The sequence below is a fragment of the Puntigrus tetrazona genome, chromosome 6, assembly GCF_018831695.1.
Source record: "Puntigrus tetrazona isolate hp1 chromosome 6, ASM1883169v1, whole genome shotgun sequence".
Classification (NCBI taxonomy): Eukaryota; Metazoa; Chordata; class Actinopteri; order Cypriniformes; family Cyprinidae; genus Puntigrus; species Puntigrus tetrazona.
The window spans coordinates 14,131,609-14,275,787 of NC_056704.1; the positions used below are offsets into that span (position 1 = coordinate 14,131,609).

The 144,179-nt window shown below is 36.3% G+C and overlaps 4 protein-coding genes, 1 long non-coding RNA gene and 2 pseudogenes across 7 annotated transcripts in view; 3 read left to right on the forward strand and 4 right to left on the reverse strand.

The window, feature by feature from the left end:
- The first annotated feature begins 1,732 nt into the window (after positions 1–1,732).
- wwc3 (WWC family member 3) lies at positions 1,733–38,478 on the forward strand. 2 transcript variants are annotated; one of them, XM_043242440.1, is made up of 23 exons: positions 1,733–2,132; positions 18,100–18,209; positions 19,740–19,943; positions 21,381–21,457; positions 22,903–22,982; positions 26,632–26,761; positions 27,464–27,595; positions 27,732–27,805; positions 29,879–30,127; positions 30,821–30,910; positions 31,462–32,012; positions 32,333–32,453; positions 33,181–33,261; positions 33,383–33,469; positions 33,584–33,779; positions 33,959–34,123; positions 34,676–34,773; positions 34,866–35,013; positions 35,822–35,986; positions 36,139–36,231; positions 36,310–36,546; positions 37,394–37,521; positions 37,596–38,478. In XM_043242440.1, exons 1-23 carry the CDS (start codon positions 1,987–1,989, stop codon positions 37,660–37,662), a joined length of 3,429 nt encoding a protein of 1,142 aa, XP_043098375.1. In that variant the 5' UTR covers positions 1,733–1,986; the 3' UTR covers positions 37,663–38,478. The 2 variants fall into 2 exon arrangements, with proteins under 2 accessions (XP_043098375.1, XP_043098376.1); XM_043242441.1 differs by having other exon boundaries at positions 33,184–33,261.
- A 9,785-nt stretch (positions 38,479–48,263) lies between these two features.
- Positions 48,264–58,721, reverse strand: lurap1 (leucine rich adaptor protein 1). The gene is made up of 3 exons (XM_043242836.1): positions 58,345–58,721; positions 57,858–58,067; positions 48,264–50,729 (listed from the first exon to the last, which is right to left on the reverse strand). The coding sequence occupies exons 2-3, from the start codon at positions 58,056–58,058 to the stop codon at positions 50,040–50,042; spliced, it is 891 nt and encodes a 296-aa protein (XP_043098771.1). The 5' UTR covers positions 58,059–58,067; positions 58,345–58,721; the 3' UTR covers positions 48,264–50,039.
- A 2,255-nt stretch (positions 58,722–60,976) lies between these two features.
- ttc22 (tetratricopeptide repeat domain 22) lies at positions 60,977–65,711 on the forward strand. The gene is given in 9 exon segments (XM_043242906.1): positions 60,977–61,572; positions 62,008–62,063; positions 62,200–62,315; positions 62,933–62,989; positions 62,992–63,025; positions 63,027–63,048; positions 63,288–63,449; positions 63,913–64,065; positions 64,821–65,711. Coding segments are annotated over 9 exon segments (1,689 nt in total). The 5' UTR covers positions 60,977–61,011; the 3' UTR covers positions 65,349–65,711.
- Positions 65,712–66,083: 372 nt separating this feature from the next.
- Positions 66,084–69,135, reverse strand: ttc4 (tetratricopeptide repeat domain 4). The gene is given in 12 exon segments (XM_043242907.1): positions 66,084–66,686; positions 66,771–66,853; positions 66,934–67,018; positions 67,154–67,392; positions 67,477–67,563; positions 68,110–68,234; positions 68,334–68,411; positions 68,520–68,681; positions 68,773–68,826; positions 68,829–68,889; positions 69,026–69,084; positions 69,087–69,135. Coding segments are annotated over 12 exon segments (1,185 nt in total). The 3' UTR covers positions 66,084–66,583.
- Positions 69,136–69,735: 600 nt separating this feature from the next.
- LOC122346471 lies at positions 69,736–72,431 on the reverse strand (annotated as a pseudogene).
- An 88-nt stretch (positions 72,432–72,519) lies between these two features.
- Positions 72,520–79,683, forward strand: LOC122346472 (annotated as a pseudogene).
- Positions 79,684–132,180: 52,497 nt separating this feature from the next.
- The window catches only part of LOC122346673, a 15,241-nt gene continuing 3,242 nt past the window's right edge, over positions 132,181–144,179 (reverse strand). Inside the window, exons 3-4 of one of the 2 annotated variants that reach the window (XR_006251154.1) lie at positions 132,753–132,777; positions 132,181–132,304 (exon numbers count right to left, since the gene is read on the reverse strand). This is a non-coding gene — a long non-coding RNA (uncharacterized LOC122346673). Of the gene's footprint in view, positions 132,305–132,752; positions 132,781–144,179 lie in introns of both variants that reach the window. The other variant, XR_006251155.1, reaches the window with a different exon arrangement.

Sequence of the window (144,179 nt, forward strand, 5' to 3'; positions counted from 1 at the left end):
CAATGCAGCCACTTGCCTCACTTTTTATAAGTTAGATCTAAGTATTACTCTTTACAGTGTACAGTGGCTCTCCACAAAACACATAATTGGCCCTCAACAAACACATAATTAACATACACACACTTTTCAGACTTTGTCTGAAACTTATGTTGATTACAGTTAGTTATCTACATTTGCAGTCAGATGTGTGATTTTGTGATTTTATTTAATTCAGTATTTGTAAATGTCAAAGAGTAGTTCTTATTCCAAACCTGATCTTTCTCTTTTGCTGAATGCAAAAGTCCATAGTCACAATTCATTTATGAAAAGTGTGGCGTCAGCATTCTTCTAAATTTCTCCTTCTCCTGCATTTCATAGAATAAACTAAAACAAACTCAGAATGGGATGATGGTGCAGTAACTGTGACTGAACTGTAGTTTTTAAGTGAAGCATTCATTTAAATGTCTGCTTGAGCCTAATAATGGATTATATCTGAAAACTATAAGAGAGCTGTAAAGTTACATCTGGTAATAAACATGTTTCGGGGTCTTATTGTCTTTTTATCTGTTTCTGATATATTTCTGCTAACATTTAAATTGGTTTAAACTACAGCGAACGCAGGAAAGTGCATGAGTTTGTAACTTTTTACTGTTTTACTGAGTAACTTAATGTGTTAAAATAGCGTTATCAGAAGTGGAAACGGATGAGGAGGAGTTGGCTATAGAAAAACAAAAGTTTGATTAATTCAACCTACAGGAAATAGTGAGATAAGGAGTGGGCAAGGCGTTTCTAATAAATGCATAGGTGTTTGATCTTTGGTGTCAGAAACCTATTATATGCTAAAGGTTAGATACAATTGTGGTGACTACAATTATTTATTTAAATATATCCTATATAGGGAAAAAAAAAGGAAAAGCTTTTAAGTTTATATAACTAAGCTTAAAAATACATTAATTCAGGGACAATACACATTAATAACACATGAAATCAATGAAAAATGTGCCAGAGTTGCAAATGGCTAATTTACACCTGAAGTCCCAGTATTTTTTAATCAATCAATCAATGCAAATTTAACACTGAAAATTGTTCATAATATTTATTTGAAAGCGTATTGATTTGTCAACATTTAAAAGGCGAAAGAAATAGATTGTTATCACGTGACAAACAAACACATACAAACTTCATATATTTATAAAAATATAGCTCTTGCTCCCATGAACTGCCGCCTCACGTAGATGAACTGGAGGTTTCCACCTCTAGATGGCGCTCTTAACCTAAAAAAGAAAACTAATTGGAGTAAGGAACGTTTTAGGTTCTGTGATAAGGTAAAAACGGTATTTTCACATTCCTGAGGAATAGAGACCGCAACAGTTTACCACAAAAGGAAACTAATTGATTTAATAATTTCTATTATGATTATTCAATTCTGAGTAGGTTACTTTTCAAAACTTTTTTTTCTCTTAACACGCCCTTAAACGAGACCAGCGTTCTAAAACAAATTTTTAATTTTTAATTCCTCCAATTTAATTAAAACGGATTCAACAGTCCAGTGAGATAATCGTTGCTTTGATAAGTTATATTTACGAATCATTTTTAAAATGTACGTACGAGTATAAAAAAAAAAAAACTACATCCACTTCCATCAACAACAATCCCAAAATCATACGAGCGCCACTATTGGCTTGCTTTCATATACGTAAGCTTTTGGGGCGGTGCTTATGCAAATGAGCCTCTCCGAATATGGACAGTGTGGAATGAAAGATGGTAGATAGAGTCAAACATGGAGGATCGACGCGCAGAGTCATGAGAGCGCCGCAAAACTTTTTGGAAAAGGTGGATGCAGGACTGCCTGTGTCGATTTGACCCACGCTCGTTTCTTCGTTGTGAAGTTTTCCGTTTCCGAGAGCCGATGGGAGTTCAGCATTTGTAATGCAGTAGAAAGTTGCGATATATTTGTTGTTGGAGCAAAGGCAGGGGGTCAGACCCCCCTAGCGTCCCAGCAGCGCTATGCCGTGGGTGAGCAGCTGTAAGCGGAGAGAGAGCTCGGAGCTGCCGCTGCCCCCGGGCTGGGAGGAAGCCAGGGATTACGATGGCAGAGTTTTTTATATTGACCACAACACTCGACAAACTTCATGGATCGACCCCAGAGACAGGTAAAAGTGACCGGGAGAGGTGTCGCGTGCTTTATTGGCTGAAGTTTGATGATTGTTTGGTTGTAGAGGGCGGGGGCTCAGATTGAAGTGATGATTAAGAAACGAGGGAAGTTGCACAGTTAGGAATGGAAGTGTTTTCATTCCGCAGTCCGGAGCTGACACAGTGTAACATGGCTGGCTGCTTGTTTATTCTCTCTTTGGGCTTGTCATGCCAATTAACTATCACATGAGCTGTAACTAAAACGTTAACTTTCTGGATTGCGCATCGATAACTGCTCACCTGAAAAAAAAAAAAAACTCCCGGGACATGCCTGATTTGTATGGAACAAGCTCGTTGTTGATGTTGTCTCTACTTTTAATACATGTGGGTGGTAATAAACATGTCCCAGGTGTTCAAAAAGAGTACCTGTGTTGATTTTAACAAACATTAATGCAGTGATCATGTAATATAATACTGTGAGAAATAAAAACATGCAATAAATAGGAGTGTGTACACACACACATATGTTTGTGTGTTTGTGTGTGTTTAACGATATATGGAATATTAATTTGTTATAAATGCAATTTATGAAATGTAACACTTCTCTTTACGTTAAATGCAAAATTATCAGTTCTGTTAAAAGACTTTATAGAAGGTGAGGGGTAAACAATAACCATCATGACTGTATTAAGTTTTGGGAATGTTGTCTTGTATAGATTTGGTGACATTTAGACCCCCCCATGATCATTGTTGCACAATTAAGGTAGTAATGATTTTCAGTCTGTTACAAATGATACACATGGGCATTTACTCCCACGTGACCCACATAATTTCCCTCATTAGCCATGTTGGCTAAATCTAGATAGCTTGCAAGACAAGTCTAGCACAGGGCCAGGAAGGAGCACTCTTTAAAACAAACAAACAAAGCAAAATAATCTTTAAGAAATCATAAAATGTGCAGCGGTCAGATTTTAGAATATGAAATTCTGAATTTAGAATATCAACAGTCGTTTACACCATTATTTCAGTATACTTAAGAAATCATAGAAATGCCCCCCCCTCCATTTTTAAAAAAGTGGTCACATAATGTAAACAGTGTTCAAATGAAAGAGAGAATTCAACTGTAGTTCCAAGAGTTCCATGTGCAAATATGTATGGAATGCTAGTTGGGCCGCTGGGAAAGCAGTGTGGATGTGCTTTGTGAGGTCTGTATTTTCACCAGCAGAGAAACCAGCCTTTCAGCCCGACTCGTTTAGACACAAGTTAACTAGAAGCCTTGTGTAAATGAAATAGAGGGGATTTGCTGCCTTTAGGGTGGTTGACATGGTCTCATCTTAATTTGTATGGTCACTTGTGTCAAAACAATGAGCCAGCAGATCACCACCTCAAAGGCAGTCATTGTATGCCTGTCATTTTTTGGTGTCGTTGTGCTGAGAAATGATAATTAGGATTACATTTTCAACACTAATGTCTACCTATTTTTTATAATAATAACAATAAATACTTTGTGCAGTATTTTGAAGAAAACATGATTTTGACATCTTAATGAGTGTATTTTTTTGTTGTTGTTGCAATGGTTTAAGGGATAGTCCGTCCTAAAATAAAAATTCTGTCATCATTTCCTCACCCTCAAGTTGTTCTAAATCTGTATGATTTTTTATATAATATAAAAGAAAACTTTTGAAGAATGTGGGTAACCGAAAAATCGGTGGTCCCCACTGACTTCCATAGTGTGGGAAAAATACCATGGAAGTCAGTGGGGAGCAGATACTGTTTAGTTACTCACGTCTTTCAAAATATCTTCTTTTGTGTTCAGCAAAAGAAACTCATACAGGTTTTGGAACGACTTGAGGGTGAGTAAACGATGACAGAATTTTTTTATTTTGGGCGAACCAAGCCACTGCCGTCTTAGTCATGGACTCTGCAGCGTTCCCACACAAATCGAAAGTCTTTCGCGTTTGCATTATTGCTCTTGTGTTACGTTCATATTTCATTTTCGCTCAAAAGCGTCTTTCATTCCCACCTTTCACTTTTCCTCTCCTTTTCAAGAGAAGGAATGGGGTAGCTTGACATGGAGCTAGATAAAAACAACAAAAAAAAAATCTGATCTGCTTGAAGGCCCCCCTCTGCAAAGTCATGTGACATGCTTTTGTAATGCGAAGCTGATTGGAGTCCGAAAAAATCGTACATTTTCACGTCAGGAGAGCGGTAAGGAGTTATCCAGCTGATGTTGAGGTGGACGTGTGAGGACAACACGTTGAACTGGGGCGCTCATGTGGGCGACATGAGTTAAAGTCGGTCTCATGACATTCTCTCCCTTTTCCTCTCTCTCTCTCTCACTCTCTTTTCCTCCTTGTTTTCTGTCGCCAAGTCAAAATAGTTGAAAATAATACAAGTGTATCCACAGTGGAACTTGTGAATCAAGCATTAGAGTTAATAATACACTATATTACTTTTTTTTTTTTTTTTTAATGCTCCTGATTCTGCTTTTATTTGACCTGTCTGTTCCTAAACTAAATTTTTAATTTTATTATTGTTTTATTTTATACGTTGTTCTCCCGTTTTAAATATTATATATATATTTAGTTTTTGGTAACTTTTTTTTGTTGATTTAAAATTATGATTTTAATTATTCTATTTTACCAAAAACTGCAAGTGCTGATCATATTTACTATTGTCTCATCAAAATTTGACAGTAAAGATGAAAATGCGAGTTTACAAAAAAAAAAAATACGTTGTGGAAAATTATCACCTTATTAAATTATATTACGGTTATTACACCGTATTTTGTAACAGAAAAACAGATTTGTTCAGATCTTGATTTCTATTCATCTTATGAAAGTACAGTCGTGTCTTAAGGGCAAACAAGGCCATAGACTAGATCATTAGAGCAGAATATAATTAACTGAAAACTAATCTATAATTCCTGAAGCTTTAACTTGCGTTTATAGACATTTAAAGTACTTTTTACCATGTTTTTCATTGTTTGTCTGAGGTAAACCATCAGGGCATTATTTTACCTCAAAAATAAAATTGCAATGAATATACAAAACAAATGTCCGTTGAATTTGTGCTAAAAAAGAGGAAATAAAGCCGATCATAGGCATGATGTTTTACACCACCGCCTTGTTTGAGCATCAGGTGTGCACCAATGAACACGAGTTTGAGGTTTTCGGGCCCGGTGACGGCTTGTAGTGAAAACTGTAACCCGTGTGTGAATTCGTTGCTCAGTCACCTGGGAAACCGCCGGAGCTGCTCTGTGAAACACGGCCTTCTTCCAGCACCTGCCCCACTCTTCTTAACAGCGTGGTAGAATTGAGCTCTTTTTTCGTTATATAGATATATTGAAATCCAGAAGATCTAAAGCGTCTTTTGTGCCCGTTTGTGTAGAGATTGTTTTCAGTAAGCCGTGATTTAGAACGTATCGGTGAAGTTTTTATCATTAGGCGGGCGTGACTTCCATCGAAAAAGAGTGAAAAATGATTCTGTGGTATTGCTTTTCTGTAACGGCTCGAAAACGTCACATGACTGCAATTCGAGCGGCAAAACTCAGAGCGCTGGATGGCCAGAAAAGAAGTCTGCGTTTTCGCAAATCGTGCCTGGCGTTCTTTTGAGAACATTATCTTTAATCTCAATCCTATAAAAGAGGTCTTTTTATATAATGTTTGGGTATTGTCTGTAGTGCCGTAGTTTACAAGAGGGTCTTTGTGGCAGGAAGGGCGCTTCACCTCAGCAAAACAATAGTCGGGTAAACAGCGAATATCGCCTGCGTCCGTTTGCCGTATGGACTGTCCGCTCCGTGGTTTCCTAAGGTGACTCCCTAAGAGTCGGATCTCCTTCGTCCACTTGCTCCAGTGGAGTTTCTGTGGGGAGGCTTTTGTGGCTGTGGAATGAGTGCAATGTCAAGCATGCTTACACTAATGCCTGAGGGACTCTGCCCGTGATCGGCCCCAGACAAAGCTGCCCAATGGAGGCAGCAGTTCCCACGTGTCTTCCCTCCCTCCATCCCCAGGCCCCAGCGGCTCTCCTTTTATTCTTTACAGGCCGTGTTATGCAATGGCCGAAGCCAGGCCTGCCGCTTGGCAAAGGGAAGCCTTTATACGTGGTCACAAAGCACACCAAATTCAATTATTCTGGAAAGTGGAAGCCGTGTTGCCAGCGCCAAAAGGTTATTCACATGAGCGCAAACCCCTCAGTGCTATTTTGCTTCCCTTGGTGTTTTCATTATGTTGGTTAAGGGAGGGCAAGTTTTTTTTTTTTTGTTAAAAGTGGGTTGGTGAACATGGCTTTTGTTTCACGCAGAGTGTGTTTGTTTGGAAGGTTTCTTTACTGATTTGATAACAGTTTGTGCTCGCCTCCGCTTGTTGTCACAGGCTCTATATTATTCGAGATTTCAATCACATCCTTGTAATGAAAAAAGTATCAAGCGTGTTTTTTGGTGTACACTTAACCTACAACATGTTTTTAGGTAGGTTCAGTTTGAATCCTAATTCAAACTAGCACTCAGAAATATTTTTATTTAATTTCAGGCTATATTTCAGGTGCAAACGAACTGGATTTTTTTACATACGCTATTTAGAAGTTTGGGACAGTGAGATGTTTTAGTTGTATTGTTAAAGATGCTTGCCAATCATTTTTGCTTCTATTAGTGTATGCATGTTCATGTGTGTATGAACAAGTTATAAACGCACTTCATTTCATGCTGATTTGTTTACTGCAAATGGGAAAACTCCAGACATCATGGGTTGTTAAAATGATCTGAGACAGTCTAACCCTTTGAACAGACTTTAGCTCTATCCCTTCCAGCCTTTTTTTTATTTGCAGCGAATTAAATATGATAATCCATTGTAATAGATGTTACTTAGGGATGCACCCATGTGTTTTTTTTTTTTTTTTTTTTTTCTTCATTGCATTGGCTGATTAAATTGGATGAAATTATCATCCGATTCCTGTTGTTACGTTGCTCACTCGTGTGTCAGCGGTTGCAGTTTTTGGTCATGGCCACACTTCCTGTTGTTTATGCCATATTTTTATGACCGTTTTTGCTCTGTTGTTTGTATCCGATCCATTTTATGAAGGTGTTAATTAGCGCGTTATAGGTACTTGCTCATTTCCAGTGTGAAGATTGGTGAATTTGAACTAGAAATGAACAAGACAGGTGAGCATATCTCTCTGAAAGGAAAAAAAAAATTCTATTAAAAGTTTAAAAGCAAAACTGCGAGACGCAGACCTCAGCCTCACTCTGAAGCATGCCAGGTGCACTTGGTCACACACAGGTTATGCCGATCATGTCTGGAATGCTAGCTTAGCAGGATGTACCGAACTCGTCAGGGCCGTTTACTGAGGAATTTTAACGCATGGCTGTCTGAAGAAATCCATTGAGTGCCAGAGAAAATTGAATTCGCCACACTTTACGCCAAACTCGTATCACTGACAAACATGGACCCTCAGGCACCTTTTGAGAAATTATTCAAAAAGCGTTATGACCCTAATTCTAATTTGTCGCTTTTCATATTGAGCCACTATTAGTTGTTTCTGATCATTTCATCAGTTATTGCGTTTCTGAAAAGCAAATTGTTCTCTAATCTATGCAATCTATCTAGTATATAGTTAGGTGAGACTTCTCATGAGCATATCCAGCAGACACAACAGCCTTTAAACTTGATGGAACTCAGGAGAGCATATTTCATCATAATGTTGTATTTATTTTATATTTATTTATTTATTTATTTATACAATGGTAAGTTCCATTCCTTGATTCTGATTCGCATCTTTCATCTTTAATTTTGAGACCACGCCATTTCTTATACTGAGACGCCGTGTGCGTCTGTGTGACTGCCTGCGGTTTTTCCACATGATGAGGGAATATCACTATATCCACCTGGTTTTCTGTTTCAGGTATGATTATATGTGTCCATCGCTTTACACTTTAATAATGCTTGCAATTTCACGCTACGCTGTGAATCAGTCTGTTTTGAAACTAAAAGATGGAAAACAGACGTTTTCACATGCTGAGAGATAAGCAGATGTCTCTGCTATTCTCTGTTTTTATTTAAGCTCCATTAAATGAGAAGTGTTTTCGGAATATTCTTTTGCGTTTGGTACTGTCGGGGACTATTTTTTTAGTGGAAGGACTGTTTTTAATGAATATAAAATAAAAAATAAGAAGCAGTAATGTACTCGAGGCAGTGCTTTATTATTAATAAATCACGGCGCTCTCTCTCTCTCTCTCTCTCTCTCTCTCTCTCTCTCTATATATATATATATATATATATATATATATATATATATATATATATATATATATATATATATGTATATGTATATGTATATGTATATATGTGTATATATGTATGTGTATGTATATGTGTATGTGTGTATATATATATATATATATGTATATGTATATATATATATATATATATATATATATATATATATATATATATATATATATATATATATATATATATATATATATATATATATATATATATGATGAATGAATGAATGATTTGGTTTAGTACTATTTCATGTAATTATGCATCATTTTCTGTTATTATTATAGTAAGTCCATGTAACAAGAACACAAAGAAAAATAATTTTTATATTTTGAGAATTTTAGAAACGTTCCGTTTGTTATGTGTGTGTATATGTCTATATATTTTGTCATTAATCATTTAATAAATGTATTAGTGTAGTTAGTTCAGAAATATGGTCTGTATGGCATATCCTTGATTCATTCATCTGTTTCTTATTGTACAGTTTTCTCTGTTTATCATTGTCTAGCTGTAAAAGTGATAGTAGAAAGGAATGCTGTATCTAAATGTGTCAGAACGGATGCTCTTCAGCAGTGCTACTTATAGTCGACCTATTTCTATAAGATGCTGTGTATTATGATAGGAGGAGACGTCTGTCCGGTGAGGTCTGATGCACTCAGCTGCCCAGACGTGAATGAACAACATAACTGAAATTCCTGATAGTTTTGATACAGTCTTTTAAACTGAGAATGCAATTTTTAGATTGACACTTGTGGATTTTTGAATATACATAGCACAACCGCTTATGCTCTTTATGGTATTAGGATTAGCTCAGCCTTCAGCGTCTTATTAGAACTTCTGGATCATCTATCTTTATTTGATTTTTCTTACCTTTTATTTCATATCAAATTTCATTCATTTTTGTTTAGCAGATATTTCAAAGTTATTCCTGTGTTTTTTGGGGTTTTTTTTGTTCTGTCTGTTTTAAACCTAATTCGGATGCCTTCTGCCTTGATTCTGATGATGGTAATGTATACCTGATGGAAGCAAGTGGAATACCTGCCGAGATTGTGTAAGAAATGCTTTCGCGGCATCTAAGCTTTTCCATTCCTCTTAAAAAGAGTTGGTTTGTTAAATGGTGACATGTTTTTAACAGTAGAATATCTCTGCTGGTAAGCAAGCCGTTAAACAATTAAACATAAAACCGCAGAGGAGAGGCCGCGCTGTGCCATGGCGACAAGTTGTCTAAACGAAGGCTGCAAATTAATTAAGCCAATAAAAGGTCCTCATAAAGTTATACAGAGCTGATCAGCCCACATGAAAGTCGATGCCTGTAACATATGGTTGCCAAAACAAAAGTTCTGCCACTGGATTTTGCAGAACCAAGAAAGAAGTGCTTGGTGCTCCAGAGGCATTAAAACTTTGCCTTCAGGCTACTATAATTAAGTTTATTTGGGTATATTATTTTTAGAGAAACACATTCTTGACGAGGAATGCAGAGCCTGTTGTTTGGGAGCATCTTAATTTGCAGGCGGAATGCTGGTCCGGCCCTTTGTTGTAGAGAACGGCTGAAGCTGAAGAAGCGACAGGGTGGATGTCCAGACGAGGCCTGGACCTATGGCCCAGACTCCAGTTACACATGCCTTTCCCACCAGGGAAAAGTGCATCGTTCCGGATGGAAATATCTACTGGGAAACATCAGGGAGATGGCAAAGCGGAGAGTAGATGATTATAGAATTAGCAAATGTCTGACACTTGTGCGTTGTGTGCTAAATTGCTTTTCATTTTTAAATTTGGCCTGCACACCCAAAGCGAAATTCATTGACTTTCCTTGTAGGGGGATTCAGGAGTGAAACCGCTCTCTGGAGAGAAGACGATCCCAAAAGGTGTAGCTCGTGAAGTTATTTTGGTTTCGGATTCAGAATGACAGAGGCTTTTTTTAGTTTTGAAGCCAAACGATTTCCTCTTGTGGACTGATTTAGTAACTAGCCGGACTTTTTAAATAGAATTTTAAGCGGTCGAATTTTCATAGTACTCCAGTTTGGGCTGCATAAATGGCCTTGACATGCATTCTCTGTTTGGTTAAAAAGTTGGGACAAATTGCATTGCTCAGAGTGTATCTGAGAAATTCCCAAGTCTTAAAATAACCCATGGCCCCGTAACTCTTTTTCTTTCTGCCGATGACGGGTTTTGGGATTCAGCCCGCTAAACACTCCGAGACCTCTCCTTCTGGCAGAGCTGCTTTCCTCTCTGGAAGAAAAGGCGTGGTATGGGAAGATTAGCTCTCTCAGAGCACAGAGGGTCTCTCAGGAACTGAAACAAAACACTCGCTTGAGAAACTTGAAAGTAACTTCAGGGCCGAATTGAGACTGAGGGCAGAAGCATTACGATGAATGTTCTCTGCCAGTGTATTAAACATTTAGCACATTATTGTTGAGGCCTGTGCTTTTGTTGGTGGCATGACAAAATATCTGAACTTAAAATAGATGGCAAAAATGTTTATTTGATGTACTGTAGGGTTAGCAATGTTGCGTATTCATGATTTACGCCTAGTGATTTGTTCAGGTTAAGTCGTTCAATATGAAAAATGTATGTGAATGCAGATTTCAGAGCTTTTGAAATCTGATGTTCTTTTGTTTTTGAAAGCCCTGCAGTAAGAGGAAACTGACCCGAGGTTCCTGGTGAGAATGTGGGGTGGTCCTATTTCCTGTCAGAGGTCCGCGTCTCACATTATGTCCAATGTTACAGTTTGTGTGAGAATCTTTACTACATGGGGCATGTTTTTCTTCTGTCCTTGGGAGTGTTCGACAAACCTAGCAGGAGACCTTCTGTAAAGCTGTAGTTCAGGTTTAGGAAATGGACATCATGGTCGTGTATATGGCGTTTCCTGCTGTGATGTATTGTGGGAAATGAGTTGCCTGTGGTTTTAAATCTTAGTATGTAGAAGACTTTAAAGGCATAGATCATCCAAAAACGACAATTCTGTAATTGATTCCTCACCGTCATGGCATTTCAAACACGTAAGACCTTCATTCATCTTCTAAACACAAATTTAGATATTTTTGATGAAATCTGAGATCTCCACTACCATGGTCAAGGAACGTAGTAAGGACATCATTAAAATGGTCTGTGACATTAGTGGTTCACCCTAGGGCTGGGCGCTATACCGGTATTATGTTGTGCAATGGTATGGATTTTGACATCCTGTGGATATGTTACATATTCAGGGATTTTGTCGGATGGACAGACAAAGATATTTTCCTCTGCAGTGATTATTGCGTCATTAGAAAGAGATACCATAAATTAGAACCAGATGATATTTGCTCCAAACGCACAATCGGCTTTTAAATGTATTCTGGCTGATATCTATTCCGTAACAACACACATACTGCATTATAATAATTGCCCAAAATATAGTAATTTGTGTTGAAGTAAACAGCTGTTAACGCAGTACAGAGATGCTGGAGACGGGCACAGAGAAAGTACTGTAGCAGGCAGCGCAAGGTCACTTTTCACAATGCTCCAAATATAGGAAGAAAAATGTAAATATTGAATTGGGGGCAGGGGGTTAATATGAATGATCTCTGAAGGAAACTGTCTTCAGAAAAGTTTAGATGGCATTTTCTTTTTCTCTTTCCTCCCTGTTCATAAGCGCAGCGCAGGGCAGCTTTGTTTACAGTGGTAATATTGAGAATGTTCCATCAGCACCATCTGTTGTCAGTAAGTGAACTTGCATGTTCTTTCAGTCCATTTGCTGTTTTTCTTTTGCACAGGTGGTTTGTGTAGCATTATTTTACACATTCACACATCTAAAGTCCTCATTTTATTTTTTTCCTTTCCTCTTGAAATCATATGTTTGGCTTTTCACTAAAATGTGATTCCAAATTTTCTTCTCTCATACCGTGATAAAATATCTATATCGCCTGGACAAAATGTGTAAAGCTGTTTTATGCATGGTATGCACTAACCACAAGTTCCTGGTTCTTAGAGGAATAGAGGCAACCATTTATTATAAGATCTTACTTTTGTGCATGTAAGGATTATCATTGGAAAATATTCCTTACGTACATTTACATGTTGTTGTTTTTTTTGTTTTTTTGTCATTATTTTATCTTTTTTTTTTTTTTTTTTTGATGAGGCAACATGCAAGCTGGAATAGATTTAATTGACCACGTATGATTGTGCTGCTTAATATTTTTAAAGAAACGTATGCATTTTTCTTTCATGAATAAAAAATATTAAGTAAGAATACAAAGTAAAAAGTACTTTTCAAAAAAGTAAGAAGGTACTGACCTCAAACTTTTGAAGTTACGTTTTAGGTTTTCTCAGCTTACTTTTGTGTACTGTAGAAATGCCCTTAACAGAGAATATTGAGCTGAAAGGATATAATCAGTAGTTCCAGCTTTCTCTTCGATTCACACCGTGGCCTCAACTACTATCACATTCAGAACTTTGAGAAACTGAACATCTGATACTGATACGCAATGAATTTTCACATGAACTGGTGAATATCTCTGTAACTCAGCTCTTTTGTTGTCTCTTTGATATGCTTTCATCTCCTCTCAAATGCTTGTCTATTGGAACTTGTTTTCACACACATTGGGCTCTATTTTTTAAATGCAGAGTCTAAAGTGCACGGTGTATGTGCACTCAAAGCATGTCCTAATCCACTTTTGCTGTTTTAACGACAGAAAAAACGGTCCACCCGGGCGTGTAGTCGAAATGGGTTGTCCCTATTTCCTTAATAAGTAATGGGTGTTTTTTTGAGGCATAACATGTAGTAAACCAATCAGAGTCTCATCTCCCATTCTCTTTATGAGTTAGTTGTGCTCATGCCGTGGCGGCTCGTTATTTACATGGCAGAATTTGTTGGTGGTCTCGCTTCTCAAGAGAAGAAATCAATCTGCTCGTGCGTTTTCAGGCAATTTCTACTAACGCACTCTTAAAATAACAAAAAAATATGGTGCCGTTGACTTTAGACTTTAGACCAGGTTTAAGTTGGTTTATGGCACAGTCTATTTCCAGTTCCTCAAAATAGCAACGTGCCACCAATGCGCCTGAACGCACCTCTTTTTTTAGAGCAGCGCACCTATGGGCACACCAATGGTTGCACAAATGGGCGCAAATACACTTGCTAGTTAAATGACATGGTACTGGACGGAAAAATGAGAGCAAACGATCCAACTGACAAAAGTGAGAATGTTTGGAATGCAAAAATATGGATGTTATCAGTATTTGTACCTGCAAAAAAATTCAGATAGAACCTCCAAATTTGTTGCATCATAATTTGTAAACAATGAGTATGTAATATTGTTTGATTGTTAGAACTTTTTTAAATAATTTTTTTTTTTGTTTAATTCAGATTGAATGTCAAGAGATGACTATAAACAAGCCATTTGTTTGTTGACCTCTAAGGACAGGTACGCACTACAAGACTCAAGCTCTTCTTTGATGCTTCTAGTCTCATCAGTTTTAATGATTTATACCTGGCAGTCTAGCTCTAAAGGAGGGACTTGAGTCATGCCCAGAAAACAGACTTGGTACCCTTTAAACCTGACATTACCATGCAGTTCGTTTTTTTTATCCGAATAGTATCCGCATCATTTAAAACATTTACGCTGTACATTAAATGGTAACTGAAGCATAATCATAACATACCAAGTTTTAAAACATGCTTTTCACCATTTCTTGCATCTCTTCTTTGGAGTGAACGGAGCGTGTTTGCGCCACTATTTAGTCGATTGGAATGCACTTGTAATGCGATGTAATTTGCTCATTATGCTCAGCTGGAATGTGCCCGTGACGACGAATGCAGCACAGTATGCATCAGCAGATTTGCTGAGGGACGGCATTAAAAAAAAAAAACATTATTATAATAAAGGTTTATGCATATAAGTTTTTATATATTAGCATATTTTAAAAACATTTTCAAATATAAAAATCCATGTGTAATTGCAACCGTTATGCTAATAACAATGTTACACTCCTAATTATTAAGAAAACTTTAAAAGGGTTTACTGTGTGGATGAAAGCAAGCTGTGAAATAATAAGATTATATTGGTAATGGAGGTTTGTGTGCATTATCATCTGATCTATCCCAGACCATCTGTGAAAATGTGTCTTGTATTCATATTCACTTAGCTTTTAATGTGGTCAAATGCTAGCTGATGTGATCTTAAAAGATCACTTAAATGCATAATAATGCCAGGTGTAAAGGACTGTAGAGACTTTAGGGATGGAAGTGTTTTTTGACTTTGCCTTGGACCAGACAAAAACCCAACAAAACCACTCAAATTTTCTTCAAACTATTTTTGCAGTTAAGGCTGCAAAAAATGGATGCTTCATCTTAAATCTTAAGAATCATGTCAAATGGTTGCTCAGAACAAGCACAGATTATTTTAACAGATTAACAAGCACAGATATTTGTTAATGAATAGTTCACTACATTTCAAGTCTCCTCAAACAATACTTTATAACCCCACTAACAAACCCATTCATCTCTGTCTTTCAAAGCACTGAGATAACAGCACTGTTTTCTGGGCTCTATTCCAGGGTTGACATAGTTGTTACAGTAAGGATTTGATGGGAGAATAAAGAGATTTTTGAAATTTGATGATATGATTTCCACAGTGCTTGTTTTCTCTTGTATCTTAGCTATATGTTTGTATTGGCACGAGGTGAAACCATTATGATCAAACAGGTCTTTGTCTATTTGTTATTTTAAGACATTGACAAATGTGCTTCAGCTTTTGTAATATCTTGCTTATCTTTATTATTTTTTCTTGGGTTTTTAGTTTCCCCCATGTGTTGGAATAGTCAAAGAATTTTCGTATGGACGTATGTTTTTTACATACACATATACACACACACACTGTATCATACTCAACTATGATGGTATTACAAAAAAAATAGTTTGGGCTGAATGGAGTATGTTGCATAAATGTTGTTTGTAGAGGAGTCCAAAAGCTGCTGGCAGACTAGTATAACTGTACCTTTGACTAAATGGTACAAGGTCTGGTCCACATCTCAACGTTTTTCTAGCCAGTAACTGCCCACATCGACGGATCATATTGATTTTTACCAGCTATGCTTTAATTGACATGCTGACAGCATATTCCCGTGGGTATCTATGGCAATTCGTTTGTGCAAAAAAATTGTGAATAACATAAAAATCATGTCTTGACAAACTCGCCTCTCTTGTTGGTGTAAAGATTGCATTAGAATCACAGGGATTGCATCACTATAGTGACATCATTGGGATTTTGAGACCATTGCTAAGTAATTCCACCTCTCTGTGCTGAAAGCTCTCAACCGAACACTTTCTTTCACATTAAAACATGACATTCTTGTAAAGTGCATCCTTGGCGTTGAACCATTGTCAACTTGGTATAACTTTACAATAACATCGGATAACGTTAGTTAACTGCATCAGTTAAGATAAACTAAAAATGAACTATACTTCTACATCATTTATTAATGTTAGCTAAATGTTAATTTCAGCTTTTACTAATGCTTTAGTTAATGCACCGTGAAGGAACATAGACAAACAGTGAATTACTGTATTTTTATTATTAAATAGTGCAATAAATGTATTGGTCATTGACTGTTCGTGTTAGTTAACACATTAATGTATCTTTTTGAAACGTTTTAATGTTTTTGTCTTGCAGTGAAACTGATGTGGTGTAATGCAAATGTATTTATCTGCTTGTTGGTTTGTTTATTTGATGACTTCAGTCTAGTTGCAAGGCATAACCATAGGACGCTTGTTATGTGATAACCTCCTTTAAAACAGAGGAAAGCTGTTAACGTCACTAATTGTGGTGGTGTGTCAAAAATGTGTTAATGATGGTAATTCCAAAGGGTCATGGAATCTCAGCATTCCTCATCAGTCCCCTCCTCTCATATTTCATGTGCCTCCACCGCGGCATACAGAGTCTATGTATGTCTACACAGCCAGCCTGCGATATATCTCAAACTGTCAAAATGTTTTGAAAGTGAAGCACATTTACTTGATTAAGCGTCTTGATTTTCAATAACTGAAGCCATTTTTGTGAGGCTCACGTTTTTTCAGAAAGAGCCATGCACAAGACATTACCGATTAAAATCTAATGGAAGTCTGACAATTATTCATTTGGATATATTGTTAAAGATTTTTGGAATTAAGGGCTTATTTTACTAACCGTTTGCAGGTTCCACAGCTTCCCTGGAATTCTTTTCATAACCCTGCTGTTATCTGACACAGACGAAGAGAAGGGTCAGAGCACACAGACAGTCCTACTGCGCACCTCGGGGCAAACAGGGGTTAAGTGTTTAGCTCAAGGGCACGGTGACGGGGATTCGAACCTGGAATCCTCCTGTGCTTGAAGCTCTTCCCAACATGCCACCAAGCAATAAGGGAAGATGTGATGGAAAAAAGCAGTAAGGTTCTTTGATTGAAAACCGATGCAGGCGCTTTAACACCACAGAAAGGAAAGTGAAAATCCTCCAGGAAATGTTCAGATATGCTAGGCATTATTCTTTTCAAATAAATGTAACCTGACTGTTACCCCACCAACCATTACAAGTACTAAATAGTGTGGTACATGAGAACATAGTGATCTTTCAGTGCTTTTTATGGCCCTTTAAGACACAAATGATTTTTTCCCCTCTTTTCCAAATTTTTTTTTTTTTTTACATTTACATATCATAAAACTTGAACCTTTAATAGATTGATTAATTGTGTAACACAAATTGCATTATTAAGGTCTTATGAACTTCTCAAGTTCAGAATTTCAGCTGTTTATTAATTAAACATTATTTTATTCATAAAATGTTAGAGACTTAATTATGTAATAATTTTTAATAAGAAAAGTATATATATTTTTTAAAATTTAATTTTTAATAATGATAGGGCCATATGCAATGTTTTAAAATTGCTGTCTTTTTTCTGTGTTTATGATTTAAATGGGTAATTCACCCAAAAACTTACTCACTATCATGTTGTTCCAAACCAGTAAGAGCTTTTTGAGCGTTCATATTTGGAACATAAATTATGATATTTCTGATGGAACATGGAAGCCAGAACGTTTCTTTTTTCATGTACTATCCCTTTAATACAAATTGAACACTAGAACATGCCTGTGTGTGTCCGATCTGGCTGAGTTTAACTCAGAACCAGCCTTATTGTTTTTTATATTTTAGCCTTATTGAGTGATATATTTGAAGAAAGTGATTTGTTTTAGAGCTTTTCATTGATGTGGTTCATTAAAAGTGTGAAAAGTGATTTGTGCAGTATCCAGTGTCTTGGTAGTGTTTGTGGGCCGTAGGGCAGGCCTGCTTTCTGCTGTGTGGAATGTGTTTATGGGCCGTCTCTTCCTGCAGTGCCTATATTACACACATTTTTGACCTGGGGTGAGGAGATCAGTAGCTGTTGACTGACTGAACACACGTTCATTAGCGATCTCAAGGAATGCTCCGGATTCTTCAAATCTCAGCACAGCTTTGTTTGGCCCGATGCAAAGCTTCTCTACAAAATATTTTTTTGCACACATGCTTTTAGGGACCCCGGGAATACACAAGGCATATCACGCAATGTTATGAAAAATACTGTTATTGTAACGCCCCAATATGTCGTTTTTTTTTGTCAATGGCCTGTTAAGGACAAGTTAGTCCAAAATATTCCTGCACAGCACAATTTTTTTTTTTTGGTGTTTTCAACTCTCATATTAATTTTCCTCTATTCCTGTAGGATTACCAAGCCCCTGACCTTTGCCGACTGTGTGGGGGATGAGCTTCCTCTGGGCTGGGAGGTGGTGTATGACCAGCAGGTGGGCGTCTACTACATCGACCACATCAATAGTAAGTTCAGATTTCTGTTTTTCTTTTTAAATGTTGTATTTTATGCATCAGTACGTTGAGTTAAGAGTTTGAAAATCTAACTCAAATTAAAATCTGAAGTTGATTTAAAAACATTCAAAAGCACAATTTGCCTTGTTGGTATTTGAGAGCTTCAGAATTTGGATGAATGAATAAAAATGGGCCAGGTTTGTCATATTTGTTCATTTCAAAACATTTTATCCCAAAATAATAATAAAGCAAGTGCATTATTTGAGACGCTACTGTGTTGCAACATGTATAACAATAGCACAGTGTCCAAAAACTGTGGTAGTACTTTAGTATTTCTGTCTATAATTCTGCCTTGCCTGTCTTTCTCTTTCGTTCTATCTGTCTGTCTATGTGTTGTTTTGTCTGACATTCTATCAGTTGTTCTTGTATCTCTCTCTCTCTCTCTCTCTCTATCTGTCTGTCTGTATATCATTTTATGAGTCAGTTTTATTTCTTCATCTTTCTGTCTCTCTGTTTCTATTGTGTCGGTCTGTTGTTCTTTCTGTTTGTCATTCTGTATGTCTGATCATTCTGTCCATCGTAGTGTTTGTTTGTCTGTCTGTCTATCATTCTTTCTGTCGTTCTCTATATCTGTCTATCGTTCTGTCTATTGATCTGTCCATCGTTGTTTATTAATTTTAATTTATCATTTTGTGTACAAAATATATGAGTGTTTCTGTGTACATTTCTATATAAATATACATATATGCATGTATATATTTTGGAAAAATTTATATTTTATATATATTATTATATGCAACAAATTATATTATATGCAACAAATTATATTAATATAAATATATATATATATAAATATAATATATATATATATAAAATATTCAAACAACATGCTTATTATAACTTGTATGTATTAAGATATATAAAAGAACAAGAAAGCATATTACATTTTATTGTGTAAAAAGCTTACTGACAAATGGCCAAAACCTAGGATGGTGACAAGTTAAAAATATTTTTTACGTTCTATCTAATTAGTATTTGGGGTGAAAGTAAGTGAAATTTGAGTGTGTAAAAAATATTTTTGGTTGTAAATGTGCCTGTAAAGATACACTACACTCTGATAAATGTGTTACACTGAATGACCTTTTAGTAAGTTAATTTAGTCATTTAAAAATTAAAACAAAATTGCAATTAATTTAAATAGAAAACTTTTTTGTATTTTTTTTTTTTTTTTGAGGAACAACAATTAAAAGCAGTATTACACTTGTTTTTATGGTTAAACCCTTTTTTGACTTTGACCCACACATAAATAAATCTTTTCTTTTGGATGCAATTAATCGTTGGCCAGCTCTAATTGAAATCATTCCATCCAGCGAGTTTAATGGAATTGAAATAGCTCACATTTGGTTGAGTCGTCTGCATTAAGGTGCTATCTTTGTTGACATAAGACATTTCTAAATGGTTTTTTATGGTTATTAAAGGCTTATTTTTTGGCTTTCGTGGGTGATGGCTTTAACATTGCGGTTTGATGTTGCCCTCCACCAGAGACGACCCAGATAGAGAACCCTCGCACACAATGGCGTCAGGAGCAGGAGCGCATGTTAAAAGAGTACCTGGTGGTGGCCCAGGAGGCTCTCAATGCCAAGAAAGAGATGTATCAGATCAAACAGCAAAGACTCGAGCTGGCTCAGCAAGAGATGCAACTCTTTAACCAGCTCACTCAGGATGACAACCGTTCCATCACCAGCTGTGAGACACGCATCGCACGATTCACATCTCGCTTTAAACACACCGCTGCTCACATCACACACACACACACACACACACACACACACACACACACACACACAGACTGCTGAGTCAGCCACCTAACACTGCGCCAGGCTATTAGTCATATTGTGTGAGGTTTCAATGAAGTCATTCTTACTCTAGGCTTACTTCAGTGTCACTCATTGGCTGCAATCTGTTCTTTTCCTCACTTGTACTTCCACGGCCTCCTCCCTTCCTCCTCTGGTCCAGCTCACCCCTCCTTTTCCCTTCACCTTCCCTCCCTTTCCTGTCACCATTCATCAGTTCTGCTCTTACTTCCTGTTTCTCACTAAAACATTTCTGCCCATTTATTCCTACTCATCACTTATAGTCAAATGTGCATGGTTTCGCCCAGCAAAAGTTTTAATTATAACATATATGCTATACAATTGATTATAATACACGTATATTAACGTGTGGTTATTGATTCACTTTCATGTTATTCCAAATTGGTGCGTTTCTTTTATTCTGCTGAACGCAAAGAACAGTTATTGGTAGATCTCTAACGTCACCAGTTTGGTTACACAGGGGTGAGGAAATTATGACAGGATTTACATTTTAGGCTGAACCATCCCCTTAATATTAAGACTAATATTATTAAGGTTATTAAAAGAAGCAGTTTTGTAACATTTTCAAAGAAAATTAGAATTACAAAAACGTCTGAAAAGGTTATTTTTATTTGATTCTTTATTTATTTATTTATTTATTTATTTTTACTCTGTGCTCACCAGATTTTTTTTTACAATTTTAATTCAGACATGGACATCAATTAGTTATGTTAATTAAAATATCTGTGTTTAAAAAAAAAAAAAAAAAAAAATGTAAACGCAAAATATGACCCTAATCAAGTAAAAGCAGAAATCACCTGCAGTTTATTTGAAATTTCTCTTTTTCAGTTTTTTTTCCTTCTTTTTCATGTCTAGCTTTAGCAAAGTTCTATGGCTAAACAGCGTTTGTGTCAGTATTGAAAGACATGCAACATAATATTTAACATATCCATGAAGCATGTTTTATTAGATTGTTCTGGTTTTAAAACTTTTTTATCCAGTCTTCTTTTGAAGAGGTTTTTAACGGAGTTAAATAGCAAAAATAAATTGTAAAAACATGATAGAGTTCAGACATAAATTTTTCTCACCATTAAAATAGCCACAGAAGCTGGCGTGGCAGTCAAACGCATCAATTAAGCTTCATATAAAACAAATACATTAATAAAATATGGTATGACCATGCTACTGTTTGGCAGATGTACTGATGTCTTAGCTTCAGATATGAATAGTTCTGATTGTTTTGGATTATGACTTATACATGCACTGGCACCACATGAGAATAATGTGATTGTGACTTTTTGGCTGATTTCTCTCTCTCTCTTTCTCGTAGCTCACTCGGGTTCCTCTTCAAATGCAAAATATGACCCTGACCAAATCAAAGCGGAAATTGCCTGTAGGCGTGAGCGGGTAGGTCATTATCCTCCGAGAACAATGCCTCATACGTCAGGCCCGAGGGGGGAGGCAGGGGCCCCTCATGTGCTGGGTTGATTGTGTGTTTGTATGTGTGTGTTCGAGGGGAGGTGTGCGCATTTAGGAACAAGAGGCCTAGCTTTGGGTTCACTGCAGTGCTTCTCTAGGGCAGAGCTTGTTACGCCTCTATGAATTAGAGTCGTAGTGTCAGAAAGCTAAAGTCCTGTGGATGATGAATACTACCTCTAAATCTTGACTAAGTGATAGGAATAGTATCGATGAGAATTCGGATGTCTTGTCGTTCCAATCCCAAACCATATTATTTGTTTTTCATTAGAATACAGAAGGAGAAATTGAGAAGAATATTTATACAGCTAGTTCATATTCGTAGTGGCACTGCTTCAAGATTTATCCTCGCATTTTGTTCTGTTCCATACTCAAAGCTGTCGTATGGGGTCAGAAGAAATACACTGCTGTTCAAAAATGTTTGGGTCGGCAAGACGTTCTTGAAGGAACTTGAAAGTGTTTTCTATTTAAACGTATTTGATGTATTATTATTCCTGCAGTCTTCAAAGAACAGAACATAAATGTAACATAAATGTCGTAACTGTTGGTTTTGATCAATTGCTGAATCAAGCAGTGAAGGGTTAGTTCACCCCCCAAATGAAAATTCTGTCTTTAATTACTCCCCGTCATTTCGTTCCAAACCCATAAGACCTCCGGGAACACAAATTAAGATATTTTTGAATAAAATCAGAGAGTAACACAACTGTAATGATCCAGAAACGTACATCCATAAAACGTGGCATCCAAAATGGCAGAATACGTTGAATTAATTGTTATTTTTGTTGGGATCATTTCAGTTGTGTTGCTGTCTGTGGAGGTTCAGATAGCTCACCTGTTTCATCAAAAAATATCTTAATTTGTGTTCCAGAGATGAACGAAGGTCTTAAGGGTTTGAGGGTGAGTAATTAATGACAAAACTTTCATTTTCAAAATGAAAAACTACAAAAGGCAAAAAAAAGTTATATATAAAAGTTATATATATATATATATTTTTTATCATAACTGAACAAAAAGTGTAAAAGAAACATTTTCCTTTTTTTAAGCAAAGAAACTATATTATGTCATGTTTGGTCTGCTGTGGCCTGTTACCTACATATCTGATGGTTTTCGCTTTATATTGAATGACCCTACATTCCTCCGTTGTGGTTTTGGGAGGGCTGTGTATGTGTGTGTTCAAGGTTGTTTTAAGTTCCTGTGTGTGTTGGGCGGGTCGGGAAAGATTATACATGTCTCTACTGATGACTCAACTTCTTTCTTTCTTTCTTTCTTTCTTTCTTTCTTTTTTTTTTTTTTTTTTTTTTCTTCTTTGGTTGCTCTGAAGGGAATCCCACTGTGTGTTTTGATGTGTATTGACCGAGTGGCTCTTGTGTCCACAGCTCTCCAGACTCAAACAGGAACTGGCCCAGATGAGACAGGAGCTGCAGTACAAGGAAATGGGAGTGGAGACCCTACAGGAGTGAGTTAAACTTAGTTGAACCCTTCTTCCCAAATAAAGCATGTGCAAATTAGGATGAAGTTAGTGGTGATTGATATGACAAGCATCACTTTCAGGCCTGCGATTGCTGCTATTTAACACTTAATAAAGACCGGTAGATTGACCGGTAGATTACAACTAGAGGGTGAAAGTGATAGGAATACCATTGAGATCTTGTTTTTTTAACTTGGAACTCACCGATAACCACTCATATTTTTCCATGTATAAAGCTGTATAGTAAAATTGTACTATTCCTCCCTACCACCAATCTTTTTTTTGTGATTTATGATACATGACCCCACCCTGTCATTAGTTTATTTTCCTGCTTTGTCTTATGTTTCCTGTTTATTCGTGTTTCTGTTTGTGTGTTTCTCTTGTTTGGGAGTTGTTTTTTTAACCGAAACATTTCCAGGTGTCCCCAAACTTTGGATGGGTTCAGTGAGGGCACGTCAAATGAGACGCAGCCACTCGGTGTTTCAACACTCGTGACAAAGTCAATCAGTCTTTTCTATTGTTTAAATCGCTCTTTCATACCGGTTCTATAGTTTTAATGGACACCGTATGAGTGGTTGTGTCACAAACAGACACAAATCAGCCCGACAGACCATTTCAGTAACCAGTCAGTTGCATTTTTTTTCCATTAAAGCGCATAAATAGTATTAGATAAAAGTAGATCTGCATTACATAGTAGATCTTGTAGTAGAATAGTAGAAAAATAGTAGTAGATTGACTTTTAACTTGTGATTTATATTCATGCCATGTTCACTGCGCACTATATGTAACGTGAGTGTTACTTTGGCTTTACTTGATAAACATTACTATTATATTAATGCATTTTAAAATAAATTCCAGTTTCTTAAATATGAATTAAAATAAAGAAAGCTACATCAGCTATCGACCACCCTGCTTTTCAAGATACATCAGCATTCAAAAAACCCATATCGGTTGACCGCTACTTTCAAGGCTGGGAAAAAGTTTGTTTTAAAATTTTTAGGTCTATTTTGGTTTATGCTTTGGTTCGGAGAGTCACGTTTTTTGTCTAAAAATAGCAAAAAATACAAAAATATTTTAATATCCCTTTGGGCTCAGTAGGAGCTACAAAACAAAGTTTATTTATATATACATTTTAAATCGAAACATACCCAACGTGTGAAAGTTATTATCAATAGCTGTTTTGATAGAACTCCAGTAATATTTTGTCAGAGTTCTTCATTTAGACGAAGCGCCCCTTATAGTTATTATAGCTATCTTGTGCATTCAGGACTAATTTCAGCCCTAATTTCACTATTATTCAGTTCAGTGGAGCAGCAAAGCAAACAGTTACCAGATATATAACTGATAAATTAACTGCTAGATTAAAATGGTATAGAATAGTATTTGTGCTGTGTTCTAAATGGCTGTTTTTTGTCTGTTTGTGTAACTTTTTTGTAAAAAATTTATGAGGAATGTGTGTGGGAAATTTAACCTAAACCCACAAAAAAATTTTGTGTATGTGTGTGTCTGGAAAAGGAGACTCCACCTCAGGAAGAGGATGCACCAGTTGACTGTGGGTTGCCAAGGCAGGAAAAGCTCAATAAGCAGAGAAAGAGTGAGAGTCCAGAGGAGAGAGAGAGAGAGAGAGAGGGGGCAAAAAGTGCTTGAAAGCATTTTGAAAAACACAGAGATATCTGGCAGCAGATTCCTCTCTACTTCCTGCATCCCAGTGAGGGCCCTTATCTCTTAGATAGAACACAACTCTTCTTGCTCCAAGAATAGCTAGATTAACTCTTTACTAAAAGCGAGAAGAAAATAGAAGCTCTTTCTTTACATGACTCATCAGAACCAGGGGCTTCTGTTATTCATTTTTATTTGAAATCATTTGAATTTTCAGTGGAGTCTCTGCATAATGTGTCGATAGTGTCTGGCAGTATGTATATATATTTACATTGACTGCTGCCAGACATTAAAGTTGAATTGTTTAATTAATAAAAGATTAGCATAGTGTCACAGTGTTTATTCAGCAGTAAAGTGGCCTTAAAGCAATAGTTGAAAATTCTGAATTTTCAAAAGTGAAAATTCTGTCATCATTTACTCACCCTCAAGTAGTTCCAAACCTGTATGAATTTCTTTGTTCTGCTTATCACAAAGGAAGATATTTTGAAAAATGCTGTTTTGGGTCACCATTGACTTCCATACAATTTTTTTGGCTTCTATGGAAGTCAGTAGTGACCCAAAACGGCCTGGAGATTTTAGGTAACCTAGCTTTACCAGTTTATGCCAAAACATAACACGAGTGTGTATGAGAGCCCAACCCTTTATTTAAAACCCACTTATAAGAAAAAGTATTCACATACCTATAGGAGATATATATACTTAACTTGGAATAGCCTTAATAAGTTCACATCATTCCCCTCCTATAATCTTTCTGAATCTTAAGAACTAGCAGCCGGCGTGTCTGTTCTGTGTCACAAGCCAGTCGTGTGCTGCGGTATTGGGCAGATGTCCGTAGTAGCCTGGCAGACTGGAGTCCTGGTCAGGCAGGGCTGTGAAAGGTTGGAGGTTTGAAGGGGGGGGAACAAAGCCCTGCTTGTGTGGAGAGGAGGAGAGGAAGAGGCAGGGCAGGCGAGCTGACAGTACCTGCTGTTGGAGGAGGGTGGCCTGCAGGAAGTGGCCTATGGCAGGAGCACAGGCTCTATGCCAGAGACACGCTGATGTAAAAGACATGCTTTACACAGTCTCTCCCCAGCTCCTGTGAACACAGCCAGAACATATTCATCCACTTCAATAGCGCGCATTTCATTTATTATAATTTTGTGTCCGTTGGCATCTGTTTGAAAGCTGAACATTCAATAGTATATCGAGGAAGAAAGCATTTCATATCGCTTTCATGTATAAAGTCATGCACAATTAGGCGCTAAAAGGCAGCTTTTTTTAGCTAGTTTAGCTGCTTGTTTCTGTTTCTAGAACGGCATGCTGTCTCTATGTCCAGTATTTCAAGCATTACGCTCCGGAGGATATATATCCACCAGTGCTTTTGGGTGCTTTAGAAGGCAGACATTCCCCGACGGGAGGGTTTTAGCGCGCCGCTCTCCAGTTTCACTTGCCTAATTATTATGCCTTTGAGACTAGAAGCTGGTTTAAGTTAAAACAATATTATTTCAACATGGCTAAACGGTTAACCAGTCTGTTAGACAGGTCAGCGAGGCACGTTTTAATAAATCTAAGCTCACGTCTACCGCTGCCATCTCTCAGTTTCTCTTTAAGAGAAATAGTTCCTCTCTTTAACATCCTCACACGATACTGTACGACTTAGATGGTGGTATATTAACTCGGTGTCAAGCAGGGATGTTGGCTTGGCTCTGATAGAGTAACACCCTGTTTGGCGTTAATAAACTCTGATGTCATTGCTAGTTTAACTCTTTATAATTAGTTGAGGAGCGTAAGGTCATGAAGAATGGAACACAATGCCGGTCTGCATTTAGATTCATGTGTGCTGCAGCAAATAGCGTTTAACAGGGAGTCGCTTGATTTGTGTTTTCTACTCTGTTCTTTTCTGCCCCCAGTGTATTAATAACAACGGCTCGCCGGTCGGCATGTAAGCAGATTAACAACATGGCTCATGGGTTGTTCTCGTGTGTGTTGTTTTGCGCAGAATTGACCGGAAGATGTCAAGCAGTCAGACCAATTACAAGTTAGATGAAGCGCAGGCCATCTTCAGCGAGCTCCGCAGCATTAAAAAGGCCATCAGCACCGGCGAGAAGGAGAGGCAGGACCTCATCCAGGTCAGAAACACACAAATCCATCATCTTCAGTGGATTTTCCCTCGAAATGTATTTAGATTTGTATTTTTTGTGCTGTCAAACAATTAATCACAATTATTCGAATCCATAATAAAAGTTTTGTTTGATAATGCATGTGTGTATAATGTGTATATTTATAATGTGTATATAAATACAAACATGCGTGCATATAATTAAGAAAAATATGTCATGTTTATATGTTCCGTATGTTTTAATATATATATATATATATATATATATATATATATATATATATATATATATATATATATATATATATATATAAATATATACAGTACACATGCAATATATATAGTACACATGCATATATTATGTAAGCAAAAAAATTAATCATTTGACAGTACCAGTATATTTATTCTTTTATATTTTATGTTAAGGTAACTTAAATTAACACAAAATGTTATACATTACATTAATACAAAATAGATTTAAATATAAAATGTACATGTTTAATCATTGATGAAGTAAAACCTTATCTGATGTTTAATACCCACTTTTCAGAATCCAGAATGCCTGAAGTCCTCTAATATATCAGTTATTTCAACACCTTCAGCTCCCTTTCAAATGTCGTTTATTTTAAGAGGTGCTGCCATCTTGTGGTCCCAAGTGATCAACTTCTGATACGAAGATCTATTTAATTGGTTATTCTTTTGTTGTGCACAGAGCCTGGCCAAGCTGACGCTGAACTTCTGTGACTCCATTAATGAGGTGGCCAACAGTTCAAATACCCTCGGTGACTCCTGTAGTGTACAACAATACACAGACACTGGCTGCCAGACTGATCTGATGGGAGAGGTGTGTCAGGGTTTGGTTTTTGTTGTTGCTTTACAACTGAAATTTCAGTTATTTTTTTGTCATTATGATTTCGTGTCTTTAGAGATTTCCCATGGTCTATGTTCAGTAACATATAATCGTATTTTCTCTCTTACAGTTTGGCGCGCAGGAGTCATCAGTACTTGCTGACAAAGTCAAGCTCAGTTGGCAGTACGAAGAGGCTAAGAAAAAGTAAGTGGATTCGCAAATATGCACTGCATAACTATTATGAGCAACAGACGTAAATCATAACAGTCTGGTTCTGGAGGTAAAATCCTGTGAGAAATAGATTTTTTGAATAACCTATAAACCCTTTAAGAGCGAGCTGCTATGAGCTTTTAGGGTGTTAGTATATGTGTATGTATATGTATAGCATCATAATGTGTTTTGGATTTGATTACATAATTTGCAATGCATCTTAGAATGTATAATATGTTTGTATTATAATGTCTTTTAAATTTTCAAGTACTTTTCACAAAAAAAAAAAAAAAGTAACGTGATTTATATTGAAGTTGGTCGGTCTGATTCAGGGCTTAGATCTTTTTGAATAATTTTTTAAAATCCCTATGTGGGGAAAAAAAAATGAATGGAAAACTTTTACTGGATCTAGGGATGCTGGAAAAGTAAGTGCTCACTGTAGCATTTCTCTGCACTTGCTTGCTTGTTCGGAGAAATTTGTTGTTGCTGTATGCATCGTCAGGCCGTTACTAGGGCATTCTGGATGGTTGCTAGGTGGTCAGATACTGACTCCAGATGAAATGCGCACCTCTGTATAACATCCTGGTTACTAGATATACATACAACCCAACGTTAATGTAAGAATTCCTCCCCTTGTTCAGTTACTTTGCAAAATTAATTCAGATCACTTTCAAAAAAGTATCACACCTCCCAGTATCACCTGATTTCAACCACGTGATTTCAAGGATCCTAACTAAATGACTATGGAACTTCTCTTGAGCCTGGCTGCGGTTCCTGAAAGTATAGTCATGTGCCTCATCCGCTGCCTTTAAGGAAACATGACTGGATTTGCCATGTAATAATGCTGCTATTACTTTACGGTAGATTTTAGTGGTTGCATTAAAGTGATGGATTGATGTGGCGTGCATTGCATTTGAAATCTTCTATATATCTGAGGAGGAAATAATGTTGTAGCTTTTGGCCTCTGCGTTGCAAAAGTGGCTCCATGCAAACCTTTTTACAAGATGCATGTTTCCATGGCAACAGAGCTGGCCGTATAGTGCCAGGTATGACATCAGAGAGAGAGAGAGAGAAAGTGAGAGAGGAGAGCGCTGTGGAAACTTGCATGCTCTCTGACTGAGTCACAATATCTGAACCCAAAAAGTGCAGAAACACAATTTCTCATGTCAGACACATCGCTGCAGTCTCTGGCTGCTCTTTAATGTTTTTGCCAGCACTTTTACACCCTTGCAAACACATCACACATACACATCCACAATATTATATTTTCTTCCTGTGTAACATTATTCATTATTTTATTATTTATTAATTTCAGTTCTGAAAACAAATCTGTTAAGATCCAATAAAAACAGTAATATTGTTAAAATGTTTTATATGTGCATGGATTTCAGCGCTGAAGATAAATACGTGGTGTTAAATGATAAAATAATGTGTTTAAACGTGTGCACTTCCCGTGAACGTGGGATCTGTTTGTGTGCTCATCTGTTTTCAATGCAGCTAACCTCGGGATCTTCTCGCTCATTAAACGTATGACAGGTCCTTCCCTGCAAAAGTACAATCAATGCAACACTCTGACGTAATTAAACTGGGACACATGTGCTTTTTAAAACCATTTTCATAGGTTTCGCGTTATATTGTTGGCTCGGAAAATATGCAAGTAGCATGCCAGTAGCAGCAGCTGTATCCCTTCTAGCTTAATCACATCAGTTTTGGATAAAAGCGTCTACTAAATGTAAATTGTTTATAACATATAAAGCGCATATTCTGCATACGGGTTATACCTAGGCTATACCTAAACTTAACAACGACTTCAATAACTGTTAATAAGCAGCAAACCGGTGGTTTGTTGAGGCAAAAGACATAGTTGACATGTTTTTTTTTTGTTTTTTTAATTGAATAGCAGCTTAGAATAAAGTGACTGAATGTATTTAATACCAATCATAAAAGTGTATGGCCTGTGCAAACACGTAGGATTATGTCTTCACCATTTTATCATGTCTTTGATTTGATGTGCTCTGCCATATATCTGTTAAAATTGGTCTTTTGTCGTCTGTCTCTCTCTCTCAGGATGTCCAGTATTCAGCATCAGTTGGCCCAGTTGGACAGTGAGAGCTGGTCTGGACGCGCTGAGGCCGATCGGGATTGGGACTGTCTGCAGCTGCTGAGGGAGAAGGAGGCTCTGCTCCAGGAGATCACTCTGCTCAGCCAGCAGCAGCACTCCCCAGACACACTGCTTCAGCTGCAGGAGGAGAAACACAGGCTGGAGGAGGAAGTGCAGAAAGCCCAGAGCATCCAGAGTCAGGGAGCCAATCAGAGGTCTGCTTTACTACTTCATGCAGTCATATCTTTGGAATGGAGTAGATTTATAGATTTATTAGATTTTGTTAGCATGTGTAGTATCTGAATTCTCAGAGCCTAGTTGGCAGGCCCTGTAGACCAAGTTGCATGTCCGTGTGAAAAAAGAAACGTTGCACCAGCATGACAATAAAGAAAAACACGTCCCATGAGCATAATGTGCCTCCACTCAAAACATGGCGGTGGAATTATGTATTTGTTATCAGGAAATCTTAGAAACAAAATAGTTCAGTTAAATGCCCACAGAGGTAAATAAGGGTACCCTCATTTCCCCGCTGGGCAAAGCGGATGGGCTTGTTCTAGCACTGGTCCGCTCATTATGAGCGTCTTATATCTGAGACCTCAGCTGAGACGTATAGGGGTCGTTTTGTCATATTACGTCAGTATACATATCGGCTTCCTGCCTGTTTTGGGTATTTGTGATATTAGGAGCTATAAAATGGTAGAATTGCATTTTCGTATGATGGAGAAAATAAAGTGCATAAATCTTATGGTAGTCTTCCACGTTTTGCACAACGGACAATTGAAAATATTTTGGGAAATAGTCTTGCATTCGTGATCTTGTCTGACTCTAACAACTGGTTATTTAAAACTGACTTGCTCTGCAGATGAAGAGTGGAAAAATCTATATCACAGTGTGTGTGTGTTGTGTAGGATATTACAGCAGGAGAAGAGGAATGTTCTTATGAGGCAGCTTGAGGAAGCCACCCGTATCACCACCTATCTGCACTCTCAGCTGAAGAGGTACATCACACACAGCCAGAACACCCTCATGCACACCTGATCCAGAGGGCAGATATCAGGGTTACCGGTTTGATACACATGATTTAGTATGATAAACTGTTAACAAAATGATATAGGTTGATAAAATAATATCTTTTATAACAATAAGTAATAATAAAAAAAGTAGAATATAGTTAATTGTGTTAAATGAATTTCAAATTGACAGGACATCAAGTTATGTGATTAAGATTTTGTGATTTAGATTATTTAAACATTAAATATTATATATAAATATACCATATTTAAAAAAATACATGCACTTGTGTGTATTATTTATAATTTATTTATAAATATAATATATATATATATATATATATATATATATATATATATATATATATATATATATATATATATATTTCTTTTTTATTAATTTATATATATGCTCAATACAACCATATAGTGTGTAAACAAACTTTAATTTTGGATGAGATTAATCTTGTTTAATCATTTGACAAGCCTATATAGGATGTCTAGCCACATCAACCCAAAATCTCTCTCTCTGTGTGCAGCCTCTCAGCCAGTAACCTGACGGTGTCCTCCAGCAGTAGCCGTGGCTCTTTAGCCTCCAGTCGTGGCTCTTTGGCATCCAGCCGTGGTTCTCTCAGCTCCGTCAGCTTCACCGACATCTACGGCCTGCCCCAGTATGAGCGAACAGAAGGCAGCTCTGACGTTCTGGACCCATCTTTCCGCTACCTTCTGCCCTTGGAGACCCACAACAGAGACAGTTCAGCCTTCGGGCCAAAGCGCTCCCACGACACACCACAGTCTCTCACATCCCTCTCCTCTCGGTCCTCGCTTTCCTCGCTCTCCCCTCCCAGCTCCCCCATGGACACCCCCTACCACTCTGCCCCTCAGGACTGTCCTCTGGCCCAGATGACAGAGGAGTACATGGAGGTCGCCAGCAGGGGTCTGTTGGCTGAAGGACTTCGGAATCAGACTCAATCCCAGCAGCACACTACTCTTCCTGGGGAAGGGGAAGTGGGAATCCCAGCCTCTGCACACCTCCTGGAGGGGAAGAGCCATAGAGATGGAGTTCTCCAAGGAACGCACAGCTCATCAGGTGATGGATAGCAGCATGGAAATTGTAACTGACTGATCAATAGAGTTAAAATATTTCATTGCAGTTAATCTCATCTTTTTCATAATTTGCATGTTAAGGACAGAAGAATGAATAAAATGTAATTATTATTCATTTAAAAAGGTGTAGACAAATGTTTAAAATGGTGTTGTTTTTTTTAAATAATGACGTGAAATTGAATAATTGTTAAAGAAAAAACAAAACAAAAAAAAACAGCTTTAAACGTTTTATCAAGCTGTTCTGATGTTAAAAATGATTAGCATTTTCTTCTTTGTTGTGTGTATGTATGCGTCTCTGTGTAGGAGTGACCCTGCGCTGTAAAAGTGCAAGTAGGACCAGCAGAAGAGCAAGACGAGTGTCTGCAGGAGTAAATGAAGATGTCTTGGCAACAGACAGTGGGGTGTTTGAAGCCTGGAGCAGAAGGTGAGAGGAGATTTGGCAATAAAGATAAAGACTTTAAAACAAAAATAAAATTAATCCATCTCATGTTGTTGTTCTAGACGCATATAGAAAGAATATATTGTTGTTGTTATTATTATTATTTTGAAAAAACTAGTAATTTAGTAATTTCTAAACTAGTAACTTCAATTATCAAAAATGAGGTCAGCAAGGATTTTATGAAAGAATTAACCCTTTTATACATACATATAAATACATTGTTTACAAAGGAAAGTAAAATGTTTTACACTTTTTTTTCTTTTCTTTTTTTTTACACTGCTGCAAAATATTTCTATTTAAAATCATTTTTTATAACTTTGTTCATCGAAATGCTGAAACAATGCATCACTTTTCATAATAAATACTTTTCACCAGAACTGTTTTCGACACTGATAATATTATTAAGAAATATTATTATTTCTGAAGTATTGTGTGACACTAAAGAATGCTAAAAAAAGCAAATTACATTTCAAAATATATTCAAATAGAAAATATTTATTTACATTGTGAATTACAAATTTGCAAAGTTTTAATGTTTTACTATATTTCTGATCAAATGAATGCAGCCTTATTAAGCATAAGAGACTTCTTTCAAAAAAATAATACAATTAAACAAACTCCAAAAGTTTGAATGGTAGTGTATATATACTTTAATAGTTGTTGTTTTTTTTTTGTTAGAATTGTTCATAAATGTCTGAAGGTCTCTTTCCAGTAGAACAGAGGAATCAGAAGAAGTGAGTTTTACTCAAGATGTCCCAGCCTCAGATCCAGTTCAGATTCAGATTGGTCTTCTGTAAGCACCACACACTCTCATACTCTCACCTTTCTCTCATTTCTCATCATAACAAACAGAACCAAATCACTATAACCATCGGTTTGCCCGTTCAATTTGCCCCTGGGCTATTATTTTACAGATATGATTCGAATGGCATGTTTTTGCTGCTGCATGTCCTTCAGATGAGAAATTTAAGCAAGGCCACCGTTAGAGACGGATGCAAAGTGTAAGTAGTCCCATCAGCTTTCATTAATACATACATTCATCCATCTCTACTACAGCGATGAATTAAGGACCAATCAGGTTCACAAATAGCGTTTTCTCCTCGTTCATCTCTCAGATTTGTGAAGGTTCATGTTCTCCCGGTGGACTCCAGTCGGCCCTGCACATATTACTGCTGTAAGGCCCAGGAGCCTCAATCTCTTCTCAGCTTTAATGAGGGCTTCCGAATCCCTCTGAGCGCCGGCGGCCCGGGGGCCCATGCTTTACAGTTAAACCTCTGCGCTGTAGGACCCCTTGCCCAGGAGGAGCTACTGGTTAGACTAAAATTCACTCAGTTCGTTATTTAATATAACTATCTATAAAACATTTTGCATGCAAATGCAAATTAGGATTAGTTGAAATTGTTGAAACCTGTTATCTGCCTTAGTGTTTATGCGGTTCATGCTTGTTTGCTGTGAACTGGTAAACTGACCCGCATCTGTTTGTGCCTCAGGGCTCTGCTCAGGTCTCGCTGACAGACTGTGCAGGCAGCACTGAAATGATCTTCCAGTGGCTTAAAGTGAATATCCACAGCGCGGAGAACCACAGGCCTGAGCACGGCCGCCTCAGTCAGCCCAACCGCATCATGGATGAAGACGAGAACGAAGGCAAGCTTGAGGTGAGGTCGCTGGAGACTCCGCTCTTTGTGGCTAAAGCATTATCAGAGATTTCTGAAGATCCACTAAAGATCTCTCTCAGCAATTGTATTCATTTCCCTTGCTGTCCCTCCACTGCCATAGTGCTTTAAATGTGCTGTATGTACATTTTGACTCTTCTAATGCCAAAAAAACATGTTTGTAGATATTTAGGAAACCTGTTATGCTTGGATGGCTGTTTCTCTGAAAAATAATGCTGTAGCTAGTTTCAGGCAGGTTCTGGGCCAGAATTGCAGTACCGATATCAACCGCTAGCAGGCAATATTACACGCAGCACCTTTAATCTATACGATCCTGCCAGCTCCAGTTGTTGGAAAGCACAGTGTATTGCTGTCAAGGAATCGTGTTATGTTTACACAACGGGTTCTCTAAAATGCTATAATGCTATTACCAGTTATTCTACTCTGAAATGTGCATTCCGGAGCAGAATGCCTTTGTTGGCTAGCTCTAAATATTTAGTTCAACTAACGCATACACATACAAATTAAACCTAGCGTCTGTCTATTTTCGTGTAGGTGTCTGTGGTGACTCGTTTGGAGGAGATGAAGAAAGAGTTACAGAGGAGTGAAGAGGAGCTGGAAAGGAAGGAAGAGCAAGAAGTCGTTTCTGAGAGGTCCACACACTCACTGCCTTTCTATAAACCAATAAACCTTTCAGCCTATGCCTGTAAGTGCACTCATCTCAGATGCTGTGTGTATGATTTAGGAGTTGGCAGGCTGAGTCAGTGGACAGCGGCTGCAGTAACAGTACAGCGTTTGTTATAGCCTGTCCTGAGAGTCTCTGCGGTGAAGGCATCTGCATGACCTCTGGGAGACGCTGTCTCCAGCCTGCAGAGAGAAGTCCAATATTGAAGGTACTATATGAATTCTCCTTCTATAGAATAAAAAAATATATATAAATAAAAAAATACAAGCTACACATTTCTAAAATTTCGCTTACACACTCAGGATGTTTAAATTTCTTTTTTTTTTTTTTTTTTTTCAATTGATATCATCAAAAAAAACATTTACACTGCTGGTCAAAAGTTTTGGCTCAGTTAGTTTTTGTATTGTTTTTTAAAGAATTGTTTAATGCTCCGTTGTTTGATTTTAAATAAAACTGCAATATTATGAAATATTTTTACAAATTAAAATTATTTTTATTCTAATATAAAATGTCATTATTTCATTCTATTTAGTGATTTGATGCTCAAAAATGTCTTATAATTTTCAACAATTCTGATATCTGTTGACAACATCCAAAACAGCATTTATTTGATCTTTTTTAAATCTTCACTGTCATTTTTGATGACAGTTTAATGCATCACTGCTGAACTTGCTTTGCAGACGAGCGGTGAACTATAGATTGTTAAACTAATTTGTGTAATTTTATATCACAATAATGAAATTAAACAAAATGTTCTGCATGTTACATAACCAATGTGGTATATATTACTGCATTATGTAACATGTTGAACAGCTTATTGCTTAAAAAAAATTAATAAATGTCAAATGAATTAAAATGAAACAGTTTGTGAACTCAAACCACATTATATAATTAGAACAAATAATAATAGATAATATTGCATCGGTTTAATGCAACAGGGCATAATGCAAAATAACTTCAAACAAAAAAAGTATTTAAAATAGATCATTAAACAAATTGAATTTGTGTGTTTTTAGGTGGACAAGGCAACCAACACAGAAGGTGTGTTTCCGGAGCCAATGAGAATGCGGCCGAAAGAAAGGACAGGGCGTTGGGGTCACAGCTCGCCGTTCATGCGCAGCAGCACAATAGTCAGATCTCAGACATTTTCACCTGGAGCACGCAGTCAGTATGTCTGTAGGGTAAGCAGAAAACACAGACGTCTTTAAACACAGTAATGATATTTCATGATCGCAGTAATCAAGATAATGAAACTGAGCTTCAAAATGACATCGATAAAATTAAAATGTAATCAATAATAACACCTTCAAGTGACGTTTTTCTTCCTTCACAGTTGTACAGAAGTGACAGTGATAGCTCTACTCTACCAAAGAAATCCCCCTTCATCAGAAACACTCTAGAGCGACGAACCCTGCGATATAAACAGGTTGGAATGACAGTGTTGCCGCGTAACGCATCTTTTGCTGTGGAGAGGTACTGATTTGTCCGTGTCATGTGACCACAGCAGTCCCACCGCTCCACTCTGGCTGAGCAGCCCACACGTACCTCTCTGGACCTGGAGCTGGACCTCCAGGCCTGCCGTACACGACAGAGGCAGCTGAGCGAGGAGCTGGCCGCGCTGCGGGAGCTCAAACTGAGACTGGAGGAGCCCATGCAGGGCCCCCGCGGGCCCACGGACCTCCCTCATTGGGCACTGCGGGATGAGCGTTTCCGAAACCTGTTACGTGAAGCCCAGAGACAGGTACTGCTTATTTACATGTCTTTACAGGGATAGTTCAGCAAAAACAAATACATGTTATCGTCATTTGCTCGCCCTCATATTGCTCCAAACCGGTCAGATTTTCTTTCTTTTTAAGATATTTGTGACCATTGCTAGTAATTAAACAGTTAATGGTCCCCATTGACGGCCAAAGTGTTTCTTTCCTTTCTATGAAAGTCACCAACAATGTATACAGGTTTGGAATGACATAAGAGTGATTAAATTATGACGTTTTCATTCCTTTAATGCGTGTAATTACTAAGACAATACTCACAGATTTATTAACTTTTTATTAATTTGATAACATTTTAGCTGACAATTATTTTATTCAATTATTATTCAAAAGTTTGGGGCTCAGTAAGTTTCTTGCAAAAAATTAAATTTTTTTTTGATTAGAAAATTCACAAGAAAATGTCTTTGTCAAATTAGTGCAGCTTTGCTAAATAAACATTCATTTTCTTAAAAAAAAACATATGCAAAAGATGCAATAAATAACAATTTAACCTTAGTTATTGTATGACGTAGTTATTATATTATGAAAGAGTATGATCAATATTATAAATTAACATTTTTTCATTAATATTTAGTTGCCTTAAATTTGCATTGCCCATATTGTAATGCGTTACCATTTTTATATTTTAATTCTGAATAATTTATTATAAATTGTGTAAAATGTATGTGGGGTTTTGAAATTTTGCTTCGAAAATCAGAGTGGTAGAACAGCAATTTATCAGACTTCCTGAAAGAAAAAGTGAACACTAAAACACCGAATCATAAATTCTAATTAAAAATCGCATTCATAATAGATGATTTTTTTTCTCTGTCGCAGGCCAAGCAGACCAGACAGGAGCAGAGGCAGGAGGAAGCTGCTGAAAGGAGGTTGCGAAAGGCCTCCAAAGAGGTTTTGCAAATGAGGGGCCAGAGCCACAAAGAGCCCCTCCCTGTGCAGACGTTCAAGTGAGTTCTCTCTTAATCAGACGTCTTATCACGTTTCTGAGAAATGCTTAATGTTTTAATCTTTCCTGACGCAGAGAGAAGATGGCTTTCTTTACTAGACCAAGATTCAACATCCCGCCTCTGCCAGCCGACGACGTGTGAGCGCCCCCTGTACGCCACACTATCAAATATGAAGAATCTGTCTGTTTTGTTTTTTTGTATTCATGCCCATGAAGTAATTAGAACAAAAACGTAGTTATTTCAGCACAGAGATTAAAAGTTATTTGATATGCAACATTCGAACAACAGAAAGCTGTACAAAACAAGCGTGTGTGTGTGTGATTGTGAGTGTGTGTGTGTGTGTGTGTGTATGCGTGCGTGCGTGTGGTAGTACTAATGAACACGTACACTTATATTTTATGTAATTATTGACATCTTGGCAATATTTCCTGCTTGTTTAAAGGAGGAAATAACTGTTTTATAAAAGAACAAAGCATCTTTTTACTCCTGTACGATGTACTTCTGATATTTCGATGTCTACGCTTACTTAAGGCTGGAAGACGGGAACAAAGTCAGTTTAGACAAATTCACTGTACTGTAACTTATTTTATAGTACTTTTCCTTGAAGGAAATAAAAATGCTCCCTGCTTTTTAATGTATTTTATAAAGCTTAAAACAAATAGCACTTACTGTAAGTGTTTTTGACGTACAGTAGAATGGAAATTTTGGCTGATTTTGTTTCTGTTACCTGATTCTTTAAAGTTATTTACTTAAAATGTCACTTTTTTTTGATCCACTTTTGTCGCAGTTGTCATTGTCCCTTGTGCTGTTATTCTATTAAAATTATTAATATTAATTATTACTTGTACTTTTCAATATATAGACAAATATAATTTTGTATGCTGTCTGTAAAAATGTCTGCAGTGTTACCTTTCTTATGAAGATAAAAGCATTAAAAAACATGAAAGTGCAGCTGAATTTGCCAAATGATCTTTCAAGATCTATACGATTGTTGGCTTGGTTTATTATGTTATGTCAACTTTATTCTTCAGGTCTATCCTCTAGATTTTTTTATTTTTTTGTCCAGACTGTCCAGAAGGTGGCGTCTCAAACCTGCTTCTGTGTTCAGATTTTGTTTTGGTGGTGTTTCAGGGGGGAAAAAATATGTTGTACACTACAAAACTGCACTCAGTTATCCTTCAATGCATAGATATTATTCATTATGCTTTGCAATGTCATTTCTTTTAAGGTTTGTGATTATTTAACAGCAGGACTATTAATGAACCATTACTTGGAGTGATTAAATTAACTTAAGCTAGATGATTGCGGTCCGTTCCAGCATTTTTCCGGGCTTTAAATAGAAGCACAGCAGGATTAGTTCAAATGCATCGGATCTGTAACATTAATGAGGTGGAAAGACAGTGCTGCTTGTTTAAACTTAGAGCAAAATTGCTGTTGTAATCATTAATGATCTTGAAAGGGGCCTGAAACTTCGCATTAAGTAAATTTCCATAGAGAGATTTGATGGGTTTTTTTATTTACTAAAACTATTATTAGAGGTGTATATAAAACAAATTAGAGGTGATTTTTATTTAAATGCATTTATAAATAAATCTAGTCTGTTGATGATAGTGAGACCTTGTTGACAGAGCATTAATTGTTTCATACGTGCATAATTTCTATAAGTTTTTTTTGTTTGTTTTTTTTTTAAGTCTATAGGGTCAATAAGTTTTTTTAGTTTTTTTTTTAAGGATTTAATATTTTTTTATTTAGTTGGTTGAAAAGAGTGAATCAATTACTAAAGAAAGATATTAATTTCATTAAAAATGCTGTTGAATAAACAATATATCCGAGAAAAGCATTTATTTAAACTATGACAGTTGTTTTCAATATTGCTAAAAATGTTAATCGTCAAAAAAAAATTGTACCAACATCATTTTCTACTAGCGTACCCAAGAATTAGTAAATCCAGGTGATATTTTCATCCTGAAGTTAATTTACTATCCAAACGATGTTCTCTTTTCAACCACTCTCACTATCTAGTGCTCTTAATGGGTGAAACAGCTGTGGAGGGAGTACTTTGTTTTCCATCAATCAAACTCCTCGCGTTCCTCTATGTTAGGAAATCACAGCGAGTTTGGAAAGCCTGGTATGTAAACACTCCTTATCAACTTCCCTTGTAAGCTTATCCATATGTTCAGTGTGTACTGCCTTTAATTAGCCCCATGCTCCATCTTCCCTGTCGGTGGAGGCAGTGCCACGGAGCCTCACACACCGCGTGGAGATGAACGACACACAGCGACTCTAGTTCAGTCCTTCTCTGTTTCTGCCAGTGAAGCCGTTTCATCCAGAAATCCCCAGCAGAGACCCTAAAAGTCACGACCCCAATTCAGTCTGCTTTATCACCCAGTATCGCAAAACCCCCAGTGACTTAGTTGCCTGAAACAGTCGATAAACGCAATTAAGTGATGCACATGAATTTTCTGTCGTAATGTAATAAACTTCTCTTTGTTCCTGTCAGAGTCACACCAGATGGTCCTGTGTCCTTTCAAGGGTTCTCTGGTGTTAACATGCTAAGACATTGCTCATTCAGGCCTGCTGGTCATGCGTTTTGATACTAGAATATTAATTTAGTTTTCTGTTAATATTTTTTGGTATGTTTTTTTTTTTTTTTTTTTTTACCTGAATATGGCTCGTGCTAATAAAACAAATGAAAGTTTTCCTCATCTGTACATCACGCTACCTTATTTTTCAGTGATGATTCTCGGAGCCAAAATCTCTCTTAAGACTTCATAAAGTTTCTTGTTGAAGACATAAAGTCACGTGCCGATCGATGAGGACGTCTTGGACTCGATACTGACACCTAGGGGCGTGAAGGCAGTCATAACAAATCAAAAGTTACCGATGTGAACTATTCATCAGTATTAATTAATTTTATAATTAGCATTCTGCTAATCGTGTCTCGGCATGTCAGTCCTCGAGAGCCGCTTAAAGAAGACACGATCTGATCTTCATCGCATGTAAGCAGGACTAAAAATGAAATAAATCCCTTCAAAAGTATTTTTTAAGTAAATACCGTAAGTGAATAATTCAAATTGTAACAGGAAATTAATAATTTTATTAATTTTATTAACCCCTGATTGTCCACTGCTTGGCATAAGTGCTGTTTATATTGAGTCATTAATAGACGCCTTAAGATGTATGATTTATTTGGCTTTATGTCTTCCAATAGTCCCTCTTTCTAAATCTTACAGGAATGGAAAGGCCAAGGAAACCGGGCTTATCTGGAAAACAGCCACTATCTTTTTTCTAAATAAACATTTTTCTAGCAGGCACCTTGCCTCCCAGGAAATAGCTCTTTGATTTCATAATAGCCATGAAAATAAATGTCGGTATCCGATTTGATTTATCAGGCAAGGTCAGGTAGAAAGCTTCCATGTGGACATTACACCGCCAACTGTAAGAGAGAAATAAACAAATAAAACTGTACATGTTGTTAATACATTGCACATGTAATAGCCTTTGAGACGAACCACCATAGCAAAAAAGGCGGACTATTGCTACTCTGTCTAAAATGTATGCTAGGTCTGTTTTTCTCTCAGAATTGTCTCTCGAGCACAGTTTAGCTTTTCCTTCTGTTAGCATCAGTAGTCGAGGAGGAAGCAGTAAGAGATTCTCCCTCCCACATACACTCTATGTGACTGGAATCAAACACACACCTGCCTTCCTTTGTGTCTATTTCAACAAATACACTCGCTATTAATTGCTAATACTAATTAAGACTACACGTTTAAGGCACACGCAGGTCTACGCAGAGAAAAACATAAAGACTACGGTCACAGCATTGTTAAAATACAACGTAGCCCATCCGTTTGTTTTCAAACGGTACGGAAAAGTGATAAACACATATGAAAGATAAAGTTAGCTAGTCAGCTCTATTTTAATCTCCTAAAATCCAACTCATCAAACGCACATTTCAAAGCGTCACCGAGCCTGTCGGTTCCTCTGTGTTCCCTTTAAGCTTGATATTCAGGTCAGGATGGCGGAAGGCGTGATGAAGGACTTTCAGGAGTTTGTGTCTGCTGTGTGTTCACCGTGAACAGGAAGGCAAGGGGTTGGCCGTTAGCACAGGCTGCACAAAGCGCACTTGTTTGTGTCTAATTGAATGTAAGGGGCTGTGGACAGGCCCATTCAGACACGCTGGCACAGGACAAGTGCTGTCAAACACATTGCACGAAGGACTTCTACTTAGACCATCTTTTTTTGACTGTCACACGTCGAAGGATTAAGAGTTTGGCCCACGTTTCAACAAATCTAAACATTATGTTAAAATGATTGGTTGACTAGATATGTAAAGTGCAAACAAATTGCAACAGTGCTATTTGTGTGTGTGTGTTATTACTACTATAACTATTATTTTAGAAATATTATGGGAGAGTTATATATATATATTTTATTTGTTTGACCCTTTTATTCTCACTCATGATCCCCTTTCAGAAGAAAACGAGGAAAAAGGTTCAGACAGGTTTTTACAAACAGGTTTCTTTAATAAAGCAAACTCATGTCCAGACACTTTTCTAGTCAGCTTACCAATAATATTTAGTATAGGCACTAAAATTACAATGATTAATAATAATAATAATAATAATTCATTAATAATATAATAATTCATCATTAATAATAATATTATTGTTATTTATAGAAATAGGACTTTTATATTATGGGAATGTTACATTCGTTGTTATGACTCATATTGTAACCATGTAATCGCCTAAATATATCTAAAAAATAATATTTTCTATGATTCATGTTCCAATTATATTTCAAATGTGGTCACTTTGTCAAATGTTATACAAATGTTGTAGCTATGAAGCTATGTGTTTTGCTATAGTGGGAACGTGAGCTACGTGTGGCATTGTCTCTTAAACAGAGAGAGAGAAAGAGGGTGATCTCGAGACACTGTTGTGTTCCTCTGTCTGTTATTCATTACAGACTCCAGTAAATCTCTGAAGATCCCTGTGCCCCTGCCACTGACTCGTTGCATCATAGTGTGGGAACCGTTTGGTCCGTTTCTGCCCTTTTGCGTACTTCCCCCTCTTTCCCACTCAACTGGACCTCTCCAAAGGAAAACACCCCCCCTCTGCTAACCTCTTGACGAAAAGCTCTGTTTTACAATCTAGTAATGTACATCTAAGTGACCTTTCCGGATTTCCTTGAGAAGTTATTGCTGATTTGGTGCTCAAAAACATTTATTATTATTGAAAAATGCTCTACTTAATATTTTTGTAAAATACTGTGATCATTTTTTTTTTTTTTTTTTTGCTGGTTCGTTTGATCAACTAAATGTATCCTTGCTAGATAAACTATAAAAATCTTAAGTTACAACTTAAATCAGTGACGGTGGCACTAAAATAATAATAACAACAAAAATACATTTTCAGTTAAATGATGACACATACTCCAATAATAAATACCTTAACAAATTAAGGACTACAATTGGAAAGAAAAGCAAAGCAGGGTTTACTTTCGCCATGGATGGTTTTTTTTCTTCGTGGGCCAGAACAAAACGGCAGGGAAAGAGGGCCAGCTGTGGTTAGGCCACAGTCAGGGAAAGACTTACAGCGTTCCTGTTCTTCTCATGTGGTCAGCTAAAGCCATTCTGCGCTCTGGATAGCCGCTCGGGTTTGGAGCTTTATTGTAATATAATTCTATCAGTTTGTAAAACACTGCTGCACATTCATTTATGTAACTATTTGAGTAACCGCTGTGGCTGAATATATATAAATATATACATATATATATATAAAACAGACCTCAGTATTTTATGATGGAGTGATTAATAAGATAAGTTCTACATATTTTTATTTAATTTTCCGGCTTCTATCTGGAAAATGCAAGCATTTTTGTTTTTTAAAATCTTTTTTTTTTTCATCGAGAATGACTCAAGGGTAAAACTGCTCCACCAAGCTTCACAAACGGACAACCACAATGGAAAACGAGATTTCGTGGCAGATATCAAAGCCACTGTAAATCACAAGCTTTAACTCCACACTACAGGTGCCAAAACCTTTCCTGGTGTTTGGTTGCTTTTCTTAAAATTATGGCTGAGCACACAAATGGAATCTGAAACGGAGCATTATACACAAACCTGCAATAACACCAGAGTCAAATGTGATCCCTCACTGGAAGCCTTCAAAAGATTTTTTCCTTTAACAGAAATGTCGCTTTTACGACATGAACGATATAAATATGACATGTGCATCTGTGTAGGTGCTAATAAACTCATGGGAAATAGGTAAATATATGATCTACACAGATAAGTGAGATTAAACCACTCAAAAACTATTTCTGCTTTTTATACAGGAGAAATGTTAGATATTAGTTGTCACAATTGTTACTGTATTTTTACTGTAATTTCTGAGTATACATATACCTTGAATGTTTTACTTTATAAATAAATAATAATAATAAAAAAAAATTTAACTGTTGCCTGTAGAAAGATACAGTGCCTTGAATAGCCCACATTTCATGCTACTAAAGTCAGTGTGTAAGTTGTCACAATGAAACATGTTACTATTAAAAAGTCAATTCTATGCTTCTTTGCTAGATTTAAACAAATAATGCAACCCTAAAAGTGTTTTTTTTTTTTTTTTGAAAACTTCATTACTGTACATAATGTTTGTACACAATCTACAAATCACATGCTGCTTATTTCCGCCAACCCTTGTGATATTTGGAGAACCCGGTGCTGATGTTCTGTGGCTAAAACCCCACTGAGCTCCTCCAGTGGCTTCTGGGATATGACCAGCATCCCAGCGTCTCTGAACTCCAACTCTGCCATTTAAGCAGCCAGTGTGGTTAGTGGTGAACTCCCATTTAAAAAAATACTGTATTTACCCCATTATTTGTTTTTGCAGGCTGGCACAAACATTGCCGGTGTTCATTAGAAGGCAGGTTCATCAAACAGCTACAACCTCAGATAAAAAGTACTTGGTCACTTGGTCACAGCCATATGTAATACTACACTGGCTACACTGGGTAAAATACGGCTTAATATGTTTACATTAAATCAATTTTACATTATTACGTTAAGTTAAACCAAACATTAAAAGCAAAAATACTGTATTTCTATACTCAAAGTCAATCAATTTATAATGCTACCAAAATTTTCTGTTTCAAATAAACACTCTTCAAAAAATAACAAATCAACAAAAAATCCTGTAAAAAAAAAGTATCGCTGTGGTTGTAATAATAATAATAATAATAATAATTAACAGTTAAGCAGACCAACTGTTTTTAATATTAATAACAATACAAAAAAATCTCTTAAGCACCAAATCAACATGAATAAATGATTGACTGTTGAAACTGTTGAAAATTCTGCATTGCCAAGAATATTTCATGATAGTTCTTTCTTTTTTTTTTTTTTTTTTTGATGAGCATCAAAGACTTCCTTTAAAAACACAAAACTCTTTCTGAGAATCTATTGTGCAAATCAGTATCACATTCTACAGAGACAATATTATTTGTTCCCAGCATGATTGGATCTTGCTTCCTTGCAGTTGATTTCATGCACTTTTTATGCTTTGTTTTTATCATACGGGGTTTTCCACAAGCATTTCCTTCTATTCTTTGGGCACACCGGATGCAGGTAAATGAAACACAAGCAAGAAAAATGTGTGAAAACTCTGAACAGACCCCTTTCTTTCAGTAGTGGTCAGACACTGGCAAACGGCAGTAGATCAAAGATAGGGAAGGAAAAAAGAGGCTGTTTCTTTCATCATCTATGTTCCTCGTTCACAAAAGAAAAACAACTGCCATTGCCTGTAATTCATTTCTACAACGGCCTCTAAAAAGTCAAAAGCCTCTTTAAAGCATCTTACGTTATATGTGACTTGCATATTAATTTAGGTAAATGCTAGTCATTCTGGCTGGAGTTCTTGACTTTCACAAGATGGGGTGGGATGTTATGCAACTGAGACGATACATGCATGGTAGGGGTGAGTGATGGATGTTATGCAATTGTGTACATATGGGTTGGGTGCATATGTTATCTACTGACATATCTATTGACATATGGCGAGGGTTACTAAATAGATTGTTTTTATGGATTTATACTATTTTATATCAAGTGTAATACTGAAATACAATAAGATTTTTTTATTGGATATATATATATATATATATATATATATATATATATATATATATATTATATATTGTATAGCACAATGAAATAATCCTTCTCATTTCCTTAAGCATACAAAGTTAAACATAATAATTTTCTTCTTTCTGCAGTATTATATGTGGATGGAGACACATGAATACAGTTATTCTTAGTCTATCTATGCAAGCATATATAACTAAAGTATACATATAGACATGTAAGTGCTAATAGCTAATAACTTACAGAATATTTCTAGAAAAAAAAGTTATAGAATGCAAGAATATTGTGTGTGTGTGTGTGTGTGTGTGTGTGTGTGTGTGTGTGTGTGTGTGTGTGTGTGTGTGTGTGTGTGTGTGTGTGTGTGTGTGTGTGTGTGTGTTATGTTGATGGGCTTTTACGGACTGTGTTTCCTCTGCATTGCAAAGATTAATTTTACTGATAATGATTTAAATTATAATGAGTATGAGTCTTTAAAAAGGTAAATATGCAGTTTAAACTTGTTTGAAAATATTAATTCTACCCTAAATGTATCAGAACTTAATTCTTGATTAGGAATATGCATCTTTTCATTAAGAGTTTTTACACAGTCCAGATTTTCAAACAGTTAAAGCCAAATATCCTAAAAACTACACATCATTGTAAAGTTTATTTATTCAAACCTCAATTTCAAAAAATTACCTTTATGACTTTTGACCATCTGAGATTTGCTTATCAGACTCCTATGACAATAACATTGGACATTTTTGGCAATAAAGCATTCAATAATGATCAACCTTTTCTTTGCAATTAAGGTGAAACTACTAACATATTTATTCTAATCATAGGAGCCTAACACAAAATGATCAAAAAATAAATGAATTGAGACATCTGAAGCTTATATATATCCAACTTACCAAAAATATTAGTTATATAATATCTCTAAATGTGTGGGTTGATTTAAATAGCAGACAACAACTAAGGGAAAAACTCTCTCAGCCTTTGGCATCAAGTGTGTTGATACCTGCCAACAATTTTGCTGAAGTACTAGGAAATAAAATGCCATATACTCACAGTGAAACCACTTGCAAGCCCCATTTACACAGACTCAAACAAAGGAATGAGAAACAATCACATGCACATAACACTACGGACAATGATGGGTTTGTGCAATAATCAAACTGTCAAGACAAAGCAGGGCCCACATTTTCTTTTGGCTAGACAGCCACCAAAACTGCACTTGACAAGTGAACTTGATTTATGCCGCCAGTTAGCACACAGAAAGCTTTTTTAAACGCAAACAAGTTTTATAGGTGCAGAGATGCTTTACTGTGTGGTTAGCGCTGCAGAGTAAGGCACACTGCAAAGAACTAACCAAAGCTCATTTAACACACAGGGTTAGCTGCTATGCTAAATAAGCAAGAATCTGTCATTTGGAACCCATTAGCACATGCTGTGCTGAGGAATGTTGTATGTACCACCAAAATTGGTTTAAAACAGGTTACGTTCAAGATAAAGCTGAATGCTTGTTTTTCAGATTACCTGTCTGCCACTAAAGGCTAGCAAGAAAGATGGTTCCATCTAAACATTTAGCATTTTCTCACTAATGCTTACGCTGCTCGTTTCATGATGAGACCACTCAAATAAATATGAATAAGTGAAATCACGTTTAGTATGGCTCAGTGAATGAAAATGTAAGAAACAGTTGATTCGTTTGAGGTAATGTTTGTTTAAGCTGACTATGCATTAGCGTCAAATGTATACGATATATTAAATTAATATAAAAACAGTTTGAGCTCTTTGTATCTGTGACATAAAAAACAATATTCAAAAGAAGCATAGGTGTGTGACGCACATATTTGTGCTTGCTTGGAGGTGCTGACGCCCAAATAATCATCTAGAGATGTACTTACTTGCGTGGATGCGTGGATCTCATCTAAGTTTTTTCAGTTCTAGAGCCAGTCAGAATTTTGCTGACTGATGTATTGACGTAATTAGTGACCTCTGTTAGAGTATAATTACTGGCGTTTGTACAATGTATGCAAAGCAGCCCACAAACTCTACGCGAGAATCGAAGCTGATGAAACTGCAAACTATTTTTGTCTTCAGGAAATATAAGTTGATCTCTGGTCTTCACACTACTGACCTGGTCCTGGGGTTTTAACTGTTATTACCCAAACAATACGGACTGTACTATATTATAAAATCCTAAATTTTAGGTGAAGCATTTTGACTATTGGTCTAGTTTTGTTTTCTAGTTTGCCTCTCATCTGATCTCACACATGCCAGCATGTGAATCAAGTCCGGTGCTGTTTCCGATGCTCTCTCCGACCAATCCATTTTTCCATTTTTTAGTACCCGCTGCTTTATCTTTGATCATCTTCACCATCTCCAATATTAAAATCCACTTGTTCACAGTGGCTTCTGGGATTTGTCCTGTCTCCATTTCCCTGACTCTGAACAAGTGACACACACACAAAGTTACACACATATGCAGTCGTCATGGAAACCCTGTCCTAGAAGCACAGGCATTATTAACTGCGAGTGGGTGTTTGAGGAAAGAGAAAGTCTGAGTTTAGTTCTTAGCTCTTTTCTGAACAAAAATAGATGAATGCATAAATACAGTACAGTGTTTTATTACATAACACACTATATGCTAAATCGTTGAATACTGATAGTACTTTCAGTTCATCCATTAGACCAAAAAAAAACACATCAATGCAGTTCTTTTGGCATACAAAACATAGGCAATGCAAGATTATATCCAGTGCTAACACTGTGACCAAGTTACACCACATACAGAACTTGATTAATTGGTACAAGTTAGTCATCTGAACAACTTTAAATTAAAAGTGCACTTTAGGTGCTAGATTTTTAAATAACAAGAGAAGACATCACAAATGCAAAGATCACAGCACAATCACTGGTCTCCATGCGTTTGTATGAGCAATGTTACTCCATTGGACCTGTGCAGTGGAATAAGCTATATGACATCCTTAATTCTTGTTCCTGTTTTTCAAGCTCATTTAATTCGGTCATTCAATAGAACCAGTAATAAGTGGTACTTCAAAACAGGATCCTATTTAAAGCTAACCCACAGTTTACCTGATTAGATTGACAATACAGCATTTTACTGACTGATTACATAAGCATTCTGACAGACAAAGAGTAAACTACAGACAGTTTTCAAATGAACATTTATATATGTGTGTAAAAATGGCATTCTGATTGTATAATTAATTGTCAAAGGCAATTCAAGGGTGTTGCTGATTCTGGACTCAGGGTCACTTTGCAACAGATGGGAACATGCTTGGTATTCAGAATGGATTTATTCTTTGACCTTTAGATGTTAACTCGGAGGAACACACTCTTAGGTGATTTAAGACTTTGGTAGTAAAATGGAGCATGATTTAAACGTTCCTTACAGTTTAAGAGCAAATGCTGCACTTTATTTTGTCCATATTGTAATCAGCTGAAAGGTCAAACAAAATGGTCAGACACAGCATAAAAAAAACGATTCGATTTTGTAACAAAATAAGTTGCTGTGTTTTTAAACTTTTAGATTGTTTTAGCTAAACAAACTTTGGTCCACTTTAAAATAAATGGATAAAAAAGGAAATGCGAGCATTTGTGCACTCTTTCGAAAGAAATTAATTTGTTCAGCAAGGAGGCATTTCATTGATCAAAAGTAAGAGTAGAGATTACAAATCATTTCAACGTAAAATAAATGATTTTTCTTTCCTATATTAATTTTTTATGACTTTATATTCTTTAAAGAATCCTAAGAAAATGTCTTAGTTTTAAAACAAAAATAATATTAAACTTTAGCTTTGCTATCACATAAATAAATACATTTTAAAATATATTGAAATAGAAAACTGTGACTTTAAATTGTAATATTTCACAATATTACCGTTTTAATGTATTTTGCTCAAATAAATGCAGCCTTTGAATGGTGGTAATACATTTTTATGAGAAATGTTGTAACATAAGCGCATAGGATTGAAACCGCATCATTTAAATGAAATTAATATACTGACATATTCAATAAAGACTTAATAAATAGTTGTGTTGAATCAATAAATGCCATTACATAAAAGCTTATGATCTCATATGAAATGCACATTTGAAACATGCATCCATAAACATCTACACAACCTGACAAAGATTATATAATGTCATTAATTCAGGATTTTTTTTTAACTCCGTAGGACTAAGCTTCTTTCCATTCCTTATTCTTTTCCATTGCTTACTTCGTAACCTCTGTCATTTCAAAAGATCTAAGACGCTGGCCTCAAATTAATCAAAGATCAAAGTCTACAAACAAAAAGCTCAGTGTTGAATAGAGAAGCAGAGCAATCTCCCATCAACACCTTTGGCTTGATCATGCATATTATCACAAAAAAGTCACATCATCCTGCGACTGCACCCAACGCCAATGTGCGTCATACTCTAGTTGCACTTTGCCGTTCATTTTGCAGCTCTCCAACTCAACTTTGCCATTCTTGTAGGGTTTCATTTTAGGGCTCAGATTCTTTCCCAGCTTCTCGGCGAGACAGGCCCTGGGCGAATCTGGTCTGACCATTTGCTTCACTGCTTTGTCCAGGATTCCATTCGTCTTGCTAGGCTGGTATGGTCTCGATGTATCAGATGGTGCTTTATTCCAAACCTGAGCTTCTTCTTTTGGGGCATCGGACTTGACTTGTGGCGATCGGGTTCCAGATCCTGTGGAACTTCCCACTCCTCCTCCAGTACCTCTGGAGCCATCTGTCCCCATAGGAGTGGCACAGAGTATTGAATCGGTCCCACTAGAGGGGCAGTACTCATCCAAGTCATCAGCTAATGTGTCCAGGTAGCTGCCAATTGAAATGTTGTCCAGCTTGTCATGGGGGTCCTGCAGACTGCTCCAGCTGCCCCTCCAGGAGGTGTCGGGACCCTCCCCTAAGCTGTACTGGCTGCTGGTTAGGCTGCTGCAGCGGCTGGTGAGTGCACCACGCTCTTCCAGAAGCCATTTCACTGCCTCGATGCCCTCGTGAAGTGCTAGCAACTGGTTCAAGATCTTGACGTCTGCTGCTCGTAGATAAGCCTTGGCAGAAGAAATACACGTAGACACATCAAGACATTTTTCAACAATCAGAACTAGTTAAACATAGGTAAATGCTAAACTTTTTAAAATAAAGGTGGAATCTATAGGAGTTTTCGCACCTCATGCGGTACTTTTTAATAGTTCCTAGAACTAATGCAGAAGTAACCGCTTTTTGTTGGGTTCGCACCACAGGAACCAGGAATGTATTTATTTCTAGGAACTTTGTTTGTTCATTGTTCTACAGGAACTATCAGTGATAAAACACTGTGATAACAATAGCAACCTGTTGTCTGCAGCGTTCTTTTCTCAGCTTTAATACGTAACATTGCAAGCTGTCGTAGATTTAGTCAGATTTTTAATGCTTATTCAGTTGTGTAAATTGTGAGTTTACATTCTATCTCTGTTATCACGAAACCTATGACACACAACAAAAACAGCTCCTCCACAGCGTCCTCCATTCACTGGTTGTTGACGTTTGTAAACGTTGTAAATAAAGACATCAGAGTTCCTGCTACCGGTCTGAACGCAGCCAGGAGAACAGGGGTGAAAATGGTCCTGCAGGAACCACCATGCCTTCTAGTTAATAGAACTGAGTTACTGGAACTACAGAATGTGAAACCTCTTAACATCCCTGGAACTTTTCCATTGCACAAAATGTTCTTCAAGATGGAAAAAGATACTTTAGGTTATTAAAAATAGATTTACAGTAAGAAAAAACATGGTTATAGAACTTGAAAGGATATTTTTGTGGAAACCAAGATGGTTCTTCTATAGCACTGCAATGAAAATTTTGGCAATTTTGGAACTTTAATTTTTAAAACTGTATAAAGGAATAGTGCACCCAAACATTGTAATTTCATAATTTATTTATTCATTTGCATATATTAAAATATTGCAATGTGCCGAATTTGAAAATTCAGATAATGTGAAGAAATGAGCTCTTTTGTTTGCGTCTTGCACAAAGCTATTGAATGTCTCTAAAAGACTTGAAATATAGAGCACAGTTGTATGGTGCATTTTGTTGTTTAGGAAGTGTGGCAACTTTAATAAATGCTCTAAATGCATTCTGATTAGTGCTGATTGTTGTATTAAGTCTGAGTTTCACAAGCATGACTGGACTCCTGTGCTGACTGCAGAGCCGGAGGTCCATTACTGTAAATGCTGTTGAGATTTATAGATCTTCCTGACAATATCCATTTCTGTCAAGCACTTCCTGCTTCCCACAGCAAATGCGCCAAGCAATTTTCATCTGACACATTTAAACTTGATGTCTAAATTTAAGTAAAACCTTAGCAAAAGAATGAAAGAATTCTTTTCTAAGGGAAATTCATATTAATAGCTATAATCTGCTTGAAATAATTAAATCAAACAAAGTAGATTAAGCATCCATCCACCTAAATTAGACAGATAGATAGATAGATGGATAGACAGGTGTAGTTATTTATGCTCATAGCTTCCTCTTGGACTTCCTGGGGCAAATCAATAGAGACTAAAAATGGATGTTATTGATTCTTTAGTTGGTCTTTTGACTTAAATCAATATGCATTAGATCCTTCCTCCATCAGTAGATCCTGCTTTTGGAATTTATTCTCATTTTATGAGGTATATCTATCAAACATTCCTTTAAAAGTATGTTATGAAGGTTCTTTTGGCAGCAGTGAAATATTTTTGTCAGGAAGTTAGACATTTACCACATGTAATATGATATGCAAAGTTCTGAACTCTTCCGACTGACTGAGCGGCTCTCTAGCCCATAAAACAGGGCTCATCAAACAGTGCTTCCTATGAAAGCCACAGTGCTTTGCCTCCACAATCCCTGATGGATACTGCCCTGTCTGCAACCCATCAGCTACGGTCACACAGCTCTTCTTAAAGAAACGGATCACCCGAAAAGGAAAATTGTCATCATTTACTTACCCTCAAGTCGCTCCTGACCCAAATGACTTACTTCTGTGGAACACATTGGAAACTGACAGTCTCCACACGGTCACCATTAAAATTGACTTCATCATTTTTCCATACAGTAAAAGTAAATGATGACCGAGGCTGATTTTTTCACGTCTCCTTCTGTGTTCCACAAAATAAAAAGGAAACTCACGCTGGTTTGGAACAACGTGGTGGTGGTGAGAAAATTACGCTTAATTTACCTCCTGACACATTTCGTGAATATTTATGATTAAAAGGAAGATTTGTAAATGCGGAATGTGCAAATATACCAATAGTTTCAGGACCATCTTGAGACCAGGATGAGATAAATCAGTTTAAGTGTGCTGAGCCTGCCATAAATGGACAGCATCCTATACATCCAGGCTTCTATGTAATTTAAAGGCCATAGTGCACTGCTGACGTCAACCACACTAATTACAGTACAAAAAAACCATAAGAGAACATTTCGGTAAAAAGAGAGCGTGGGATACAAAAAGAACAAAAAACAGGGGGAGGGGAAATAAAGCTGAATTTAGAAGGCAAAGACAAACAAGCATGTTTACAGCAAATAGGGAAAGATGTAAATACGTTGGCTAAAAGACAAGAGAGATTGAGACAACAGATTGCAAACCCTCTGCTCTGGTGTGGGTTGGGTTCATGTCGGCACCCCAGTCTGAGTTTCTGAGACTAATGAACACACTCGTAAATATTCTCCCTGTCTCAGCACTGATGTGGTGAGCGCTGATCTGGCTCTGCCCAACTCCAGTCTGTCTGCATCTCTATATATGCATAAGGACACGGATGAATTAAACATAAAGCTTGGAGTGGGGGTGGGATTTTTTTACTGTTCACCTAGACTGTACATATCTGATCAAAAATACAGTAAAATACTATGAAAGATTGTTACAATTTAAAATAACTGTTTGCTCGTTTTAAAATGTATTCCTGTGGTGGCAAAAGCTGAATTTTCAGCGGCCATTACTCCAATCTTCAGTGTCATATGATCTTTCAGAAATCTTTCTGATATGCTGATTTGGTGCTCAGGAAACAAGAAATTTAAAAACACATGTGCTAATATTTTTTCTGGACTGTTTGAATATAAAGTTCAAAAGAACAGCATCACTTATGCAACATCTGCATGTTTTAATGGCACTATTAATTTACTGCATTTGTGTTTGTGAAGTGAATCAGCCAACAATTCACAGTAATTCCACAGATTCTTCTAAATGTACCTCGGTTTTGAATGAATAAAGACAGCTGTATGGGTTTTGGAGTGACGTGAGTGTGAGTAAATAATGACCGAATTATCAGACGTATTTCTGGGTGAACTACTTCTTAAAATAGGCCTCGTAAAATGCTAAATAAATGAAAACAATGTCATTGTGAGTCCATGCAATACAGTTCACTGTTGCTGCAATAATAGTATGTAGCTTCCATTCTTCCACGAGCCACAGTGACCCACAGACTCTCCTTAGGGAGAACATTCCACAGTGTCTGAGGCTCACACTGGAGATTCTCAAAGCCAGAAGAATTCCGTTTTCCCACTCCTTAAAACCATAGCTCATACGTCCTGCGTTCTAATCCCTGGAATTCTGGAGAGCTCATTTTCCATGCTGTGGTGTCCTGCTCTGTTAAGTATCACACCACGTAGCTCCGTGTGCGTATGTATATAGCTGTGCATTAGTTATAACATTAGCGTTTAGTTTATGGCAATAATGCATACTTTAGAGGAGGCTTTTAAGCATATACTCATTTATGTAAAGAAGGTTGTCCTTGCCATTTTTGTCCATTCCATTGTGTAATACGACAATTAGTAAAAATGCTGCATAAAAAGTCAACTTTCTCTAACAAATGAGTTAAAGTAATAGTTCACCCCAAAACTATGTTGAATATGTTCAAGTACACACAAGTTGTGTGTATTCGTGTTTGCCGTATCACACATCCATTATATGGATAGTCGTGAAGGCAGGGGTCAAAAATGCACCAGATATTCATGTGTTATTATAGTTGTTGTTTTTTTATTCTATTCTATTCTAGTTATGCACCTCTGCAGAGATCTTCGTGTCCTGTAGGTTTCAGATGCTAAGCTACAGTACTTCAGTGGATAAAAACTGTCAGCTGTATAAACAGTGAACGTGAAGAAAACTCTCCTAAATTTTCAAAGGTTTGTTAAAACTGCAAATCTGCCATGATGGTAGACAGTAGAGAGCTGCATAATTTTACACACTGAGATTTCAAAGTATTTCAAATCTAGCAGAATACTCATTGTGCTATAATATTTTGTTACGTTTCGAAAGCTATTTTACTGTATTTTATGATATAAGTTCAAATTTATATATATATATATATATATATATATATATATATATATATATATATATATATATATATATATATATGTATGTATTTAGCAAAAAGATATTAATAGTATTAAACTTGTTTAATACTATTAAATTATGTATATGTATATAGGTATATATTATATATATGTATAATATTAAAGTTGTTAGTGTCATATGATCCTTCAAAAGTCAATCTAATATCTTTTGGTGCCAATGAAACATTTCCTATTATAAGCAATATTTAGACAAGTTAATATTATATTTTGTGCCATTTATTTACACTTAACACATACTTACTCAACACTTTTATACTGTAATGCAATATGTGCATAATGAAACCACAGCACACTCTTTCTACTCATTGAGCTGCAGCTGACGGGATTGACAGCACCTCTCATAGTCCAGTACGTCCCTGCTCTCTCACTCCCTCATCCAACACGACACATGCACTCTATCTCTCTGCGTTCCTTCCTAACCCCTTCGCCCTCCCGCTCTTCCCTTTCCACCTTATTTCTCTCCTTCTCTCTCCTTCATTTCCCCTCTCTTCTCGTTCTATCAGACTGGAAGAGTCATCTCCCTTTCCTCCATCTGTCAGCACACCATCCCCTGTGTTTCCCATCTGTGTGTCAGGCAGGGAGAGAGAGCTGCATTCACCGGGGGCCAAGAAGCTCAAAGTCATCAAGTACATCTCTGTCTCTCTTGCTATCTTCACACAAATCATAGGTGACATAAACAACAAGCTGTTTGATTTCCCAATTACTTCCAGTGTTTTAAAGTCAAAATCATTTCGCAGTGATATGCTGGTCATTTATTTCAGTACATGCATTGTCTCTAAAAGCCTACACTGTCTCACATTATACTGGTGCGTGTGAATGAGTTTGTGTTTGTGTGTTTGACTAGACTACAGCGGTCTGGGTCACAGTGTCACAGTGTGAGGTTAAAGTTCAATGACAGTTGACTTGCTGTAGCTCATGACTGTTTGGGAACAGCATGAAACGGCATCAGGGAACCCTAAAACACTAAATCAGTTCTCTAACACTTCATCTACTCTAGAACCGAGCAGGCCTATTTGTAAATTAGCTAAAAGTTTTACCACAACTACAAATGTGACTTTTCTATGCCATCTACGGCCTCTCTCTAATATGATGATCCCCTTATGAGGGATTCCTTTCCCAACTTATAAAAGTGGCTATGTATTTTGATATATATAGACCTATTTTTAAAATATTAAACAAAAAATATTGGGCATAGGCCTATTTAGTTTGTATTTCTAGCTAAAAACAGGGCTGTCAGTAGAATAAATGCCCCTCCTTTTTAGCCTGCAAAATGTTTTAATATTATTGTAGGCTGTTGCGATCAGCAAGACTGCGCTTTTATTCTGTAAAAATCACATCATTACAATATAAAAATATATTTCTAAATTTTATTTATTCCTGTGAAGCAGATTTTTCAGTAGCTATTACTTCAGTGTCAAATGATCCTTCAAAATTGTTATTGTTGTAAATAGTTGCGCTGCTTAATATTTTTGTGAAAACCACAATCAATTATTTCTTTGATGAATAGAAAGATTAAAAAAAACAGCATTTATTTGAATTACATTTTTGTAACATTATTAAAAAGGAAATAATTAAAATGATGTGCATGTTAATTATATTTAATTATTATCAAAAGTTGACAAGTTAACTATTACATCCCGAAATATTATTTGTTTTTGTAAGGTCATCTTTTTTTCTCTTAAAATGTCTGTGGATCATCTTGTCATCTCCAGTCTGAAAACCTTCTGATTGATTCTGTCTTCAGCCTATAAACCATATGCAAACTTTACTTCTAGATACACAAAGAGCACAGTTAATTGTTTTGTTTAACTACAGTTTTCGCACCAATTTGGTCAAAAAAAATTTGGCACCCTTCATCTTTTTTTTAATCTGAAACCAGGCTTGTCCACACTGATATGGGCCGATGCAGTAAACCACTGACATGTTAAGATCACAGACGTATCTGCGGCAAATTAACAACACTGCTTTCCAAAAATCAGAAAAGCAACTGGCAGTAGCATATTCCATGACAGCTTTGGGGCCTTTTATAAAGTCTCCCACTCAGTAAAGAGCACCATAGCAACAACATCAGGGTCCATTTGCTTAATGGCACTGCATTCCACAGGGAAACAAGCTCATTTCCCTAACTACAACAATTCTTTATACAGCCGAGGGCGTATCGGCCCCAAGTGTTTGAACTTACAGTATGAAGCACGAACAGCACTAAATCTTTCACCAAAACTCAAGCCACTCCTTCACATTAATATTATCAGAGATATGTGGCCGCCAGCTATTCATCCGTTCATTAAAAACATTTCTGCCTATATGACAGTTTTCGGGGTCATGTTTCAACCCACTATTTACTGTTTGGCAATGCTGTGAGAAATTCTTTTGCTTCTGGTTGATTTGGTTTGTGGAATGTGGGTTGGGACCCTTCAAAATGAGAAAACAACAACAACATGCTGCAGGCTTCTTCTTGGGAGTTATGAAGTTATGAAAAGATACACTCAAACTCTGTATATAAAAAGCATTACACTGGAATTTGTATGTGACAAGCAATCAAAAAAAGCCAGAGGCTTTTTATGAAAGAAAAGAGAAGAAAAACAAATTCACCACATATCATATCTGCTACGAGAGTCGTCCACGCACATTTTTAAAACTAGCACATAATAGTATATCATTTTTTGGACTCTCTGTTGTCACACCCTTCATTTATGCTTAAGTATAAATGTGGTTGAGGATATTAAACACAGTACAGTTTGATGGAAATAAATGACATGGGTTGATTAGTTTAATAACTACATAGATGCAGAACTGTCTCTTACCATCTCCATTTTAAGTTTTCGGATCTTCTCATCCAGGCCCTTCTTCTCAGTCTCATTATTGTCTGCCTGATGATGAGAGATCATTTTGTGCTCTTCTCTCATCCACTTCAGGAGCCCCTCTGGGGTCTTTCTCCCCACTTTCAACTCCAGGTCCTTTAAATCTGGCACCGATTCACAGGTATTGCTCTCCTCCATGATCATACAAAATATCTATTCAAAAGAAAAGAGGTGAAAGAAAAGTAATTGTTCTGGATTAAACAGTCTAGCTCCCCGACTAAGTTATGAAGCATCCCGCTGATGTACAATATTACGCATGAAAGGATATCACGCAATACCCCGTGATTATTTGTAAACATATCAGTCATTCGGTATCATTGCTGAAATCTGCTAATATCTGATCCAAAAAAAAAAAAGAAAAAAAAGCACGTCACATGCGTCAACCGAGCTGAACGCATCATCATCATCATCATAAACGAGACTGTCGTACCTGATTAATATTCTGAACATTCGCAGGACTGTTCTCTTTCCCAAACGCAGCCTGTGTGATCTCCTTCGGTGGGAAAGGCAGACCACCTGAGCATGATGCGAGCCTCTCTCTAGATCGTCGTTCGATCGTATCCGACCTGCGTGCCGTCCAAACTCCTCGACGATGCCATGACTTCGATGAGGTTGAACTGTGTGTGCGATGCTCGGAGATGAAGTCGTGTTCGGAGAGGAGCTGTCTTCACACTGAACGCCTGCCCTGATGCGCTGAATCACACGGCTGCTGGGCTGAATTCCACCTGCATGACAGCGAGCGGAGCGCAGAAGTTCTCTGCCGTAAACAACCGAGTAAACGCGACCGAGGAAATCGACTGCTCACTCCCACAAGTTAACCTGCTACTACTTTATAAAATAGTCCTATATATCGGGTACAGTTACAATGAATGAAGGTTACACGACATTTAAAGTGTTCTTGTTACACTGCAATTATACTTTTAAGTAGCCTACTGAGACAACGTATAGGCATACTTGGTTATGGTTAGTTAGTTGCATGTAATTATGGATAATTTGCTGTTATTGATGTAGTAAGTACATGTAACAAGGACACTGTAAAATGAAGAGTTACCTTAATCACTATAATAGCAAGCCCATTGACAAATAGCTTTACGAAATTCACTGAATCTAAATATTTTTTGATAATACCTTTAAACTATATTTAGGTTCTAGCCATATTTCGATGGAAATTTCCTTAGCGTTAACCTGAATGTGATATATGCCCTGGAAACACATGAAAATGAGAAATAAACTGTCCTGTTCTTAAGTAAAAAGCTTAAAAGACTAACTAATCTACTGAACCCAACGTCTGCATTAAATACCGTATATGTGCAAAATGAATATTTTGAGAAGTTTCTCTTCAGACTAGAACTGTTGAATATCAAGCACCACACTGTCTGCTAAACACATCTTGGATTGACATTTAATACGTTTCCACTAAAATTCTATCCGTAATCTACTTGCCAACCAAGTCAGAACGATAAATGGTGAGTTGACAGTATGTTTCCATACTAATGAAAAAAGTTGTGGTTTATATGCATGGTCTGTGTAGTCATTTTGCAATTAGAAATTAATTGCAGATTTAGACAAGAAGTACAAGCGCTTGTTCTAGTCGGGGTCATGCTTATGTTCTCTCCGGGCCAAGACTATGTCAATATGACATCATTAAACATCTGCTGGCTGCACAATGAGGATCCCCCCTCTGTTATAGTCATCAGAAACAAAAACAGAACAGGACTGTGAGGAGAACCTCACACAACAGACCCATATTTCCAGACTGAGGTAATCATAAAAGTGTCACTGTTCATTCATTTACTTCAAAATGGGAGCATAATATATAGACCTAGAATTTAAACATCTCTTGTCACAATGGGGATCTATTACTAGCCAGATGGTATTATGGAGAAAAAAAAAAAAAAAAAAAAAAAAAAAAAAATATATATATATATATATATATATATATATATATATATATATATATATATATATATATATATATATATATATATATATATATATATAAAAGATCTTTTTGCTTACTCCTCCATTTGATATTTTTGGGATGAGTTACACTGAGAATTTCAGAAACTTTTTATTAAACTGAAACTTTTTAATGGCATTTAAAACCCACATTTACTATTTTACATGTCACTGTTGTATTTTTTTTTTTGTTTGTTTTTTTATGTTCTCCATATTTAGAGAAAGGATTCATTCTAGTGGTCATAATGGAAATTACATCTAAAATGGAAATTATATAAGTTACTCTGTAAAACGTTTATGCAGAATTGTAGTAATTATTTCATACAGACTATTCATATCTGAATATTTTAGAATTTATATGTAGGAGTTGTTTTTTTTAATCACAAATTTCAAATAGAAAAAAATCTAATCTTCTGTCATCATTGACACTGCATGTGCCATTAAAAAATTAATCACTAACTAAAGTTGGTTGAACAAGCCATTTCAACTTAAATAACGTTAAACCATCTTAAGAAATGAACATGAATTTTATATAACTTTAACTCATCAGAATATACTGAGGAAAGTAAAGTAAAAACAAAAGTTTCCATGATTACTGGGGTAAACAACCCTTCAGGAACAGTTAAGGTAATTATTATCTGATAATAATTATCTATATTTAAGAGCACTCAAACCAGTTCAGGTTACTCAGCACTCAATTACTCAGAATAAGAAAACAAAATGCTCATAAGAACACTTCCTCACATCTAGTGACATTTATCCCAATCCTAAGAGTCCTAATCACCATACGCAATGCATTTTACTTGGATTTCTATCACAGCTGGCAGACATTTAAAGTGGTGTTCTGTTGGGCTGATTTTAATGGCAAACCCTACATGACGCCAAGGTGTGTCACTCAAATTCAGAAAGCAAGATTCATTCTTTACACGGCTCCTGACGCAAACGCCCATGTTGTTCTTTAAAATTAACATAGTTAATGTTGAGGTGGAGAAACCTGTTACAGGAAGCAAGAAAGCACATGTTCAACATCTTTCCTTACTCATGTCTCATTTCTCCTCCTCTTTAAACCTGTATTTCCTGTCCCACATATAAGTTGTTCTGTCTTAGTCAGGCATTGTCAGTAAGTGTGTGGGAGACAATGGAGGACAGCACAGAGGAGGACATCGAGACTCTGATTGAGGGGATGGCCTACATCCCTGGCCACTTTCATTTGGAGCTCAATCTGAACGGTGAACCCAACGGACCAGTCACCCTTCGGCACCGGGACACCCAGCTGAAGCGCGAGAGCCTCAGGGCTGAGCTCGAAGCGGAGACGGGGAGACTCCAGTACGCTGTGCGCAATATGCTGGGCCTGCTGGCCTTTCATGTAGACGAACTGGAGACAGCAGAGGAGGCCTTCCGCAGCATCTGCCAAGAGGATCCAGAAAACCTCAACGCCTGGGCCAACCTGGGTTACGTCTATGAACGCCTGGGTCGTGAGCTGGAGGAGGGGGAGTGCGTGGAGCGCGTGGCTGCCCTTATGGGCCCAGAGATGGGGGAGAACCAGACAGAATGCAGGCTCAGGGTAGCACGGTGCTTGGCTGAACAGGCTTACGCACATCCTCACGATGTCGAGCTGGAGAGGGAAGAAGATTTACAGGAGAGACTGACATCTGCGCTGATGTTGTACAACCGTGCACTTGATTATGGAGAGGAACTGGTAAGCGCTTTACAAATTCTCATATGAAAGGAGATATGCCATGTAATATTCTATAATTAAACTAGGCTTGGGTGCCACTTTATATTAGGTGGCCTTAACTACTATGTACTTACATTTAAATTATTTAATTGTACTTATATATATAATAAAACTACATTAATTACATCTGTAGTGAATTTCTATAATTTCATTTATAATTACACTGTTGACCCATCCCTTACATCTTAACCCACCCTTAAACCTACCCATACCACCATACCCCTACCATGTGCGTTTTTTAGTTATGAATTATTAGACATAACCATATTTTATAAAAATTTTACTTTACCTTACCTTTCCTTTAACCCTCAAACAAAACAAAGTACAAATGACAGAGAAAAAAAAATCAAGTGTAATAAAACAGTAAATTATTGCATGTTGCTTTATTTCTTACAGATATCAACGGAGGAAAAAAGATGCTGGTATTTCAAAATGGCAACAATTTACATAAGGTATTTACATATTTCTCACACACACATCATTTTAAAACATCATCAAACGTCTGACTACCTATATAAGCATTTGAAGGAGCCATTACTTATCATAAACCAAAACAACAGTAATTGATCCTAACCTTTGTTTTAATAGGTTAGATGGAATTGTAAGGGATTCAACAGACATTGACCTCACAAGACTGAACTATTTCAACAAGGGCCTCAAGCTCCTCACAGAGACTCTAAAATCTGACAGCACACATCTCAAAGGTAATTTTCATAAAGTAGATATGATAGATTTTTAATTAAACAATATACATTGTTGGCTTATGTTTATAGATAACACCATAAATCAAGGATCAATTATGGTCCTTTGAGTGCCTCAGTCGTGAGATAAAGAGACAAAGAGAGCATATGTGTGGCATATATTGAATATGATGTTACAAATGCAATAAATGATGTTTATATTCATGATAGGATATTTGCAATTTTGTATAATGCAAAAGTCCCGCAAACGTCATGCTGAATAAAAACACTGGCCACAAATTAGGAATAAAAATGTATTAATCCAAGGCTATACAGTTTTCTTGTAGTTCTATTATTCTTAGAAAGTCTACTTCACATCGAAAAATACTCACTGGCACTCATTAAAGTGCTTTTTGTCTGATTATAATATAGTTACATTTACTTTACTCTCACCTTGAGGGCCCTGCCTGCCGAAGGCCACACTGGAAAAGTGAAAAGTTCCACAGACCAGCCTTTCCGGTTTTATGTTGACACATGTCAAGCTTGGCTCTTTAATGACCTCTTATCAGTACCTCTTAACAGATTTCGGATGGCAATTGAATTATTAAGACAATGTATTTGTAAATCTCATTACTCCTTAGCCCTGGCCTGGTGTTACACTGGTCTCATGCTGGAGCGGACAGAGGAGTTCTCCACCGTGCAATGTCAGTGCATGACTGTGGTTTCTCCGATCTGACCTCTGACGTGTTACGGTTCGGTACTGTATGTCATCCCAGTTTACATTTAGAACACCTTATTGCGGTCAAACTAATAGATCAGATTCCATTCTTGAGATTATTTACACACACTTCCCCTGTAGCCATAACATGCATGGGTGTGACGTGTTGTTTCTTGACACAGGCGTTAGAAAGATATTGATATTAAACACAAGCTGATAAATTAACATGCTGATATGTTAAAGCTAACAACACTGTTACTGTGTAATAATTTCCACAGGCCATTAAGCTTGCTACGGATGATGCATTCATACTCAACAGACTAGCAAACGTGTTCTTCCTGTCAGGCAAACTAGAGATGGCCACAGGTATCTGTAACATGGCCCTGAGTGTCCTGCCTGATGCAGAACTCAACTGGCAGGCTTACTGCACTCGCGCCAAGGTAAGTTAAATACTTGATTACCACCCAATTTTGTATTATGCATTTCTGTTTTTCACATGTGATAAAATGTGCTCCAAAATGGACAGAATGTGTGGGTGTTATTGCATCTAAAAAAAACAATTATGTCTTTAATTGGCCCAGATTTTAGTGGAATAAATCTGTAAAGGGACATGAAATCAGTAAAGGGACATGGCAAGAGAAAGATAGAAAAAGAAATACATAATGGGATATCAATGGAATATAACTTTAGATTTACTTTATAGGGTTTTTTTTACTTTATAGAATTTTCATTTTGAACTATCCCTTCAAGGACCATGTACATGTACACAGGTCTTTCCTAGCAGAATACTACTGCATCCAAATAATCTTGGGTCTGCTATATATTAATTTCTGCCCACTATTTTTACCTTGTTTTTATAGTTTTAATGCACCTCAGAACATGTTATTGCAACTTTTTCTCCAGCTTAGTGTCACCATGTATGCAAAGGATCTTGATAAAGCCAAGTGTGGCCAAGGTGGCATCCCCGACCGTCAGATTCTGAAAGAGGCCCGCGCTGATCTGGAACGTGTTCTGGCTGTGCGACCCTGTTTGAGAACTCATCTGGAGTTGGGTCAGGTAATTATGAGAACATAAACTACAAACATGTGGATTAAGCCCCTTACGCTCACTAAGCCTGCTGACTTCACTATCACTTTTCATCAATAATACTTAAAGTGCCCCTATTACGAAACTGCCCAGTGCCCTGGATTATGAAAGATTCATATTTTGGTTTTAGGAGTTCCAAACAACAGGTTGACATGCATGCAAGAAAACATTTAAATTTTCTTTCAATATTTTAATTAACTATAAAATTAGAATTTTTATCTTATTTGAATGATTCGTTCAACTACTAATTTCTGCAAACCCCTCAGGTGATTGGTTGATTTCATTTAAAGCAATATTTGTGAGATTTTAACAAAAACCTCACCTAGTGGCAAGGAATGAATTTACATTTTCATTCAGACAAACGTGAAAAGGCCAATACTTGGGCAGGCAATGTTTCCTTGAGACATCAAAGTGAAACTTGTGGGCTTGTTTTAAAAAAACGACTAGTTTCAATGATTCAGAGTCAACTCTTTCTTATGAGAGACAATAACTTTATACACAGTGCACGTTTTCATTCACTTAGAGCGGTTACACACTACCTGGAAGCTCATTTTCAAAAAACCATATTAGGGGCACTTTAAAACATATAAATTCTTGTTTCCTGAGCCACAAATCAAAAGAAAAATAATCATTCCGACTGTTTGACTGGTAGCTTAACTACTGATATAGTTTATATCTGAATAGTTTAAGAGCCTAATCTATCCATCTCTCTCCCCTTCTCTCAGGTTTACTACTACATGGGTGTGGACGCCCTGCAGGAGAGCCTGTTGGTCGATGAGATGGCGATAAACCAGGCCCTGGTCAGTCTATCTAAAGCTCTGCAGTGTCCTCTAGGCTCTACAATCTCTAAACTACAGCTCCTGCGGGGTCGCTGCCTGCTGCTGAAAGGAGAGGAGCAGAATGCCATCGACTGTTTTAGGAAAGCGCTGGAACTGGAACCTCCCAGCGTCCAAGACACGGCAGTCCTGCGCTGCCTGCTACAGGCGATCCTAGCGAGCTTCACCCAGAGCGGGAACGACACGGGTCAAGCTATAATCCAATTAGAGGAATGTTTAAAGCAGGCGGAAGAGCGATACGGCGCAAACATTGTTCAGACTGAGTTGAAGGCGCTGTGCCGAGCACACACGGATGAGGTGACCGAGCTCTCAAAAGATCTGGTGAGGAAAGGGAGGTTGGAAGTGGTTCGAAAGTTGCTGAAGAGCGTACAGCCACAAGGGAAAAAGTTCTCACTGGGAAGGTCCGTGTCTATTTGAAAGAGCGGGAAGGAACTCCAGATCATGTTCTAGTGGGCAATTATGTGACGTCCATGAGTTGTGCATGTTAAGAGAGGAATAGACTATAATGTAGCTACTCATTTCAAACTACATTGGTAGTGCTGATGTGTCCTAAAGTTCTACAACTATTACTGTAATGTTAATGTCCTAAAGGTTGTTTGGAATGTTATCTTTATGGCAATTCTTTCCTCCAGCGCATGCCACAAAGCATGAAGAGCCAGTTAAACAAGAAATAAGTGTTTAAACCTGGAGATGTAGTGTGGGGTTCACAAGTCTCAGACCTCATTGAAAAACTGGGATTTTAAAAATAACTCATTAAAAGCTCTTGATTAAAATATGAAATACTATGCTATTTCTGGATCACTAATAAGCAAGTTTGTGACACTGATTGCGTGAACCTTTTTAGGAATGATTTGATTAAGATTTAAATCATAATCAAGTTTTACTCAAATGTGTGGTTTAAGCCAGCTGGAGTTCTGCTGCCATTAAAGCAAAATAGGAATATAAAAGGTCCTCTTTTAAATTATACTAATATCATTTAGAATATAAAAAGTCTGTATAAAAATCAAAAGCATGGCTTATAGGAACTGTATAACATTTCAGTTCAGTGATTGTTTTAAATCATAGATAGAGGTCTGCATTAAATAAGTCTAAAAGGCACCAAAATAACTGAGTCCAATTTATTTTATTTTAAAGCAATAATCCACCCAAAAATGAATTCTGTCATCATTTATTCATACTCATGACATTCCAAAACTGTATGACTTTCTTATATTTTAAGAAGTGTCTCATTGTTTTTCTGTCAACTCAAATGGAAGTCAAAATGTTCCATGGTTAATATTTTCTTGAGTGTTCCATTGAAAAAAAAAAAAAAAAACACTATTTGGAACAATATGAGCAACAGTAAAAATGCACAGTTAAATACTGACTAATCTAAAAATAATCAGCTTTATATGTGTATCTTACACATGTAATGACTCATACCTCAAACTGCACATGAAAGAATTTTTTCCTCCACCAAAATGGGTGAGGGTTGGGATAGTACATGCTTTTAAAGTGAATCATTAATGTTGCTGCAAAGGAAATCCACTTCAAAAGTTCTGCCTTAATCTCTAGAGTTTTCTCAAAGGGTGAGGCGAGCAGAAATGCCCTTAATAGCAGGAGGGTGATTTATAGCCAAGGCGTTTCAAGTCTTTTAAGGTCCAAACAGACCATCATTTCAATCTCTGGACCTTTTTTTCTGATAAAAACTGCTTAGAAAACGGAGAGCCTGATACCAGCACAATGAAACTAGGTGTCCCTGCCTTCACCGAGCACCTGGGAAAAAAAATAGAGAGGAAAACCATCAGAGACCCATTGAAGCAGTGATAAAAGTACTTAGAGGAAATTCCTCTGAAATACCTTTGGTGCTGAAGAACGTTAAGAAGTGACTTTTCGAGATCGACTTGATAAAGGCTTCCTTTTTTGTGATCCTCAAAAAACAGCTGAAAAATATTGAGGTTAAAAAAATGTTTAGTTTCTAATTACTAATTTTCTTACTTTATTAATAATTCTAATCACTAACCTGTAGATTTTGTGGCTGGTATTTTCTTTCTGAATCCCAGGGGGGAAGCTCTTCACCAAACATAACTGCCAAATGGTCCATGAAGCTGAACAACCCAAAATAAGTTTTAATCATATCTGTATTTGTAGCTTTTCAATTTACAGAATAAATCAAATTCCAATTTAATATGTAGGCCTCCTTTCCTCTCCTAAAGGATACACGTTTTGATTTTGTAACAAACCTGGAGTTCTCGCAGAAGGCAGATATGAAGTCCGTCTGGCTGTGCTCGGGGTAGAGGAAAAGCACCGGCCAGTGAAGGACCCCCTGCTCATCCATATAAACACGAGCTCCAGTGGCCTCCTGGGAGCCAATTCCATCAAGCTCCAGATCCGCTAGGGCTCTAGATGCACCATCATCATCCTCACTGTCCGAACCCCTGTGTTGAGAAGTCTCGGTCTTCAGAAGTTTAATGCCACGCTCCTAAATAAATAAACTCTTTAAAGATTTTGCTCTTTTAGAACTTAGTTTAAAAAAAATATTTCATAACTATACTACCTATAGTACCTTAATGGCAGCTAACAATGCTTCCTTCTCATTCTGCTCCTTTTTCGCTTTGACTTTTGCCTTCCTGGCATCTCTGTCAGCTTCCCTCTACAGTAAACACAGGAGCAGTCAAAGCAAAGCAAATGAGACTAGAACATTATAAACAAAATGTGCACAATTGGGTAGAGAGGGAATATAGGGATAAAATGCAAGTAAGACAATGGACAAATTTAGAACTATATCACTTACTCACAAATGGATCTTCTACAGTAAAGGGGTGCCATGAGAATGAAAGTTCAAACAGGTGATAAAATGAAAAAAAGAATGACAAAATAAATAAATACATCACAAAAACTAAAAAGTAACCCACACGTGAGATGTTTTTAATTCCAAACCATTTCTTCTGTTAAAATATCAGTCCTATGGTCATAATATATTAATAAAGTTGATTATTACACTGGAGGAAGTATTATTACGGATTCTGAACAGATAGTTTAGCCAGAAGTTACAGTTTGAAGTCTTTTTTAATCAGCGGTTTAGACTCATTCAGATGGCACCCATTCGCTGAAGAAATACACGTCTACATCTTGGATGCCCTGAGAGGGATCACACAATCAGCAAATGAATTTTTTTCTTCTTGTTTGGACTTTCTACCTTCTGTTTATCAGCTGTGGCTCTCAGCTCCTGTAGTTTCCTGTCAGTGGGAATCAGTCGAGAGACCTTCACACACCACTGCAAGGCTCCTGCATAATCACGCAGCTCCACTGAGCACTGTGCACCTAAATACATAGACAAAATTATACATATTTACTTTGTAAATAATTATTTTCCATACACAATACAATTGCTTTTGTAAAGCAACTAAGAGCACAACTCACCTCTGATTATAGCTTTATGGTGGTCTGGCTTCAGTTTTTTTGCAGCTGTGGCATCATTCAACGCTGAACGCATATTTCCTGGAGCAAAAACAAAATTACATACACGAAAGAGAAAAAACTTTTGCATGGCAAAATCTAACTTTAACACAAAATGATGTTACGTGTTTGGAGGAATACTCATTGTACCTAAATGGAAATGTGCAGCTGCACGGTTGGTGTGCAAAACCGCATTGAGTTCAATATCCATGCAGTTCTTTTTCAATCCTTCTGTGTAAGACACTATGGCTTTCTTATAATTTTTCTCCTTAAAGTACTCATTGCCTTCATCCTTTAGACTTCTGGCTTTCTCTGAGGAAAAAAAATGTAAAAGGATGTATACTGATTACACGAAGAAACAATCAAAACATAGAGAAAGTAAGAACTAAAGAGTTTCGCACACCCTCTGGTGTTCTGTCATCATCATGGATAATAGACTGAATGCAGGCAAGATCAGGTGTTTCTCTGGATCTATGTTTTCTGGGGCTGTCTTCATGAACATGGGCACCTTATCAAACTCCTGCAAGATTTAAAAATAGTATTTATATACAATAACCAGCTGTGACAGTCTAATAAAATTTTCTAGCACACTGCTTGAACCGCAGTAACAGTGTCATGCTGTATCCAGTGTACTTTACTAACGCGAAAGTTCTCACCTCCTCCCAGCTGCTTTCATTAAACGCATTTTTGTATTTCTGTGTTTTAAACTTCTCATGAATTCATCCATACCATCGTCACTGTCCTCGCCTTGAGCTGGCGCAGCCATCGTTTTCTTTTTTAAAACAATTCTGTGCTATATTACACTTAAATAAATTTGGTGCCGGATGTATCTTAATCCGTCGGTCTTCAAAAAGTATGCGCTATTAGGAGATGAACGTAAAAATGCGTTAAAACTGTGAATAAATTATGGCAAGGAACCACATGGTCTCGACAAGCTGTTCCCGTGTTGCTTAACACACACCAGAGACGCATTACCGCCACCAGCTGGTCTGGAGGAACCTGCAGCGTTTTCTGTCTAAGATATTAAACTTATAAAGCGTTGACCATATTGTATCAAATATTTAATTGACGACGTATTTAAATCAAGGTTGCATCATTTATTTATCTTGGAAAGGAAACTGGCTAAAGGCTATTTCTATTGAATCAAATACAGGGAATAATTCCTGTTTTATGTGAGTTATAATGACATAACTCTTTCACATAAAAATGAACATTTCGCCCACAAAAATAAAGATGATGATGATGGAAATATTAGTAAAATATGCTATGAAAATGAATCATTTGTATTTTTTAAATACATGGCCATTTTTATTAAGTGTGCATATTATATGTATTAAACATATCTATTAGCATAAGTTACCTTTTGAGCAGACTTTGCATTAAAGCATTTGGCAACAATTATCTTAACTTGTAGATAATATGTCATTACTGAAATCAGTTTTTCAGCTTTAAATTATACTTAGTGAAGCTTAGTGGGTCTAAAATGACAATAACAAATGACAAAATATAACAAAGAGGCACATTTTATTAACAATATTTCCTTGTTATAACATTACAGAGATTTCTACATCACATACATTTATTACAGACACAAGCAATGCTTGAACACTTGTAAAATGTATGCAAAAATGTTCTAAAAAATATTAGATAGTTTCAACTTTACTTAAAAGATCCACTAGCCCCTCTTTACTGAGAAACATGGTCTCTTCAGTCCGCTGACAAATCACCTCAAAGCTGGGCAGATCCTCCAGGGCTTTCTGTCCTACCACCACCACATATGGATACCCTAAAATCTTAGCATCCTTCAGCCGTTTACCAATGGTCATGTGAACCCTGTCATCCAGTACCACCTCTCCTCTCAAGTTAGTTAGGCTGTTTCCCAAGCTTTGAGCCAGTTCCTCAGACACTTGTGTGGCGTCATTTGCTTTGCTGCCCTTTTTAGGTGGCAGGACGCACACTTGATAGGAGCGATCAACCCGGCCAGCTTAACAGCATCCTTGGATGACATCACCTCTATAGAAGCAGCGAGTATTCGAGTGACGCCAAGCCCGGCACCCCATCTCAGCCACTGCAGGCACATTGGACGCGCATTAATGAACATGGCCCTAAATGCCTGTGAGTATTTAGTGCCGAGGTAAAAGTGTGGCCAACTTCGATGCCTTTGGATTCAGTCAGTGTGCCCGCTGGCACTGTGAGCACTCAGTCTGCCCTGCTTCCATAGTTTCAATGTTGGCAGAGAAGCCACAGTTTCACAAACAAGTAACTGGTCTTCGCCAATGTCGGCCGGGCAGTTGAAACTCGTGGGAAAGCGTGCCTCCTATGTTGCCGGTGGCAGCCTGTACCTGCACCCAATTCAAGCCTAGTCGGTCAAATATCCGCCCATAAGACCGCACACAGAGTGGTACGTATGAAGAGCCGCCTTCATTAACGCCAAATGAATACATGTCTTTCATGTAGAATTCCCGCCACGTAGGAGCCCAAACTTTGGCTTCTGTTCATCACGGAACTTGCGTGTTACCTGCAACACATAACCATGTTAACGTACATTTCACATGAAGGCTCCTCTAAAACAGTAGTTAGGGCTTCACAGTAAGAATGACACTCTGGACAGTTGACAGAATTGTCATTGCCGCATTGTCACAAATGTTTACCCAGACACTCATAAATGTCTTCAAACGGCAAAAGACAGAAAATCACTTGCTCTGCTACTTTCATTAAGCTTACACTATTAATTTATTCAGTCAACTCCAATTTGTATCTTGGTTCTACATTATTTATTTATTGCTTTTTAATTTGTTCATGCTTTATTACAGATTTTTATTTGTTTTATTAGTTTTCACTAATTTTTTTGAACTGAGAATTGTGACGTTTAATGGTATCTAAAATGTTGATGTCATAACTTTATTTATTAGAATACAAGGTTACATGGATAAAAAACAACAAATACAATTCTATTTATTCATTCATTCATTCTATTTATTTAAATGTAATTTAATTTTAGATTTTTTTTATTGCAAGTGACAATATTGTGCTAGACAAGTAAAAAATACGTAAATCTGAAAAAAATGCATCAGTGAAGATACCTGGTACAGAAGAAGTGGCAGCTTCTTGTAAGATATAGTCGTCTGGGAAGCAAAAAGCTCTGTGACTGCTTCTTCATGAGTCGGCCCGAGGCAATATTCAGCATTGTGCCGATCCAGTAACCTGAACATCTCTTTCCCCATAAGCTCCCAGCGGCCACTCTTCTTCCAAAGTTCTGCACTGCACAGTGCCGGCATGTCAACTTTCTGCCCACCGATTGCATGCATCTCTTCATCAATGAGCCGTACCAGCTTCTCCATGGACCTCAGAGCGACTGGTAAGTAATAGAAGCAGCCAGGGTTGGAGGGATAGATAAGCCCTGTCTGCAGCATCAGTCTATGGCTGCGGCAGGTCAGGTCTCCTCCTCCTGACCTCCCCGGAGGTTGGACGGCTGGAAGAGGCGAGACACGAGCGGTGGTGGGACGGCTGGTTTTGAAGGGACAGAGACGAGGGGAGAGGTGTGGATGGCACATCTGATGTCGCTTCTTTTTACCGCTTTGAAGAGCTTCCCGGACAGAAGGGTTGGGACTTTGCGATACCAGTGAAGCATAAACACCTCCATTTTTTGACAGCTTTAATTCCGTACAACTTTTAATGAAGAAGCAAACAAAGAACAGCACGAATTTTTACATTAGCATGATTATTACACACAGAGCATGCGCCTGCGGAAAAACATTATGCAGAAATGAATGATATAGTCAAAACTCCAGCTTCAGAATTTGATACTTTTGCTCTGATTTACCTGCTGGCAATGTGACCGGCTAACTTAGAAGCGAAGACATGCACATTGTATCACAGAACAAACGACAAAATGTTAGGCTTACCCTGTTTTGAGGCCTGCTTATATCTACAAAATCGTGTCGGATCAGTTTGGCATAATCGATTGGAAACTAATGATGGTACATGAATAAAACTGAAATTCTCCATATGACAGGACGACCTTCTTCTTCTGGTAAATCGCGCAGCGCTCAAGCGCACCACAGCGCCGCCTGACGCATGGACGTCGAAAAAGCGCGCTCTCGTGGTCTAAGGGGAGGAGCCTGTTTCTATGGAAATGTCAAACAAGAAGCTTCAGCGCCGGTCTGTTGTCCTGCGTGTAACTTCAAACCATCAAGCTAACCGCTTCTATATTATTTTTCGTTTTTAAAAAAGTGTGAAACATGTCTAACACAACAGTCAAACAGAAGATAACCGCTCTGAAAGTCGCCAAGTAAGTTCATACATAACAAAAGAGCATGTGACTAAATCATAGGAAATGTTTGCAACTTTATATGAGTTTTAGACTAATATCTTAAGATTTATCATACTATCCTACTACTAAAGCCATTTTAAACCACATATTTAGTCATTTATGATTTATCATATTGACTTGAATTGGTTTGTTTACGTCTCTATTGGTTAAAGCAGGTTTTCTTTCTTCCAGGTCATCCAAAACACTGAACGTATCGTCTGGAGTATTTCGAGTGAATCAAAGCATCACGAAGACCATCAACCCCTCAGTCAGTGGGAAGAGCTTCAGCTCAGCAAGTGACAGTAAAGTTCTGGACAAGAGCTTGGCCCAAACACCAAAAAACAATGTACAGGTATTGGGTGTTTTATTATGAATATGTATGTGATCATTTTTGTGCTAAGAAAAGGATTTCGTTCATTTTTGTACTTACGTCGCCAGGTGTTTGATGAACATGGGCAGGACGTCACTCCTCACCCATTATACAATCCAGATCCTGGGGTTTTACAACCTAAACATGGAAAAATATTTCCTGCACATGATACGTCATGGACTACCATGGCAGACTTTCCTTCTGTAGCCCTACAGACGACCAACGCAAGCTTCACTGGACCATTTACAAAGTAATTGTGGGAAAATGTCAAAATATTACTTCTTTGCAGCGCTTGGAGTGAACACACGCAGAACTATCCCACCTTAGTTGCTATAGTAACAAAAAAGTGATCTCTGCTGTCATATCAGGTCTTTTTTCGGGAGCGTTTCAGCATCCAGATCAAGCCAGACGACAGAGTCAGTGACTGATGAAACTAAAGACTTGTTAGTGAAACCTGACTTGTCCAGCAGTCTTTCAGGTTTTTATTTCCTTGCACATCATTTTGCCAATTTCCTCATTCATCGTCTGATGAATTAACGTTCAAGTGTAGCGTTCCAGTACATTACACTTATTACACATGGTATTACACTCTGGTAATTTTGATGATTTTGCTCCATACAGATGTTCGGGCTTGTAGAGAGGAGGTGAAAAAGCAGGTCAGGGAGGACGTAATGGACAGGGTGATGGATTCTTACCTGACTGAGACGGAGACCATCTGGATGCTGGATATTCCTGCAGTGTCTGTATCGGCAGATTCAGAGGATGCGAAGCAGTCAAGTGAGTCACAGTTATTATGATCTTTCACACTAATAAGATTTAGTTAATCGTGTAAACTTGACTTGTTGGCAGTTCAGTTTGTTAGAATGTATCTTGACTAGCTAAACACTTTTTCCATAGTACTAATCTGGCTGTGTCTTGTTCTTGCATTTTTAAAGGGAAAGAAACAATGCTTACACGGAGCTGTGCAAAAACAGACAGGGCAATGATATGTATGTGGAGCGATCGATGCAAACATTCAATGACGCACCAAAGACGAAGGAGGTCCAAAGCGATAGCATTACAATGGTAGACAAAGGTAAAATGTGTATTTACTGTACAATCTGCCCTTAAAATAAAAAGGACTTGATTAATTTAATTATGTTTTTAATATCTCTACTCAGCTGTCATGTCCACCCCCTGGGACATGTATGATTCATTCTGCAATAACGCTGATGTCAGTGAAAACACTGTGGTCTCCGCTGAAGGAAATAAGGCGTCTGTCCCAGACTCCTCCTCAATGAGTCACCTCCCGAACCCTAGCGGTCCTGACCAGAGCATGTCTGTGTTCAGCACCACTAGTACAGGTAATCTTTTTTAGTAGTAGAGTAGAGTAGTGACTGGTGATGTGATCATATAATTATGCATAGTTAGGATAAGAAAAAAACAGCTTTGCATCCAGTCATACTGTATGCTATTATGCAAATTTCATTCAGTAGCTAAGCAAATAAAAATACATCAACATTGATGGTGTAAATTAATAACTCCTGATGGGTTATGGTACTGTGGATATATATATATATATATATATATATATATATATATATATATATATATATATATATATATATATATATATATATATATATATATATATATAATTGTGCTATTATAACACCACATTTTATCCTGGACCACAAAAGCAGTCATAAGTGTCAGGTTTTTGAAATTATGATTTATACATCATCTGAAAGTTGAATAAATAACTTTCCAATGATGTACAGTTTGTTAGGATATAATAATTGGCTGAAATACCACTATCTGAAATTGAGGAATCTGAGAAAGCAGAAAAGTCTAAATATTGAGATTACCTTTAAAGTTTTTAGGAATGCATAATACTAATCAAAAATTAAGTGTCACTATATTCACAGCAGGAAATTGACAAAATCTCATAATGGAATTTGATATTTATTTAACGTACTAATGAGTTTCAGTATTTTTGGCCCTTACATCGTATAAACAAATAAACCCATGCTACTTATGACTGGTTCCATGGTCACATGTGTATGTATGCCATATAATTACTTCTTTCTTTTTCCTTTGTTTCATATTTGACATTAATTTTCATCCTTTTAATCCAGTCAGTGGCTCAAGCACTCCTCTAGAAAAGATGACTTGTGTGCTTCCGGTGGAGGAAGAGCCAGGCCTCGAGCTGATCTTACAGTCAGACAAATTCAAGCAGGATCTGGCTGTGATGGAAAGAGCGGTTCTGGCTAACATCTTCCAGCCTAAGCTTGCTGCATACAGACAGCTGCCTGTAATAGAGGGTGATGTCTTTTGTATAGGCCTTTTCATCTTAGTTATGAAAAATATCAGAACTTAAATGTAGCAGTTGTTTTCACTGAATTTAAATATTTTGATACAAACTGCTATGTTTCTGCTATGTTTAACAGACCCAGACTGTGCGCAGACACAGACAGAGGAGGAAAGCTGACAGAGCCGCCTAAAACTCCCTGAGCCCATTCCTTGAGTATCTCTGGGTCTTTAAGTGTGAACTCACCAAGGGACGAAACGTTAGCTGTATGACTTTGAACAAGAAAAACACGGTACTGTCTCTCTTACCAACACATTTCATTCACAATTTAGTTCATTCGTTTGTTTTAAATGTTCACTGAACAACATGTGATTCCCTGCAGGATCTTCTTGCTGTGGCATACGGACAGCTTGATTTCAAAGATCAGAAACCCGGACTTGTGTGCTGCTGGTCTTTGAAGAATCCCACGGTATGCCTCACACTTTAGGACAAACATAAATATCAGATTCAGCCAGTGTTATTATATTAAGTATTTTATTTGTACAGATGCCTCAAGATTTGTTCATTTAAATGTAGCTGTTCATATTAATATATGTTTATCTACAGTGGCTCCCAAAACAATGTGGGCATGCACAATCCAATACTGTAATTTTTTTTTCTATTGGTATGCCGTAGTATTACGTGTTTCTGTGAACATTCTTTGTTCATATATTTCAGTGGCCTGACCGACTCTTTCATTGTGAGAGGAGTCACTGCACTGGATTTCTCAGCTTGTAATGCTCATCAGCTGGCGGTAGGAATGTATGATGGGACCATTGCCATCTATAATGTGCAGACCACAGAACAGACACCCATCATAGACAGCAGGTGGGGCTGTAAGCATGCCTTCTTTTGTAACTAAGGTTACAGGTTGTAACTTAGTTACAATTGGTTTCTCTAAATCATTAATTCCCAACTTTGCAGCCAAAAAACATTCAAAATTATGTGCATATTGGTACTATGTTGAAACTTAAAAAAAAACATACATATACATAAGCAAAAACAGTCAAGAATGCATATGGTGCATATAGAGTGTATGCATATCAAAACTGAATTTTTGAACAAATTCAGAAATATTAAAGACTTCGCCACTTTGTTAAGTTTCTTTAAAAGCTAGTATGACCAACTAGCAGTTAACCAAGGGGTTATGCCTCTCATTTTATGATATCCAAATTAGACCAATTTATGTAACACTTTAAAAACGATTATGAAAAATTTGACAAATTTGTAAGACCCTTTATAACGGTCCACAGATCTTATCTTTATTTTTTAAGTGCTCACAATGAATTTAACAGTAGTGAAGACAACACAATATCAGGACACTGTTTGTGTACACAATGCTATGTCATCTTTTAACAGTGCCTGCGCCAATATGCACACGTGTCCGGTGTGGCAGCTCAGATGGGTTGATCATGACACAGGTCTGGCTGGAGAGATAAAGGGGAAATGCTTATCTCTGTATCAGGGGATGGAAGAATCAGCAAATGGATCCACTACAAAGGCCTGGAATGTGTTGGTATGTTCAAATAGGAAAAAATGTGTTCTAATTGCCTTCTTATTTTTTAATTTAACACAAAACCAGAACACAAAAAACATTTCATATTTATATTAAGGAGCAAGGTTTTGTGCTCCATGGTTGTGTGGCAAATTTAGTTGCTTTTAATAGTCTCATTTCTGAATTTTGAGCCACGCGTTGCCTAACTTGTAATCTGTTTGAATTAGATCTGATGAAACTAAAGTCGCTCTAACATGATGGCCAACAACCAGCAGTGGAACCCAAGATTTTATCCCTGGCTCCAGGGCTGTGCTTCGATTTCCATCCTAATGTGAGGCCTACCTAGAAAATAGCAGTGCATCTCACATATGCACACATAATATAAGAAAGCTGCAAAAAATTAATTCATGCTGTTATTTTGCAGGATTCAAAGATCTACCTGGCCGAACAGAGGAAGGATGTATTCACAAGTGTTCTTATTCATATAACGAGCAATTCTTGAAACTTACAAAGCCCACACAGTAAGTAGAAATGCTTGTTTCATTTTTTCTTTTAAAGAGCCTTATTGTTGCAAAATGGATTCCTCGTGCATCTTTAAACACTTACACTTATATTTTTCTTATTCGCTCTGTATCTTTCCCTAGGGTCCGGTATATAAGGTTGCGTGGTCACCATTCTGTCCTGACGTTTTCCTAAGCTGTTCTTCAGATTGGACTATTTATCTGTGGAGGCAGGAACTTCTGAACCCCGTGCTGGGTTTCACCTCGGATCAGACGGTCGTGTTTGATATCGTAGGTCCCCTCACTGTGCTACCGCTTTGGAGTTGCTCGTGAGGGCAAGGTGGAGATCTGGGACCTGAGAGCAAGCGTGTAAGATCTCGGCTCCTATTCAATACCATTTCTGTAGTTTTGAATGATAACAATCATTTTTGCCACTATCATTTCTATCCATTAACAGTGTACACTTGAATATGTTTATTTGACAGTCTGGACCCGACGATTGTGAGCGTGACCAATCCGGGAGTGAACCCGACGGCTCTCCTGTTCAGCCCCTGAGACGGACTGTGTCCTGGCGGGGGACAGTGAAGGCCAGGTCTCTGTGTACAAGCTGAAGAACCTGCCTGCCGGAGACAGCACACAGGTCGAGCCTTATCTCTTCATTTCCACGATGTTCGGGTCTGTGCAGTACTCGAAGTAACCCATTTACTCAAATGTCAAAATCGTTTCTATCCGTTGTGTAGGTGGAGGCGTTGGAGGATGTAATTCGGACCACACTGTCCAGTCAACACACATTAGGAAAGACTGACAGAGATGCATAGGAGGGTCAGGCTGTTTGTCTTTACCACTCCATCATCATAATTTATACTCTCTGGCAGACTGAGCGACTCCATTACAGCACACCGCCTGCTTGCGCTTCTTTGTAGGAATAAATATACTCTTACAAAAACAAATATACTCTTTTCAACATCATTTTGTAAATTATTTAATTATTTATATATTGTAAAAAAAAAAGAATTTGGAGATAGCAGGCTTGTTGAATTACAAACTATCTATTCTGGAAACATTTTGGCATTCAGGAGTTGATCGGTAAATATTTTTAATACTGTATTGTCATACGATATTGTTTTGTTTTTCGTGAAAACCACAGACAGTAAGTGTTTGTTTTATGGTAATGGACGGACAGCTTTATTACCACTTGGCCGCCACACGTTACATCTTATCTACAACACGAAGACCACATCACACTTTTAGAAATGACTCATTACTGAACTGTTTTTCTCTCTGAAAAATCTATCATATGAGCTTTTTAGTACAAATCAAACAATTTAGTGAAGAAGACGCAGCTCAGCTTATATAAGAGCTTTTAAAAAGAACAGCTGTGACATTATGACAGGAAATGGATTCTGCTTGTTTACTAATGTATACGGGACTTTTAATCCATATGGCATATGGTCATTTATACATTTAAACGTTTTCCCAAATGAGTTTTTGCATTGGAGGACTCGTTTATATTACATTTTTAAATAAGAGACATTTGTAATATAATTTAATGTAATATAATATTCAGAGTTTCCCTGTTTTTGGCGCTGAGACGCTGGTCTCTCACTTATGGCTTTATATTACATTACATAATCTTCACTACCTTTTACAGTTTTAATTTAATATAGCATAATATGGTAAAAAAAAAAAAAAAAAAATGACATTTACAATGTTTTCTAAATTGAAATAAAATTTCATTTACAGACATTTGATATATAATATAATATAATATAAAACAATATTTACATCCGCTTTTACTTGTCTGTTAATAAAATCAACATATATTTTGAAGCAAATACGATATAATATAGTTCGATGCCGATTACATTGTTTTTGCTGAAAAACTTTTTGCTCGATATTCCTCCTTTATTATGTTTCCTTGTATTGACCACAGACTTTTATGTTATTTTGTCAGTAGAGATCATGCTGTTAATCATCTCGTGGGGCACATCAGCCATAAAACCATAATGGCTGGGATTATAGTCATATTGCTCATTTGCACTACTTCTTCTCGTAGACCAACTAGGTTTAAGGGAACAGAATTTGATGGTCACATCAGCAGATAGTGGACATCTGTTTTGCTCGGGGAGCAGCGTTGGTCTTTATGTGACTAGATTATCCATTCATTAGGGAGAACATCACTGCAATGAGACCATTAAACTGGAGATGTTAAGAGACAACAGCTTGTCCCTAAGGATGTAATTTCATTCCAGATTGGGGCAGTAAAGCACCTAAATACCTGCTGGCCTTTGTTTTCCGATCAAAGTTGTTTGACTTGAGGATCGAGTAAGTGTTGGGTGGGGTTTTGACAGAGCCATATAACATGCCGCCATAAATTGGGGTCACGTCTCATGGGCTAATCAGACGCTCGCAAGAACGTGGTTGGCAGAAGATCCAGAGGACCTTAGAGAGACTAAAGGAAAGCGTAAGGGCGGACGAGGAAGCCACTATGAGAGGTTTTCACTGCCCTGCTCTGCTGCTGTCGGTTCTGCTGCTGTGGGCTGTGTGTAGCGTGTCAGAAGTGCAGGCTGACGTGAAGATGGTCAAGCTGTGCGGCCGGGAGCTCATCCGAGCCGTCGTCTACACGTGCGGCGGATCCAGGTGGAGGAGGTTCAGAAGTCCGCAGGATATGGAAGGTCATTTTGATGATAGATTCATGCTTATTGTAATGAAAACGTCATACCGTGTCTTAATGCTGGTGTCGTGTTGTAGAGCTAATCTAGATGTTTCTAGACTTATAAAATGTGCTACATAAAACGTCTTTCTATATAAAATTGTATTTATTTATTTTAACAATACGAATGCAATCGGTAGAATTTTTTTTTAATATGTTGTTCTGAAATAATAATTGTTGTATGTGCATGTGCGTATATTGGTTAAATCATATATTAATTCTACCAACAGCCCAGTCATCCTCTAGAAGTTCTGTTAGTTTTTTAAATAGTTCCATTCAATAATGGAATCTAGACTAAGAAGTTTAAAACCATTTTAAAAAGTGCAATTAAGATTATATGAAATGGAAAGAATTAAAAATACTGTATATATATATATATATATATATATATATATATATATATATATATATTTTTTTTTTTTTTGAAACATGACAAACCAGAATGTTATTTGTATGTCTGAGTGTGTATTTGTTTTCACTGTGTATTTGACATTTACATTTATATTTTTCTAAACAACTGTTCTGTACGTTTTTGCAAATGACCTTTACACATTTCCTGTCTTTCAATCCTGATGATATTTAACAGAGCACTCCTTTAATCGTATCAGTGAGAGAAAGTCTCCTCCAGTCAACAGAGAAACAACGTCTGCTCATTCCCATTAAACTGACACACGTTGAGTTAAAACTGAAAAAATCCTGTCATTTTCTCCCGCCATCAGACCATGCGTTTTAGACTTAGTAATATTAGTACGAATGTTAACTTTGTATTTTGTGCTTGTCGCTGCGCAGGGTTTTTAATGGAGATCTAAGCAGCGCTGAGGATCTTAGCGAGAGTCCTGGATCTGATCTGGCCAGGCGAGACCTGCATCATGATTGCTGTCAGTTTGGCTGCAAGAAAAGTGACCTCACGATGCTCTGCTGAGAAACGAACCTGTGTTTTTCTATTTGTCTCACCATGTTTTCTTCCACATCGAGTCCAAATGAATACGAACACTTCTCAAGTGTACTCTAAATGTACAGTCAGTTGTAATTTATTTAACAGCTTAATTTGCCAGTAGATGATGCTAATTTACATAAAAAGCATGTCTAATTTGGGATTAGATGATTCTGCTACACTTGTACTCTAAATGCACCACGAAAGAGGTTAAATATCAAGTCACCGACAGCAGTGAAACTGCATAATGTGGTGCTCAGCAGTGATCGTGCTTTGAAAGTGTTTAATTTTAACTTGTATTTTGCAAACTTTGTCAATAAACATTATTGCATATGCATCAAAGGTGTTTATTCTCCCCCTCCCCAAACTGTTATTAACCCAATCTAATTATATTAAATGACTCTACATTAAATAAGGAATATTATTGCATAATACAGATAAGCATTTCAGGCATAATATTTTATAATAATATTAACGGATCAATTTTAAACATGACAATACATCCGCTTATCAGGCTTATATGTTTTATTGTTTTGGAAAGAGCAAAGTAATCTCAGTATCAGATCTTTGTTAACATTTTTTGTACAAACACAGCTTGCACATGTTGCTGGGAAGAGATGATTTACAGTTACCAGACGCGCGCACACACACACACACACACACACTCTCCCTCTTACACACACACACAAATGCAACTTTCACACACAGCTCCACTTTACATCTAAACTGACGTGAGTTTCTCATTTCTTTTAAGCATCTGAGTGACGTTTCACTTTAGACCACACTGATTAAGCACTACACAATTTTAATTCATAGGTTTTTTTTTTTTTTCCTTTCAGCTGACAAGACTCCAAATTGTTCTTCGATTAAACTCAGTGCAATAAAACCCCCTTTAGTTACAGTGCTCAGAAAATACGCAATGCGGTGTTAAAGGATGGCGACGCTCATCCTCAACGTCAAATGCGGATGAAAACCCATGAATCACAAAGCACCAGAATATTCTTCTCCAAACCATCACGACGCTACATCAGACACTCAAAGATGGACCCAAAATGTTTGTTCTTGACACTGAACATCAGAGCATCTGGGAAGTTAAACAGTAACACAGTGTTTTTTTTTTTTTCTTTTCGTTTTTGTTTTTTTTTCCACAAGAAACAATATTTTTCACTTTATTCGTAGGTTTAAACATTTAAAAATATGCAGCTCGTTTTCTCTTAAAGGACAATTCTGGAGATACACGTACAAACGAAAAAAAAAAAAGAAAAGAAGCGATTTGGTCATTTAACCACTCAAGAACCTCGTCATCTCACAGAGACCATTACCGTTTGCAAAATAAAGATGTTCTGAAGCGCAGGGGCTCATGCTCAGGACACTCAATAATATGTGCTAGGGGGAGAGAGGCTGGATACAAACACGTCTGCGTGAGTGAGAAAAGAATTTACAATGTCCAAAAAAACGAATAGTGCTGCTATACATAACACTGTAATAACATTAAGCGTGACGCATCTAGGTAGATACAGTATCCCGTTTAGTTTTCTCTTTTCAGTGTCACCCCGACCCATATATAGCATAAATTTTCTTTTTGCGCTCGAGTTAAAAAAATTATATCTGAAATCAATTTAAAAATTATACCTCAGCATTATACTGTACACAGCTCACCCAACTACACAGATAACAAAAAGTCCAAAACTTCAAGGATCCTAAATTATGATACCATTCAAAAGTCTATTCATATACAGTGTAATGTTTCGTTTTTTTTTTTATATATATATACAACAAATCGTGAATAAATAAAAATAGAATGATGTACTCTGATGTCTAACACACGTTCCTTCGGGAACAACAGAAAGGCTATTTAACAATACAAAAAAACCAAACGGCCTTCGATATATATATATATATATATATATATATATATATATATATATATATATATATATATATATACGACTTTTCCGTTCTTTTGTGAGTCTATTGCAAGCAGGAGTCTATTTTTCAAGCGGCGCTGCGTCTAAAAACGGATTCGACAAAATTTGCATCCTTGTCCAATTAACGCACCTGACTGCGCTGTGTGAATTAAAAGGAGATATTCCTGAATACGCTTTTTTTTTTTTTTTAAAATAAGCTTGAGCAACACCAAAATCTGATGCAGACCTCATACTACATGCAACAGTATAGCGCCATCTTGTGGCGGAGGCTCATTTCCTCTTTTTGACCGTACTAATTTGCTACCTTGCTCGAAAATGTGATACTTTTGACAAACTGAATGCATAGAGTAATAAAAACATCACATCAGTATCGCCTCCGAGAGAAGGATACAGAGATTTCAGGTTCAGGTAGGCACAGCCAATAACACGGCGGACAGAAATAGAGGCTAAACCTTACGAACAAACCCAGGCCGCAATACAGATGTTGCAAAGTGAGTACGGTTCACAAATATAAGAAGTACACCCTAAAACGGTCCACATTTTATAATGCAACTCATATAATACTGCTGGAGTGTGTGTGTGTGTGAGGTCCACCTGTATTGTACATCTACAAAGGTTTATCCATAAGGTCAGGTAGGGGTCATGTCCTGTGTTTTAAATACTCAGAATTGGTCCAAAATATGCAGACTGGCGTCAGGTCGTTTAGTTGTCCGCCATGTATTTTCCTACGATGAAAGCGCAAATACAGTTTTATGTTTTGAACGAACGCAGCAGAATGTATTTTCTCCAGATTCCCAGGCCACTGCTGATCAAGAAACAGACGACTCACCTGCTGCAAACCTCTTTTTGATGAGGGAAAATCGATACCCGAGGCCAGCCAGCTCAATGTCACAGCCTGACAGAGTGCTGCCCTCACTGGTGAACTGCACGGCCACCGGAGCCGGTTTACTGGGACCCTCCGTCAGCTGGAAACGGGCCAGCAGAGATCCCACACCTGAACACAGAGGCAGAAAAGGAAATTAAGAGAAGCGATTCATTTACTGATAACTGGCATAGAGCAGTTTAGACAGTTCAGAGGTTTGGAGTCGTATGTAGCCGGGAGCCACAAAACCAGTCAGGAGAGTAAATGTTCAGTGTCTGTAAGCTGAATAAATGAGCTTTCCTTTGATGTATGGTAGTAAAAATACAAAGTATATACTATTAGTACTAAATTCAGCTTTTTTTACTGTTAGTACAATTCAGCAAGCTTGCACTTTCGTTTCACCAAAATTGTCAGTACAGACATTTAACATGTCAAAATGTTTTTGCTTTCAAATAAATGTTGTTCTTTTAAAACGTCACGTTCATTAAAGAATCCTCAAAAAATTACGTACTATAGTAGAATGATTTCTGAAGGATCGTGTATCGCACTGAAGACTGGAGTGATGGCTTATAAAATGTAGCTTTGCCATCACAGAAATAAATAATCTTTTAAAATATATGAATAAAAAGGTAGTAATATTTCACAACATTTATGTTCTGTGTATTACAAAACGTTGCCTTAATGCGTATAAAATACTATTTACAAATACTTGAGATTAAAACATCTTACAGATCCCAAACCTTTGAACGGAAGTGTACGTATACACACGAGAATGAACCATGAACCTGACCTCCATTCTCAGACTTCTGAGAAATATCTGGAATCTTCCATAAGATTCTCTGCTGTTCAGCATTCCTAAAAAGACAATAATAAAAAAAATACATCTATTAAAAGGTCAAATACGCTAATGCTCTTCTTTATGTCTAGTACTACGCACAGTTTCATTTTTTAAACTCTCAAACTAAATTCCAATCCTAATGCTTCATTTTTACAGTGACGGTCTGATTTCTGTAGGCTGGTAGTCCATTAATAGAAGAATCTAGTTCATGTCTCACCAGGCAGCCGGGGAAAGCACTGCCTGTAGTTTGCTGGACGCCTCCGTCCACAGGAATGAGGAACTGAACGTTGTTGAGGGCAACAGGAGTGGTCATGGCACCACCGTTGTACTTGTAGTCTATCCTCAGATCGGTACTGGTGGGCTCACACCTCCAGCTCACTGCTAGATTTAGAGGAGTGGACTGTAGGCCCTTCCGGTAACACCTGAGAAAAAAGTGGCCTCAATCTCAAAAAAACAAAACTGTGTTTTAAATCAAATTCAAAAACCACCCAAAACAATAACATTAAATTAATAGTGATTAATAAATAAATAAATAATTAATGTATACAATTTTCAATTAATTTTAAAAATAATTTAAAATAAATAATATAAAGATAAAATAATTATTTTATTATTACATTATAAATAATTAATAATATTATTTCATAGATATTGCATTAATAATAATGCAAAAATAATGTGCTTAACAAATATTAAGACATTTTTAATAAATGACAATTATTCATAAATTATATATATATACAATATAAATTATATATAGAATCATAAATGATAGTTAAATATAATTTAAGTTCTAGATATAGATGTTCCTGTGGTCAGTGTTGCTTTGAGGTTCTCACCTGATATTTCAGCATGTCTACATTGTAGTAAGTTGCTTGTGGTTTTCTGCTCGGCCACCTTCTTTAAATGGGTCATCAGGTTTGGCATATTCACCCAGAACTCCTTTGAGTCAGGATTGGGCTGTGTGGTGTCACTGGCAGAAATGTAAAAATGCATTCAAGACGCAAATCTCATGCAAAGAAAATAAATAATTAGGCATTATCTGTTCTTCCTATTTTAACATGTACACCATTCAAAAATTTGCAGTCAATATGTTTTTTACTTTTTATTTAAATATTTTTTGTACTAAAAAGTGGCAGTAAATTGTGACAATTTATATAAATCCTGAAAAAATGTATTATTGTTTTCAACGTTGATAATAATGAGAAATACTTCTTGAGCAGCAAATCATCATATTAGAATGATTTCTTTACTGTATGTACAAAGTAGCAAAGGTTCCTAAAATTCAGCTTTGCCATCACAGGAATCAATTATATTTTCAATTACTAATGACTAATCACTATTAATCACACCCAAAATAAATGTTTTTGTTTACATAAAAGTATAAATGCACTGTGCATATTTATTATATATAAATATACATGCATATATATATATATATATATATATATATATATATATATATATATATATATATATATATATATATATTTACATGTATATATTTATATTCATATAATTTATATTATATATAAAAATATACAAGCATATTTATCTTAAATATATACATGCACGCATGCATGTGTGTGTATTTATATATACGCAATAAATATACAGTTCACACACATATTACATGTAACACAAACCTTTATTTTGGATGCCTTTAATTGTGACTAATCGTTTGACAGCACAGATATTTACTGTATTTTCATCAAATAAATATGCCTATGTAGAGCATTTAAAGTATTAAAAACTCCACAGCTTTTGCGAGATCAATAAACGACCGCATCCCCTCACTACTCCTACATAAGTGTGGAGATCACATATATTTAGTCATACGCTCACGTGAGTCAGCCTCAGCCCGAAGTGAAATCTCACACTGAGAAGACGAGCTTAAGCGATATAGAAGCATTACTCTCCGTCCTTTACTAATTAGCCCATAAGCAATGATTCATAATACATTAACAGGCTAATGCCTTATAAAGTCGCCGGTCACTAACTATGTGGACGGGTCTGTCGCAGCTCGATGTTAGATGAATGTTATTACCAGCACAGTAACTGAGGGTTAGGAAGGACGTGTTCCAGACGCACTGTAGTTGGTTATGCTGAAGGTTAGCACACAGCAGGCGATGGGTTATTTGCAAAATGCGTGTGATGCCCCGCCCGGAAGGACAACACCATCTCTCCGTGATCTTCACCACACACCTTAGAAAGTGACATTATTATACACATAAATAAGTAAAGGTCTGGCGTGTGAAACACTGTTAGAAACAGAGTGATCAATAAAAAGTAATTCACGGGGCCATTCACAGAACAAGTTTTTTTGTCCTGTTTAACTGCAGCACGCTGCTTTTGGTGTAAACACATGCTTGACGGACACCTTGTGTGTTCTGAAAAAAGAGAGGAAACTTACAAGAAGTTCAACTTCAAAAAAATGTATTAATTAATCTCAAGACCTTGCGTTTTTGTTCTTGTTTTATTCCAGTGCCTGTTTCTTTCAAAGCAAAAACATTCTACATGAATGGCCCTACATACTGTAATAAGGGACATCAGGACATAGAAAAAAAACAGATGTACAGACAGAAGAGATTAACAGAGAGAGGGACAGAGATGATGGGTAAATATACGTTTTCTCATTAAAGGAATGGTTCACCCAAAAATGAAAATAATGTCATCATTTACTCACTCTCAAGTACTTCCAAACCTGTATGAATATCTTTGTTCTGACGAACGCAAAAGGAAGATATTTTAAAGAAAGTTTGTACCCAGGCTGTATTTTTTTCTGCTATGGAAGTCAATGGTGACCAAAAACAGCCTGGGTACAAACTGTGTTTGAAATTTCCTCCTTTGTGTTCAGGGTGAACTATTCCTTTAAGGACCTCTCTGAAACATATAGGTCATATATTTGTACATTAATTTAACTTAATATAATCTGAATTTGGTGTGTGTGAATATGTATGTATGCATGTATATTAGTTCTGCCAAATGATTAATCGCATTCAAAATAAAAGTTTTTGTTTACATAATATATGTGTGTAGACTGTGTATATGTGTGACACACAGTGTAAATTATTTTAGAAAAAAGCTAATATTTTATACCTATTTATCTGTAGAAATTGAATCATGACATAATACATTTCAATATAAAACCAACTAATGTCAAATTAATATTATCATATTATTAAATGATATAACATATATGTTCTGCATTGTTTATTTATTATTACTTATCGGTTGTGAAATATCACTAGCAGCTAAGGGCACATCGATGTTGCGTTCAAATTTTAATGATGGGATGTTATGCAAATATTGGATTCATATGTGCTTTATTTAAGGAATAATTTAAGACTGTTTCTGTAAATGCCTTAGAACTTAAACCTAAAATAATTATAGATTATAATGATCACGGTTATTCTAGCAAGCTATACCCTATGGGCTTTACAATTTCTATGAAATACTTGTAAAAGCTTCTGTATAAAAGCTAACATGGCTCTGATTCTGAGATGTGAAGATGGTCACATACTTATTGGGGTCAGCTCCTTTGAAGTAGGCACTGACTGTCTCTGTGAAAGCTGCAGCCACGGGCAGGGGTGTCCTGGGCCCCCCCATTGTGGTGGAGGACTGGGCCTCGAGAGCAGCCTGAGAGAACAAACACATACACACTGACTTACAATTGTTTACAGACAAAACGTACATTGAGTCACTGAGATACAACACAGAGGCTAAATACATGGGTGAATGTCAGAATGAAATACACACAAATACACAAACAAAACATCTCACGGTTTATGAGACGATCAGCGCTGACCAAAACTGATTTTCTTCAGTTGTATTTGTATTTTAACAATACACTTTCGAACCCCTCAAATCTAAAACAATGCTTTTCTTAGTTTACTTTCCTTGACTGCACTGTAAGGACTTATCAGTAAAAGGTGTAGTTTATGTTTATTTATGGAGCATACAAACAGATAAGCATACTGAAGTTGCAACACAATCTTGTTTTCCAGAATATTAAATAGAAGTAGAAGAATTAAGAAGAAGAAGCAGCAGCAGCAGCTCACATATAATGTTTATTTAGTAAAGACAATCATGCAGTTAATTATACGGCTTAATTTATTAAACCAGCAGCAAAGACACGTGTAAATAAAATGTAATTAAAAACCATAACGTATATCTGTATTAATACACATATAACACATAATGTTCAATGATTGTATTGATTTTAAGGAATATTAAATCTGGTTTTGTGTAAGTGGGATAGAAAATTACAAGGGATTTTATTCCAATTTCAATGTATTTGGTTCCTTAATGATTAAGTAAAACCGGTAATACTTTATAATAAGGTTAACATTAGTTCATTTAATAAAACATCAACAAAGGAGTGAAACCACACATTTATTACAGTATTTATTCATCTTAGTTAATGTTAGTTTATAAAATACAATCATTCATTGTTAGTTCATGTTAGCCTACAGTTAACTAATGATAATGATGACTTGTGATTTTAATAATGCATTAGTAAAAACTGAAATTAACATTAACTAAGATTAATAAATGCTGTAGAAGTATTGGTTTATTTCTAGATCATGTTAACTAATGTTGAACCTTATAGTAAGGTGTTATCAATGAAATTGGGGATCAATTTGTAAATTCATGAAAATGAAAATTATACTATAACAGGTCTAGTGCCATTTCTCTTAGAGATCTTTTATTCAGACATTTTTAAGTGTGCCTAAAGATTTGTAATTGCTCTAACATTAGTAAGTATACTGTAATATGTGTATGTAATACAGTGTTTTAGAAATATTATTTAAACCATAATATCTTAAATGCAGTTTAAAGCATTTTTTCTAGTCTTTTTCAATTTTAAATTCAATTGCATTCACTTGGATTTATAACAACAACTAAAGGTAAGTGCAATATATACAAAAGATGGAAGAGAACAGAATGGAAAAGAAAAAGTAAGGAAGTTGAAACAGATAAACACTCAAGCTCAGTGACATGCACCTGAAGCAGAAACCCAAGACCAAAGTCAACATGAAGAGATCAAAGCAGACCAGAGCCACAAAAACAAGAACGAAGAAAATATACAGTATTAGTGATGAAGGTAAAAAGTATGATGATCCTTGAAAGAAAAGTAAACCTGCCGATGACTGGAAGATGATGACGGTTATATGGCGGGAAGCAGAAATACTGAGCAAAGCAGATGTGTGTGGAGGACAAACAAATGCGTCTGGGCAGTTGGTTTTGATGAAGGAAACGAATGCTTAGAGAAAAGAGGGAAGTCAGATGTCAGATGAGACTTGAGTGCATAGCTAAGTCCTTAGATATTAACCCCAACTTACCTTCAAAGGTTAAATGAAACTTATCTGTGCAAACCACCACACGAGGGAAGGCTGGTCTGTCTGTGTTGGAGGGGAGGAGGTATAAAGGATGGGGTGAGAGGCAGGGAGAGAAGGGGAGAGAGGACAGTGGCGTGAGTCACACACAGGTCCATCATATGGCACAGTGATGGGGCCAGGGCACAAGGGCAAAAAGCAGCTCACAATTCACCGCCAGATGGAGATGACAGGACATGTGAAACACAAATGTTGCACAGGACACTGGGCAATGAACAAATAAAACTAAAAAAAAACTAAACAAAAGATAAATCCAATTCAATTTGTGTGTAGTTGTGTGTCGTTTATTTGCAGCAAGATATAAGTGAAAATGAGGTGACATATTAGCTTCAGATTTATGGTTATTGTTGAGTATTAATAACGCATGTGTAAACTTCTATTTTAAAGTGCAGATATTAAAGAGGCTGTTTTGATGTTTTGGAGAGATGGAAGATTCGAGAATAAAAGCGATATTCTTACAAATTTTTTCAAGAGTATGATAAATTCCGTGTAATGTAGCAGCACAGGCAGCTGGAAATGATTTCAGTGATTATGAATTAGCCTCTGGAATTCAGGATGACGGATTAAGCGACTTATTCTTAAACTTTTGAAGGTACAGATTTTTTCAAAATGAGCGTTCTGTCATATTTCTTCCACAACTTTTGATGTTTTTAAAATACTCAGAAACTGCCATGAATCTGCCATTTATTTATTGAGAACTGATTGCGGTATCCTAACATATCCAACTTTTATCATAGCAGCGGTCTTATGACTTGTGCACTAAATTAAGGTCCTTGCACCTGACGGTCTGACATTTCGATATACGTTTTATCATCCCAGCTTGGTTGTCATGCTGAAACCTTACTCACTGAAGATAATTAATCAATTGTGAAAAAATTAGAAGCAATACAAAAGGCAGACCTCAAGCAGTGAGGCGATTTCTTCTTAAAAAGAGAAAAAGAAGAGGAAATACTGGGTCCGCTAAACCAAGATGGATGGAGGACAGAAGACATTCTGGATTTTGGTGTTCACTGGACAGTGGCTCTGAATTTTCAAAAAGCAAAAAATGTAAGCTTAGTGTAGTGACGGTGTGTAAGGTTGTGTTACATTTTTAAATGTGCACAAAATTTCAGACTGTGTGCAGAGACCTCAAGTCTTCTGTATGTGTGAGGAGCTTTGTGTGAGGAACAGACTGAAATGATTCTTATTCATGAATGAGTTGTTCTTCACTGAATTTAATATGAGGCTTGCTGGAGAAGATTACCAACTGCATTGATTTCAGTCTAATTAACAAAATGTCAAATATTCCTGACGTCTGGACTAAATAAAGTTTTTTAGGAATGTAATTTCAGTGTTTGTTCCATGAAATCAAAAAGGGTTTAGAGAATAACATGAGGGTCAGTAAATTATCACGAATATCATTTTCACTTGTAGATGCTTTTAGATGCAAAGAGTTTGTGTTTTGTGAAAATATCATGTATGTTTCTTGAAATGGGAGAGGTGTCTGCAGTAGGGATGATGGGCAACAGGGGGCGGAAATGAGTAACAAGAGGAGGAAGTAAGGAGGGCTGCTTCTACTGTGCTGGAGAGGGTAATACAATTTCAGACAAATCCAGGACCACGACTATAAATGAGGTGAAGATCATTTAAAGCAATGAGAAGATGTAGGGTGTACAGTCATGCTGAGCATTAAATTGCTATCTTTAACTAACAACAATGTCCCAGAACCTGGAATAGTGCAATAGAAGACTGAACTTGGACTTGGGAAAAATTGCTGCATATTACAGCAGGGAGATATAAGAAACACAGAATGCTAAACTGAGACCTGCAGAATATCACCCCCATACAGAATAATGTCATGATATATATATTGCCCGGTATAAGTGAGAATGTCACTTATGACACTTGAGTTCATGGAATATGTTACCAGGTGATATATAATTTTTACATACATACCATACATTCTCTGGGTAGATGAAAAAATAATTTTTAAAACATATATAAAATACCCACAGTAACAAGTTTATAATACCTATATGATGATTTGTAATGGTAGCTACAATATGTCAATAACATATTTTTATAATGCAACATATTAAATAAATGTTATATTATATAAATTATGTGACCCTGGACCACAAAACCATGTTAATCTTTCAGAATTAAGATTTATACATTCAGTTTAACCAACACATTTTAAGTTATTTAATGTTAATTTAGGTGACAACTGGAATATTTTAACTGTGGTAACATTATTTTACAGTGTATAAGATGGATATACATAACCATCCGTGTGGACAAGATATACATGTATAAATGCATCAGCCTCTGGTTGCTAGGAGTCTTATTATTGGTAATCAATCAACTGCAAAACTAAAGCCAATGCCATTTTGTTTATTTATGTAATCCATAGAGCAGCACACACTTTGTAGTTAAAGATATTAAGTAGGAACACATTACATTTGATTTGACTATGAAACATGGCATAGGTTTTGTGGATGTCGAAGGCTAAAATTTAAGATGTGAATTTTACCTGTGAGGGATAAAATAAACGTGTAGTAAACCTTGTATTTGCGAAGCAGCGTATGAAATGCTTTGCCAGGTGCATCAGAGGCTCTCCACTCAAACTAGTGTGACGTTTGGCATACTGATCAGCTCTGCTGCCACTCGGGCCAAATTCGAACCGCACTTCAAACACTGAGAGGCTGTGTGTGACATGTGTGTGTGTGTGTGTGTGTGTGTGTGTGTCATCTGTTCAAGAAGCAGGATGAGGTGGTGCTCTTTGAGTTTTCTGAAGAATCTATAGCCAGACAGATGCTTTTCAGGCACTAAAAAGAAGACTCTTCTGTTCCTGGTTCTTAGTGTGGTCACGGAGGTAGGATGGGATGTTGCATAACTGTTACAGGCGAGAGCAATCTCTGTGCATGATGAGCTAGACCAGAAATTGACAACTGCTTTATCAAAGAGCCCTTTGTGTGAGCCACTCCCGGAGCCATAAAAATTACAGAGTTTATAAAGTTCTAAAAATGACTGTGATGTTGATGTGAAATATGTCTTTTAAGTGACAAACTATAAAAAAAACTTTATTAGATGGTATCCTTCAAGCCCCAGAGGAATTTATTACGCTAAAATGAGCACATAATGACGATAATAAAAAAAAAATAAAAAAAAACCTTCTATGTTTTTGTCAAGGCCATGGGAGCCATGCAAAGGAGGCTGAAGAGCACTGTGCGGCTCAAACATGAGTTGCCCTACCTAGCTATGAACAGGCGTGTTGTCTTATGAATGTGAAGAGCAAATATGACAAAAGAATTAAAAATGGATGAAGTAAATACTGTGTAAAATAGTGCTGGTTTGTAATCAACTTGACAAAATAAAAGTAAAAATACCTTTAAAACATGACAGTCTTTGATAAGTCAATATTCATTACAATTAATGTTTATGTACAGGAATTTGAAAATGTTTTGCAAATAAAAAGGCGATTTATAATTTTTATACAGTAACAACTCTGATAAAGGCCATTTAATTATGAATGCTTTTTATTATTAATAGTACAATAAATCTCACTTAAGTAATGGTTCAGTACCCAAACAAAGGGATTTTGTAGTTTGTCAAGTGACATTATTATTGTATTATTGATATAAATTTCATAAATATCCGTTACCAGAGTATGTTTATTATTTTCTTTTACAATAATTTTAATTTTTACTGGCCCTTCAAATGTGGCTCATCAATCAGAATTGGTACAAACTATCAATTTTATTTGTAAACTATCCACTATAAACTTGTTAATGTGAAGGATTTTCAAGCAATAAAATGTATTACCAAGAACAGTGGGCAATTAACCTTTGTTTATTTCCATATGTATTTTGGAGTTGTGATATCAAAATAACAGGTTTACTTTTTAGCTTGTAGGGAACCAGGCTGTATGCAGTTTTGTGTCACATCGGTCTGTAGTAAGCATTCAATTTCTATGGTTCTACTTTAATTAGTCGGGGTTTGTACTTTGAGAGTAGCATATTTTTAAAAGTTTATTGGCTGAGCTGGCAGCTTTAATGCCAGGCTTTCATTATAAGTGCATTACTGTAATCAACAGTGAGCCACAGTTTCTACCCGATGGACATTAAGCCATAAATGACCTGGAAAATTACTTTTCAAGAATCTTTACATGAAAAGTTTTCATTTACGTGCCTTACTAGTTTAGGTCACTGGTGCAAATAGAAAATGATCATGTATGAGCTATGCTCTGACAACTGACACTATGCGAGAAATGTAACCATTGTTACATTGTTGAATCAGAAGTGGTCTCCATCCCCATCCATTAAAACCAGGAAGGGTTTATACAGTAAGCGTACCTGCACAACGATCTGCCCGCCTCTCAAAGCTGGAAGTTTGATATTACAAATGCGTCATCTTCTGACATCAGACAATTCACGTCGGCCCAAAGACAGGACAAGAAAAACGACAAAACACACAAACAAAAATAAACGTATTTAAATTAAATGACAAATAATTGCAAGAAAACCAAAAAAGGTCACAGTTTTAAACTCCAGATGTCACAATGGATGCACGGCACACATTTAAAAATAAAACAAAGACAGCTGAAGAAGAAAAAATGGAATGGTGAGGAAAAAAGAATTGACCAAAGCAGAAAAAATCAAAGGATGGAATAGCACAAACAACAGATAGACCCTATTTCCATCAAAAGAAGCTCTAGAATCGCGTTTACTAAAACAAAACTATGGTTGAAACCTCAGTACTGATATTAAAAATACAAACCAAAAAGCGACCTTTCCAGCATCAATGAAAGCATTCAATTTAATTTTAACCAGATGCCATACAGTATGTCACATTTCAAAAAGTCCAGCAAAGTAACTAGGTTTGTATGTTATGGTGTTTTTGTTTGCTGATAAATATATCTTTTGGAATGTTTTTACAAGACAAGACCAGTGCTTGGATTCCAGAATTGCAGGGATTAAACATGAAAACATTTTATATACAATATCGATAATCTTAGCATTATTTCCACTTTAAACATGCAAAAAAGCAGCTGATTAACAGCTGTATACTGTATATGTATAGAGCTAGAAACTGTGTTTAGCTAGCAATTAATCTTTCATAATTTCAGTGATCTAAATATCTTAATGCAGAATTATAAGCAGTTTCTTGGCATTTAAACAAAACAGCATCGTCACCAACTGGTTTGGTCCAAACTAAAGCCAGAACCATGACAATATTGACAACAAATTCAAAACGAAACAGAGGACCTCGTTTGTCAAATTCTTGTTTTGAAAAGCAATTTCCACAGCAGACACATAAAAATAAGCTTTATGTAAAGCAAGAGAGAGTGATGGAAATGGTGCACACAGCACAGACAGGAGAACTCTTTACCACGACGGTGGAGTAGTGCGCCAGAAGTTGGTGGAGGAAGATTGAAGAAGTGCTTTCTGCACGGGCCAACGGAGCCAGAGGAGAGGGCTTGACAGGTGTGGGGGGGCTGAACGGCCACGATTCTGACCCAGAAAAGCAGGAAAGGTAGAACAGACAGAAGGGAAGTTATGAGTAACAAAAGAGTGAGGTTTTGTCATTTTGGTGCGCGGGTGAGTCAGGAAGCATCTTGTGGTAATGTTTCTTGTATTTTGTTTCAGGTTTTATTTAAAGTATATTAGATACATATTATGTATTTGTGTTTCTCAACTGGGTGGGACACCAGACCTTTTAGTGGGTTGTAATTGTACCAAACTGTACTGTGAGACTTTATTTTAAGAGCGGACATGAAAGCCGAGATATTTGATAGGCTTAAAGCCAGTGTCATTATTCTATTGATATTTAAGTAACTTAGCAAAATAGTCTCTAAAACAAACTATCCTGTCATAGTGTACTCTTCAATAGCACAATGTGCACATCACTCTTTAGGATATATCACAAATTACTTACATAAAATATCACGAGCATACAGCGATGTGAAATAAAAAAACATAACACAATTTTCTTGGCGGATCAACTGAGAAGGTATGATTTTCATTATAATTCCAGGATCAGATTCCATTTTCGTAAAGATTTTGGTTGTTTCATGTTATAGGACTGCTGTTAATTAGACATTAAATCATGTTATATGATCTTAACTTATTTTTATTTTAAATAAATTATTTTATATAATGACCATGAAAGCCAAACCAGTTGAGCTGGTATGTATCAACCTATGTCTGGTCTAGTATTTTTTGAGGGACCCCTTGCTATTCTTAAAATGTTTTAAAACTTACATCGGCCATGGAAAAGTCAGGGCATTGAAATTTGCTGGGAACAGGACAGTAATAGTTACTATTTGAAAATGCTGTAGATTTTTGTGTTATCGTGCCGTCCCCTACGCTTGGTTTTCCCAGGTGGCAGTTTGGAGTGCGTGAGGTGGCGAGGTGGGGAGGGGAGGAGAGCTGCTTGTAGTCCAATGGCGTGAGGGACGTGCAGGGAGGAGGCCTGGGCAGGAAATATTCCATTAAAGCAAAGCCATTCAAGACTAACATGCATTACGCCCAGTCAAAAATTCTTCCCAATTCAGATAAAATACATTCAAGTATGATACTTGACTGGAACAGCTTTTAGAAAATAACTATACCAATCAGATTAGATTAAATCAAATGCAAACTCATCACACAAAATCTACAGAGATTGCACAAACAATGAAAGCAAAAACATGATTTGTATCTTTGAAAATTAAGATGCATGACAATGGTACATAAAAGCAGATGCATGACTCTGAATTAGAGCCTGCCAAAATTTGAAACCCCAAAGTGTGTGCTTTATTACAAACAGTAAGACTATGTGTGTCTATATATAGAAAATAATAATATGGTAAAAAAGTTGTCAGATACCCTTCATTCCTCTTACTAGAAAGTACTTCTGTAAAAAACCCACGCAACATGATGGTGAATATGGGCAGAATGACTCAGCAAACTTGGTTGGTATGTATTTTCAACACCCAGAACCTTTGTTTCTGCTTGTGCAGCAGGGTATATTCTTAATTAAATCTATTTATTTCCCTAATGCCAGTTAATTGGTTTCATTGTTTGAGGAGCTAGTTCATCTAAAATTTGTTTGCATCAATAATTATTTTGGTAATGATAAACTGCAATAAACTGGCAGATGCTCCACACACAATGTGCAGATGCATTTATTGCTAGTACATTTGTTTCATAGTTATTTTCATTGAACTATTTTGTTGTAGCCACTAAAGTACTCTGTGATCACTGTTTGTAATCCAAACCTGAGCCACTGTTTTCCAGGGGGGAAACATAGAAGGTAAGTTGTAGAATGTCTGGTTGCTTCATTAATACAATGAAGAGCTGGATGTGGACAAGTCTTGTGTGATGAACAGGCTTAAACATTCAATGAAAATCACTATTAATAAATCAAATAAAAAATGTGCTCTGAAAACCTCATTCCAGGTTTAAATGAACCATGAAATGATGACAAGTGTTTGTTGCAGGTGAACTAAAGCTTTAGTGTTCTGTGACCACTGGCGAGCTGACATTTGTTTTAGATAGGGACTCACCACTTTCATTTCCACTTGTTGCAGCTGGAGGCATAAATTTTCAGGGATGACACCACCGCCCTATATGTGGGGTGGTGGAGGAGGAGAGGTGTTGGCGCGTCCTTGACTGAGATCTCTTTGGGTGAAGCGCTGCTCTCACTTGGGTCCTCTTTTGATGGGGTCTCCTCAGGAGCTCTTGTACTCTTGGTTCAGAACCAAGGGTGGAAGGTGTCGTTCACTTGTCTCTACAGTGGATTTGGAGGGCTGTTAGTCGGAGTCTGATTGGACTCACATGCAGAATCTGTTTTAGAGTAAGAAAGATCATCTGGTTTAGGGGTGGTGGGGCCTCTTCAATCGGAGGAGGAGGGACAGTTGGGGGAGAAGGGTGGTGTCTTTGGGAACAGGTGGGACAGGAGGGAGGCTATCCTTTGACTCAATGGAAGGAGGAGAGGTGCTGGCTCTTAAGGAGGGTGGAGATTTTGGTAAGGAGGTTGGCTCCTCTGTTGGAGGGTAAATTTAGGTAATGGGGGTGCTGGTTCTGCTGGGGAGGTGGAGATGAGGTGAGGTGCTGGCTCTCTCGAAAGAAGGTCATGAGTGACTCATCATTGGAAGCAGACCCACTTATCTCCAACATGCCAGGTTTGGAGAGTCTTCTGGACCAAAAATGTTGTCTAGATCAGCTATAGAGAGGGCCTCTGCAGTGATCTTACTTATAATTTCTTCTTCTTTCTGTCCATCAGTATCAGACAACACAAATATCATAGACAAATATTTTTTTAAACAGGCCAAGGGAGACAACTGAAAAGGCAAGACATACCTTCAATCCAAAAGATTTTTTACAAGACAGAGTACCAAAGTCAAGCTTTAAACAAAACCAGACACATGCTCGTTGGGGTCAGATATTGTTACAGACCAGGTGCCCAAACCTTACCTGCTCCTGGAGGGCTGACTTCCTGTGGGATTTAGCTCAAAGTGCCCCAATAGATCTTTAGTATTCACTCCAAGACCTTGATTGGCTGGTTGAGAGGGTTAATTGCGGTGGAACTGCAGTCTGCCCGAAAAAGTGGTCCTCCAGGAGCAGGAATTGAACACCACCACTATAGACTGAGGCAGGGGATCTTACCGGTAGGTTCTGTGCAGGAGATTCAATCAGAGGAAGTCGGCACATTCTTGGGGCGGAGGCGAGGCAGAGCTGCAATGACATTAGTGCGGCTGAGACAAGCTCTTACATACACCCCCACTGCCCCATGAGCCCTCCATGCCCCACAGCACCATGCAAGAGCAGGTCTCATTCAGGTAGTCAGGGACAACAGAAAGGACTGTGGCATGGGATGAATAACTCAGACTCTATGATAACACTTCACTCTTTGTGACCTAGTAATGCTATCATGCTATTTTTATTTTTGGGATTGTTACATATTTTTATGGTAATATATATTGTTTGGTAATGGCACACTAGGGCTTGCAAAGACTAGTCAATTTTAATGCTTGGAGGTCAGAAATTTGACTGAAAATAAAGTACCTAGAATATTCCAAAAAATATTAAACATTAAATAAAAAAATTAATATTCTTCATCTATACTATTACACAGATTGAAGCTTATATCATTAATACTTATGTTTTGTTCTGCTTTCGAATGACAGTCAGAAATCATTGCTAGTTTTTAACAATAGAATCTTGCTTTTTATATCATTATTAGGAAAAAGGAGAATGCTAAAAAGCCAAGTTAATAAATATTATATTTGTATTATGCACTAACCACAAAAAAATGTCTTTATAAAATCACGGCAATATGTTAATATGAGCTGCCTCCCAGTTCAACTGCATGTTATTATCATTGAAAAAGTAACTTGAAATATTTAGAGTGCTTTGCATCATGTTAGCTGTGTTTAACAAACTTTGCAGCTGGCTGTCAGACAGTCTTTGTCTCATTTAAGATTAACACTCTCACTTCTGGTTGACTACTTTCCTAGATGACTGAGTCATATATTTTTAAAAAAATGGTCGTGCAAACCCTAGTACTGACTTTGTTTATGTAAAAGTACATTTATAAATATATTACTTTTATAGCTTTAACATTCCCTTAATTTAGCCATATGCATAAAAATAAACCCACACAGTGTCATTCTCCTTTTCTTTTAGGTTTAGGCTGACAAAAAAATAGGCCACATTGAGTAAGCCCGTTGCAAATGACAAAATTAAGATGAGCTGGATGACTCTAAGGATTCTGATTGTTTTCTGGCTAATGACTTAAGTGGTAGGTTAATAGAGACTGCCAAAGGAAGAAGTTATTAAAATAAAAATTCAGAAACAATCATGATTTTTCCACTCAGACAACGTTCACCGTTTTGGAGCATTATGGGTTTTTATGATACCAGGATGATGGCAATCCATGCCACACAACAATGACTTACTTCCTGTAGGAAAGGTCTTGCCAGAGGTCTAGGTGTTGCTCAGGCAGGGTTTTAAACCTCAGGTTCCTCTATACCACTAATTTATGGAAGAGGACGCGATACAGTCGATGGTGGGCAAAATTAACATGCGTGACTCACAGAGGAAGGAATCACCATGAAACACTTATCATCCCTATTTCTGTAATAAATGACTATGAGTGTAATTGATTTCATTTCAACTGCAAATGGAATTGAGTGGGAGTCAAAACAACTTCTGAGCATAATAAATGTTCTGTTCTGTAGTTGAGATTAAATCTATTATAGAAGCATACAAACAAACAGTATTTGAAAAAGAGAAGTGTCATCTTTAAAGCCTCTGTGAGTCCCTTGAAGACAAAAAACTGTATATGACACAGAAAAATGAATTTTGTTCAGAATGAATGAAGTGAACATAAAGAATCTGGTTGTGATCAGGTTCAGTGAATTGTGAAGTGTTTTATTTCGGTGATAAGCAGCACTAAAGGGGGTAAAGACCTGTGAAAGTTATAAACGAGTACCTTCTGGTCTTCTGCTCATCAAGGCTGTCTCCAGCGGAGGGCCGAATAAGGCTGTTGCATCCTCTGGCACTGGAGATTTCTTATTACTGAAATGATGGAGAATTAAGCCAGTTTGCTTGACTCATCCACACAGTGCACACTAGTCACATCAGGCTGCAACTCTCCAATTTTATAATATAATCCAGTTAACTCATTTAACAAATGTTTAAAGATTTACACACTATACTAGTGCAACAACCAGGGTTATATTCCATATATAACACACTTGGTAACACTACAATTTTTATATTGAGGACCGATTCTCTCTATTAACTAGTTGATTATTAGCATGCCCATTGTTAATATTGGCTGTTTATTAGTGCCTCAAAGCACATATTTTGCATTCCACATCCCACAACATTTCTAATTATTAATTAAGATTTTTGAGCAAATGTCATGGATAATAGATTGTGTACTTGGAACTGGACCTTACAGTAAAGAGACACACTTTTTTAAAATGCAAATGTAAAATGTTTTTGTATTCTGCTATTTAGTTTTGTTATTATTTAGTTCCAGCACAAATTGGTCAAATCATAGCGACACAGTATACTATAGTATAAATATTTACCACTACAATTAGCATTAAAATGAACACTTTGTCAACGATTAATTTGTGATTAACTGCAGACAAAACAAATGTGTTTGTTCTGTGTATGTTATCATGAATATAAATACACACTAATGCAATATGTATATTGAAAATATTTACATGTATTTACATGTTTATTATATCCACATAAATATATTTAATATATAAACATAACATGTGCATGTTTTATATATATATATATATATATATATATATATATATATATATATATATATACACACATCACACATATGTATGTTATGTAACAAATAACTTCTATTTTGGATCGATAAATCACTATTAAATGTTAATTTTACCTGCCTAAATGTCAACTGAGTTTTAGACATTCACTTTGACTGTGCCATATCTGGCAGTTCTTTGTTTTTGAGAAGCACTAACAGTGTGAAGTTGAAAGAATTAATTAATCTGATCATCCAGCTTTGATTGAAAAATTATTTTTCTATAATTTTTAATCTTTTATTAATGCACATTGTGGTCTTAACAAAATAATAAGCAAACCCAAAATGACAGTTTTGTGAGAGTAATGTAAATGTGTATATAGATGCCTGCCCAGGCTCAGGAGGGTGGAGGTGCAGGTGTGGGAAGGGCAGGAGCAGGAGCAGGAGCAGGGAGCAGGAGCAGGCGCTGGAACATGCGTCTTGGTCGATGCAATTTCTTCCACCTGAAGTTAACAACATGTTAAAATGAACACAAATAAACTGTACCGACTCATACACACGCAAGCAAACCTCTATATTCACATTTTAATTCCCAGACAACTATTTAGTGTCAGATTTGAACGGCTTAAGACATCAAACTCATAAACCAAGAACCATTATGTGTGTACTTAGGGATTTCTTTTAACCCAGCCTGAAACAAACAGAAGAGAAGGCCAAAAACATTCCCTTAAGACTAAAAGCTCATCACACCATATCTCATCAGTTAAGAAGAGTGCATTTTGGGTAAATTTAATCAAGGGAATGGTGAGTCAAATTCAGACAGAGACATTGCCTTGATGCCTAAGTGCTGTTCATAATCGTTCTGTGACAGAAAGAGCTGATTCTGAAGACAATCTTATCTGACTCAATGATGCATTAGGGAAACAAATAACACTGGCATCAGTGTTGTGCATTAGGTTCTTCACGCGGTGGCTGTGATTTCAAATGCTCTGAACACAGCATTCTTTTTTATTTATCAAAATGGCATCCTTTGTACCAAATATGAAGCGATATTCAAATGATTAGCAAGATAATAGCTATCATATTTTAGATTAAGAACTTTACTTTAGAGCAGATAATACACAAAAGACTACAAATCATAAAAGGCATTAGTTTGATTTCCAAAACAACATTTTTGTAACATGGGAGCTTTCGTGGCGGTACTTTTATTAACATTAACCATTCAGTTAGCTAAACGACCAGCTGTGTAAAGAGGCATTGGATAAAAGTGTATGTTAATGAACAGCGATGTCTATAAAGAGTAGTCATTATTGATAAAATGATGATTCGACATTTACATTTATATAAAGTATCATCTCTCTAGTAAATCATTCACAAAGTATACTCAAAATTCAAAGTTCTGCTCTGTATAACTTTTCAACTGGATAACAAAGTGGTTCTAGAACTTGGAAAACAACAAAATTATGTTGAAGACACTTGCAGCACTCGTCTCTGTGACCAGCAAAAGGAAGAGAAAGAAGCACCTGGTCAGAAAGTGATAAATCGTAGCGAACTTGATCAAAAACAACCTCTGTTCTAAATGTTTACCTTTATGATGTGTTTAATAATGATTTTTATTTAACAATGTTTTTCATTACAAAAAACCAAAGGAAGGCAATGGCAAAGTTAAATTAAGATTAAATAAAAAAATCTATCTGTTTATCATTTAAAAAATTATAATAAAGATGGTTGTTGGAAATATGGAACCGTGAAGATAACATTCATATCTCTATTAAGATCTCATCTTATGGTAGGTCTATAAATAACTTGGAAATACTCTGCTTTAAGAACACTTTTCCAGTTTTTCAGCAATTCTTGATTATGTTCATGCGTCTATTAGCAACTGCCTGTGCAGTGCTGCTTATCTCAGCACTGTTTAGTCTTCAGAAGGATCTAAATGCATAAAAGAAGTGCATTATTTCTTTTCAGTCACTTTAAAAAATGCTGTATGTCAAATTGTGGTCATGATACTAGACCAATTGTACAGTTATAATGCAAACTAAATGACATTGACATTCGCTCTGGCTGTGGACATCGTTCCTGCTCACTCAGAAGTTAACATTTTTTCCTATTCCTTCATTCTTCATAGCTGGATTAAGTCCAGGAACAAGGGCTCTGATTCAGTCTGGCTTGTGAGTTTTGCAGTGATTAGGCTGATGTTGCAGTGGCAAGTCCTAATCCTATAGACTGTAAGTAATGGTCACCACCAATGAAGCCAAAAGTAGACAAGCAGAAAGACTGGCATGCCAACCAAACATAAATGGAAAGAGTTAGGCAGATGACTAGGCTGCCCACTCATTCAAATAATAAACACTTTAAAAATGATGAAGTTAAAAACATGCACAAACACCAGATGCAAAAAAGTGCAATCAAAAATTCCTAACCTTTTGAGACTTCACTTTTACAGCAATCAGATTTGAATCTGTCAACTGACCAATCATAACCCACTGTGGGCATATGAGCGCATTAGCTGGGTATGTTTTATTTGACCATTTTAGTTAACTAGTCTGGTTACGATTGTACACGTTTATTTTTAACACTGAATTGGTTATAATCTAATTTGGTCACGTAGGTCTACATCATGTCTTTTGTGTGAATTGTGTGAAGGCAATGGCTCATACTGGGTCTATTGTTTGTTCCAGCACCTACTAGTCCATCCTTAGCACCCTAACGACCCCAGATCAGGTGTTAATGACTTATTAACTGACATGCAACCTTCACCATGCCAAATGAGAAAGCATTGAGAAGATGTCACTCCAGAAGAGTAAGACAAAGTATAAACAGCTGCCGGACTATTCCTCTATATCAGCCAGTAGAAAGAAACAGACAGACAGGTAGAGAGACAGAAGAGGAGCATGATCTACATTAGTATAGTGCTGGTAAGCATGCACAAACACATTACAGAAAGAATTTGAAAGAGCAATGACATGGCAGAAATACACACAGATCTGTTATGATGCAACACTGTACAAACCCATTTTGCCAATTTTTTGGTGTCAGCCACAGATATACTTCTCAACACAAAATATATAGCAATAATATTATATCAGTGAAATCTGGCAACAGATCAAGATCTTTTGGGAAAAAAAAAAAAAAAAATAAACACATGCTTGTTTAAAAAAAATTCCAGAATTATATTTCACACAGTCTTTTTTTAATTTTGATATTATCAGGAGACAGGGTGTTAGCTTTCACTGTTATGCTAGTGACACTCAGCTCTATATTTATACTAAATTGAAAGCTAATGAATGTATAGTCAATATAAAAACTGGATGATGAGTTCTTAGTGCTAAATTCAGAAAAAACAGAGGTGTTAATTATCCAAACCTAAAACCCCACATGTAATAATCTACAACACTGTTTTACACTTGATGACTGCTCTGTCAATTCTTCTTCATTAATTAGGATAACACAGTTTGATAGCACACCTAGGTTTCATGTGTTTTCACCATCTAAAAACATATAAATTCAACCTATGCTCTCAGCATTCGAATGCAGAAATGTTAATTCATGTGTTTAAGACCTTGAGTTGAACTACCTGTAATGCTTTTTTAAATGTAGTTTGTTCTGCTTGTTAAACAAATTAAAGAAAGCGGGTCCAAAAAGCAACAGATAGAGAGTCCTACTAGAAACCAGGAAGTATGACCTCATTGTAGTTCTGTTAACACTGCACTGGCTCCCTATCAAACATATACATTTAAAAATCCCATAATTTTATTACTTATGAAGCCTGAATGGATTAGCTCCCTCCCTACTTAGCGACTCTTATCACATTATAGTCCTCACGCACGCTGCGTTCTCCAAGGCACCTGACATACTTAGGATATTAAAATTGGTTGGGGGCAACAGATCTTTCTTCTATTGCTTAAACTCTGGAACCAATCTGCTACCTATTTTCTATTTTAATCTGTAATTTATTCCGGTGACTGTAAGCAGAATTTGCAGTCAGGAGACATGTGACAAGATCCTTAAAAAACCTCAATCTAATAATTTTTGTTGAAATAAAGTAAAAATTTTTAATTCTTTGATGAAATAAACATTCAAAAGACCACCATTTATTTGAAATGAAATAGAAATCTCTATTATGTAAAAATTTGCACATTTAAAATTTAATTCCCATTAGTTTAAAAGCAACATTAGGCTGAGCAAATGAAACATTTTTGTTGGTCTGGCTCCAGTCAACTCCTGCTGCTGCATTTCTACATTCTGTTACCTAGCAGAATTAGGCAATCGAATGATCAAGCAAGATCTGAACGCGGGCTTTTCCCAATAGTAGCTTTATTAACTTTCTTCTGGATGACTGCCCATATACAAGAGGCTTAATAAAGAAGCAAACCTTATCAATAAACATGAACACCAGCTGGAACACAGCACCTGGCGGTGTGCTATATAAGAACCCCCATGCCTTTGTGCTCTGTTCTTGCTTTCATTCTCTTTCCACACGTTACATTTATCACTGGCGTTCTGGATGGCTTTGGCTGGATGCAACTATCTCTTCTCTGACTACACAGGTGAAGTACAGTAGAGAATACAACAAACGAATGTATTATCACTCTGCTCTTATACAATGAGAGCATTCTCTGTGTAGAGGCTTCTGTTGTTCAACCTTTGCTCACTTTCTTCTGGCAGAGTATTCATGGTTAATCCATCACCATCGTTACACACATCGCACAGGTTGCCATGGCACAGGATGGGCATGTGACTGATATTTATTTAATTCATGAGTAAGGAATGTCCAGGCATTCCAATGCACTGAACAAAGTGAATTTCAATAATAAACATTTTTCAAATTCAGAGTACAAGACATTGGATGAATTCTAAAGAAATAACCATTAGTTACACATATTTTATGCATTAGGACATATAATACAAGAATGAATTTTTATGCAAAATGTAGAATTACTTTTATTAGTATTTACATTTCCTGAATATGCAGCACTTTCCATTTATTTGAAAGGATTTATCTTTTATTTAGCAAAGGATAAAAGCAACTGACCAAAATTAAACAATTATAATGTTACAGCATATTTTATTTTTAATAAAGCAATTTATTTTATTTATACTGAATGAATCCTGAATGTATTACTGTATAAATCTAAGCATTCTTAAACTTTAAGGTGTACTAGATGCATATCATAAATATCACTTTCCTGCATGGAATCTAAACAACTTCATATTTGTGGTGCTTTCAGAAGTTCTATTTTGCTTGAGCATCTGTTTAGTGGCATTAGTAACTTCCTTCTGCTCGAAGATATAGTTCCTTTACATAACACAACACTGCTAAAAAGAAAATAACTATTGAATGTCAGATCATTACTGTTACTTTATCATGGATTTAGGAAACTGTGAACTATTTTATTCTACACATTTCACACCATGCACAATACAATCAGTTCATGAAGCTAGCTAAATAAACTGCACTATTTTGAAGTAAATGTGCTCAAAGTTAAAGTGGTTTGCATTCATTGAGCATAATGTGAGCAATTCGCCATCTTGAATTCAAATTGAACTTTGGAATAGAGCTAACAATAAAAAGGCTTCCCAGAAAAGATAATTACTTTGCGACAGCTAAAGACCAATCTGAGTGCCAAGGTAATTTTGGAACAAGGCAGAACAAAAACACCCAGTAGGTGGTCTGAGTTGTAGATCAGAGCAAAGAATTGATTGAAACGCATTGGCGGAATTACATGTATCAGCGTTTGTGAATAATTTAGAGAAACAAAGTTCATCATGTATTGAGCTCTGGATGGCTGTGCTCAGTCTGTGAGCCTGCCGCACCATGCACTGGGTCATTGTGCCCAGTTTCCAAGCTGAATTATTGAGAAGAACAGAGTGACACTTCAATATGAGACTCCACCTGAAACTCCTACTCACTTTGACAGATAACAACAGTAAGTCCAATTAAGACTCATCTATTATATCTTATCCTGAATGACACTCCATCAGATGAACTTCAGATGACTTCATGTACAAAAAGTTTTTAAAAGTCAGTACTTTGGTACAGGAAGTCTTTCTGGAATCTTTTATAACTGCACACACATCACATAAACAGTGTTCTCAATAATCCCAACTAATGAGTGAACAAATATTAAATCCTTATGGTTGTTTAGAAAAATTGTATCAGTAAAAGCTGTATCTTCTGTCATATGTAGTATGCTAATGGGGCTATAGAAATTTGGTTTTGGGGTTAATGTTTTTAACACCAAAGGCTGCAAAGAGGTACAGTAAAAATTAAATATTATTGCAATTTTGATTTAGGAATAGGACAAAAATTAGGTCAGTACAACCATTTATGAAAATCTGGAATCTGAAGGGTGCAAAAAATCTAAATACTGAAAAATCTCCTTTAAGAGTTTCTAAATGAAGTTCTAGCAATGCATATCACTAATCAAAGGTTTTGGATACAATAATTTTGATAATTAAGTTAATAATTTTTATATATATATTACTGCTACAAATATACCCTGTGCAGTGACGTAGGTTTTTGTGATCCAGAGATTAGCATATTTTAAAAAGTTATAAAAGTATTTTCTCTTGTAATAGTACAGCTTAATTTTCAGGAAACGTACTCATCTTCATCATCACATCCTTCAGAAATATTTCTCATATTAAAAAACAAATAGCATTTATTTTGTAAAATTGTAAATTGCTTACTGCCATTTTTTGTCAAATGTATTAACTTTGTTGAACAAAATAAAGTGTAGTTTACCTGTAATATTTATTTGTTTAAATAAGTCTGTTTTGAGCCAGTGGAGAGATGAATGCCTTACACAGACATATTCATCTCCTAAATACTGTATATGAGCACATAAACCTAGACCTTCTTGCTCAAGGTACATCCTAGAAATTCATTTAAAGCTCATGAAACTTTATTTAACAGAATGCAGCTATGTTGACTTTACTGAAATGTTTTGAGTGAAATGGCAGGTAGAGGCGTTTTGGACTATTAAAATGGCAGGCAGCTCTATCTGAATTTCTCACACTGCTCTCTCTAGAAACAGCCCCACAGCCTGATATTAGCCTCATATTAAGCACACACTACAAACAACAATCCACAAGAACAAGCTTAATTTGTACTGTAAGCCAAGTCTGGCTCGTGGCTTTGTGTCATCATGTGACTATAAAATTGAGTTGACAAGGTTAATAAGAACTTAACACTTCACTCCATTTCATGAGCTTCCTTATACAGTGCAAATAAAATCTGTAACAGTGCAACAGACTGCTTCTCTCCCCTACCAAGCAGAAACACAAGCACCAGTAAATTGGCTCTATAACATGCGCTGAGAGTTACAGTCCAATATCCAAGCCAGGTATGAGCAGGGACACCAATAGGCTTATTCACAACACCACAGCAGAAGAATTAGTGTACATTCACTGTAGGGAATACTATATATCTACATTTAATATACATCTTTTGTAAAGGATGTAAAAATCAGTACAAATTAGAAAACCTTTAACACATAACATAACAGAGACTATTGCCATGTGATATATGTAGTGTGAAAAGTCACAGAAACAGCTTTGGATGCATGGTAACGTGGTTGGACTCACCAGGCCGAGGGAGACAGAGCTATGTTGCCTATGGAGCTTTTAATTCATCTACGAGGAGTTGCAATGTTAGCGTCTGCTGGCAGCGGTCTGATTTTGATTTTAAGCTTTTGCGGTGGTCCTCCTCTTCCTCGGGCTACTTTGAGGAGAAAAGAGTGAGACTTTTCTTTGGGGGAACAGTGTGGAGCTGTTAAAGGACCAGTTACAGTTAATACAACACAATCAGCATTTTTAAAACTTAATGTAAAATATGTAAAGTCAAAAAGCTGCGGTAGGTGAAAAAAAAGCTACAACATCAAAAGCACACAGCTTTGTTTTTCTAAAAAAAATTCAATGATTCAAATTTTACCCGTAATTTTTGACAAAATGTGAGATATCTACCTCTTCCTCTTCTGGCCTGATGCTATATCCTTCATCATCTAACTCAGGCAGTTCTGCAAAAGAAAAAGAACTAAAGTCAGTCTTCATTACAGATGCGGTGGTATTTTGTTAATAACTTTAAATTAAATAGCCATTAATGTAGCAGGCTTGAACTGCCATGCCTTCAGGAATATCATCAGGCTATTAAAAGATGTACTTACATATCTGTCCCGAATCAATCTCCCCATTAGAAGCCATTTGGAACACCGTTGGTCTTTTCTGTGGCCCAGACAAATCAAAGAAACACAACTGTAACATCACTCCAGATTCACTGATCTCTGAATTAGAACAACAGCCTATTTGGGAGATTGCATGGAGGAATCTACAGGTGCTTAGTGGTATTTGGTTCTAGTGTTAGACTAGACAAGCTGAGAGAACTATGCGCTCTCTGTGTTTTTCTGTACCCGATTCAGTCTCTTGGGACTCCTGGGACCATGTGGTCATCACATCCTTCCAGAAAATAGAGACATCATTTGAATTATTACACTTTTCTCCTTGTCAGAATATTTCTATTTCCAATAAGGATTTAAATAAAAAATTACATTACAAAGCCATGCATAACATTTTACTGCTTTACATTTCATTGTAATTTTTGAGTTTGTAGTTGTAATTTTTGGGTGAACTATCCCTTTAATGCACTTGTCAAAACAACACAAGCAGTAAAAAGAGAAGTTAAAAAAGGGTTGAATATGGCAAAAATAATTATTAATAATTAATGCCGTTTAACTTAGTTTTTAACAATTGAAAAAAATATAAAAAATATAGCTATTTACTTTTTTTAAAATACTGAATGGAAATTAACATTTTTATAAAGCATTGTAAGTAAATATTTCACCTAACTGCTTTCAATATTTAGATAACTAAATTTACGCCACACAAACAATGCAAATGACTCAACTTTTGTTGAATCTAATCTGGGCTTATTTTATAAATAAATTACCCATAAAAAAAAATGTTTCATCAAATGATAGAGATCTGAGGTTTTTTTGTGTATGCATGTTTTGTGTGTGTGCCGTATGTAGCTCTAATTAGCTCAGAATATTTAAATTAATAATTAAAAAAAACCCACAAAGAGCAGAAAGTGAACTGAATACATACATTAACAATGCTAAACATTTGATTAATTATCAGCTATGTTAATCATCAACTTCATGACACTATTTAAAACAAACATTGATTTAAATTCCAAAATATTAATTCTGGCTCTTGAAAAGATTCTGTAAGTTAAAGAGGCACTTACTCCACCATCTCTGTCTGGTGACCCTAAAAACAGGGAAAACAAAAAGAAAGAGACAAAGAGAGAGACAGAGAGGTCTTTAATGCCCACTTAACATGCAAGCTTCTATTTTTTCTCAACTCAAGCACAGAAGCAATTAGCCGGGCTTCCGCTCTGGGGCACAGAAACACCTGTGCTATGGGCCCCAAACAGGCACGCGCTCTCAAAACAGGCATCATCTACATCACCATGAAGCAGAAAACAGGGATTCATCAGCCTGCCTTTAGGAAGCACTGCTATTATAAGTTGTTCCCACGAATCCTGTAAGGTCTGATATGATATGATAATAGTCAAACAAATATTTGAATGGATCATTATTGAACCATTATTGAACCATTAGACAAAATCATATTCAAGAAGCCCACATTAAGCCAAAATATGTAATTTAGTGCAGTTAATGCAGTTTATATGGCTATACAGTAAGCTATAATTCTTACAACTTATAACTTATAATTATTGTCAATGAGAACTATATTAATACTACTGGCATATTAATACTAAATTGCATATAAATACCAGTTGTTACTCTTTATTTCCCAATAGTAGGTCTTAGTAAGTTTAGTAAAGTGAATCACTATTAAAATAATCAAGCAAAAGTGTTCATCTTTAAATATAACTAACTATCATGTACGTTATTCTTTCTTTTACTTTATAAAAATCATTAAAGATTTAGCAGCAAAAAGATACAAGTATTACCTAAGGAGGCAATTCTACAATTACTCTAAAAGGCATTTTACCAGCTAAAAGTATAAACTATTAATCAGACATCAGAAGGACTAAGACTGTTTTTTTCAGCAAGCTTTTGATAATTAAAAATTCATATAAAATTCTTACAGCAGGCTTTATAGATGGTATGTAAATCAGTGAAACTTACGTAGAGTCAGTGTCCTTTTCTTTCTTCCGTATCCGAAGGCCTTCCTGGTGCGTTTTTCAATCCTGTGGTGTGAAGAGATATTGTTAGTTCTCTGATTTGAAATGGGTCACAAACACACACTTTATCCTCACAGACGCATGGCATATGATGAATTTATAAGTTTTAACTGTGGGTGTGTGTATTTGTGTGTGTGCGTGTGTGTGTGAATGTAAGTGGGTTGATGTTTGTAAAGAAAGAGTGCTGAAATGGCTTATGTCCAAAGTCCTTTGACATTTCAGATCAAAGAATGAACTGAATCTATTACTGAATCACACAAACAATTCGGTACAGAATTGATTTCAGCATCAACAACAAGAAAGCATTTGCATTAAACAATCAAGTTCCTCTCAACACTTCACTTTAGCCATAATCAGGTGCTTAAAGGAACATAGGCTCATTTTCTAACTCCTTAGAGTTAAACAATTGAGTTTTACCAGTTTTGAAACCATTCAGCTGATCTCGGGTCTGGCGATAGCACAGATTTTCTAGTGGTGATTTTCTAAGCTGATATTACTAGAAACTACAGTATGTTCTAATATAACTAGGCACTGAATGGATTCAACAATGATAAAAATAAACTGCTGAACTCTAGGGGAGTTAAAAATGAGTCTATTTAAAAAAAAAAAGCGGTGTGTTCATTTAAATGTAAACCTTGTGTGTTTTGGACAGTATTAGTGCAATTAAACACAAAAGATGACTTAGTGCTGTAATCAGTCACTGTTTGACAGGCTTTTTAGTGTGCACACGTTTCAGATGTACATGCTCAGAAGAAAACATCACAGAACAACGAGCAAATGAAATGTTTAAACGCCAAGGCTTTAAAGTACATGCAAATCATTTAATCCTGTGAGTTAACATTTGAATGTATTTCGTGATGTGCAGTATATCGATTTTAATAATGCACAATCAAAAAACATGATATTGCACGGCCTTACACTGGAGTAAAATTAAGCATGGTCCCCACATAATTTAAATAACATCCTCAAACTCAGTGTACAGTAAATACCCATATAGTTACTTGGATATGAGGACATGATTGTGCAGCTATGGGGCCTGAAGGGCTCTGAGTCAGGCATTGATCCAGTCAAGCCTCTGCAGCGACAGGGAGCTCCAACATGGCGGATTGCATTATTGATCTTTACTAAATATTTCCTAACACATCCACAGACTCAAGCACTGCCGTCTGGCTGAGAGCAAAACCAGAGAGAGAATCTAATTCTCGAGACTTCAGAGAAAATTCCCAGACATTGCCTTCACACATCTACTTTTTCTTTGCCTTACATGTTTCACTGTTTTTGACACATTTCTTCTAAGCAAGCGCTGCTTTGTCTAATTAAAAAACATGCCAATCAGTACAACTAAGGAGGAGCAGTTGTAATGGAAGTTCACAGTGGTGAGGATAAAAGGGGAAAATGGAAAAGAGACTAAATTTAACAACATGAAACTGGCCAGTTTACTTTGGGGTTGTGCATGTAATGAAATCGACTATATTTAAATATACAAATCTCCAGAGGTAAAAGTGTTAGAGATCGATGTGAAAACAGAAGCTGAAAGCTTTATTTGCAGATCTGCTCTGTAAAGGGAATAAAACAGGTCAAGGCAGGACTTGAAAATGAACTTGATCCGGGGCTTTTGAACACCTGACTGTTAAATGAGCTTTTGAAACAGGCTTTTTATTAATTTGGGCAAGACTGCTTTTAGTTTTTCCACAGCTGCTATCCATTATTACGCTTGTCTTGTGTTTGTAATTTCAATAAATTGTAATAAACTGTTGCTAGAATAAAAACATTAAAAGAAATTGCATTATAAATTGTTATATTAATTTGTATTTGGTCGCACTTTATTTAATGGTCAAATTCTCACTATATTAACAAACCATTTACTACAACTTTTGCCTCAATAAAATCCTAATTTGTTATACATTAAATGTTATTGGGTAAGATTAGGGATGTAGAATACAGTCATAGAATATGTGCTTTATATGTTAAATGGTTAATAAAAAGCTATATTAGCAGGCATGCTAATAAGCTACTATAGCTAATAGTGAGAACCGATCCTAATTCTAAAGCGTTTTATATATATATATATATATATATATATATATATATATATATATATATATATATATATATATATATATTATTATTATTTTTTTAATTTATTTATTTATTTTTTCTCAAAGGTCAAACTACTTAAAATAATAATTCTGTTTGTATACTATTTGCATCTCCTTGTATACCTGAAAATAATTACTGGTGAGTCAACTGTTTTAAATAATTTGTCTCTTGCAAATCTATTCTGAATATGAATCAGGCTTAGATATTTTTGAATTTAGTATTATGATTGCATTAAGTGGACTATTACATAATCAGGATCTTCTGGTAGAGTACGGTATAGGGTATAATGCTACAGAAGCAATCCAGCAGTTTTGCCTTTCAGGGTGAATAAATTAATAATATGTTTATATTCAAAGAGCTCTTGAAACAGGTTTGACGCAAATAATATTTTATGTAATTAGTGGTTAGTTTGTTTACACTATTTGAGATAGAAAATAACTGTTTTGTACTTAACAATATACTTAACTGTAATTCAGCATATAATAGGTGGTAATGCTTTCCAGATTTTCCGGCTCATAAAAGGGTCTAAATGTGTTGCAAACTTACAAATAAGAACAGTAGTGGCACCAAAATACAACGGTGACATCAAACGACATCAACATGATACTTTGAAATGTGTCACTTTGCAAAACATACTCAAAGGAGTAGCTTTTAAAGATCACATCTGCGTCATCTATGGTTCACATGGATCAAGCACTTTAAGAATTTAAATCTGAACCTTGACATATCACCGTTTCACTTAAATCCACATACTGGCAAAGACAAAAGCAACTACAGTGTATATCAGTGCAGTCTGGGATGCATCCGAACATGCTGCTAAAGCAGATTACAGTCGGCAAAAACACAAACTCCAGCGTGGTCACACTTTCCATATAAGCTAACCCCATGAGATGGCTTAAGTCCATTTTTGACAAGAGGGATTTCTAAACACAGCATAACACTAATTAATGGCTATGAAAATAATAGTCTTCGTATGTAAGCATAGAGACGGAAGTGGTAACGTGATTACCACTAGCTAACTCATGAAGTGAAGGCCAAAGAAAATGACAGAGCTAACCGTCCACTTATGCAAACAGGAAAAGACAATACGGTATGTGAAAATAAAGATAGATAGTATTCATGACTTTAGAGACTACAGCAACCAAAAAAAACAGTGGTGGTTAAAAGCAACAAAGATTAATTGTCAGAGAAAATGCTGGGGACACTGCAAGTGCCAAAGAGCTGGCAATCATCTGTGACATCAAGATTTAGCTATTATAGCCAAGAAAGTTTTTTAAGAAAGTGTAAATGCCAATATTCCATCACAAAGAACTTCATGTTACCGATGTTACAGATGACATCATGTAAAACCATATGCTATAGTATATAATACAACATGCATACAGTAGTAAAGACTGCATTAAGACTCATTTATTTCTGTGATGGCAAATCTATATGTTCAGTCACATGATCCTGTATGTATTATAAAAAAAATGCTTTAGAAAAGAGTCGGGGACCAAGTAGCAAAACAAACTTGTAGCCAATCAGTAGTAAGTGGCATGTCCGCAAATGGACGGGCGTTTATGCATGTTGCGCTTGGCGTTGTACTGTTGTTTGAAAAATTGCAGAATCTACGAGCATGCAATAAGTGAAATAAAAGTACACTACCAATAAATCACATAAATGGTACTGCGGGATTTGCAGGAAGGTATACTGATACTTTTCTGGAGCAGTTTCCATGTTTCATTAACAGTTCATGTTAGTATTGCATCCTATTCACCATTTCCATGAACCAAAAATACCATGTTATTTTACCATGCCATTTTGTATGTTTAAATGACTGTGGTGGCTCAGCAGCTTAATAACAAAGGCCAGCACGCATTTACAATTAACTTATTTACATTTGACACTAAACTAATTACAAAGTACCAAAACTAGAAATTAATGTGTTCATTTTCTATGTGCACTATTTACATTTCGTATGCGTGTGTGTAATGTGTTTTTATGAGGACAGACAATGAAATGAAAAGTTGACTTTGAAATAACAACACAATCAATTGAGTTACAGTTAATGCTTCATTTGTTAAAAGTATGACAATTTAAAATGCTAAAATATTCAAATTAATTGACCCTTTATCAATACAAACATCATCATGATGGGCAAACAGTGTCTGTGCTGCATCTCTGCTGCCTGTCTCAGGTGAGAGTGGCACTAAGTGGTCATCGCCCGTATGGAACATCATGGTTAGTCACAGGGATGCATATGATTTATTATTTAATTATGTTAATACATATTTATTTTACATATTAATTTTACTTTTGTGTCAAATGGGTACTCGGTATCAGCCAATACTGAATCCCAGGTATCAGAATCAGCATTGAAAACAAAAATGCAGATCGGAGCATCCCTAGTATTCGCATAAGCTGTCACAGTACAAACATCTTGGTTTGGTGCATAAAGCCTTACAACAAACACAGACAACCCCTGCAAGTAAGTAAGCAAGCAAGCAAGCAACAACATTGTGAAGCAGTTTAACACAGACCTCCATAATGATGACAATCAGCAATCACCATATAACAATTAACAACTGACCAGAATGATGCAACAACAATATTAACTCAGCACAGAGCAAAATAATGTATCAGAATAATTTAGTCAAGCTTCAAAGCCAGCTGGGGGCTGAAAAAGCAAATCAGCATCCTCTATATAAAATAGAGTGGCAAACAGAGACAGATAAAACAGAAGAAAAAGAAAACACACTAATGGGTAATGGATGGTGTTCATCATGGCCATGATGCAGATGGACATTTCATGTCACCTCATTTCATGACATGATCATAAATACATACCATTATCATGGTACATTAACAGTACAAAATAACACAATATAATGCTGCTTTTTAATAAGTGAGAGCGCTTATTCATTAACAAATGGATCATTGATCTCAAATAACAGCTTAACTGAGATAAAAGTCAGGTTTTGCATGTACTGTACAGCTTAAGCATTTGTCTATAGACTCGTATTAACATCATTCGCAACAGAATAACAAAAACACAGATACAAGGCAAAAGCTAATTTTAAGCACCAATATTCAATGTACTTCAATTCCACTGCAGAAATTTGCACTCTACATACTGTCAAATTCCACAAATTAACAGGAAGCCAAGGGCTCTCATTGTCTGTCATTTCACCTAAAATGTAAACTATCTTCAAGCACAAAATGTGAACCTAATCGCCTATTCACTTCATCGGTCCAGGTGGCTTCATCGCACGCCATGTACTCAAAAGACCAACACACACACGCTCACAAACTCTCATCCACACAGAAGTAGATAAATGACTGCACATACTCAAAAGACACACTCAGCTTGAAATCCCAACCCCACCCCCAGAGGAAAAACGTCCACCACAGGGGAAACTGGGTCAGGAGAAGAACGGTCTGTGCTCATCACTAAGACAAAGACAAAGTAAGTGATCAGACAAAGACTGTTTTGGAAAAAAAGACATTTCGGAAAAAACTGAAAGATTATAACTAAAGACACATGATTCTGTTGTGACACTGAGAAAAACACCCGAAAATTTAAATTCTGTCATACATTTAATTATTTGGTACAATGCACTTTGTGTACATACATGTTTTTACATTGTGCTTATATTTTTTAAAATACCTATATATAATTACACCTGTAATTAATTCTGTAATTACATTTATGATTACACTGTTGAGACATCCCTTACAGCCTTAAACCTACCCATACCACCAAACCTGTCCCTAACCTTACCTGTATCCACCTCAATAGCAGCAAAAGTGTTTTTGCAAACAATATGCCCAAAATAAGTACACTGTACTTGCATTTTGATACAAGTACATAGTATTTAATTAATGGCCAGCAAGGGCGGCTTTACATATAAATAGTGGTTGGAGTCCAGAATGTTACACTTTATATTAAGTGGACAGTTCCTGGTATTACAGTGGTGTACCAACTCCAGATCCATCTTCTCCTAAACCTACCCCCTGGATCAAACTGTTCCCAATACTGTTATACAAATTGTTGTCACAATTTCTTTTACCAAAGTACTTCTTGTAACCAATGTCCTTTTGCACATTTAGGTTGTTCCATGTGTGTATATACTATTATGTAACATTGTGGACTTATACTGTGGTTACATACTAAGCATCTTAGGGACACTTAATATAAAGTGGGACCAACCTCCCAAAAGAGGCTTGATTATGAAAAAAAGACTTCAAATTTCAAATTTGTATTTACTTTCTTGTACTGTTTTTTATTTAAAAAAATTCTAAGGCAATATGCATTGTAACATTACATAAAAAATAAAAATATACACATTTTTGTTAGACCTACAATTTTATTAACTATGGAAATGCATCACTGCAGTCCGTGAAAAGGGTTCATACAAAAAATGACATTGAGAAATGAATGACTTTGGTATTTTCTATTACAGAACAGTAAAATCCTGATGTCATCAAAGGGTCAAGGGCAGAAAGACTTATATACAAAATATCTTCCCCCTCATTAACATGTCTACAGCGGCATCCAAATGATTGTATTATCGCAGCACCTATCACAAACAAGAGCGTTTCCATCATAAACATAACTCATAAACCATCTGCAACTTCAGAGCAGTGCCATTAAATGAGGAAGGGTCCAGTTCCTACTGGTATTCAGCAGGGGATCCAGAGGAAAAAACAAGAGAAACTAAGATAAATCTGTGGGATGGTTTAATTCTAGTATATCACTGCCAGAGGTAGCATGGCAGATTGACTTAGACAGGGATTAATGCTTAACAATCAGTTCATCTGGAGAGAGTTGAGCCATCACACAGGCGGAAGAGATCAGAGAGCACAAGCAATAATCTTAAACTCTCTCTTTAATGATTTGCACAGCTACAGTGACCTCAACGCTGATCTCTACATCTCAGAGTGCTGATCTTAATCTGAGAATATTCATTAGCAAGTCTGAAGACAGATGGCTAAATGTATGGCCAGATCAGCTAGAAACTTTGCCCATCAAGGCATGTTTTGTTTGCAATTGGTCCAACATCCAAATCAAAAACACATTTTGATCGCCGACAAAATATCTGAAAGCATAAAGTATTGGAAGAATTGTTGCCTGATATTACTAATAGCTCATGGCAACTCGCACTTTGCCAGCACAGAAAAAACTATTAGCCATCGGCTCTCTCTATTAAGCTGTTGAACATGGAGTAAATGGGGTTGCCAAGTCTGCCTCTAGACTCGCTGCCATAACATGCATTATGCATTTTTCCACTAACAAACATACATACATGATTAATGGGACTGTGTTCATTTCTTTGGGAATGCAACTAAATTAACTGTTCTCGAATGGTTGATAAAACTTTTATAACTTCTCCAAACAAAACATTTATCAAAAGAAGTATCATGATCTATATTAGTCTTTGCCATGACAGTTATTTTCTCAAAGGCAGTATTTGAGATTGTGTTAATGGCCTTGTCATTTCTAGTCTCTCCCTGAATTTGCTACAATTACATATTACGTTTAAATATTGTGGATATTACATATTTCAGTATTACACACCTCTGCTAAGTTTGGAGTCAGATTGTTATTAGCATCATATTCTCACCAAAGTTGTGCATGTTTGTTCAAAAATACAGCAAAACAGTAATATTGTTATTAATTAACTTTTGATAAATAAAAAATGTAAAAACAACAGCATTCATTTAAAACAGTATATATTTTTTTGCAGTCACTTTTCTGTCCCTTTTGATGAATTATCTTTTCTGAATAAAAATATAGGTTTCTTAAAAAAAAATCGTACTGAGCTTACTGAACTTGTGAACGGTTTAATAAAAAATGCATAAATAATATCTGAACATCACTGAAACAATTACTAAACGCACCCATTCAATGATTACACATGCAAAGGATTCAGTCGGTATCAATCATGCAACCACATGCTCAGTCATGTCATAATCAAAACACAGTGCAGGCTAAATTAAACATAATTTTAAAATGACAGTTTTATAATTATGACATTTTTAACAAACGAAACAAAGCAGAAGTATGGGGTAAACAAGGTTAAACAAGGAAGCGCTCAACATTTCAGATAACGCTATCTGAAAAACCTCTTCACTTAGCTTGGGCTTGTTTATGAAGAGGCTTACTGAGATGCCGTAATGATAATGTTTTTGCTGGGTTCCTTCACTTTCAGCCAAGCACAGGGCCCAGTCACGTTGCATGGACGCATTATGACTAACAAACACTTAAACCTGGCCAACTCATTTGGTAAAAAGGACAGTGGAGGCCGTTTTTCCATTGTTATGGAAATAGACCAACAGTCAGGCAGAATAATTGAGTGTTTAGTAAATGAACGGTAAACACTCGCTGCACCTGCACAAGTAAAATAACCTCCACACTGGAAATGGCTGTGAAGATTTGTTCCTACAAAAGAGGATCGTGACATCTCACTTGTGCGTTTTTCATGTAATATAATGGATTTAATGGCATTGCTAAAGCAGTGATTAGATAAATAAAAACGTTTTATGCGATGTTAATTCTACTCTTACAAAGAAAATATGTTCAATTTAATTAATGTTAGCAGTGCCAATGTTTAACATCGTGTCTGCTAACAAGCTTTCAGATGTCATTCAATGGGTGGTTAAGTTAAAAAAACAAATCGGATTTCTTAAATCTGACCAAGATATATGGCTTACCTCAGAAATTACAGCACAGCATCCATAAAGGTCAGGTCTACTTGCCTTAATAAAATTGACTTAACATCAACCGCAAATTCATATTAAACTAAAATAAGCTGCACTGACCACTATATGATCTCCAAAATCATAAGCATGATTAAGGTGGAAAATTCAGTGCATTTTAGCAACAATAGTTCTAAGAGTGAAATGCGACAAGAATGATAAGAATTCAGGAATTGTTGTTAATATTTCACAAATAAAAAGGGGTGAAAACCAGAAAAACATAAGTGACATTTCACCAACTTTATAGGAAATCCAAAACAAAACATCGACAATAGTTTGATCTGACTTTGTGTGTGCTGATTTATATTTTTATTATACAAATTTGTACACTCATGGATGACAGTACTTTTGCCAATAAAATTAGCTCATTAAGAGCTTTTGTTTTTATATATATATATATATATATATATATATATATATATATATATATATATATATATATATATATGTGTCCCATTTCACCAAAAATGTCACTTACACCCTTCTGGTTCTCATCCTCGATAAATAACACAAAATAAAATGTATGCACGTTTATGCACTATCATCAATTACAATTTAACTCCGTACATTACAAGCGGTACAAAAGATACTGCAGTGCTCTGGAGTAATTATGTTAAATCACACCAGATCTGGTAGAGGTCTGGGCACTCAGTGTAAGACTAAAGAGGAAGTACAGCTCTTGTGCCAATGTATGTGACATGTGCCAAGTCCTTGAGCTGCCTGCCAGCAAAACAACCAACCAAGTGGCTTTGTTCAAGTGTCTCTGCGCAATGAATGCTGATGGCAATCAATCGGAAGATTGGCAAAAAAAACTGTAGTAGGTGATAACTGAGGAAAAGTAGTAAGTTACAGTGTTAGAGACAAACTAAAAAGTAGAAATGCTACCGATTAAACTATATTATTTAACGGCAACTGTATTGAGGTTTGTTGCAGTTGTGTTTATCTTTTGTCAGCAGTTTGTATTCTAGCTCAGTTTCTGTGAAAATAGTGTTGCCTTTTCAGTGCAAAGCTACTTTTTCCCAACGTGTTACAATGTAGTATTATTTAACACTACATTGCTATTAAAAAAAAACCCAGTAAGCTCACTTCAGTGTAGGTAGCTTCATTTTGTTAGCATTTTGCAGGCAGCTAATTGTATAGCTTGACTAGCAAATGATTCTGGTTATCTTATAACTGAATGAGTTACAGATTTATCGTAACTCCCTTAACAGACGCCTATCAAAACCACACTTGGATCACTTGATCTTTTAGACCACAGGCTTTGTCTTCAGCCAAACACCATTTAAGATTCACTGCGTCAGCTCTGCTACATGGAAATCCTGTTTATTAAAGACAATCTTCACATTGAATTGATTCAGTACTGGCAGTGAATGAAGATTCTTTGTTGAGAAGCAGATGGAGCGTCATGAGACACAGAAGCAGATGGAGAGAGAGAGTCACAGCACAGGAAGCTCACACACACTGAACATTAAAAGATCAGCTGCTTCGGCCTCAAAGCATCACCGACAAGCTCCAGAAATCCCAGTATCCTTTACAGTTATGTTTTTAATTTGCAAATCCAGTTTTGTACTATATAATCATATCACAGGTTGTTGACATGAAACATTAAAGCGTTTCAATTACTTGGGAAAATTCCAATAGAAAATGTTTTTTCCCGCAAATTCTCACAATAAACTAAAAATAGGGTGAACTTCTAATTCATGTGGAAACTACTTTTGTCTGTAACTGTAATAGCACCTAAAAATCAGTGTCAACTCCTTCCAGTTTTTGAACATGGTCTGTAACAAGAAACCAAGTCCAATTTGTCTGACATAAAAAATTGTTTCCTATCCCAGGAACTGGTATGAAACAGAAAACTATTGGAGAAGGTTTGTTTTTTCTATCTGTAAGCTCTGTCCTCTTTTTCCCCTCATGGCTTTCTCCGTGGAAGTGGCTTTTTAAGGAGTGTCTGTGGGTTTCTTCCATTAACCTCTATCTTTAATCTTGACTTTGCACATGGGAGTTCCTTCATCTGGATTTGAACGCGGCAGCGACTGTGTTTGTGATGGGTTTGGTCCATGCGGTCCCAGATTGCCCTTTTCCTCCACCACCCACACAAAGATAATACAGGCAATTTTTTAAAATGACAATTATAATCTCTAAACATCTTTATAACAACAACAACAGCTGCAGGAAATTAAAAATCTTCTATTACTATACTGGGTCTTTGTCAGTTTGCTTGCAGTTAATATTGGTCTTACACCTTGCAGAGATAAAAGAAGCGGATCAATAAAAGGCAGTATATTTTAAATGTTACTTATTTTATATGTTTGTGGTGTTCACAGTAAAAGTAAAAATGCAATCCTTTTGCAAGAGGATGATACATTTCTCATGATGGAGAAAGACAGGCGAGAGCAGAAAAGCAGTTTCTCAAAGGGCTGATTTTAGCCTTCAGGCCTCACCAGCTGATGCTCTTCATGTCCTCGGCACAAAAGCAAACTTAGTTCTGCGTGTTATTGCCATTAGAATTGCAGAAACGCATGTAGCATAGACAAAACCTAATGTTAACAGTAACAAAATCATACATATCTTACCATATTACAATAGTTTTTTTTTTTTTTACATGTTTTTTTCCTACAAGTGTATCTTTTTTACCACAAATTAACTTCTAAACATTGATAGAAATGTGCTTTCATTACTCTGATTCCTGGCCAATCAAATGCTGTACCACTGGCAACCAATAGCAGTGACATTACTAAAGTCTACTGGCATTTAATGTGTAATGAACTAAACTGTACCACGAGTTTAACACACATCTTACAAATCGTGGGAGAATACCGCTATGAATTATACTGCATGAATTTACATGGATATTTCGGCAATATTAGAACATTCTGCTTTGTTTCCCAGTGTTTGGATGACTTTGCATGTTTTTTCAGTCTCTAATAGAGTCTACTGAGAGGCTCTCACAAACTCCAGTTTCAACACGCATTGCAAGGCAGCTGCACAATGCCTTCTGCTCAGATTCTGCTGATTCGTTCTCCTGCCCCGTTCTCTTTCCTGATCCACTCTGCTGATGATAAAAATCAATGGAGCCTCTATTGTCTAGAGCAGGGAAGTAATGAAACCTAATCAGGATGACTCATCTTTGGGACAGGGACAGAGCGGCATGGGCTCCACAGCCAGTATTTAACTCATCTGAAGCCCAGTTACACATGTAATGGCCTCTACATCAAATTGATTGCCACCAATTTGGCTACATTTCAATTAAAAAAAAAAAAAAAAAAAAGTTTATACAATTATTTAAAATTACTTTAATGAGAAGTAACTAGTTTTAAACAATTCTGTAACCCTTTTAGATGGTGATCTTTGCCTGTCCAACATTTTGAGCTTTTCAACTGTATCCAATAACTAAATTAATAAGAACAACACATAATTACGCAATAATCTGTTGAATTAACATTCAAGTGATGTGTCAAGAATAGGTGTGCACGAATACTCGAGCATTCGATTATAATAACTATTATTCGAACAATAAAAACATAATTAGAATTTTATTATGTTTTCATTTGCTGGCAGAAAATACAGTGAATCCAAATGAAATCATAAGCAGTTATAGCTAAATCCACTGGGTTTGCTGTGGAGAGTGTTAACAAATTGATAGTATTTTATCACAGAATGTGGTCATCTTTCTGCCTCGCCAAGTTTGGAATTATTTTGATCGAAATGATCTTATTAAATGATCTGACAAAATATAATTACATCTGATTAAAAGAATTAGTGAAACTGATTTATCATAAAATTACCATCGCAATGAGAAAGCACATGAAATCCACACAGTGGACTGAAGAAAGACAGCTGTCCATGACTGTATTCACGACTGCAGGTAAGCGCAGCTGTACTCTGATTGATCCGAGAATAGAGTTTATCTGGCATATATAAAGTTTCCTCAAAGGAGAGTGGTTTAACACAAAGCACTAAGACACTGTCAGCAGATCTTAGTCAGGGCGTTCTTATTGTTATCAGACTGAGGAGCAAACTTGAACATGTGGATATTACTGTTTCTTAGAATTAATAAATTGAAACAATGCAAACACAATAAATATAGGCATATGGGAGTATATGTCTATTGTTTTTTGTTTACATGTTTTCAACCAAGTTAAAACCTTGCGATATAATGTAACATTGTTGTAGAACGTTGTGTTGTGTCATAAGTGTGACAAAAAAAATTCAATAAACCTCATTTAAATAAACAAATATTCGGATATTCGTTTTTTATGAGCCCAAATATTCAAATGCAGTATTTTTGGGAAAATACCCATCCCTAGTCAAAAACTAATTTTAATTAGCTAAAGTGTAGTTTTATGACTGATACTCGTGTTTTTCAGGGCCTGTAGATCTGGGGGCGCAGCGAGGGCGTGGGAGAAATATACTATGATAAAAAGATAACTAAAATTATATTGATATAATCTCTAATAACCTCAATAAAAAGATTTAGATTCAAATATTCAATTAATAGATACATATTTGATTTAACATGTTTGTGGCAAAAGCAGAACAAAACAGCGCTACTCATTTGAATGGCGCCACATGGAAAATATATCTGCTCTGTTCAAACAGCAGCACAGCACAGTGTGAGCTGACTAGAGCAGGTGTGTTTATTAATATATATATATATATATATATATATATATATATATATATATATATATATATATATATATATATATATAGCACATGCACTGGCTCAAGCTTTCATGGTTTAAAACTGAAATATTTATAGTGATTTTGCGTCATCACTGATGACAAAATGGGCAATGATTCACTTTCCGTGATAATAAAATTGTTTCATCTAAAGATCTCCCTATTTTTGTTTTCTTTCTTGCAGCAAAAAAGTTTAAACAGCCTAGTTAAAGCATCTGTTTTCGCACACAGATGCAGTGATGGAAAAAGCACTGAGTTTAGGGCAGTCGGTTCATAGCTATGCTTCAACTGTATATCCTAACGATGGGCAACCAAAATTTCTGACATGTCCGATTGCCTGTCAGGAAAAGACTTATCGCTTCTTGTTTCTCCCTGTACACTGCATGAATATAGCATGACAAATGAAGCACAACAAAACTGAAATTCGGCCCGACTCAAGAAAGAGTTGCACGAGTCAGAAATCGTCTCAAAATCAAATGAAAATGGCACAGACAATCTTTCGGATCATTTGAAGGTCGGTATCTGGGACTCAACCAGCATCAGACTGTAGTGTACAAGGTGAGTTTTTAAAAGTTTAAAAATATATAATAAAATAACAGCATAAATGGCTGTTAAGATAATATCGTTAACATTCCATTTTTATATGTTTATTGCAAGTTTATCCAAAAAACAATGCATTTTTCGGTGCTCAATATCGCAATCCTCACAAGTGTTCGACTTGTTTTGAATTATGTTGCCTATTCAACCAAAAAAAAAACTTTCCAAAAACATACACTATCATCTCTTTTATTGCTGTGCCTTGAGAGCAGCTCATACTCATGCTTTAGCTGCTAACGCAGCCAGTCAGCTCTGAGCGGATCAGCACCATATCTGCCATCCGTGAGACAGTCCAGCCCACGGTGAGCAGCACAGCTCATTCAGATGAGTCATCGCACATGCAGGCCCTAACACACACGCCTGTACAGCCATGCAGTAAACTCGCATGTGATTGTGTAGATATGCAAAACCTACATTTCATATCCATATGAAATAAATACATATTTCGCAGAGGTTCAGGTGTAATGAACACAGACAGGCATCAAGGACCTTTCTCTCTAACGTGTTATACATGTGTCTTGATGACAGATGCTCTTTCCTGTTATATCATAGTCAAGGTCCATCCAGAAGGTACTTAATCTGTCCTTCCTGCAATAGAACTAATGCTTTCAATCATCAGCCCACAAAGAGCACAGTGGCAGGACAATAAATTGCTTTTTCGCTCTAAGGCAAGACTACTGTTTGCATAACAGGGCTCTGTAGGGTCATATACGGATGTACACACATTCAAGTAACCTTCAGTCAAACCAAGAAACCATTTCACATAATGACAGGATCATAACTTTCAAGGTTACTCTGGTGAGTTCTGGCTGTTGTGGTGCCCCAGGCAAGATGAAATCAAACCAAATGGGGGAAGTTACTCGCAGTTTAAATGAACATGACACTTTATTTCACATATTCATTTTGATTGTTTAGAAGGGAAGCAGGAAAAGGCCTGCAAAAATAAGCCTGGACAAATAGTTCATCGATAAGTCACAACTCTTTTGAAACCACTCTCTTTCAGTCCATCTACTTTCATGCATTAGACATAAAGAAATATTGCATTTTCAGTTGTTTTTTTATGTGTTACTTTTTGCCAAGTAACACATATCAACTAGCAAATCTGGAAGGATATGATTCATAAAGGACATCCTCCAACCAGGAGTCAAACAGTAATAAAACAACGACTTTTGTGAGGAAACAACTAGCTATATCAACTGAGTGCTTGTTTGCTGAACTCTAACGTGTTTACTGTTTAACACTTGCTTTGGAGTGCACTATATTTACAGTACAATTACAGTGAAATGCTGTTTTAAAGGAATAGTCGGTAAAAATTGATTTTATTTGTTCAATTTAATTTCCATTTAAACATTTAGTAGCTAAATTGTATGGTGGGCGAAAAGTTTATTTTAAACCCCGCTGCAAAAAAAGCAAAAAGTAAAAAGAGAGAAGGAAACAAAAAGATAATCCACTCTAATACTGTAAACAGGAAATGATCTGTGAAGTACTCTGTGCTGAGTGTCTCCTCATCAAATCCCACATTTATCACAGTACTTTAATGAATGAAACTGATCTCAAATGTGTAAGTAATTATGAAAATGTTTGTATATGCCTGAGTAAATTAATACTGAAAATATTTTATGTTTATAAGAATTCCTTCAAGAGGGCTGTATTACTTTGATCAAAAGCAACAGTAATACTTTGTATATTGTTACAAATTCTATTCCATTTTATGTAATTCTTTATATATATATATATATATATATATATATATATATATATATATATATATATATATATATATATACACACACACACATGTAATGTCGCCATTTTCCCAATAGCATTTTTCCTCTCAACTGTTTACCTTATGTTGCTTTTAGGGGGAAATGAGGAGACAGGGATGTGTTAATCCAGGGTCATATTTGGCCAACAGATCTAATCTGGGCCCTTTAGATCTGTACAGACAGAAACACCCACCCATACACTCCACTGTGAACACAGGTATATAGTGCGCAACTATTAAAATCAAGTAAATAATACGCCTCATAAGCTAGACAAGGTAAAATCTTCATATACAGTTGCCCTTACAAGTATTTAGGATTACATTCAGTTATATAGACCATTTTGAGAGAAAGAGAGAGAGAGAGAAAGCCTTTGGCTGTGTTGTTACAATAGAAGTATTTTTTATAAAAGTATATTCCAGACTTTCAAAAATGTGCTCTGGTCAAGCTCAGGCACCTACACTTTTTCAATTTGAACTTGATTATTTATGCAATGGCAGGATGAAACGAAACAGGATGAAAATGAAGAGCCAAGTAAATGAGTGAGACTTTGAGAGTTAGTGTCGACTTGAACTTAAAGTTATGAGACCAATTCATGTCATTTTAATAAACAGGGTGGAATGTTTTAAAGTAAGACGATCAATGTCTGAGAATAATGTCACCTGGGCCAGGTTGCTGATAATAATCTGGCTTCCACTACGTTTAACTAATAAAATAAATACAGAAAAAATTAAAAAATACAGAAATCATACTGTATGGCCACACTATACAAGATAACGTACGCATTCAGTTCAAAATAGATGCTTTCTGAAAACACAAGAAAAGCCAACAATCCACACCACATTTATAGTCTAGTGCTTAAACCATTAAATTATTTTGGTTATTTATGATGTTTTGCTCAAAACAAAACACCTCTGCTAGCTTTGTGTACAATATCAAACAACTATTCAATATCAGAATCTGTAATCTGTAACTGTATTACTGCATGCTGTATTCCAAAAGTACATGCACAAATAATTTAGAAACTCATATACTTATTCATGCAATGAGTTCAGCTTCTTTCCTCATTTTGCTAAGTTCATCTTAGTTCTTTGACCAATCTATTGTTGCCATTGAACAAAGGCCCTCATTCTTCAAAGCACTCAGTGTTTCTGTAGTAGAGGGGGTGTTATCACAGTGAACTGAAAGCCCAGTGGCTCTTTTGATGTGCAGACAGGCACAGACACTGGGTTAAAAAAAAAAAAATATAATGTTATCAAAGTTTTCCAGTTTTCCCTGTAACTTTAGTAATTCTGCGCACTGTTGGGCCATTTCAGCACAAGGTAATTTAATAATAATAATATGATATTTGTAACTCCTGAAGCAAAACCAGTTAAGAACGTCTTTTTTAGTGAATCCAAAATTATTTTCTAACAACTTCTCCTTGCGTGTAGCCCTGTCAATGCTTCATGTGTATTACTGAAGGTACTGTCCGATATAACTCTTGGCATCATGAGACAGTGAAAAATCATCTTCCACTTTAGGCAGATGCCAAGCCACTTTTTGCTTTAGCCTGCTGGGAAATACCGCTCCAGCTCAACTCCAGTTACTGCCAAAACAACCAGAGCCGGCCTCTGTCTCGCCACAGTACAGTAAGAGCCCTTTCACATGCTGTCTGCGTTCACTTCCTCTTCGGCTGTCATCTGTAGGAATTCATTTTTGTCACTAGTGCTCTGTCTCTGCACCTCAAAGTGGAAATTATTTTATTCTATTATATATGTCGAAATATAAGACTTATTATATTAGTTTTAAAGTTTTTCAAACCAAAAATAAGTTATGGGTAAAATGGCATCTTAGATGTCAGCAAATTCAGCTACTGAATTAGACCATGCCCATTCTTTGCTAACTCCACCCTCGCAAAGAGGAACAGGCATAAAACAACTCAAAGTCTTCTGATTGGCTAAAATGATCATTTAACAGACACGTCACAGTCCTCATTCATGCTGTACTTCTTAAAATTGGCCAAACTTCATTTTCGCTCAGAGTTGTAAATCTTTTTATAATACGCTGTTGGCTGATGAGTTTGCTTTATATTACAGAACCTAAATAATGAGTAGTTACTTTTAGAAAGCGTGTATGTACATTTATGTTATTAAGCCTCCTACACAAAGTAACAAATAAGCACTCGAGCTAGTCTTTACTCAATTTAATATATTCATTAAAAGTAGAGCAAGAGGACATAATGGAATTATTCTTTTACGACTCCCACATGGCACACAGACAAAACTCCCCAGTTAATTCTCTAACAGACTACAGGAAGCAATTTCGCCATTTTACTTCTGCATTGGCTTACTTTCCTACCAACTGGAATATCTAAAATTCTGCAACAGTTAAAACCAATATTGTGGTTTAAAAAAACTTAAAAATAAACATAGCAGCATTCTAAATTTAAAATTAGTATACAGTGTTTTTAAAATTAGTATGAAATTAACAATCTATTTATTTACCATTCTACAAGGCAAATTTTCAAAAAAAAATCTCTGAAAATCCCTTCTTGTATTCCTGACACGGGGTTGGGTGGAGCCAAACCTCTGCTGTACAGGAAATACTATCACTACCACTGACACTATTTAAAGCAGTCTATATGGCAACCCTTCTATTTAAAAGCCCAGTCGCACCCCACCCATACATTGCCAGGGTCTCTAACAATTGGTGTCAGTAGAGCGCTCGTATAACGGGTAATGACACAAGCTAGTTGTTGTTTCACTTCAAAAAATGGATTGTGATTATTAAGAAACCATTGCAATAATGGAAAACAGTATTTTTATGGCCAAAAAATGTGTGTTGCTTATTGTGCACAAGGACATTTAGTCTGCACCACATGCCACTGAGCTAGTGAACAATAACATAGCATAGCATCTTAAACATATGATGAAACAAAAGTATTATTATGTTAACTTAAACTTCTTACAATGTTTTTGGAGTCATGAAATAACAGCAATATTGTCAGATTCAAGTCTCTAAAATGATCTGTTCTGACGTTTAATGATCCTTGAGAAGGTTTGGCATGTCTAGGAGAGAAATGAGAGGATGGTAACAGGATAAGAGGAAGAGCATAGACTAGAGTATAGGGTCAATAATTCTTTCAAAATATACAATATAGTAATATAACAAATCTCACAATGAATTAACTAAATAAACAAAGAGAAACAACCAATTTAAAGTATTGCACCATAAACAAAAACCTAATATCCGACCTCGGACTCAAAAAGAGTCTGAGAAAGCTTTTCTTCTCTTCTTTTACTCAGAAAAGAGTATCCTAGCAGCCATACATGCATATTATCTTACTTTAAGCTATATTTTTTTCACAACTGAACAAGGTGGACATGGCAACTTCGACCAGACAAGATTAGAGGCAAAAATATCTTGGGAGTTGAAGCAGGCTGAAAGCATCATTTTGAAAACACAAGGTGGATTACCTTCCTATTTTACACCTTCAGGTAATCCACGCATGGCTAAGCCTGTACTATCCACACTAAGAGATTCACCTCTATGTCACATCTATTTGAGGCCACAGTGACAGCAGCGATCACTTTTGCTTCTGCGTTACCTAACACCTTAAGACCTTAGATCTGTCACATTTTGGTTTTCTATCAAGATTTTATAATGAGCAATTGATAACTTACATCTCCTAACCCTACGTCTATCCTCACTAGAACCACTCTACAATATTATGGTTGCATTAATACATAATTTATTAAGAGATTTCAAAATATTAGTGATTTTACTGTCCTTATAGGGACTTGTGGTAACAAAATGTAAAATACATTAAGCCATAATATATATATATATATATATATATATATATATATATATATATATATATATATACACACACACACACACATACATTTTATTTACACACACATATCCCATAGTCAAATATTATACAGAATGAGTGAATGAGAAAGTGGCAAATGGTTTGTTCTGGCGTTTCTCCACATGCCTCAATAACACATGTTGTAATCCATATAAAAGGGGTGGATGACACACATAATCTGATGTCACAAACAATATGTACCATTTTACTCTATTCAGTGTAAACTGTACAAACAATTCTTGTTTAAATCCCTTCAACCAATCACTATTCTACTGATTTCAACCATTACATTTGACTGTACATCAGAAACGAAACGAACCAGTCACGCAAAAGAACAGACTACAGTGTTTGGGAACAGGTGACACGATACTGAGCTTATCTGATCCAATGTTATAAATAAATGATATGTTCTCGTCAGGCCGACAGTTACATAAAAACCTCCGTCACACATGCGAAACAAACCATCCCGTTTCTCCCTCCAAAACACAGTTGACAGCGGTGTTCGCATGCACACACTGAATTACACACATGAACACCTCCCTTTAAAGAAACGGCCTTGAGCAGACACACGATTAAAAACGAGTGCTGCGTTACAGTATAATGTGTGTGCGTGAGTATGTGTGTGAACTCTACATACAAAGAGAATTCAGAGGCGGCCAGCTGGGCACATAAGCCGTAACTGCAAAATCCAAATAATCCTTTACAAAGACAAGCCATCTAAAGGGGGGTGAGGTGAAAGCACAAAGAAAAAAAATGGATATATCCCTGTACAATAGAGTACAAATACATGTATGTGAGTGTGTGCACAGTGCGTGCATGTGAGGATGTGAGTCTATATTTGAGATATCCAGCACCTTCGGTTCTATATTGAGTTACCGGAATGTCAAGCCACTCAAAATAGGCGGACAGCTTATGGCATTTAAAGCCAGCACACACTGGGCCGTACACGCAACGAGAAGCAATAAGATAAAAATAGACCAAGCCCTCACCTTCCATCATGATTGCAGATTTGCATTCCTCTATCTCCAAGGAGCCTGAAATGGGAGGAGGGGAGAAGAGAAGCCCCTGGTTACCAGATGGAGAGATGTAAGAAAAAAAACAGAGCACACTTCCAGCCTCGTCTTTAAAGTCCCCGTATCCTTGGTACGGCGGGCCGGTGGATGTTTTAGTCCTCTGCGTTTAGGCCATGGATGCTGCTGCTAGCCACTGCGGCTGTGGTCTACACGATCACCAAAGGATGCTCAAAAGAGGGCAGGAAAAAAAGCAGAGTGGAGAGAGACAGAGAGAACAGGAGGGAGGGAGGGAGAGAGGAAGGGAGGGAGGGGAAGCTTGCTGAGGTCATCGCTTAGCTCAGCCAATCCCGCGGGCACTGCTGCATGTCACATGGCGAGTGGTTCATCGCTTCTGTCAGCGTCCTCACTGGGAATTCACATACACGGACACACACACACACACACGCACGCACACAAGCACACAGCTTACCTTGTTATGGTGCAGCGTGCCGCTCCTGCTAGAACAGAAAGGAACTGGATTATTGGGGCGTTGGGTGCTAAATACAGGAAAGTGTGCATAGGAGCATGACTCAGATACAGTTTCTTCGGGGTTATATTCGTAGATGTAAACGCTGAAGCTCAGCTGGCAGCCAGCGCCTGCTTATTTGTCTGTTTGTCTCCGTGGCAAATCAATCAATGTGACATTACATCTGACAGAAACAGTAGCTGCCCGTGGAGGAGGAGCCAGCACTCAATACACTGACTTGTGACAGAGGAGGAGGGGAGGAGAGAAAGGCTCTGTGTTTGTGTGAGGGTTGGTGATTCATTTAATATGAGGAGGTGGGTCTCTCCCTTTAGATTACTAATGAAAAGACAAAAAAAGGTTGGGCAGACTAAAGAAAATTCAGTTATTTTCACAAAAGCACCAGCTGAAGTTTCGATTACATTTAGTAAAAGGGTTGCTGATGATTTTGTGAGGAACATGTCCTTGAATTTTACTTGATTTACAATAATATAAAAATAAATACTGTATAATAGGTTTAAAGATAAATGTTTTTATCAGTATGGTTTAAAATACAACTATAAATGTAAAATTATATACTGTTTCCTACCATTTAAATGTTTGTGGTCAGTAATATATATTTTTTTTATGTTTTTGAAGTCTCTTATGTTCACCATGCATTTATTTTATCAAACATACTGCAAAAACAGCAATGCTCTGTAATAGTTTTCAAATTTAGTTTTACATTTTTAAATATGTTTGAAATGTAATTTATTCTTATGCTGGCAAGGCTGATTTTGTTCTTTAGAAATCATTTGAAGCTAATGATTTAGCTAATCTATTACAATCAAGTTCAAAATGTTATGTGTATAGTGCTGTCAAACAATTAACCATGACATATGATTAAAATAAAATTGTTTATTGTTGTTTGCATAACATATGTTTGTGTTCTGTATATATTTATTATGTATATATAAACACACACACAGTATTAAAAAAAAAACGTAGGTTACTTAAACTTTTGCATTTGAATTCTTCAAATATACACAGAATGCATAGATGTATTATGTAAACAAAAAACTTATTTTGTATGCTAATTGCCAATTAATTGTTTCACAGCACTACACACACACACACACACACACACACACACACACACACACACTGTGTGCAGAACTAAAACTGCAACAATATTACAAAAATTTATTTATATGAGAATATAAATGTTTAAACTGAGCGTGCTACAAAACTACAAAACACAAATATGTGTGTATTATCTGCAGCTCTTCTCCAACATGACACACTCTTTTTATTCTCACAGCACAGATAAGAGATGCTGTTTCATTCTCAATCCTCTGTTCACCTAAGTCATGCTCTGGTCCATGTGAGCGTCTTTTTCACTCCTCACTGTCTGTCTCTAGCGCCCTCTGTCTGTAGTCTTCCACCTGTCTGAACACATCGCAGGCCATAAATGTCTAATAGATGGGGATACTCCTGCCACCCACCCGCACACTCACCCCCATTTTTGGCTACGATTCAGTTTAAAATTACATTTGGCATCCCCTCAATCCTGAAAATGTGGTCACATCCTCAATCCTCAACACAGTCTGCATTAACACAACACACACCACCCTCTTACAGCAGATGCTCTCTGTGAATACCTCCTCCCCACTCCACCCAATTAACCCCTACACCTCCCAGTGGACCTGATCTTATCCTTCCAGCGTGCAGGTGCACATGTTTGTTTCTGTGTGTTTACACATATTGCTAAATAAAGCCTTAAGGTCTAATCCCGGAGTTAAGGCAGTAAACTGTAAGCACAAACTGTCATTTTCCTGTGACAAGGTTTTATTCAGCTTGTCGCTATTAGTACAGTGCCAAGGAAAACAGACTTTGGCTGGTCTCTTAACAGTGCAGTTATACAGACAAGCATAGTATTTATGAACAGAACACTAACTGAATGGATGTTATAGCTGTGTGCAATATTTTATCTACAAAGATACGAAAAAATCATATTGTCTATATTTTGCAATATAATATAATAATATATTTTTACCTATTTTTAAAATTCTCACCAAAGCTGCATTTAGTAGATCCAAAATCTATTTGTTAATTATTTTAACATTTCTAAGAACTATTTTCTATTTGAATGAGCTGAATTTGCTGATTTGCATTATTACCATCAATGTTGAAACCAGAATGACATTAAGAATTCAATTTCTTCAATTATTATTTAATATAAAGCTTAAAATGTTTTTGTAAACTGTAATCATTTTTTCTGGATAATCAATAGAAAGTTCAAAACACTTATTTGAAATAGAATATTTGCAACAATGTAATGCATCCTTGATGAATGAAAAATAAATACTGACCCCAAACATTTGAACAGTAGCGTAGCCAAAATAGAGACAAAGTTATAATTATAATTGTAATCGGTTACTCCGAGGTTATAATTTAGCATGATTTAAAATGCTGCAAATCATGAACCATCTACCATCAACCACCAGTTTCTGTCAACATCCTCCTAAACTCAGCTGGAGTACAAAATATTTGTCAAAGGATATTTGTGGGAAACACACACCTACTTTGACACACATAAATAACTCAAATGTTAGAAAAAGAGAGACAAGGGAGGAAAGCCAAATGAAGCAGACACAAAACTGTAAACAAACTACAGCTTTATCTGAAATCACCACCTATTACCTCATTCTTTATACAGAGAGAATTTCTACACTGATAACAGAAGCTGTGGAGCCGTTATAAAAACTAATTTATTACAAACAAGATGCCACTTATAAGTGAATGTTATGTTTTTGGTAATTAAAGTTTGAAATTAGAAATATAACTATTTGACAAATTATGTTCTGACAATATAGTATGATTTATTTTGTCAGATATTAGGAAGGTCAGGACCTCTCAGTCTTTTGTATAAGGGATACATTTGATTGACTGCCTTATTTTTTACGCTACAGTAGTTTACTTTCTTGTGGAATTATGCCTCCAGCTTTTTTAAAACAAAAAAGCCATGGCATTCCAAAGTGTACCATATCTGTGAAATGAAAAGTGGCACCAAAAAAAAAATAATATTAATTCAACATACTGCACTATGTAATACAAAAAAATAGCACTTCAGAAACACAATGACACTGTATTACATATGTGCAGTCACACAAAACGACCAAAGTAGCTTTAATAACTGTCCAGTAAGAGGCTCTGTTTATTAATCTCTTTGAGACACACTCAGCAGCTTCTTTAGGTGCTAAATGAAGAGATGAAAGGGATTTAGATGGAGAGTGTCAAAGAAACTGGAAGTAGATAGACAGCAATCTGAAACATGAAAGAACACACAGTGTGCAGTGTTCTGTCAGTCCAATTGTTTCCCTGCAGAGGACAAACACTAGCACACAATAACAAGAACCTAACACACACACACACAGTACAATCAGGTATATAAAACACAGAGAAGGTATCATGTGAATAAATCCTACATTAAAAAAAAAAAAAAAAAACAGTCCTCCAAAAATTAATGTTGAATGCACTGTAAGCTGTTTAGGAAAAAAAGCATCCATATGTAAGTATACTGTAATGATTCCGCCCCCTTCAGTTGACTACTTGTCACTGCATCAGATGTAAATAAACGTGGCAAAATAGTTTTGCTTCTGGGTCTGTTTTGGCAGATTGATGATGTGTCTATTAAAGATCTTGGTTATGAAATACACTTCTGTGGCCATGCCAGGTGTGAGTGACCCATGAGGGCCTTATTTATATCACATTCCAACGATGTGAACGGGGAAATAATCATCTGTTTAGAGTAAACAAACTAGATAGGAACTCAGAAGATCATGTTTCTTTTTATACATTCATCAGAAACTGTAATTTAACAATTTAGAATTCATTCATAATAATAATAAGAATATTTATTAAAAACCTAAAGAACATAAACCTCTCAAATGACTTGTTTTAATAAAGTGTCAGTTTATGGTATTACTATTTCAATAAATAAATAAATACAGACATATAGGAATGACAAAAAGGAAATGTATGAAGTTTGCGAATTCATCCATGTAAAATATCAGTAACATTTAACCTCACGCTAAGAATAGCACCCTACTATTTCAGTAGTGTGCATAATGTATATAATGTGCTTAGTATCCAAATTTTCTATATGCACGGAATAGGTGAATGACAGACTACTATATATTTGCATTTGTGTATTACATAACATACATTTCAGTCTAGCGAATTTCAATAATATCAACTAAAATAATAAAGTAAAAATATAATCAACTCTCTCTATGATTGCACTTTTGCAAATTAAAAAACCTAACAATTAAAATGAAATGAAAATTAAATAAATCACTCATAAATTAAACAAACATATTCCTGGGATAATAAATGGACAGCCGTTTAAAATGCATTAACTGTATAAAGGTCTGGCAAAAATATTACAACCAACCGTTCAATAATTATAATTGCATTTTCAATACTGCTTCAAATTTAAAAAAAAAAGAGAAAAAGGCGACAGTATTCTATACTATACACAGAATGCAATTCTATGCTGCATCAATTCAGTGCAACACTGCCACCTTGTGCTGTTTCATGTAACGTACAGTCGTCTGCTTGTATTAGATATTCTCTGTATTTAAGACCATAAAAGAATATTAAATTACATCAACTAACGACAATAGATATCCTTATTTAAATAACAGATAACACTTTTGATTTAGTAAAAATGTGGCAAAAAAATTGGCTCCTGAATGAATTATCCAGAAAAACAAATGAACTTAGTATATGGGATGATGAATCTGCAATTTAGTAGAACACAAACTTGATTTCAGTTAAATAGCTGTACTGAGATTTACTTTTAATTCAAACAGTGAATACAACGGCGCTTGCAAGTCCATACATGTTCACTGGAAACTAAACTAAAGGAACTATCTGTTTTTGTTGTTGATGTTGGCACTTCACCTAAAAAAAAATCTGTTATTTCATTATACGCAAGAAAAGAGCCCAGAAAAGCCTAGGTTTTATCAAAAGCCACATATTTTGCGAAACATTTCTTAATGTTTCATGAGAGATTCAAGCTATGCTGACACTATTCTGTCATAAGGCTTTGGGCACGTATCTGGGATGGGAGAGAATTTAACAGACAGAAAGACAAATATGTGACAGTTTAAAAAAAAAAAGACATGTAATATGTATCCAGCTGTTATATTCTGAAGTCTCCCTTCTGTATCCTTCATCCCACTTTCTCTCTCTTTCTCTTTCACACATCTTGGTTTTTCTCCTACAATTCTCTCCTCTTCCACATTTGCTGACCTACTTTCCCCCTCAAGTGTTATTTTAGTCTCCAATAGATGGCAGGCAGGCTCTGGGCGTCTGGATCATTAGTCTTCACGTACGCTGAGGCACGCTGGCAGCCAGCTACCAACTGATTTAGAATCGGGCGAGTGTGCTGGGTGTGCACCTGTTTGACCTTAATTGTGCAGTAAATGGCTGCTTATCTTAAAATCGTCAGAGGGTGTGCTCGACATGTAAACGTGTAATTCTGCCACGGTGCTGCAGGAGTCAAAAAAGAGCCCCAAAGTGCAGCCGAGTTCAAAACCGCCCACAACCGCCCATCTCACTGGGTGTGATCGTCCCTCAAGACAAAGTCCACCCATAGGCGTTGAGAGATCCCTATTTAGGGGACCTAAATCTAGACAGGAGACATAGGGGTGCGAAGTCTTGACATGAACTGCATTTCACATCTCAACGCTCATGGTTCCAGTTAAATTAGTAAATAAAATTAATAAAATTTACAACTACTGAAATGTATTTTATTATAATAAATGTAAATCTTAATTTATAAAAGTCACTGTAACAGTTTACTCAAAGCCTTTATGTATTATACATTATAAAAGTAGTTTTAATGCATTTTACATTTGGTTATAATTATTTACAACAAGACGTAATGCATTGCAACAAATGTTATGAATAAATAAAATGTATCATAAGCTTTAATAACCCTTTCTAATGCATTATACACAAAGGCTTTAAGTAAAGTTTTACCATGACCAATCATATTACACTGAAGACTGGATTATTGAAATTGTAGCTGTGACATCAGAAGGAATTAACTACATTTTAAAGCATATTAACACAAAAAAACTGATTAATAAAGTGTTACCAATGTAATATTACATAAAGTAGTTTTTACTATATTTTGAATCAGATAAAATTTGACTTTTTAAAAAAAAATCAAAAATGTACTTCGAAAAACAAAAAAGGTTTACAATAACTTCATATCTTTCCATCTCAGTGCCAGTAGTGATAATGAATAAAGTCAGCACTAAAAAGTTAAGGTAATACATGAGGGTCACTCGCTTACATGAAAAATACTTAACAACTTGTAAAACTCTCACAGTTACAGTCTAATTACCTTAAGTCCCATTTCAACCTTTTTCTGCGTTTTATTTTGATATTCAGTAATTGTTGCTGATACAAGATGCTGCGATACGCTCTAAAAGCTCATCTGGCTCAACTCTTTTTGGTCAGCAAGTAGCAGGAAGTGAGCTGATGAGGGTGTGTGAAAGTGTGAGACGACCCTCGGTCGGTCTTCCACGGGGCAACGCTTGGCAAACGGCACGTAGGCAAAGGAGAGGAGCAGACGGGCACGTCGCTAATCTGTGCCATCGCTCCGCACCAGGAATGTTGTTTTGGTTTGGGTCACTCCCGTAATCATCGTCGCTCATCGACAACGAAACGAGAGCCAGTTACACAAAGCTTATCGAGACATGGGGACTTTCCACACGTGCAGATGTGTTTAACAGTCACCCCCCAGTAGTTTTGGGTTCAAGAGAGGTTATGACTTCATGGGTTTGCGCTGATCTCAGTGCAAGCTAGTCTGAATCAGCAATGCTGTGAAGAGATAAGGTACCCACCGCGCTCTAGAACTGCAGATGATGTCTTTTCTTTGTACGCCTGTCTGGAGTACAGACAGAAACGTCATGCCTATTCAGACAGACTGACTGACGTGCTTTCTCAGATTGTTGAGGCTGATGTATTTTTAATGCAGAAACTCCCTTGTGTCTTCGATAATTAAATTGCATGCTTACTGTGGCTTAAAAAAATGCGACTGTCTAGATTCCTGCAGCAGAAATCACCTATTCACATGGATGAGTTAAGACAATCCAATCAGATCAGTCATTCTACGCATAACTGAATCAATTAAACAGAATGCCGTCCTCAAGTCAAAGCTCATAGGATTTCTTGTAACACAAAAGGAATAACTATTAATATGATGCTTTCATCCACACAACAAATGTTCACCACTGACTGCCAAGTTTCAAGTATGCTTGGTGAGAGAAAAATTAAAACGTGCATGACAAACTTATCCTCAACCAGTAAGACCTGTTAAGTTATGTTTGCATGACACTGCTGTTAAATGTAAATAACCAAATGTAAGTGGCACCATCATTTAGTCTAAAAAAACACTGAGCTATAAATATAAATTAAATTCTATGACCGAGGCTTACAGGGTTCTTAATAACTGCACAAATCCTACCCTGTCTTTTCTCTAACTGATTAAGCTATAATCACAGTAATGGCACTTTCAAATTTTACTACAATTTCTATTAGTGCCAAAAACTCTTCTCTCTGCCTCAAAATGCATCCCCATTCAATATAAAAAAAGATAAAAGAGCTTAACTATAAAACAAACTTTAAAGCAATATATTGTTCGCTTCATTAAAGAATCATTTAATACTAGTTTAATGACTGCAATAAATTATTTCTCTACTTCTTTTAGCCAACTGATGGTATTAGCAATATTAAATATATTATCAAAAGAATAATATACACTGAGCCAGTCAGTATCACAAAATAAACCCAGACAGGCAGTATTGCATTATCTTGAATTCGTTTATTTTGCGATAACGAACAGCGGACTGAACATTTGCATGATGTCTTGCTGAATAAAAAATAAATGGCTATGAAATACTGATATGAGTTGAAATGACTTTATTTAATGAGAAGAAAGAGCCACAAGAGCCATAATCCTGACTGCTTACTTGAAGCAGCAGTCGAACGTACAGTGTTTTGAAGATATAATACCAAAATATTAGACTACAGAATGCTGCAATCATTTAATCAATCAGCGTTGCATATATTGATATTCTAAAGTTTTTTGTAATCCTCACATCATTTATTAATAGAGAGAAGGTCATGTGTGTTGGCCGCTGAAAATGACAGTGGAAAAGTTTAACATGGCGCTCTCATAATTTGAATTCTCTAGAGAGGGTCTCAGTTTAGGACCGCTAATAGTCTGGTGTCATTATACTGTGTGTGAGTGTGTTTGTATATATTTGGTTTTACTCACAGCAGTTAGCGGTTCTAGACGAGACCTTAGGCCTGAATAAACAACGCAGTAAATGTACTCCTGCACCCCTCCCCAATCTCATTTCCCGCATCTCCCTCACTCCACACTTAAGGCAGAGCATACTTCCCATAAACTGGGCGGAATAACTACATATAGGCTAATTTGTGGTTAAAGGAATATTTCATACATAAATGTACTTTTGCGGGAAATTTACCCTCAGGCCATCCAAGAGGTAGATGAGTTTGAAAATGTATGTTTTATTTCTATGTTTGCATTATAAAAAAAGTATAATTACAAATAACTTTTTGCAAAAACTATGTAAATAAACATGTAGATGAGTTTGTTTCCTTATGTGAAGAGATTTGGAGAAATACAGCAGCACATCATGGATTCTCTGCAGTGAATTGGTGCCATCGTAATAAGAGTTTAAAAAGCTGATAAAAACATTACAATAATCCAAAAGTAACCATCCAAACAATAAATTAACCATTTTTAAAGTGAAAAGCTGTGTGCTTGTAATAAACAAATTCATCATTAAGGACTTTTAACTTAAAACCATCACTTCTATCCACATAACCAGTCTATAATCCATAATAATCAGTAAAGAAGTCTATTGAATGTTGTCTTCTCACATCAAAATCCACCGATATAAATGTTTTGGGCTGTCTTTGCTTATAAAAGTGCTTGATTGGTGCATATTTCTCTCCTTTTTCAGATAAGAAAACTTTCCCCTGGAAAAATACATTTCATAAAAAAAAAAATGTAAGTAGCAATTTTTTATCAGTCCTTTGAACAGTCATTGTGATGGCACCCATTGTGTTACAATAAAGAAACAACTCTTGGAAGGCCTGAGGTTGAGTAAAGTTTGAGCAAATTACATGTTATTTATATAAAGACAAGTTAAACAAGTAATCAACTACTTAAATATTAGCTTAGTACATTAGAAAAGTATATACTCTTTACATTATTTTTGTGCAGTGTAAGAGGTATAAGCAAAGACTTCGGATATGTGCAAAGACAGTGCATACCTATTACTTATGAATGAGAGAATGCAATGCACAAATTTGGTATAGTCCCACCTTCTGAATAACAAAACCAATCACTAATCAGCTGCTGTTATAATACCAATTAAGCTAGAAAAAAATACAATTTTAATGCTATTTCAGAAAAAGAGACAACATTTATGACACAGCTGTCACATTTCATTGGTGATGTCAAATATGATATTTATTTGGAAACTTGGTGAACTGAAATAGCTGCCCAATAGACATTTAAAAGATATCTACCAAGTTAATTGACTTGCCTTACGGGACTTTGGTATAAGATACTATTGAAGTTACAACATTGCATGTGCCAATCCCATTATGACTCATATATAGTTTCTATCATTCACCTCGACCCTCTGGCATACTCTTCTCCATTTATGACAGGATCACTTTAAGACAGGACACTATAATTTGGGTTGTGCGTATGCGGTGACGGAGAAGTGCCTAACTGGCGCAAATAACCAGGTCTCTGTAATAGATATGGGATTTCTCGAGCTAAATAAATGCACAGTGAACTGACACTTTTGGCCAAGCTCTATTTCTAGGCTCAAGAGGAAGAATCACTTCCGCTGTGTGACCCTTTGATGGACCCCACATTGGTTAGGTCAATCACGGGAGTCGGATCTCATGAGACTGTAATGCTATAAGGAGAGATATCCGGCAGAAACACTAGGGAACCTGTATGTAGGGCACTCCTACACACCAAAAATCTGCATTGACACATGAAAGAGAAACGATTGCGCCTGCTCTCCTCCTTGAGGCAGTGTGGCAAAACATCGAGCTTTAAAGGAGCACACAAAGAAGCTGGCAGGGACTATGCTCGTAGGTAATCTGGCTCATTTAGAGCCAGTTAACTGGCCCGTGATAGAACATTCTGAAAAAAAAATGCTGTTACATTTGCGAAAACACAATGAAGAGATTAAAATGGGTTTCCTTTCCATTGTTGTTTTTTTTTACTGATAACTGTATTAGTATACGAGGCTTCAACCCACTCAAAGACTGAATCATCTAACCTGAAACATGGCTCACCAAGAATATTCCAACATCTTTCATCATGCTTTTCCATCCAACAAGGCTAAATAGTAATGGTTTTCTCTGGTGGCCTAGTCAGTTCAAATATGAACTTGCCCAAACAAAATCAACCAACCAACCGTCTGTATGTGTGATTAATATATACTTGGATTTTTTTTTTTTTTTTGGTTGGATCAAAATCTGTTTTCGGAATAATAACCTAAAACCTGATTTTAGATCATTCTATAACAAAGGTTTCTAAAGAATCACAAATTAATCAGTGTACTGACATCATCCATTTTAGATACAACTGTCCAACACAATAAAGGCAGCCGTACAGAATATTACATAGGATAGGTTATATTCTACAGCATTTTTGCTGTAGTTGTGACAAAACTTTTCTATTATCGTAAAACGAGTGCCTTAATATATGAATTAACCACAGATCATTTTGTTTCCAAAACTGCATGTTAAATAAAATTGTTATGATTATTTCAGTAAACTTTTAGATTTTTTTTCTGTGTAATATACAGTGTATCTACAATCATTATGTAAGTTGATATTCTCATCCAAGCACATTTTACCAGTTCCAAACTCAATCAAACTTCTTAACACAAATAATTTAGTATTTTATCATTTATAAAGGACAATTGTTAACGAGGGCTGGAAGTAAAAACTGTCTCGTACTTAGATGTGCATAATTATTAAGTTTACTTTTCTTTTTATTATTATTCAATTTTCTTTAACAAGTAAAATGCACCAAATAAGAGGTTTATCTCACACCAGAAATGAAAAAAATTGTTGCAGAAAATATATGGGAAATATCAAAAGCTAAAGTAATACAAAAATTGCTAAACTGAATCATGACCACTGGACAATGAAATGTTCATTGGCTCAGCAGGGTCACAACAATAAAAAAAAAAAAAAAAACAGGTGGAAAAGAAAAACTGCATGTTAACAGCAAAATACTTAAGGCATTACAGACAGACAGAGAAATAT

Bases quoted from the DNA above. Each gene is read 5' to 3' on its own strand.
- lurap1 (XM_043242836.1), bottom strand. From the start codon at position 58,058: ATGATCATGGAGGAGAGCAATACCTGTGAATCGGTGCCAGATTTAAAG. The intron at 50,730-57,857 runs GTAAGAGACAGT...TCTTCTGCCAAG, and splicing joins GAAAACTTAAAATGGAGATG to GCTTATCTACGAGCAGCAGA.
- wwc3 (XM_043242440.1), top strand. From the start codon at position 1,987: ATGCCGTGGGTGAGCAGCTGTAAGCGGAGAGAGAGCTCGGAGCTGCCG. The intron at 26,762-27,463 runs GTCAGAAACACA...TGTTGTGCACAG, and splicing joins AGAGGCAGGACCTCATCCAG to AGCCTGGCCAAGCTGACGCT. The intron at 30,911-31,461 runs GTACATCACACA...CTCTGTGTGCAG, and splicing joins CTGCACTCTCAGCTGAAGAG to CCTCTCAGCCAGTAACCTGA.